This window comes from Dama dama, chromosome 15 (genome assembly GCF_033118175.1).
Source record: "Dama dama isolate Ldn47 chromosome 15, ASM3311817v1, whole genome shotgun sequence".
NCBI lineage: Eukaryota > Metazoa > Chordata > Mammalia > Artiodactyla > Cervidae > Dama > Dama dama.
This window is the reverse complement of record NC_083695.1, coordinates 90,701,750-90,845,141: the sequence shown is the minus strand read 5'-3', so window position 1 is coordinate 90,845,141 and position 143,392 is coordinate 90,701,750. Positions and strand designations below refer to the sequence as shown.

The window sequence follows — 143,392 nt, the reverse complement described above, 5'->3', positions numbered from 1 at the left end:
ATTCTTTCCAAAGTTGAGCATGTAACAACAACAAAAAAATTGTTAGAAATGACCAAAAATATCTGAGAAGAAAAGCAACTGGAAATTCTAGAAGTCAAAATATAATTGCTGAAACATAAAACTAAGTAGGTCGGTTGAATGGTAAAGTAAGCAAAAAATGAAAAGATAATTATATATCTGCAGAATTTACCCAGCTTTCCCAGAATAAAGCAACGAATGGACGTATAACACAGAGACTAAGAAAACAGAATGAGAAGATCTAACATATTTATTCAAAGGAAGAGTGAAGAAAATAGAGGAGAGGCAACATTTAAAGGATAATCACTGAAAATGTGACATAACTAATTAAAAATACGAAATCACAACTTTAGGAAGGAAAATACTTTCCTAATAGGATCAGGAGGGAAAACATACCTAGACACAAAAATGGAACAAGAGGACAAAGACAATGATGAGACCCCAAAAGCAACCAGAGAAAAAATACACATCCCCTTACAAAGGAACATTAGGGTCACAGCAGAATTCTCGATGACAAGATGACAACAAGGGAAGCCATAAAACAATACAGAAGTATCTTCAGAGGGGAAAGGAAAGGTTGCCATCAGTCTAGAACTGCATACTCAGTAAAAAAATTCCCTTCAGGAGCAAGAATGAAACAAACATATTTACCAACAAAAAATGAAACCATTTTGCAAATATTTGTAAAAACATAAGCTGGATAAAGAACTTGTATCCAAAATATAAAAAGAATTCTTAAAACTCAACAATAAGAAAACAACACAATTAAGAAATTGGCAAAAGAGCTGAACAGATACCTCACCAAAGAAGACACACAGATGGTAAATAACATGTGAAAAGATGCTCAAGATCATACATCATTAGGAAACTGAGAATTAAAACAACGTGACACCACTTACACGGTATGTTGGAATGGCTGAAATCCAAAAGCCTGACAATACCAAACGCTAGCAAAGATGCAGCGCGGTAGGAACTCATTCACTGCTGGTAAAAATGCAAAATGGTATGGCCAGTTTGGAAGACAGTTTGGCAGGGTTTTTTTGTTTTTTTGTTTTTTTTCCCACAAATTTAAACAGTCTTATGTTCCACCAAAGCTAAACATATGACTCGGCAATCATGCACCCAGTTACCCAGTTGACTTGAAAACTTAAGTTTACCCAAAAAGCTTGCTTGATAATGTTTACAACAGCTTTATTCATAACCACCAAAAAAAGCAGAAACAATAGGTCCTTTGATGGATAAAGAAACTGCGGTACCTCCCTACCACAGAATGATATTCAGCAATGAAAAGAAATGAGCTATCAAGCTATGAAAAAAAATGTTAGACTCTTAAATGCATATTGCTAAATGAAAGAAACCAGTATGAAAGAGATACATCTGTATGATTCTACTTGTCATGTTCTCAAAAAGGCAAAACTGTGGAGACAGGAGAAAGAGAGCTGCCTGAGGTCTCAAGAGAGGGAAGGCGGGATGAAGAGGTGAGATGTAAAGGCATTTTTCAGGGCAGTGAAACGATCCTGATACTGTGAACGTGGACACATGACACCGCATTGGTCAAAAACCACAGAGGCTTTCGAAGACCGACTCAACGGGAAAGGCCCTGGTGCTGGGAAAGATTGAGGGCAGGGGGAGAAGGGGGCGACAGAGGATGCGATGGCTGGATGGCATCACTGACTCGATGGACATGACTTTGAGCAAACTCCGGGAGAGTTTGCCTTATTGAGGCAAGGGAAAGGGCTCTTTCTGCCCTAAGTCACTTTGGAAATAAGCAGAATCTCTAAAACTAAGGGCTAAAGAAACTGTACCCAAGCACTATACACTAGTTGATAGCATCATTTCCCACAGGGTACAGGTTAAGCATTCTGATATCAACGTGCATGCATACAAAGGTTAGACAGTTAGCTAAATGGATGGCAGATAGTGGGAGTCAGATTTCTCTGCTGGAGTGGGTGTTTACAGATGAGCAAGGAGAGGAGGTGAGAATGATCCACATGCTAGCGAACTACAGTTTGAGACAGTGTGACTGCATATCTCACTTCACTTACACACACAAATATTTATTAGGTGTATGTATGCTTCCCAGGTGGTGCTAGTGGTAAAGAACTCACCTGCCAATGCAGGAGGTGCAAGAGACATGGATTCAACCCGAGTCAGGAAGAGCCCCAGGATGAGGGCACTCCAGTAACCTTGCCTGGAGAATCCCATGGACTGAGGAGCCTGGCAGGCTGCGGTCCATAGGGTCGCAGAAAGTCGGACACTACTGAGGCAACTAAGCATGCGTGCACGCATATATGCTCATATTTCCTTGTTCTGTCAGAGGAGAAGGTCTAAAAGCAGATATGCCAATAGCAATAAGCTCACCTAGCACAGAGATCTTGGTTCCTAATGCTTCAATTAAAGAAAGAAGAACTCCTTGGAGAAAGGGCTGATTCTAGAAATGGGGCAGGAAACATGGAAGATGAATGAGCCTGAAGTATCTTAGTGTGCCAGAAAGTAAGTTAATGCTAAAAAAAAAAAAAGAAAGTCCACCACAGTGGGTACACCAAAAGAAAGTAAAAGCCAACCAGAAAAAAAAAAAAAAACTCCCAATGGCCAAAGCTGCCACATTTGAGTAGCAAAATAAATTGAGCACTGGACTATAACTCTAAGTATAAAATATATATCCTTGACTTCACACTAATATAAATAAAGGAGTGAACAAAACAAATGTGGGAGAAGAGGCAAATCTCCTGTGCGGAAGAATCCAAGTAATTGATAGAGACACTCTGCACTCGAGGAAATAGAACATAACTCGTTTCTCTGTCAATGTGGGCTACACAGAGAGTTCAGTAGGCAAAGGAGGGGGAAAAAGGAGGGTAACTTTACCAAGAAGCCTGACAAGCAGGACGTCAGCCAGGAGATTAAAATGTATGCATGAATGGTGTTAAGTCATGCTGACAGTGTGTATCCTTAGTTCAGTGTAATGAAAATGGCATTTTCACCTCTGGTTTTCTGCCCCCAAAAGCCATAAACTCAATCTAATCAGGAGAAAAACTGCAGGTAAATCCCAACTGAAAGACATTCTACAAAACACCTGACCAGCACTCCTCAAGACTGCCAAGGTCACCAAAAACAAAGGCAGTCTGAGAGACTGTCACAGCCAAGAGGAACTTAAGGAGACAAGAAGACGAAATGCAATGTGGTATTCTGGATGGGATCATGGAACAGAAGAAGAGTATTTGGTAAAAACTAAAGAAATCTGAATTAGTCAATAATGATTTATCAACATTGGTTCATTACTTGTAACAAAAGTGCCATATTCATGTAAGATGCCCATAGAGGAAACTGACTATGGATTATGTGAGAACTACGTACTATTTCATTTTTATAATTGTTTTATAACTCTAAACTATGATAAAAAAAAAATAAACTTTATTTTAGGAACAACATCACCAATATGCAAAAGGCAGAAACTATGACCCGTAATGAAAACAATCAATAGGAATGAGCCCAGAAATAACAGGTGACAGAACTTATAACCAAGTACATTACCTAATGGAACTATGCTCTGTGTGTTTAAGAAGATAAACAAAAAGGCCAGAAGACATAAAAATACCAAACTGAAACTTCTTGAAATGAAAGAAACAGTCTGAAGTGAAAAACTGAATGGAATCAAAAGCAGATTATACATGGCAGAAAACACACCGATAAACTAGAAGACACAATACAGAACTGGTAAACTGAGCCACAGTGAGAGAAGAGATGAGAACACAGTCACTGACTCAAAAGAACATCAAGCAGTTCGACATACATGTGACTGTACTTCAAAGGAGGAGAAAAAGGAGACAGAAACTTAGAGGAATAATAGCAATACATCTGAAAACTACTCAGAGATCTGAGGGTCATTATTGGTTCAAATGTTTAATCTTGCTTGTGTATCTTCATGGCCATATCATGCTTTTCAGTAGCCACACATTGATTTAAACTGACGTATTAAACATAATGTTCTGAAACAAAACATATTCCTCTAATCTTTTATTTCTCCTTTTCCCAAGTGAAATAACCATAAAAATTTTGTGTAGGAAACCCCTTATCACTCTTATCTCTTTATTGGTAATGCTTATTATTATTAAATCCAGAGAAATGCAATAGAAATATGTATACAGAGGAAGAATATCATTACCATAGCAGCTGGTGAAAAGAAAGAATATATGGAAACATTTCCTAGATTTCAGAAAGTAAGCTGGAAATACAATGTAAAGGGCTAAAAACTGACCATCATATGCCACTTAATTTTGCTTATGGGTTTTACATTTTCCATTTTTCTTACAGAAAACTAAACTCAGGACTCTTTCACTTACATCTTCAATTCTCTCCCTGTTATGAGCTGAATTCACACTCGAAAAATGTATGTAGAAGTCCTCAGTCCCCAGCACCTGGAAATGCGATCTTCTTTGCACATAGGATAGCTGCATATGTAATTAGTTAGGATGAGGTCTTAATGAAGTAGAGGGGGACGAAAGTCTATCATGACTCATGTCCTAATGAGAAGAAAAGAGACCTAGACAGACACAAGGACAATGCTATGTCTGTCCTCTGTCCAACAGAGGCAGAGATCAAAGTGATGTATCTCCAAATCAAGGAATATCAAAGACTGCCAGGAAAACACCAGAAACTGGAAGAGACAAGGAAGACTCCTCCCCTACAGGCTTCAGGGGGAGCCCAGCCTCAATAAGTGTAAGACAATAAACTCATGTTGTTTTAAGCAAAAACAAACAAACAAAAAAGCCAAAATTTCCCAAATTTGATGAGAAGTATAAACCCACAGACCTAGAACTTCAAGAACCTCAAGCAGAATAAACTTAAGAAAACCATGCCAAATATTGATAGCATTGGTTTTAATCTAATTGTTGAAATTCAGCAAATAATCTTAAAAGCAGCCATAGGCTGAAAAAAATTAATCACAGAAGAACAAAGATAAGACTGACAGCAGACCTCTCCTCAGAGACATGCAAGCCTATCACAGTGCATTGAAGTCGCTCAGTCGTGTCCAACTCTTTGCGACCCCATGGACTGTAGCCCGCCAGGCTCCTCCATCCATGGGATTTTCCAGGCAAGAATACTGGAGTGGGTTGCCATTTCCTTCTCCAGGGGATCTTCCCAACTCAGGGATCGAACTGCAGTCTCCTGCATTGCAGGCAGACACTTTTATCACCTGAGCCACCAGGCAATCTATCACAGTGCAGAGATGTCTTTCAAGTTCTGAGTGCTGGCTTTCTTTACCCAGGGACGATCTCTTTAAGCAATAAAATCAAAATAAAGGCTTTTTTTTAGATTTAAGGAAAAAAAGCCAAGAGAGTTCATCACCAGCAATGCTGAATTATAAAAAATGTTAAAGAAAATTTCTCAGGCAGAAGAGAAATCATACAAGATGAAAATCTGCATTTACACAAAGGCATAATGGACACGAAAAACAGCAAATGTATGGGGAAGTATAAAATACATCACCTTCCACAAGTAAAAATTATAGAAATGCACTGGGAGGTTAATGGGATATATAGAAGAAAACTATAGTAACACAAAGGATGTGGAAGACAGAAACAGGCTATTGTAAGATTCTTATGCATAATGTAAAATTGTATAGCACTATTTAGAGAAAGATCGTGACAGGTTCTACACCACCCAGGACCCACCCTTACAAGTTCATAATGAGTTCACATTTCTCCTTCTGATTTGTTTACTAAAATTATCTTCCCTTTGGTTTGTCAGAGGCTTTCTTAAAGGGCCTGAGCGAGTCCCTTCTTGGTCACGGAAATCCCTAAATGAATATACCCACAGATTACCACACAGCTACTTAACTCTTAGAAGTTAATTACTAGACTCTGACTTTAAATTTATTTAAAATTCATAACCAAAACTTTTGCATTACTACTTCAATTATGTTAAATCCCATCACAGACATACACAATAAATATATTACATTTCATGTACCTCTGCTATATTCTCTGCAAACCCAAGAAGAGCCTTTGGTCAAAAGTGAAAAATTCCAACTTGATCTGAAGTGGGAAAGCAATAAAAACAAAAATTATTCATGCTCATACATAACAATAAACCTGACTGCTCCGTTCCATTTTTTATGCTAGTATAACTTGCATTATATATGGAGGCTTGATATTAGAGCATGGAAGCAAGGGATATCTGCAATAAATCATATTTTCTCTACGATCTTCAAGAAAGCCTATGATTTTTTTTTTTTTTTTTTTGCTTTTCTTACAGTGGAATCCTCAATAAATATCACTTTGAATCCCCCTTCAGATGTATTCAATCCCCATCTTGGCTGTTGTTCCTTTCCACGGTATGAGTACTGGTTTAACTACAGAATGGACTTGTGGTTGCCAAGGCAGAGTGTGGGTGGGGCGGGATGGATTGGGAGTTTGGGATTAGCAGATGCAAACCATGATAAACAGACCGGATAAACAAGGCCCTACTGTATAGCACAGGGAACTATATTAAATGTCTTGTGATAAACCATAATGAAAATTATTTTAAAAAAGCATATATATTGTATAACTGAATCACTCTGCTGGACAGCAGAAACTAACATAACACTGTAAATCAACTATATTTCAATTTTAAACAAAGTACTGGCTTAAGCTTTAAGAGCCATTATGCATTCTCTGTGAAATGTTTGGGTTCTTGGTAAGAATAAATACTTTGTAGCCAAACTGCTACACAGCCAAGTGATTCAATATTTATATCAATCTCCATTTTCCTCCTGATTCTAAGTTTAAGATGAATACATGGGACTTCCCTGATGGTGTAGTGGTAAAGACTTCGCCTTCCAATGCAGGGGGGTGTGGGTTTAATCCCTGGTCAGAAGCTAAGATCCCATATGCCTCATGGCCAAAAAAAAAAAAAAAAAAAAAAACAGAAGCAGTGTTGTAACAAATTCAATAATGACTTGAAAACTATAAAATAATCCTTTGTCTTAAAATGTGAATAAATAAGAATGTGGCTTTAGATGGCATCCTGCCATATCTGGGATGAGCAATCATAGTTCATTCAAATAGAAAACTTCCAAAACCTAAAATTCTTTGAATTTTCCTTGAGTATGATATATTTCCCCTGCTCCGCCTTTGCCTCCTTGACATTCCACTTCTCTAGAAAGCATATTTTTTCTTACTTAGAACAAACTTGATTTTGTTTGGGAGCTAAATAATCACTTGATATGAAGCATGTAACTGGGTTTTTATTAAAATGTCATTAAAAATAAGATATGTGTATCAAATACAAGTATTACAAGTGTTTCACAGAAATTCTTCAGCAAGCAAAGGAACTGACAAAAAAATTCCAGTCACTTCGGCAAAGCTATCATTTTAGGCAATTGTTCTTTTTAAACTATAGTTCATTCTGAGTTATATAATGACACTATTAATTATTGTTCCTCTCCATGTCTTTTTAAAGTAAAAATCCATTTTGCCCAGAACAGGGGGTAAAAAAAGAATCCATTAATTATTAAAATTCTTCTGGAATATCAAATTTATATCCATTTCATTAAAATTTTTTTTATTCTATTAGGATAATTTTATGCTTTTCACCATAGAAACAAAACTGCTGTGGTAATACCAGCATTTATATGAGCATTCACACTGGGCCAGATGCTACGCTGAGTGCTTTGAAGCCACTGTCTTATCTCAGGCACCTGGAGCAAGGCTGACCCCTTACCCACATTTCAGGCTGGGACGCAGAGCCTTCCCTGGTCTATCCAGCTCCAGACACCGCCAGGCTCTGCTGGGTCTGGGGCCATGGCTCCCCATGAAACAGAAAAAAGGCAAGTTAGCAGCCAAGAGGCACGCTGGCCCTGCTGGCTCCCTGGGACCTGGATCTCAGAGAACTTTCACAGGCTTCCCATTCTCTAGAGCCCAGAACCCAGGCTGTTGCAGTCATTTCCCACCTCCCTACAATGGAAGTCATCCTGCAGATAAATTCACCTTTAAAGATTCCAAGACACAAGACATAGAACCAGAACTGAAGGAATGGAGGAGAAGGCAGTTGGAGAGGGGGCAGGAGGTGTCTGAAGACACCCCTCATCCCACTCAGAGGTCGCCCTGGGGCAGCTCCTCTCTACCTCAGGGGTGTAGAAAGGAGCTTCAAGATCACCAGGCAGCCCCCAGAGACTCCACCTCAGCCAGAGAGGCCCGGCCCAGCAGCCTTCCCGGAGCAGGGAGCCCTGGCCGCCACGGCCGAGGGGTTCTCCAAGCGCGGTTCCTGGTTCCGCACCAGACCGAGTTCTGAGAGGGGCTCCTCCTGTTACAGACAGAGGAGCTGCTCTGATCCCAGGTCCCACGACGGGGCTACCGCCCTCTGTCCACAGACATTTAAGTGGATGGGGGCCAAATCCTGCCGGAAGCAGAGGCCACGTGACAGAAAGCGCTTCCGGCACAGAGGGGAGCACGCAGGCGTCTGGACGCGGTGTGGGTCCGGTGGATGAATCCTGCCCAGCTGAACCCATACTTACTAAGGATTTTGGTGGGCCAAGGGGGTCACTAAGCCATGAAATAATCAGACCCACAGAGGGATTCAGTATAAAGCTAATGAAGCCTGAATCTTTGGGAGGGGGATTTCTCATCTGCACAAGGCCCTTGCAAGACTCAGTGAGGGATCCTAGCAGTGTGTTCACGCGGTAAAACATTTTCTTGTAAATCGTGCTATGTTTGAACTCCAGGTTGTTAGCAGAGTGCCCCCTCCCCACCCCAGCATCCCCTCCGGCCGCCTCCCCAAGTCTGGTGTATAGCAGGAACGGGACTCTTGAGATAGCACTAAGGCAGGGGTCCCCAACCTCCGGTACCTCCTGCCAGATGATCTGAGGTAGAGCTAATATAATAATAATAGGAGAAAACTACACAATAAATGTAACGCGCTTGAATCATCCCGAAACCACCTCCCGCTCCCCGGTCTGTGGAAAAATTTTCTTCCACGAAACCTATCCCTGGTGCCTAAAAGGCTGGGGGCTGCTGGACTAATGGGACGTGGAGCTGGAGATGCATTTGGTTTGATTTGACAAAGTACGGCTGTGCAGTTTGCAGTCACTCCCGTTATAACTGAGGTCCTATCCGCCCCCCACCCTCTGTGGCAGTCACTTCCAGGGATATTCCCACCATGCCCTGGGCTCACACCCCATCAAACAGGTTTGAGGTGAAAGGTCCTACTGCCATTTGAACAGTAGAGGAGACCGAAGTCTACTAGCGCCAGTCTCTAGAAAATTCTTTCAAACAAATATTTAAAGTCTCAAGCAGAGGATTTGGATCTCATTAATATACAGTTAAAACACAATTTTTCACCTGTCAGAAACACACACAATGAGCAGCATATGCCATCATAAACACACCACACTTTCCTTTTTGCAGCAAATCACAGGAAATAAAGTTTGTCATAAGTCTTGGTTTGTAGGACACAAAGCATTATGGCAAAGAGCAAGTGTAACTAAAGACGGGGCAGCATGATTTATGCATTCTTTATGCACACCTTAACTTATCTGATGCATCTCGCCCTTACAAAGTCTGACAGTTCCAGATAAAACAGCATGCGAAATCGCCACCAATACAGCAGAGTAGCCTGAAGAAACAAATGTTCCAGTGAAAAATTCCGACACACACCCCATCAATAATTCAATATTTGTAGCATAAGAATAATTTGATTATACAATTATGAGGTTCAGTTGAACACAGTGGCAAATTTTAAGTGCATTTGAATTACTCTCTTGTCTGCCTTAATTTCAGATAAATTTTCCACTGTTTTCTACAATTACAGATCATTCCCAAATTCAAATGCAATGGAAAGTAAGGATTCTAGCAGAATTTAAAGGAGGAAATTGGCGGGGGTGGAGAATGAAGATTGGCAGAACCTTTGAAAAGTTAAAAACTCACCAATACAATAGTAAAATTTTAAAACCTAAAGGCTAAAATGGTATGCAGAATTATTTTGAAAAGAATCATCATAGCCAAGAAAGTACTGGTCACGAAAATGACAACAGAAGTGATAAGATTATGAGAAACGGAGGATTCCTAAATATGAAACAGAATTTCCAAACAGAAAACTATTTTTGCTGTCTGCACAGCCTCATTTTAATTAATTTATTGACTTCCATGAGTACCCTGAACTTTCATCCTGGACTGTCACACACTGTGAATGCAAATTTTTTCCTCCAAAGTCGCGATCCCAATTTACAGAGAATCAAATGCAACATATAAAGAATTTATTAAAACGCTTGTTCAACAGATACTGTAAAACAAACACACAGATGAACAGCTTGTTACCAGATTTTCTTTGGTCTATTTCTCAACTGATGAATGTATATACTGGGTTTTCTGATGAATGTATATATCAGGGGTTTTGTTGATACTGTTGAGTATTTTTACAAGATACACACTACTTACATAGATATGCTTTCAGATGGAATTAAATGTAATGAGAACTCTCAGAAATCAGAGGTCACAGATCATGAGGTAACTGTTCTACTTGGACTACACATAAATTGAATTAAAGTGTGCTTTATCATCACTTTGAAGAACAGACAAGAAGGAACATTCAGCATTATTGTGAAGTACTACAAAGAGTAGTTGAAGGTATTAAACGGTTAAATCAAGAAGGTTTACCCATCAGATAGCACAGTGAAAAGTGATGCTTTCAAACAGCAGAAATTTCAGAGAATCAGACTAACCGCTGGGTTTGATCAAGTTTTACATGCGTGCTTGGCAAACTGTCAAAATGAAAGGACTGATGTGACTTATTTATCCAAAACAGCTCATAAAGAATTCATCAGAATAGGGGAAAACTTGAACTAAATGAAGTGAGAAATCAAATAAACAAACCAGACATCAAATTATACTCAATTGCTTCAGAATCTACAATAGTGAACTGCTTTGGGTATGTCACTACATGTGCTGCTAGAAGACAGGAGACCAATTTGCTGTGCAAAAAGCCCGTTCTTAAGTGTTTGGTGAAACTCATCTGAAATGAAGGCACATACAAGAGTCATTCAAACGCAGCTTTAGCTTTTCGACAGGATGAATGCAGTCCTGGACTACTGGAACCCACGTTCCACACCTGCGACTCATCAACGACAATATGACCACTAGCAGAGGGGCTAGCGTCAAGCACTCTGAAAATCTAGATCTTTAAAATATATTTCAGGTGCTGCTCATCCTCAAATCACATCAGGAAATCTGCCTCCCAATATCGGAAGCAATGACTACTTCAGGGTCTTTTAACAGTTATGCTCTTTTCTTGGGTTTTTCTCATATATTAGATGGAGTATTTTAACATCCATGCCAAACTGGATTTTTCCTTTAAAGAGTCTAAAGGGTAGTTTGAAAAAGTTGACTTAAAGCTCAACATTCAGAAAACTAAGATCATGGCATTCGGTCCCATCACTTCATGGCAAATAGATGGGAAACAGTGGAAACAGTGACTGACTTTATTTTGGGGACTCCAAAATCACTGTAGATGGTGACTGCAGCCATGAAATTAAAAGACGCTTGCTCCTTGAAAGAAAAGTTATGACCAACCTAAACAGCATATTAGAAAGCAGAGATATTACTTTGCCAACAAAGGTCCGTCTAGTCAAGGCTATGGTTTTTCCAGTGGTCATGTATGGATGTGAGAGTTGGACTGTGAAGAAAGCTGAGCACCGAAGAATTGATGCTTTTGAACTGTGGTGTTGGAGAAGACTCTTGAGAGTCCCTTGGACAGCAAGGAGATCCAACCAGTCCATCCTAAAGGAGATCAGTCCTGGGTGTTCACTAGAAGGACTGATGCTGAAGCTGAAGCTCCAGTACTTTGGCCACCTCATGCGAAGAGCTGAGTCATTTGAAAAGACCCTGATGCTGGGAAAGATTGAAGGTGGGGGGAGAAGGGGACGACAGAGATGGTTGGTTGGCACCACCAACTCAATGGACATGAGTTTGAGTAAACTCTGGGAGTTGGTGATGGACAGGGAGGCCTGGCGTGCTGCAGTCCATGGGGTCACAAAGAGTTGGACACGACTGAGCAACTGAACTGAACCGAACTGAAAAGGGTAGTTAGATCGCTTGCCCATTCTAAATTAATGAAATCTTGTAGCACAACAATACTGTAAAGTACAGTGACATTTTAACTACTCTAAAACATTTTTCTATGAGTGAGAAGGAAAATTTGAATGTAAACTAGGCACAACAATGTTTATTCAAAAGTCAGTGATAAAAAAGGAAAAAAATAGTTAATGATAGTGGCACAAAGGGCCACATATCATGGAATTCTGTTTATATGAAGAGTTCAGACTAGGTAAATCCACAGACAGAAAGTGAATGAATGGGTGCAGGGAGCAGGGAGCAGGGAGGACAGGGGAAAGGGGAATGAGTGCTAATGGGTTTGGGATCTCCTCTGGGGGTCATGAAATGAATTTAGATTGTAGTGATAGCTACACATCTTTGTGAATGTACTAAAAAACCCACTGGATTGTACACTTGTAAAAGGTGTGTATCTTATATACAAAATTTTTTTAATATTTTAAAAACTAACAAAGGTTGACTGTCATTTTAACTACAATTTTGAGACACTATTTTAGATGAGGGCAGTAAAAATATCTTAAATTTCATATTCAGACATATGAAGGGTTTCAATTTATCTGTTAAGCACAGAAGAAAGTGCAGAAAACTGTTTAAGTGTGAAATGAAGGTGATTAAAAATGAACAATAAGGTAAAAATCATTCTGACATCTAGAAGTAAGTTGTCAGAGAAAATTTTTCAGTTCTCAATAAAAGCAGTAATTAAAGGGAAGGGATAAAATTTCAAGCACAATGAACAGGCCCCTGGAATTTTTTGTTTTGTTTGTTTTGATAATCCAGCTAAGAGATAAGTAAATCAGACAAAATAATGGGGAAAATAGTGAAAATTTTTCCTGAATTTTCCTTAAAAAGGCAAATTAATGATAAAATATAACTCATAATTGCCACTATTATGAAGTTAGGTCATGTCTGACCTCTTTGTGACCCCATGAACTGCAGCACACCAGGCTTCCCTGACCTTCACTGTCTCCCAAAGTTTGCTCAAACTCATGTCCATTGAATCAGTGGTGCTATCTGACCATCTCATCCTCTGCTGCCCCCTTCTCCTCCTGCCCTCAATCCTTACAATTTAAAAACTGTTTAAGAACAAGTATTCTCAATTTACTGATATGTGTGATAACCCTGGCCCAAGGAAATGTGAAATGGTCACACAGGAAACAAACAAAAAAGCAAAACCTGATAGAAGTTTCAGCAAATTTGTCAGTAAAATCCTAAAAATGTACATGGAATTACCAATAAAAAGATGCAAAGCTGAAACTCTTCTAAAACATTAAAAAAAAAAAAAGACTGAATTATCCTTTTTCTTTTGATACCTAGGAAGTATGCCATTATATGAATGCACATATTTAACCTATCCCCTTTTATAGGGCTTTGAGAATGTTTCCAATCTTTTCCTACTATAAACAATATGTATACTTACCTTTTCATTCATGTAGGAAAGTGTCTAGAGGATAAAATCAGAGAAGGTACATGTTTAAACTGGATTAATGTGACTTCCCTCTCTGTGCGTGTATGCCAAGTCACTTCAGTCGTGTCCAACTCTTTGTGACCCCGGGGGCTGTAGCCCACCATGCTCCTCTGTGCTTGGGATTTCCCAGGCAAGAGTACTGGAGTGGGTCGCCACGCCGTCCTCCAGGAGACCTTCCCGACCACAGTGCTCATCTCCTGCACTGGCAGATGAGCTCTTTACCACGAGCGCCACCTGGGAAGCACCCCACCCACCCCCACACACACACCCCCCAGCACAATTCTATACCTACTTCCATACCCCCAGGAATACAGCATGCTGTCAATTTTTCAGATCACTTTTAAATGGTATCTCCTTGACATTACTTTAATATGCTTTTTAAAAGAGCTGTTTTAGGTTCACTGCAAAATTGAGCAGTACAGAGAACTGCCATATGCCCTCTACCTTGTCAGACTGGCTGCAAACACAGAATTTCTGCAGGACTGATTTGTTTCCTTGCTCTATGGTCGTTCTATGCAAACGGTTATCGCCCATCCCAAAATTAGAAATGCATTTTCCTATATATCCTTCCAAACATTTTAAATTTTACCTTTCATATTTAATTCTTGATTCATTTGGTACAGATTTTATATATAAAGGGAGATAGTGATCCAATTTCATAGGTTTCCCTCATATTGATAGCTGTCCCAGCATAATTTTGATTAGAAATAACTTTACAATTCTCAGTCTACCTACCTGTGAAATTTATTATTGAGTCTTTTTTACTATTTTTCAGTGAAGGTGTATAAATTTCTTCATTACAGGACTCACATCTAGGAAAATGGGTATTCCTACATTCTTTTAATTTGGCATAATGATATTTTTAAATGTGCTAACAATTTTTAACTAATATCATAGAAATGTACCAATTGATGTTTTTCCGTTGATCTGCTGGTCACCTTGTGAGACTCTGGGATAATCATTTGCCTTTCATTTTTATTGTATATGATATAAACTCTACCATTTTGGTAGATACTCATAACATCGGCAAAAAATAAAAGAACTATTTGGTGGTTTCATCCTTTCCAGTCTTTAGCCTTTGTTCTCTTTGTCCAGCAATGCTCAAACATTATATTTGTTTGATCCTGATTTTAAAGGGAACACAATATAAAAAAAAAAAAAATCTGTGCAAATCATTTATCGGGTTAAGAACATTCCTACTCCCAATTCCTTATTTGCTAAGCATTTTCAGCCATATTTGAGGGTTGACTTTCAAATGATTTTTCTGCTTTTATTAAAATGATCAAATGATATTTTCTCATGTGTTAATATAGCTTTCATCGGCTTGCCGACATTGCCACCTACTGCCTAAGCTAGATTCCCTCGGGACCAGGTTCCTCCCACGCCTCACCCGGCACTGTCAGAGGCTGCCTGCCCGCCTGGCTGACCTGCACGCCTGACCCGGCCCGCTGTTCACCTGTTTAGCACGTAACCTGCCCCAGTTCTAGGAGAGCTCCGCATCCTTAGGAGTGTCCAGTCATCAAGCACAATCTGATCCTGCTTCCTGTCTCCTCCCTCCAGACCAGGTTGCCAACTGTCACCTCGGGCCTGAGTTCCAACTTACTGTGGAAAAGGATCAAAGAGAGTCATGTTGATTTAAAAGCACATGTCAAATAAGAGCCATACTGGGTTCTGAGTGGGAGGCTGAGAAGCCAAGCTCTAGGCTCTATTTCAGGTAAGCTCACTGCTACAAGAACTCGCAGGTCATTTCTTTCTTTTTTTTCTTTTATTTCACCACTACGTATAAGACCCCATTCCAAGGTTAAGCTTGCCACAAACTCTACCTCCAAAAGTTGAATTCTTACTACATCTCTTAAATTTCTGACCTCCAGTACCTACATAGGTATTTAACAAACATTTCAAATAGCCTGGCGGGCTACAGCCCATGGGGTCGCAGAGAATCGGACACAACATAGTGAGTAAGAACAGTGTAAGGAGGCTCTGTGCTGGACACCACCACTGGCTGTGGCCTTGTGCTCTCTCCCCTGGGCTCTGCGCAGTCAGTCTGTCTGTCTCCTTCTCATGCCACTCCCATAGCTCTAACTTACTGTCTCCAGCCGGCTAAGATCCCACCCCTGGCACTTTTGCTTAGCTTTGTGGTGACCACTTTAGCCTCCTGCACTGGCCCCAGTAACCTCAGATTTCCTAGGCCAATTGAACCTACCTTTCTGCCCCCCTCAACTCACCTCCAACTGGCTCTTTGCTGTCATGAATAGGTCATCATGCTTCCACTGTCCAACACTGAACTCTGACAATCCCTCCCAAACTAACTGAACCTCTCTCCCACGTCCACAGTCACAGGTCTCGCTGCTTCTCACTTCCTTTCTGCAGGCAGATCGCCAAGCACCTTGAGCACATTATAAAATCCGCTCTAGGTTAGCAGTGAAAGGCACTGTGGCCTCATGCATTCACTTTGGATGGAGGTTTTCCCCACACACCCTCTCCCCTTCTATCCCCATCCTCCTGCTCCGGCTCTGTGTCTTGCCTTTAGCTTCTGCCATCCTCTGACATCCACCCTCCAAGCATCACTCTTTCTGAAACTGAGGCTCCGCCCGCTCAAGACAGAGCTTGGTTTTTGCACACCCATTCCTCAATTCAGATTGCAAGTACACTTATATCACCCTTTGCCTCCCCGAGTGCCAGGGAAGACCAGACAACAAGGGGGTATTAAATCTTATAACCAAAGAAACTATAGATTTGTTGACATTCAATCATGTGCATCCTTAACAGGCAGCCATGGAAGAAGAATGGCAGACCTAAGCTCCCTTCCACCTTTTTCACAATCCTGCCTCATGCACTGTTGCTGTCTCAGCCTATGGTAACTTTCCTAAGGAGCAACTTCACCTTGCCAGGTAGTGCCTTCAGTCAAAAGGAAGCGATGACAGAAGCCCCCGCCTCCCCGCCCATTCCCTGGGCCAGAAAAAGCCACTACTTGGCTAAACGAGGCAGTGTTATCCAAGTATGTCTTGGATAACAAGACATGCTACCTCAAATTTCGGCCCTGTTCCATAGATGCACCAAGCGTCTACCATCAGCAAAACTGTCGACTTTAGTGTTCTTAAGTTAACTTGAAATTTTATGCCGTAAGCAAATGAAAAACCTGGCATCTTTTTAAATCAACTTCAGAAAGCAGCTATAAAAATAAATATAAAATGAACAACATGCCAAAATGTTAATGCCTAAAGTCACACTTCGTACCATATTTTAGGAACTACTGATTTAATGGAGGCAGTTGGCACAAAGGTTTCCCCACTGCCTGAATTTCCATCACTAAAATGTAATTAGTCTTAAAAAGCTTACTGAACCTAAAGCACAACAGTACAGAATACACGTGGTTTGATGCCATTTGATATTAAAGCCAAACAGGCAAAACTAAACAATGTATGTTTACGGATATATTTGTACATGGTGAACTATAAAGAAAATCCAGGAAATGAAATGCAAAATTTCTTTCAGTTATGAGAATCTTCTTACTACTGCATTATAGTTTCTGTACTAAAGTGAATCTTAACAGTTTAATCCTAAACTTAGATGTAAGCACAATTTTAATACTTTTTCCTTCTACAACCCATCACACTGAAATTAGCAGTTTACTTAACTAATTCCTACATTCAGTTGTAAGCACTTTAAGAGAGAGACTGTTTTATTAGGCTTCTCATTCCCAGAACAAAACAAACTTAACCAATGAATGAGGTTAGAGACCTGAAAAGAGTCCATATATATATACACACACATATACATATATATATATATATATATACAGTGCTTAATTTATAATAAAATGTATACTGAAGAATGGTGAAGAAAAAAATGGTCATTTTAATAAATGATGCTATATCAACAGCACAGCCATATTTTTAAAAAATATACACCATAAATAAAAATCTGTTCCAGACAGATGACAAATAAAAATGTGAAAAGGCTTCTAAAAGATAACAGAATACTGTCAAGAACTGTGATTAAACAAAAAATAATTCTACGAAAAACATCAAAAGCATTATCCATAAAGGAAAATATTGATTGATTATATTAAAATTATTTCTACTCATCAAAAGAAATCATGAAGAGAATGGAAAAGCAAGCTACTAAGTGGGAGAAAATATAACCAGGGTACTTTGATCTAGAATACAGTTAAGAATTCCTACAAATCAATAATAAAAGTGACAAGCAACTCAATAGAAAGTTAGGCAAGAGACTCAAGCAGCCTCTCCCCCAAAGAGAATATTCAAGTGGCCAAAACTAACACACATGAAAAGATGCTCAGTCTATTTAGGCATCAAGGAAAATCAAATTACAAACACAGTGAGATACTACACACCCCTCAGAATGACTAAATCAAAATCTAAAAAATTTTAAAGCTGACACAATAGTGAGTATTGTGAAGAATGGGGGGAAAAGAAAAGCAGGGACATTCAAACACAGGCAGTGAGAGCATAAAGCGCCACGGCCAGTGTGCGCGTTCAGCAGTTATCTCCTAAAGCTGAGCACAAATATACTTTATAAAACACCACTGCCTCTCTTGATTCATATCCAGCAGACATACATACATGTGCACCAGAAGAGGCACCTTTCCTGTAACAGCCCCAACTGAAAACCACCACCAGCAGGAGAGATGGAGACCTTGGGGAATGTTGTTGCTCTTCAGTTGCTAAGTTGCGTCCGACTCTTTGCGACCCCACGAACCACAGCACGCCCAGCTTCCCTGTCCTTCACTATCTCTCAGAGTTTGTTCAAACTCATGTCCCTTGAGTCAGTGATGCCATCCAACCATCTCATCCTCTGTTTCCCCCTTCTCCCCTTGCCCTCAGTCTTTCCCAGCATCAGGGTCTTTTCCAGTGAGTCAGCTCTTCCCATCAGGTGGCCAAAGGATTGGGGCTTCAGCTTCAATTCTTCCAATGAATGAATATTCAGGGTTGATTTCCATTAGATTTGACTGGTTTGATATCCCTGCTGTCTACCTGACTCTCAAGAGTCTTCTCCAGCACCACTGTTCAAAAGCATCAATTCTTTGGTGCTCAACCTTTTTTACAGTTCAACTCTCTCATCCGTCCATGACTATGAAACACATACAACAATTAACATGAACTTATTACTCAGGGGCATCACCACAGATGTATCTCAGAAGACCAACATTGAGGAAAAGAAGCCAGACACAGGAAAAATAAGTTTCTATTTACAAAATGAAGAGTTGACAAAACTAGTGTAAAAAGTCAGAGACGGAGATCTCTTTGGGGAGAAGGTAAGAGTAGCCACTGGAAGGAAATCCAAGAGAGAAGCTTCCGGGCGTGTTGGTAATATTTCAAGTCTTATATGCTAACTATGTAAAAATCCATTGGGTTGTACATGTATAATCTTACCTGTATATTTCTTATACCTGTGTGTACTTATCCATAGATGCCTTATACATCTATAAAATTGTTTCCTTGACAAAATTACATAGATGAAGAGAACAGAGGTTTCCAGGGGTGAAGGGGGGAGAGCAGTATCTGTGGCTAAAAAAAAAAAAACAGTCCAAGGGACCCTTCTGCTGGACTGTTCTGTGTGTGGACAACAGTAGTGGTCACTGACGTCATAAACATACATAGAACTAAATACCCACAGATGAGTACATGTGAAGCTGCTTAAATCTGTGTAAGATCAGAAGACTGCATTAACATCAACTTCCTGGTTGTGATACCTCACGTTGCTGACAAAGGTCCATATAGTCAAAAGTATGGTTTTTTTCCTAGTAGTCATGTATGGGTGTGAAAGTAAGACTATAAAGAAGGCTGGGTGCTGAAGAACTGATGCTTTTGAACTGTGGTGCTGCAGAAGGCTCTTAAGAGTCCCCTGGGCAGCAAGAAGATCAAACCAGTCAAACTTAAAGGATATCAATCCAGAATAGTCATTGGAAGGACTGATACTGAAGCTCCAATACTTTGACCACCTGATGTGAAGAGCCCACTTATTGGGAAAGACCCTGATGCTTGGAAAGACTGAAGGCAGGAGAAGAAGGGGAAGGCAGAGCGTGAGATGGTTGGAATGGCATCACTGACTCAATGGACATAAGTTTGAACAAGATCTGGGAGACAGTGAAGGACAGGGAAGCCTAGCATACTGCAGTCCATGGGGTCTCAAAGAGTCGGACACAACTCAGCAACTGAACAACCAGCCATCATTGAGAGAAACTGAGTGAGGGTTATCCGGGACCTCCACTTCTTACAATCACAAGTAATTCTACAATTATTTCAATGCTAAGTTGAAAATAAATGTAAATATAACTGTGTAACTCAAGAAGAGTTAAGGCAATTAAAGTACTCTAAAGCTCTTGTATCATTCAGAAGGATAAATCAATCTTAGACACTTTCAACTTACATATACATGTTTAGATGAATATGACAACCACTGAAAAAAATACAAAAACTCCCAAATGACTAAAAGTTTCACAATAATCCAACAAAAGGCAAAAAAGTGAGGGTGAGAGAACAGAAAAGTAGGACCAACAGATGGTATAAAATAAGATGATACAAACATATAAATATACATATATATATATATATATATCAAATACTCAACCATAAGTATAGAATCCATATCAGGGTACATAATATATGCAAATTGACTAAATGACCTAGTTAAAAATTGTTAAATGGCTAAATCCAATGTCATGCTATTTACAAAACTATATCTAAAATACAGAGATACAAAATGGTTGAAAGTAAAGAAAAATAAATAAATACACATGCAATACCCATACACACAGCACAGTTTAACCAAAGTTACTGTAGCTATATCAGTCATAAGGCTTAGCACATATGTATATAAATGATATAAATGATAAACAAATTACCAAGATATATATATTTTGGGAATTCTCTAGCAGTCGTTTTTGCTCTGTGCTTCCACTGTCAGAGGTGCAGCTTTGATCGATCCAGTTCAGGGAACTAAGATCTCACAAGCGACATGGTGGAAAAAACAACAGGAAAACACCACAGACACACACACATACACTTAAACCCCATGTGTCCAAATAGAGCCTCACGTATTAGCTGACAGAACATAAAGAGAGGCAGAGCCATAATCATGAGAGATATTTAATGTATCTCTCAGCAAACAGAAAAGAAACATAAAAATTAGGGTGTCAAAGATTTTCACAGATTATGAAAAAAAATACACTCAGTGAACATACGTATTAGAACACAGCTCTAACAATTCTGGAAATATACTTCCTTTTCAGCAAATGTGAAACAATTTCAAAACATTAACCATATACTTGTGTGGTAGAGCAAATAAACTTCAAATTAGTGGAACAATACAGATCAAAATCTCTTGACAATAATATAAGTTAACAATGGGAAACAAAAGGCTTACTAGAAAATCCAACTTTTAGACACCGAGGCACACACTTCTAAATAACCCATAGATCAAAGATAAAATTATAAGAAAAATGATCTTTTATGAATTTCAAAAACTATAAGATGCAGCTGAATCCATTCTTAAACAGAAACCTATACATTTAAACATGAGCATTAGAAAATGAACTTTGCAAAAAAATCTACAAACTACACATTGGTCAATAAATTAGACACAGAACAAGAAACTCAAACAGGGAAGACATAATAGAAATAAGTAAAATGCAAACACAACTTCCCACCCACACACACACCCACGCAGTAGAATCAACCAAGCTAAAACTCGACTCTTTAAAACACATAATAAAATGGACAAATCTTTAGTAAGAGTTATTAAGGAAATAAGCAGTAGAAAAATAAACAATATACAGCTTTTAAAAAGGCCTGAACTATAGATCTGAAGACTTTGAAAGGTAAGTTGCAATTATGAATAACTTCTTAAAAAATTTATTTATTTTTAATCGAAGGATAATTGCTTTACAATATTGGTTTGATTTCTGTCGTATATCAACATGAATTAGCCACAGGTGTATATAATGACCCCTCCCTCTTGAACCTCCTTCCCTATGAATAACTTTAAGCCAGATTTTAAAGTACATATGAAAAATAAATATCCAGTAAAAAGCAACATCAAATGGACTCAAAGTAGAATGAGCAGTCTTATCATATTAAATATGTTAATTCAGTTGTCAAAAAAATCTTCCTTTAAAGAAATTTTCAGGCTCAGGTGGCTTCACCAAAATTTCCTACAAAACACAGAAGCTAAAAAAAAAAAATCTAACACAAACTCTTTCCAAGAAGAGAAAAAGAAACACTCTGCAATTTGTTTTATGAGATTAAAATAAAAATAACCTTTAAATCAAAACCCAAGGCAAGTGCAAGAAAAGAGATTTATAGGCCAATGTTGTTCAGTGTGAATAAAAAAAAAAGTTAATGTACTGACAATTTGTGGTCTACCCTCCATGCAGGATGGGTGCGATAGCCTGCCATTCCCACTGATTCAAAGAAAAATGCTGGACAAAATATAACCAATGACCTGAGGATTCTGAAAGGTAAATAATAGGCAGATCAAGAAAAGAAGTTCAGAACTTAAAGAACGGTCAGTATGGCAGGATACAATAGGCTATATTCTAGGTCATAAAACAAATTCTTACAAAGTTAGAGAATAGAAATCAAATAAAGTATGTTCTCATTACTAGAACACCTCCAAATATGTGGAAATTAAATAGCATACTTTAAATGATCCATGGGTCAAAGAGGAAGTCTCAAGGAAAATTAAGAAATATTTAAATGAATAAACAACTTGTCTAAATTCCTCCTTAGAGGAAAATTTATAGCACTAAATTATTACATCAGAAAAGAAAAATATTACATCAATTATCTGAGCATCTACATTAAGAAAATAGACGAAGAAAGGCAGAATAAATCTAAACCAAGCAGTAGGAAGGTTAAAGAGACTAAACCAAGAAAATTTAAAACAGAAAAATCAATGAAAGCCAAAGCTTGCGCTTCGGGGAGGGGGTGGATTTTTTTAAAAAATGATAAACTTCTAGTCAGACAGCAAGAAAAAAGGGACAAATAATCAACACCAGGAATGAAAAAGAGACCATCATTACAGACCCTACAGACATTAGAAAGTTAATAAGGGATACTAAAAAAATCTAACACAAGAAAGCACATACAACATTATGCATATACACTTTACAGATCAGATTACATAGGCAAAATACCGAAGGAAATCAGAATGTCTGATTTAAAAATTATTAAATTTTTGATGTCACCTTCTGACATAAAAACTATTTTTGAGCTGAAGGGAATTGAGCAGCAGCAGCATACGCAGCATCCTCTTCCATTTCTGCCTAAAGACAGAATAACTTATTTGGGGTTTTTTGTTGTTGCTTTTCTTACTAGAGACTCATCAGCCCACTGACAACACGAGGACAAACCTGACTCCATTAAGTTTTCCTTTCATGCATTTACCTTATCATAGTTTGCTGCCCTTAAAAGATGAAAGCTGCATTCCTTTTCCCTGTTATTTCTCTACAAAGGTGCTGCTGTTTGTTGAAGATGCTATAGAAGCCAGAACTCAAAGCCACCACTTAGGAGTTACTTCTCACTGAAGCTTCTCCTGTGCGATGTACTCTGTGCAAGTGAATACACTGTTTTTCTTTTGCTAACCTATCTGCTAAAGAGCTGAAAACTGAAGAGGGGTCAGATGAAGTGTTACCTCCCCTACACTACCAAACTCAAGAATAAGTCGCGTGAAACCGCCTGTATCATTAAAGAAACTGAAATGGTACAGCCACTTCCAGAAATGATTTGGCAGTACCTTACAGAGTCAAACATGTACCAACAATGTGATCCAGAAATCCTTCCGTGAAATGAAAACTCATGTTCACACATAAGCAACTTCATAGAACTACACATCAGAAAAGATAACACGTAGTGTATGTAAATTTGAAAACAAAGTTTAAAGATGTCTTTGTAAACTAAAGCCAACAATATACAAAGAGGATAATGTAAGAAGTGTAATCCAAATTTGTTTATACTAGAATGCTTGATTGATTTTAACATGGAAAAACAATTAAGATAATCAACACATCCGGTGATTAAAGAAAAAGGAATACGATCATCTCAGATGCATAAAAAGAACTTGTTAACATTCAAAACCCATTCCGTGATTTTAAAAAATAGTAAGCAAGTTAGGAATAGAAAGGAACTCCCTTATTCTGATAAAGGGGATGTATCACAACAATAGATATCATTCTTGATATGAAGCACAAAGTATTCTCTGAAATTGGGAAGACAAAGATGACCACTGTCAGCACTGCTGGCCAACACTTTACTGTGGGTCCTAGCCAATGTGATAATGAAAATAAAAAGCAAAAGAACAGCCAATGAAGGAAAAAAGTCCACTTATACATAATGTAATTATGTATATTGATAATCCAAAAAAAATCTATAGGTAAATACAGCAAGTTAGCTAGACAGGCACCTAACAATTTGGAATTAAATTTTAATTATTTACAAAGCACCAAAAATGCAAGGAACTTAACAATAAATCTACAAGATGTATTGCCTTTCAAAGAAAAGAATCACATTATTTTAGAATGGAAAGACACAATAAATGGTGCGATAAATTCATGGATTGGAAGATTCAGTACTGTAAAGTTCTCACCAGAATGACCTACTGATTTAGTCCCATTGGAAATCCTAAGTCTCATTAAAATTTCTATGTAAGTGCAAAAGGCAAGAGCAGCCAAGTTCAAGGGAGAGGAAGTAAGGGTAGACACAAATGTTTTCAGATTAATGAAGGAAGTAATTAGGTGGCCAGCAAAGTCAGCATGTGTCTCCACAAAAGAATAGTAGGTGTAGGTATTCCCCCAAATTTGTTTTATAAGCATATATAAACCCATACGAAGCCTCTTTTTCAAAACAGAGACCCTAACCAAAAAGCCTCACCTAACATAAAGTATTGGACTACTGATAGATTTGAGTTCTGGCAAGCAAGCTGCAAAACCATTGCTGTAAATTCTGTGCCCCGCCACTGGCGTGCAAGTTTCCCAGTGCTTGCTCTGGGTCAACAGCAACCATCAGCGGCTGAGCCCAAACTCCGACACAGTCTCTATTTATGATCATTGCTCTAATGATGTTTGTCAGCCCCTCCCATAAACCACATAGAGCAACAGCAACGTTTCCATGGCCTTCTGCCAAAACAACGATCATTCCAGTGTTTGCACTTATTACTAGGACTACTCTGAGAGACAGAAAATCTTTTTATTAGAAAAAGTTTTTAAAGAAAGTTTTCAGAAAAAAAGAAAAGAGTTCCTTAAGTTTTCTGCTTAATAAATCAATGAATTGTGATCAATTAGGGTCGATTCATTTGGACACCTTATAAAGATGGCTGTAAGGAAATACTGTGACATCTAAAACCGAGCTAAATGAACCATCACAGTACTTAAAGACTCAAACCAGAGATTAAGGTTTGGTCTTCATCTTAAATCCAGAAAAATAAAAAGCAAACGTATAGGCCAAATGATTGCTGATTTATTCTGTATTCTGTATCATGTTTCTTCACCTTAGTCTGAAATTCCACTTTATGCTTGGCAATGCACTTAAGCAATGAGAAAAACAAATGAGGTCAAATATGATAAAGTGTTTAAAAGCCCAGTCACAGACAGGGCAAGGGGCAGTAGTTAGCTCCTAAGCCCATGCTCCTGCCCTCCGTTATTTGGCATGATCTCAGTGTCATCTGAACTGAAAGGAATGAATACTGATTGCCTGTGCTTAGTCGCTCAGGCGTGTCTGACTCTTTGCAGCCCTTTGGATCGCAGCCCACCAGGCTATTCTGTCCATTGGGTTTTTCTAGCAGGAGTGTTGGAGTGGGTTGCCATTTTCCTCCTCCAGGGGATCTTCCCTACCCAGGGATCCAACTCGCATCTCCTGTGTCTCCTGTATTGCAGGGAGATTCTTTACCCACGGAGCCATCAGGAAAGCTCGAATCGGCAAAGTCTATATTCTTCTCATTGTGAAAAGTCACAATACTTACAAAAATCCCCGGAGCAGTATAGGCAGAAAAAAACAGTCACACACTTACTGAGTGGTGAAGTGAGGAATCAAGAATGACAGGCCTGAAGAGAAATCATAAAATCACTAAAGCAAAATCACACAGCTTTGGTGTTGGTTACAAAGTCAGGTCAGAAAGAAAAGATTGGAATATAGTCAAATTCAGTGAGAGAGCTCACTTGGAGGTTTATGGCCAACCTCCGAGCATTTCATCACCCACGCAGGCTAAGGAGCCTTCAGAGGCAATGGGCAGAAGGTGGACCCAGGGTCACAGGAGGAGGAAGAAAGGGCCTAGCAGAACCCCTGCCAGAAAAACAGAACCTCCAACAGCTAAGGTCAGAGAGAGTCAGCTGAGTCTGCGCACCTTTGACCAGCTTCAAATCCCTTGTATCTCACAGGGAATTGACCTCTCTAGATGTCATGGTTCACAGGTCCACAGCTTGAGGGGCTGGCTCATTTTAACTCTTTCATGTGAATTGCAAGACAAGGCCTGATTCCTCCCCTCATTCCTCAAGGTCTCCCAGGTCACTGGAAAAACAAAGGAGCAGTCTTACCTCCAGGGTTTTTGAGCATTTGTTTCTACTTGATACTAAGCAATTCCCTCCGTCAAAGAAGTTAGCTTTCGAACTGTGGTGCTTGGACTGCATGGAGATCCAACCAGTCAACCCTACAGGAAATCAGTCCTGAATATTCATTGGAAGGACTGATGCTGAAGCTGAAGCTCCAATACTTTGGCCACCTGATGGGAAGAGCTGACTCACTTGAAAAGACCCTCATGCTGGGAAAGATAGAAGGTGGGAGAAGGGGAGGACAGAGGATGAGATGGTTAGATGGCATCACTGACTCAACGGATATGTGTCTGAGCAAGCTCCGGAAGTTGGTGAAGGACAGGGAGGCCTGGCGTGCTGCAGTCCACGGGGTCACAGAGATTCAGACACAACTGAGCGACTGAACAACAAAGACGTTAGCTCCTTACTAAATATTCTGTTACAAACTGTAGCTAACTCCGTGTTCTCATCAGTGAACTAAGGATTTAAATTTTTGTGCCTCTCATGACTTCTATTTCTTCTTGAAACCTGAAAATTCCTTCCCTTGCCTACTGATTTACTTTTCAATGCTATGTAGACTTAAAGCAGCCCCAGCCGTCTTTGGCTGGTCTCTATTCAAACAATATGGGCTTCCCTGGTGGTGCAGTGGCAAAGAATCCAACTGCTAGTGAAGGAGACGTGAGTTTGGCCCCTGGGTCAGGAGGATCCCCTGGAGAAGGAAATGGTAGCCTACTCCGGTATTGTCACCTAGGAAATCCCATGGACACAGAAGCCTAGCAGGCTACATAGTCCATGGGGTCACAAACAGTCAGAGACGACTTAGCGACTGAACTGCAACAATTCAAACAACATACTTTTGTTTCTTTACTGATACGTTTTTCAATGCTATTAGTTATTTTGGGGATTACCCACTGAAATTTCTCTGGCTATACGGAGATGAGCATGGTACAGCAGAAGAGTGCATGATTTAACATCATCGAGGCCTAAGTCATGCTAATTAGGAGACCTGGAATGTGTAGGTAGTCTCTCTGAGGTTCAGTTTAATCATCTTCGACCTGGAAATGATACTTACTATGCAAGGTAGTTTCCAGAAGCAGTGGAAATGTGTATGAAGCGCTTAGCATTTAGTAGGTGTTTATTTTTAATTGATTTTTACTGGAGTATAGTTACAGTATTGCTAGTTTCCGCTGTACAGTAGAGTGAATCAGCTCTAAGTGTGTATACACCCCCTCTTTTTTGGATCTCCTTCCCGTTTAGGTCACCACAGAGCGCCGAGTAGGGTTCCCTGAACCATACAGTAGGTTCATATTCATTATCTGTTTTATACAAAGTGTCAACAGTGTGTACACGTCAGTCCCCGTCTCCCAATTCATCCCAACTCCCCCAGTTCCCGCCTGGGTACCCACGTTTGTTCTCTACATCTGTGTCTATTTGTTCTGCAAATAGGTTCGTCGGTACCATTTTTCTGTTCATCTGTACTTTGCCAACAAAGGTCCGTCTAGTCAAAGCTACGGTTTTTCCAGTAGTCATGTGAGAGTTGGACCATAAAGAAATCTGAGTGCTGAAGAATTGATGCTTTTGAACTGTGCTGCTGGAGAAGACTCTTGAGAGTCCCTTGGACTGCAAGGAGATCAAATCAGTCAATCCTAAAGGAAATCAGTCCTGAATATTCATTGGAAGGACTGATGCTGAAGCTGAAGCTCTAATACTTTGGCCACCTGATGTGAAGAACTGACTCACTGGAAAAGACCCTGATGCTGGGAAAGATTGAAGGAGGGAGAAGAAGGGGACGACAGAGGAAGGATGAGATGGTTGGATGGCATCACTGACTCGATAGACATAAATTTGAGCAAGCTCCGGGAGTTGGTGAAGGACAGGGAAGCCCAGCATGCTGCAGTCCATGGGGTTGCAAAGAGTCCGACATGACTGAGCGACTGAACTGAACTGTACCATTTTTCTAGATTCCACGTCTATGTGTCACTATATGACATTTGCTTTTCTCTTTCTGACTTACTCTGACTTACTTCACTCTGTATGACAGTCTCTAAGTCCATCCAGGTCTACAGATGATGCGATTTCATTCCTCTCCATGATTAATATTCCATTGGCTACATGTACCACATCCTTATCCGCTCCTCTGCTGCTGGATAATTATGTCGTGTTCATGCCCTGGCTATAATAAATGCAATGAACATCAGGCTGCAGGTGTCACTTTGAATTATGGTTTTCTCTGGGTATATGCCCAGGAGTGCGACTGTTAGGTCACATAGTAGGTGTTTAAATGGGAAGTGTTTCAAAACCTTTTTATTCTGGTAGAAAAACAAAAACACCACATGTGACAAAGTTTACCACTTAAACCATTTTTCTGTGGACAGCTTAGTAGCACTGAGGACATTCACACTGTGGTACACCATGGGCACTGCCCATCTCCAGAACTTGGTCATTGCAAACTAAAACCTGCACCCGTCTGTCACCCCTGCCTGAGCCGTGCGCACGGCTTCTCTGACTTGTCTCCATGAACTTGACCGCTCCAGGTGAGAGGTGCAGACTCGAATCTCTAGGCCCCACACGCAGCCACTCATGCCAGGGTTCCACACCAGCAAAACAAACTTCCCTGTTCCTATAAATGCTCCGCTTCCCCAGAAACAGTGTATCCAGCCAGCCAATCCAGCTCTGGACTCTGCACCTGATTTCTTCACTCCTTGATGTTTCTAAATAAGGTCTGATATGTACCCCTAGCCAACCACGGCGTGTCTCCCTCCCTATTACTGCTTCCAACCCTGCAAACCTCGCTCTTGCCCAGATACCCTGGGGACGGGGGCTCCCCATCCAGTGCATGGGTTGCTTTCTCTTAAATACAGGATGGACCCACTGCCAAGCGGTCTCATCTTTTGTCATTAGACACTGGGATCCTACAGTACTTGTCCTTTTGGGACTAATGGCAACCCACTCCAGTATTCTTGCCTGGAGAACCCCAGAGATGGAGGAGCCTGGTAGGCTACAGTCCACGGGGTTGCAAAGATTCGGACACGACTGAGCGACTTCACTACTTCACTTATATTGTTGCCGAGTTGTAATGTGCGTCTGGATGAACAGCAAGGTCCCGCTGCATAGTACAGGGCATATCAACATCCTGTGATAAACCATAATGGGAAACAATATAAAAAGAAAGCATGTATACGTATAACTGCGTCACTTCACTGTACGGCAGAGATTAACACAACATTGTAGATCAACTATTCTATAAAAATATTTTTAAAAATACAAAAAGTTGTAGCATATGTCAGAATTCCTTGCCTTTAAAAAATTAAATGGCATTTTATCTGCTCGTCTATCAATAGATACTTAGGTTGCTTCCATCTTTTAGCTCTTATGAATAATGCAAATGGCAAGTGTTTTAACCACAGATTTTCTTTTTATATACCAAAAATCCAGATTGAGCAATCAGAACAGTTCGTCCCTGTCTCACAAAGGTCCTCTTTAAACAGTATCTCCTTCATAAACCTACCTTCGGGGAAAGCTGATAGCTCCTACTGCCTCTTGATGGAAATCCTATTTAAAGGCTCTCTCTATTTTTTCACATTACCCAGAGGAGCAAAATAATTAAATTATGAGGAAAAAAAAGAAATTGCTATCACAAACAGTTGAATACAAGTTGTCAAGTTAGTACATAGAGCATCCAAATTTTGAAAATGCCACTCAAATACAAATTATGGGGGTGGAGGGGGCGGGAAATCTGTGTTTCAATGGGAAAACTACACACTCTTCAGATCAAACCTTTTCAGGTGTGATCAGGTGTGATTTCCAATTTAGTGTTGCGTTGCCCTTCACCTATTTTACACACTAAATTGAAAAGAACTGATGGCTATGCAAATGATTCTGGTCCCTGGATATGCAGATGACTTCTCCCATGGAAGAACAGTCCTCCTTCCACAGGGCAAAGCCGCTTTGGCCTCATTTAAGTTTATTTCAGTATTCGTGATCTACACATGTGTCTATCCTTTGGATCCGCCTTGGAACTGGTGGTAACGTCTTACTGGTTATTTCATTAGTAAATGTTTAACATGTATTTGCTATATATGAGAGTCATAATTTTACATTTGTTTACAAAATTACTTTTAAATATGAGTAGCATCCACAGGTGTGCTAATTTCATACTAGTCAAATATGGCTTGTAGAAGGCATCACCTGGGATGGTTTTGTTAGAAAAACAGAAAGTTGGGCCCCTTATCGGAAGCATTGAATTTTAACCGGACCCCTTTCAAGGACACATTGAAGTTTAAGTCGCAGTGGGTTAACACTCATCACTCACTGATCTCCCAGCCTGGGGCGACTGGCTCTGCCATCCTCAGTCATTCCATTCCAGGGGTTTTCCACCTGCTCCCTGCCTTCCCGGCTCCCTCTCATCAAACTTCCTTCTGCGTGGGGGCAAGTTCATTGCCAGAAACTCTCCTGCTACCTACACCTCCACACCCAGCCTGACCCAGGAGCTCACAGACCACACTTCTCATCACATAGCCACCTCCCTGCCCTTCTGCAGCGAATCAGCTGCTCAGGAGGTGGGCATGAGCTTGGAGACCCAGGCCTCTGGTCATGCACTTTCCACTTGTCCTCCCAAATGTGCTCTTGGCCAGGAGGAGGGAGAAGGAAAGTGAAAGTCGCTCAGTCGTGTCTGACTCTTTGCAACCCCATGGACTATACAGTCCATGGAATTCTCTAGGCCAGAATACTGGAGTGGGTAGCCTCTCCCTTCTCCAGGGGATCTTCCCAACCCAGGGATCAAACCCAGGTCTCCCACATTGCAGGCAGATTCTTTACCAGCTGAGCCACCAGGGAAGCCCAAGAAGACTGGAGTGGGTAGCCTATCCCTTCTCCAGCGGATCTTCCCGACCCAGGAATCGAACTGGGGTCTCCTGCATTGCAGGCAGATTCTTTATCAACTGAGCTACGAGGGAAGCCCTTTAACATACAATAATACGTTCTCAGGGAGAAGGACAGTCTTGGATATTACCATGCTTGTGGTCTGTCAAAACTCAGCCATACATGACACATATCCTGTCCCTTAGGATTTAATTTCTCTTGTTAGGGAGAACTTAGTTTTTCTCCTTAGGGGAGGAAATATGGTTGAAAATGGTTAGGATACATGCCTTCCGGCAGCCTTTCTTCCCCCATCTCTCTATAAGGTTTCTCTGCCTTTGGGTTTCAGTGCTGCCTACGTTTTCTTCCACGTTCTTACTCGATCAATACTGAGTGCCCACCCGCTGTCTTCCCTGTGAACCTGCAGATGACACGTGCGCAGGCAGGGCTGGGTCCTGTCCTCACGGGGCTTGCAGTCTAGCTGCAAGTCTAGAGGGACTTACCCAATAAAGAGACTACTCAGATTTTTTCTAAAATGTCAAATGTGATGCAAAAGGGGGTTTAGAAAATGAGGAGAAAGTAATGCCAAATTTAGAATGTGACATCTCAAAAAATGAAGACTGTTACAGAGCCTTTTGGGGGTGGGGAACTGTCCATAGGAAGTTGCTTTCCTCAGAGAAAAACAGAAGTGTCCCACACTGTCATGGGACACTAGTGAGTTCATAAGTGACCACTCTAATGGTTACTTAAGTGATAGAAAACGCACTCCCTCTCTCAGTGGTTCTTCTTGGACAGCCTTTCATTTGGCCGATCAGTCCGGGTTGATGTCACTCATCTTCTTCCAGGTCTTGTTTCACAGTTTATGTCAAGTGTTACCGTGTGACCTACATGGTCATTAACAAGCCAGGCCCCACGGTGGTGGACACGGTTCACACACTGTCTCACTTAACCTCCACGGGAACCTTGCAAGGTCAGGCTCACTATCTCCCTGAGAGCCACGGGAAGTGGGAAACATCCCGGAGCTAGCCAACAGGAACGCAGGCCGGACGGACCCCCGTGCCCATCCACGCTACCTTGTCTCACTGAGCTGCTGGCAGGACCACAATTTGTTTTTATCTAAGATTAACTCATGGACAAAGAGCCTGGCAGGCTACAGTCCATGGGGTCAGAAAAGAGTCGGACATGACTGAGCGACTAAACAACAAAATAAACTCAGATGTAGAAGCACTTGGAAGCAGGGATGGCGATGACTAATACGGAAAGCCTCAGTAGACACAGGTGTGGCAAACTGGCCAGACTCACGCCAAGTTATCTGTAATCAAGTTACAACTGGAAGCACCTGGAAAGCCAGGCCTCTGGACCGAGTCTGTTTACTAGCATGCCTTCCTTCTGGTAGACACTAAAGGACTCAAGTTTAGATGCCATGCAGAGTGAGCGCCAACAAAGATGTGCACACATAAGCAGAAAGAAAACGGAGAATCACCGTTCTACCTTTAAAATCATTTGTTGGGTATTTTTGTCATTAACGATTCAGAATACAAAGAGGAAGAAGGTACATGTTTCTCTTAAAAGGCTTCACTGTTTTGTATCCTTTTTCCTTTTCAAGGAACAGCAGGAAAAAAAAAATGGTAATTGGGCTCCTCTGTACATCCATGATTTATTACGTTTGTTTTATTATGTTTTGTTGTTCCTTGGAAGTTTTGAAAATCCTACATTGAAGCTAAACATTACACCTTAAACAGATTTTTTTTTTTTTAAAAATCAGCTGAGTTCAAGTTATTAACCAGGAGATTTCTCAAAACTTTTAAATGTTTTAAAATGTCAAACCAACAGGTCTACAGTATAAACAAAAGCAACAAACTTCACTCTCCAGTGTTTTTAAGAGGGTGATAGCGTTTCCTTTCCCTGAAGTTTCAAGAGCTCAAAAAAAGTAAATAAGGATGCTGGAAACTTGGAAAAGAAATATTTTTAAAAAGATGTCAGCCGTACAAATGAAGAAGAAAACGTGAGGAACGAGGGTGTAGCTCGACCCCAAGGTAAGGAGAGAGGAGGAAGGTGGCTCAAGTTTCCATTTGTCTCCTTCGCAGGAAAACTGCAACTTGAGTTACAGCTCCTGATGCAGCTGCTGGTCCTTGAACTGGGCACCGCAAGCAGGTTTTATTTCGTGAGCAAACAATATCCGAGGACTGGCGAGGAGCCTGGACTGTGTTGACCTCCGAGGGAAAGTCTGGGGTGGGAGGTGGGGCTGTACGCTAGCTGTGTTTGCTGATCCTGCCCACATCCACCCAACAGTGAGAATGACCCCGCGTTGCCAGGCAACTGTTTCTTAACTCTTCACTCGTCAGCGACTGCGATTAGGATATTTAAGTCCAAAATAGACATTATCCCTCAACGGAACTTGAGGGATACAGAGATGGATAAAATGGACATTTCTTCTCGCTGCCTCTGGATGTTTCCTTGCCTATTTCTCCGGGCAGAACCTATTTTACGTCAGGTACTGGGAGGAGCACAAAGGCAAACGGTGGAGGATAAGGCAGAAAAAAACACCGAATCCTGACCCTGAAGGTCACACCCCAACCGTGCGGTGCAGATGAGGACAGGTCAATGATCAGGTCGTTCTAGGGAAACGAAGCGGGACCCTGTGGTCCTTCCCCCGTGTCCTCCGCCTGACTTTGCTCTGTGGCAAAACTTTATCCAAAGAATAAGTTTAATCAGAGAAGTGAGAACATGCAGAAACAACGGAGAACAGTCAAAGGAGACCAAATAATGGAGTCATGAAGCAAAGTCAAGGACCTTTAGTTCTTCCTCAAAGACTGTAGATGATATTCTGAGCCCTATCCCGGGAGCTGTCTTATAGATACTGAAACCCCACCACGTGGAGTGGTTAACTATGACCTGACTCTAGCCATGCCATAGGCAGCCACGATTCCAAGAACTGGCCTCAAGAAATGGAAACAGACTCTGGAACTGAAGAGTAACTGTACCTAAAACAAGACGGAGCTGCTCAGACCACTGATGACCAATTTCAAGATGACAGAGCTGACTGTGCTGTGTCTGCATGGAGCCCCTCCCTCTGTCTTTAAAAGTTCTTGCCCCTGACTGTCGGGGGTGGGGCGGGCAGTCAGCCCTCAGACAGGTGTCTGCCCCCCGCCCCACCCCCATTCCCGGCATCCAAAATAAAGCAAACTTTCCACCGATAAACTTGGCCTCTTTATTGGCTTTTGAGAGGTAAGCAGCCAGACCCCACTTTCAGTCACACTAGGAAATTAGGATTTATCAGTCACAGAATGGTAAAAATCCAGAAGTCTGAAAATGCAGATGCTGGGGAGGTTGTGGAAAGAGAGAGATATACATTGCTGTTGGAAAGGAAATTAGTGTAAGCCCTGTGGAGGATGTTAGCAGTTACCAAACTCTCATTGCCTTTGACTCTAGGCAATCCCACACCTAGACATTTATTCTACAAATATACCAGCACAAACGCAGAATGTCAGGCACAGGACGTGTTATTTAGTGCAACTTTGTCCACGGTGGTTGTAAGAATAGCTGGACCAGTTTCCTATGCTGCTGTAACCAATTTGAGCCTTGAGCTTTAAGCCACAAAGTAGCTTAAAACAAGACACATGTATTCTTTTACAGCTCTGGACATGGAAGTCCAGGATGAGTCTTATCCAGCGAAAACAGAAACTGAAGGCCTCTTCTTTTGGAGGCTCTGGGGGAGAGTCCATTCCCAAGGCTTCTCCAGCTTCTAGAGGTTTCCCACATTCCACAGTGCCTGACCTCGCATCGCTCCAGCCTCCCCTTCCACCCTCACACCCGCTTCCAGCGCTTGACTCGCCTCCTTCCCTTTTGAAGACGCTTGTGGTTGATTCCTTTGGGCCCACCTGAGTAATACAACCACTCTCCCCATTTCTCCATCCTTACCTCAGTACAGCAGCAAACCCCCTTTTGCCACAGGAGGTAACACAGTCACAGGTTTGGGGGATTAGGAAATAGACATCTTTTGTTCACCCTATCCTGGTAGCAAAGACTGGAACCAAACTGAATGATCAGCGGCAGTGGACTGGTTAAATAAATTAGATAAATTCATTCTGTAGAATACTGCACAGTTGTTTAAAAAAATGAAAAACCTCATGATGGAATAAACAGAAAGCTCTCCAAAACAGGTGACAAAAAAAAAAAAGGTATAGAATAGAGAAAAAGAATGTAGCTTATATAATTTACCTGTATTGACATATATACACAATGTTTAAACTATCTCTGGAATGATACATCAAAAACTTAACACGGTGGTTGCCTGCAGGGTGGGACCTGGGGGACAGTGTCACAGTGTCAGAGGCCTTTCACTGTGTACTCTTCGGTAACTTTGGATTTTTGAAACTTGTCACTGTATTATTTGGGCTTTCCTGGTGGCTCAGTGGTAAAGAAGCCGCCTGCCAGTGCAGGAGACACGGGTTCGATCCCTGGGTCAGGAAGACCTCCTGGAGAAGGAAATGGCAACCCACTCCAGTAATTTTGTCTGGGAATCCCATGGACAGAGAAGCCTAGAGGGCTATAGTCCCTGGGGTTGCAAAGAGCTGGACACAACTTAGCGACTAAACAATAGCAACAGACTATAGTACTTATCTCAAAAGTAAAATGAGAAATTCTAGAAAGAGTGAAAAGGAGGCAAAGTGTAAAAGGAGTTCTGGCTGGACGAGGTCAGTGCTGCCTGGAATCAGGAAGGCCAGGGTGTCTGGCACAAGATGGTGTCTGATATCCAAAGGTTGCATAACAAATTACCCCCAAACTTCGTGGCTTAAAACAACAAGAACCTATTATCTTGCGGTTTTGGAGGGTCAGGAGTCTGGGGATGGCTTGGCTGGGCAAACAGGGCTCAGAGCCTCCCTTTGAGGTGGCCGTCAAGTTGCCAGCCAAGGTCGCCTGCATCTCGAGGCTCAGCTGTGCCTGGAGAATCTGGCTACGAGCGAGCTCCCTGAGTTGTTGACCAGTCCTCGCTGGTTCTCGGTCAGAGGGACACTTGAGTGCGTTGATGTCTTGGCAACTGCCAGGTGGTTGGGAAAAGAGAGAAAGAAAGAGGCTGAAAGAAAGAAAAAGGCTGAACATCGGCCCGAGGCAGACTTTCCGGTCATCTACAAACTAATCGAGGGAGGGACCTCAACACTCTGCCCCACGCCACCGGCCATACAGGCCAACTGGCTCAACGGGGCAGGGGACCAGGCGGAGGACGCTAGGGGCAGGAGGGGGCCTGGGGGCATCTCAGGGGCCGGCCACCAGCGCAGACAGTAGATGGCAGAGGAGGGCAGGGCACAGGGTGAAGGAGTAAAAGCACTGCGGTGCGTGTTTGTGAAAGTCACTGAGTCGTGTCCAACCTTCTGCGACCCCCAAGGACTATACAGTCCAAGGAATTCTCCAGGCAACAATCAGAGTGGGTAGCCTTTCCCTTCTCCAGGGGTATTGCGTGTGGAAGGCTGCAAAGACACAGGTCTAATTAGAGTCGTAAGTGGATACTGGGAAGCAGTAAAAATAAAGATACGGAGAGCAGGCTTTGGCCCAATTACAAGCCACTGATTCACTCATTCTTGGCCATGCCCAAAGCTGCGCCCTGGCCCTAAGCTGAGACACACTGTCTTATTCCACTGGAAAATTACTTCACGCATGTCAGGTTCTCTCCTCTGCTCAGAGCAGATTTCTTAGAAAAGAAGGGCACGCCTTTCCTTTCCAGGCTGCCTGCCGCCCCGCTGCCCCACACCTACAGAGGGCAAGAACCAAGGAGTGGCTTTAGCACTATGAATTGACAGGCTCTTGTAGCACAGACTTGACAGCCCGGAGAAACTAGTTTTTCTCTTCTCAACAGAGATTCCTCAACTGGGATTTCCCTTGCCTTCCAGAAAATTAATCTCTTCCTTTTCCACTGCGGCCGCAACTTTGTATCAAAATAGCATACAGAGCTGGAATCCACAGCCTCAGTGTAAGGTTACATCCCTTGTGAAAATACCTCACGGAACACATCTTCAGGCAACAATCAGACAAATCTAGCCTGGGACATTCCGTAAAGACAGCTGGCCACTTCAAAACTGTCAGTGTCATGAAAGAAAAAAAAAAAAAAATATGGGAGACTGTTCTAGATTAAAGAAGACTAAAAGACTCTGACAACTAAACACAGTGTACAATCCTGGATCAGATCCTGGTCACTTGGAAAGAAATAAAGACAGCCATAAAGGATATTATGAAGGCAATTGAGAAACTATGAATAGGGAGTCCACATGAGGTATTATTACCACATTATGGCTGAGTTTGGAGACTGTTATTCATTGTACTGTGACTATGTAGGAGAATGTCCTACACATATTGCTGTGTTCAGGACTGGAGTGCCATGTCATGTGTAAACACTTTCAGATGGTTCAGCAGAAGGGTGTGTGTGTGTGTGTGTGTGTGTGTGTCCAAGAAGTGACAGAGGGGAGGGGAAGAGAGAGAGATGGCAAGAGAGGTCCAGTGTGGCAAACTGTAAACAATCATATCTCCATGAAAGGAATAAAAGTGTTCATTCTAAGACTTTGAACTACACTATGACTGAAAATTTCCAAAGTAAGAAGTACATATGTATGTGTGTGATATGAAATACACATTTGTAATAATAGGAAGCATGAATTAAGACAAGCTGCATGTTGACCAACTGTATATAGCACGGGGAGCTCTGCTCAATGTTATGCGGCAGCCTGGATGGGAGGGGAGTCTGGGGGAGATGGACACATGTGTCTGTATGGCTGAGTCCCTCTGGTGTCCACCTGAAACTATCACAGCATTGTTAATTGGCTATACTCCAGGACAAAATAAAGTTTAAAAAAAAAGGACAGGCTCCATATTCATGTAGATATAGCACAAAGGGGATAATGCCAGGCTTGAACAACAATTGTTATTCCTTTACAGATCTGAAAAGTCTACCATGTAATTCATGGTGTTACCAGACCCAAGACACACGGCCACTGCAAGTACCTGAACCACGGAAGGCAGGACACTGACCTAATGACATACCCCATCAGGACAGGCGATACACAACCTTCTGTGTGGTTGGCATGTTTCAAGCACTCAAGGTCCGGAGCTCATTCGAATCAGGGAGTTTGGTCCTGAACTGTGTCATTATTTAGGGCTCTTCCCTCACAGCTCAGTTAGGAAAGAATCCGCCTGCGGTGCAGCAGACCCGGATTTGATCCCTGGGTCAGGAAGATCCCCCGCAGAAGGAAATGGCAACCCACTCCGGCATCTTTGCCTGGAAAATCCCACGGACAGAGGAGCCTGGTGGGCTGCAGTCCATGGGGGCCTCAGAGAGTCGGGCACGATGAGTGACTAACGCTTCTGTCATCCTTGGTTTTCAACGGTGAAACAGACAAAGCCGGCTTTCAGGACGCTGCGTCAGGGGTGCCTGCTCAGAGCCACAGCCTGTGACGGCACAGCTCTGACTCCCAGACCAGCTTCAGTCTTAGGATTAAATGGCAAACTGGAATACGAGTTATTTTCACTTTATACACCAAGAAGTGAGAATACTGTGGCTACTCCGTGTCTTAGATTTCACCGGGCCTAAGTTCATCATGTTAGTCTGCATAAAAGATTCCTTAAAGTTAAGTTTGACTCTCTCACTTTGGAAGACAAGAAAGCTGGTATGAGTGCAGAGAACTTTCTAAACAGCAACGTCATGAGGACTTTCACTCTGAGAAATGGGAAGAAAGGAGACTTGTTGAGAAGTTTGGTTTGGCTACTGAATACATTAATGTTTGAAATGCTGTGAATAAGAGGTAACTTTATACTGGTCAGAGAGACTTGGCTGCAATGCTGCTTTGGTTTACAGCACCACTCATGTTTGTCACCTTAAGCAAGGTGAAACAGTTGAGTCATTTAAAAAAAAAAAATGGTCCCCGCTTCTTTGAATGGATCTTAGAAGTAACTCAGTCAAGAGTCAGTCCCTGCTTCCACGGTAACAGTTTTGGAGGAGATGCGCAGTGAGGATCAGGCCTCCCTCCTAGTGAAGAGCAGCAACAAGTCAAAGACCCACTGAACACAGTATAGAACCACGATGGTTTTGCACAGTCACCTTGGCTGACGATGCCGTGACATGCACCCAGATCCTTACAGCTTCCCTGGCTTATGAGCTGTCACCGACATCCCTCCCCTCCAGCCTTCACGATGGAGTAGGCATTCGATACAGCTGGTCTAACAAGGATCCTGCCCTTATAATTCAAATTAAGAAAGAAATTTCTGTCTCTCCTTGGGCACTTGAAACTAATAATATATAGTGGGGTGCCACAGGTGTCCTTATCCCAAAATATGCACAGAATAGAGAGGAAGCCAGCCAACCCAAGATCACCACCATCTAAGTAGATCCAAGAAGGCCTAAGTAACACCTTTAACCAACTCCAGGAATTACCTGAGCACATTTTCAACCAAATTAACAGATAAGATGTTAATAGACAGCAGACACTGCTTTCCCCTGGAGAAACTATTCCATTAGTTATCTTTGGCCTCACCTTATTTTTGGTGTATATATATATTTTTTTTTGGTATATATAATTTTTAACCATCAAAAGTGCTTCCTCTGCAATGGACATAAAATAGTCATAAAAGTTTCTTTTAATCTTCAAGGACTTAGCCCAAAAATATAATCTACTGATGTTTAAAGTTATCTTTATTAACTAGGATTTACACAATTTGATCACAAACTAGAAGACACGGATATTATGTATAAATCGCGAACTACGTATTGAATGATTAAAAGGCAGGAAATACTGCTGGATATAATAAATTAAATTTTACATATGCTTTCAGATCTTAAAAGAAATAGAAGGCTATGAAAAATTTATTGAAAGCCCTGGTTAAGTCTTTTGAATTAAATGTCTTTGAGGATCTTCTGTTAAGTTTTAATTATCAATTTAATCTTCTAGCAGGTATTGCAGTAATACTTCCACAAAGAACAAAAACTGGATAGTATATTTAAAAACAGCTATATGAAGGCAATAAGGTCCAAGAACGTAGATAAGATTAGGGACCAAGTTCCCCAAGAGAAGAAAAGAACATTGAAACTGGCCCTACATTTGCCCTACAGTCCCCGTGGTTGATTCATAGCTGGGGCAAGACAAATAGAAAGTAAAACTTGCAACAGTCACACAAAAACACTGGAGTTGAAGACTGCCAAAATGACCAAGGCTTAATGGGCCAAGATTCCAGTGAAAAGGGGACACGAGAAATTAGCCCAGAAACCCCTCCTTGAGGAAGTTGCTGACCATGAATAAGCAAAGATTTTGGCAATATCATGGTGCTAGGGATCAAGAAATGAAGTATAAGACCTGCTGAAAAGGAAGGACACTAGTAAAAACTCTAGATTTTCAGCTAATGTCCCTGGAACGGCTGGCTACATCCTAGAAACAAGGGCAAATTGAAAACAGAGTATCTTCAACTGAGGCAAGGTAATTTATTTGTAAGCTAAAAGCTAACCAAAAGTAAATAAAATTCTCTATAGATAATACCTACCCAAACCTCTATGATTTTTCACAAAGAATGTCAAGGATTCAATCAAAACTTATCAGGAATTCCAGGATACATGACCAAATTACTGAATACTAAGAGCGACAAGAGAAAAGAGAGACAAACCTACAAGTGATTCAGGTGTTGAAATGATCAGATATGACCTTTAAAATAGATGGCAATACTATGAGATTCAGACTTAAATAACCACTGGTAGTCCATTTCCACATCTGGGTACTAGTAACAGACTGTGTTTACTTTGTGATAATCCATCAACCTGGAGATTTAACATTGTCTACTTTCTCATATGTATGTAAACTACAAAACAATTTTACTAAAAAAAACAAAAACAAAAAACAAAAAATATTTGGGCTCAGAGGGAAATTCAAAGCCTTAGATGCATTTATTTAAAAAAGAAGGCTGAAAGCAATGATGTAAGAACTTATCTCAAAAAAATTTTTAAAAGAGAACAGCAAACTGAAATGATGGAAGTAAAGATATAAGCAGAAATAGATGAAATCGACAACAAATGCATAATGGAGAAAATGTGGAAGTCACTCAGTGACGTGTCCAACTCTTGCAACCCCATGGAATTCTCCAGGCCAGAATACTGGAGTGGGTAGCTTTTCTCTTCTCCAGGGGATCTTTCCAACCCAGGGATTGAACCCAGGTCTCCCGCATTGCAGGCAGATTCTTTACCAACTGAGCTATCAGGGAAGCCAGAGAAAATACAAATATAAAAATATGAAAATAAATATAAAATATAAAAAGCCTTTAAAATGAGTAATATAACCGATAGAATGTCTGTGATATCCAGCCTCCAAGATGGCCCCAGTGATTCTCACCCTCTGCTCTTCAGGCCCTTGTGTAGCCGCCTCTCATAATGAATAGGGCTGACCTGTGTTATCAAGAGGATCATCACAGTGGACCGGAGTTCCCTTTTCTCCACATCCTTGCCAACACTTCCATCTTTTTGATAACAGCCATTCTGACAGGTGTAAGGTGGAAGCTCATTGTGGTTTCAATTCACATTTCCTGATGATCAGTGATGCTGAACACTTTTTCACGTATCTGTTGACCACTTGCATATATCTTCTTTGGAAAAATGTCTATTCGGGTCTCCTGTCCAGTTTTAAAATGGATTGTTTTCCTGCTATTGAGCTGTATGAGTTCCTAATATGTTTGAGACAATCAGTCCCTTACCGAGAGATGGTTTGCAAATATTCTCTCCCATTCTATAGGCTGCCTTTCCGTTTTGATGATTGTTTCTTCTGCTGTATAGAAGATTATTCATTTGATGTTCTCCCACGTGTTGATTTTTTTGCTTTTGTTGCTTGTGCTTTTAGTGTCAGATCCAAAAAACCATTGCCAAGATCTATACTGAGGAGCTCTTTCCCTGTGTTTTCTGGTAAGAGCTTTAGAATTTCAGGTCTGACATTTAAGCCCTTAATCCATTTCAAGTTAACTTTCTTTTTTTTTGTCTGTGCCAGGTCTGCATTGAGGGCACTTCTCTAGCTGCAGTGTGAGGGTTTAGTTGCTTCAAGGCATCTGGGATCTTAGTTTCTTGACCAAGGATTAAACCCACATCTCCTGCATTGGAAGGCAGATTCTCAAACCCTGGGCCACCAGGGAAGTCCCCATTTCAAGGGAACTTCTAGTGGGAGAGCTGAACAAATAAATATATATCAATCACAACACGTTAGAATAATAAAAGTAGCAATAAAATGCAGACAGTATCTACGAGGGAGAAATCAACTCTGATTTTGGATGGAGGAGGGTAAACAGAGAGGCAACTTTTTTTAAGAGATGGTAACGTTGGCGAGATGTTTCTAAGGACAGATACACGGATGGGCAGTGAGTGGGTTCCGGGCAGAAACAAGGAGGCAGGAGAGTGAGAATGAGACAACTGTCCCAGGAAGGTGAGGCCAGGAAGGGGTCCCTGACAGCCTGGAAGGGGGCGGGTTACAGTAGCTCAGCTCAGTTCAGTTCAGTCGCTCAGTCGTGTTTGACTCTTTGCGACCCCATGGACCACAGCCTGCCAGGGCTCCCTGTCCATCACCAACTCCCAGAGTCTACCTAAACTCATGTCCATTGCGTTGGTGATGCCATCCAACCATCTCATCCTCTGTCATCCCCTTTTCCTCCTGCCCTCAATCTTTCCCAGCATCAGGGTCTTTTCAAATGAGTCAGTTCTTCGCATCAGGAGGCCAACGCATTGGTGTTTCAGCTAAAGGAATTTAAAAACAAGGGATGCCTCCTCCTTTCTTTCTGCTGCTCAGGACACAAATGTCCCCAGACTCGGGCAGGGTCCCAGGATAAGCATCTCCAGTTTTGCCCCAGCCCGGTGAGCAGGGGAATGCACAGAACACTGGTGTGAATTGTTTATTGTGAATGAGTTGGCACCACCTTCTGTACTTGATGACTCATCCAGGCCACTCTTGGGTGATGCTCAGGCACAAGCCCCTCCAGTAGACTGGTCGGTTTAGTTCAGTTCCTGGGCCTGTTTGGGCAGATTCCCCAGACCAAGCAGGTGGTAACAGGCTTTCTCTCCCCAGCAAGAGGAGGTGGAATCCAAGTTATCGGGTAAGACTTGGCTGGAGGATAGCGCTGAGCTTCTGCTGAGACACAGCTGCACCCACCCAGTCGGTCTGCTCCTCCCTGCGGCGGGCTGAGCATCCTGAGGTCAGGGTGGCAATGAGCGTCAGTATTTTGACGGGGATTTTATAGCTATTTAAAGCCTGTTGCTTTGAATTTTTTTAAGTTTTAAACTTGATTCAAATAAGCCTTTATTTCTTAATGGTAACTTTTGAATTGCAATCTAATTGATAGAATTAATATTCTTTTTTTAAAAAAATTAATCTTTTATTTTAATTGGAGGCTAATTACTTTACAATACTGTAGTGGTTTTTGCCATACATTGAATCAGCCATGGGCGTACATGTGTCCCCCATCCTGAGCCCCCCTCCCACCTTCCTCCCCATCCCATCCCTCAGGGTCATCCCAGTGCACTAGCCCTGAGCGCCCTGTCTCATGTATCGAACTTGGACTGGTGATCTATTTCACACATAGTAATATACATGTTTCAATGCTATTCTCTCATTTCATCCACCCTCAACTTTTCCCAGAGTCGAAAAGACTGTTCTTTACATCTGTGTCTCTTTGGCTGTCTCGCATATAGGGTCATCGTTACCATCTTTCTAAATTCCATATATATGCATTAATATACTGTATTGGTGTTTTTCTTTCTGACTTGCTTCACTCTGTAAGAGACTAAGACTACTTGACAAAAAATTGTTACACAGACTTTTAAAAATCACTCCTGGGTTTCACTAATTTATTGCTCTTAAATACTCAGCAGTCTCTCAGATAATTAATGAATAAGTACTCCATGGCGGTGCAAAGATTTTGTTGAGTCTATGAGCTGGCAGTCTTTCAGTACCCCCAGATAAGATTCCATTCTTATTTCCTTAATTTTACTGGATAGAATGAGATACTTAAAAGACCCCCTTTTAAAATAGTGAAGAAAAAGAAATGCCATACTTGTAATTCACCTGACATTTACAAGCTCCTGATTTAAATGAACTTTACCCAAAGCATACAACCGTAAGGGGTAAGTCAAATCTCACTGGTGCACAGCCCTTTCTGTTACAGACTAAAATGTCTTTCTTTTGAAGCACATCGCAACACTCTTAAGGAAATAAAATTAAATAAGGCACCCAGGTGTTCACAGCAGTGCCATCCATTCAATAAATGCTTGTTTGGGGCCTATTCCATGTTAAGTGTTGGAAGCAGAACGGTAGACTGGGCCCTCTTTAGCCACCCTACAGCCCGGTGGAGAACACAGATTGTGAAAATTAACAAGAGAACCACAGATTGTGATCACTGCAGAGACAGGAGTAACACAGGGAGGGGGCCTGACCCTCTTTGGAGAATCAGAGAAATGCACTCAACAAGGAGTGACATGGGGCATCCCTGACCAATCCGCGGTGAAGAATTTGCCTACAATGCAGGAGACCCAGGAGTCAGGGGTTCGACCCCTGGGTTGGGAAAGATCCCCTGGAGAGGGGAATGGCCACGCACTCCAGTATTCTTGCCTGGGAAATCCCATGGACAGAGGAGCCTGGCGGGCTTCCGTCCATGGAGTCGCAAAGAATTGGACACGACTGAACACGAAGCACAAAGGAGTGGCATTTCAGCTGAGACGAGAAGACACTGGGTGGGACCCGAGCAGGAGGGAGAACCTCCCCCCCACCCCCGGGAAGAGCCTGTGCCAAGACCCGCAGTCCCGAGGGAGCTTGGTACGTTGAAGGGACGAAAAGACCGTTGGCTGAAGCATCATGTACCCCAGATCCTATACGAGGTGGGTTGCAGAGGCAGCTGGATAAGAACTCTTGCGGGGGGAGGGGGGCCTTTTAGCAGGGGAGTGACATGACCTGTGCATTTTGAAAAGCTTACTCTGGTCCCCAGGTGAGCACAGGTGGGGAGAGGAAATGCAGAAATCAGCAGAGACTCCCATCACGGGCTAGGCAAGATGGTGGCTTGGAGTATGGGTGATGACCGCAGGGAGAAAGACACAGAGTTAGGGTGTGTGTGAGGTGGAATAAACAGGCATGCTGGTGGGTGGGGTGAGTGGGAGGGGTGCTGAGTAAAAGAGAGGAGCTCAGGGTGACACTCGGATTTCCAGCTGGAGGAGTTGGGAAGATGGTGAAATCCTACCCATAGATGGGGCAGACCAGTGGGAAAACAGGTTTGGAGAAACAAGTCTTCAACCCTTTAAGGCTATGTCTCAGTCTCTTAGTCACTGGAGTAACCTAGAATCCCATTTAGGAATTCTTTGAAAAGGGAGGTATCTATCAAGAAACTGCTGCCTGGCCTGAAATAGGCCCAGCGTTTTTAATTTAAGGCGAGTTTAGAGGGCAGGTGGCAATAAGGTTGTAAGTGGGAGCTAAGGGTGTATCTTGATGTTGCACTTGATAAATATACACATTTTAAAATTCAGATTATGTACTTGTTTAGGGTGATTGGTGGGCTAGGGAAGATCATGAGAGGAAAGTTTAAAGGCCTGCAAAGCTACTCCTTGGCATTGCCACTTATAAAATATTAGGGAAGAGATAGTACTGTTTAACTTAAATCTTCTCTTAAAAAAAAAATAGAAAAAAAGGAATTTAGAACTTCCCTGGTGGCGAGTTCAGTTGGTAAAGAATCTGACTGCAATGCAGGAGACTCCAGCTCGATTCCTGGGTCAGGAAAATCCACTGGAGAAGGGATAGGCTACCCACTCCAGTATTCTTAGGCTTCCCTTGTGGCTCAGCTGGTAAAGAATCCACCTGCCAGGTGGGAAACCTGGGTTCCATCCCTGGGTGGGAAAAGATCCCCTGGAGAAGGGAAAGGCTACCCACTCCAGTATTCTGGCCTGGAGACTTCCATGGACTGTATAGTCCATGGGGTTGCAAAGAGTCGGGCACGACTGAACGACTTTCACTGGTGGCACAGTGGATAAGAATCCACCTTCCAAGGCAGGGGGCACAGGTTCAGGCCCTGGCCGGGGAAGATGCCACATGCCGCGGGGTAGCTAAGCCCATGCACCACAACTACCCAGCCGGCACGCCTAGAGCCTGTGCTCCGCAACAAGAGAACCCACCACAGTGAGAAGCACTTGGACTGCAGCTGGAAAGTGGCCCACACTAGCTGCAACTGACAAAAGACTGCATAGCAGTGAAGACCCAGCACAGCCAAACACAAATAATTTTTTAAAAATAGGAATTTGATGTGCATTTTTCATGTTATTTCATACATGGGCTATCTTTCCAACCGCGTTGTTAGTTTAGGAAGAAAATAATTAAAGATGTAAATATGTAAGCCAAGAGCCAAAACCATTCCAAACAGCCCAGGGTTGTAAGCTGATTTAATTTGCCCCTTTCCCCCAGGAGTCATTTCTTGGATCATTGGCTTACTATCATTCTGCAAAACAGTGGTAGCCCAGTCACCCTCTGCTTATTGCCAGAGTGTGATCCAGCTGTGGGATTTGAAGTGCTTATGTTTATGGGATTTTAATGACTCAGTTAATAAAGGTCACTCCTAAAAGTAATAGAAACCTAAGTGTGTGGAAACAGAATGGGTAAGACTGACTTGGGGGTTTTTTCTAGTAGTTCTTTGGTGTTGTCCTTAGATACATGTTTAATCCTTAAAGGCAATGAAGAAGGTGCCTCCTTTTAAATCAATTTACTGGTGCTATATCCAACTACACCAGTAAAATGCTACTTGAAAGCCCCCAATAACAAATGGTATCATGAACACACCAGGCTTAAAATATGCCAGATAATATTGGCATAACAACATATTGTTAATATAACACTGATGACAGTATAATTGTCATATTTGTTAATATCACAGCCATAGTATTTTCCAATATCTTTGAGAGGATAAAATAGTAACTTGAGTCTCAGGTAGAATCTGGTAGGGTACATTTCTTGAAGTTAAAAAGGACCTTAAAGACCATCTAATCTTGTCCTTTAAAATATTTATTAACAGCAAATAAATTAATATTCACCCAAAATGATGTTTATTAGGCTGCTAAAGAATTCTCTAAGGTAAATGGTCATTGTTTGAATTATCTAAAATTAAACTAGTGACAGCATTTGAGAGTATGTAAAAAAGAATAAGTTTACAGTTGTGTCCCAGGCATAAAAGATTATTTAGCAAATATTTTCCACATTAAGACCCAATGTGATCAGATATATCTGTGATCAGATATAAACGAGATGTGTCATTCAAAGAGGTAATAAATTTCTCACAGTTTTACAAAGTCTCCAGGATCTGCTTCCTACTCACTCTTCCAGCCTTGTCTCTTTTCTTCCTCCTCCGCTCCACCCCTCAGTCTTCTCAGTTACAGCTCTGCTGATCTTCGAACTCTGAACCTTAAACGCACACTGCTCTCTCTGGTCTCAGGGACCTGGCTGGAACCCCTTTCCCTCATTCTTTGTTGGGTTATTCTGCCGGAAGCCTTCTGTCCATTTGCTTTCCCCTAATCTCAGACCCCAGGGAGGTTTTCAGAAGTTCTTGGGCAAGTGTCTGCTCAGTTTCCCAGGGATAACCAAAGCTAACAGGGTTTTATTCACTGTTCAATCCTCCACCCGAGGAGAGTACTTAGAACATAGAGAATACCGTGGAAATACCATAGAAATTGGTATTGGAATTTGAAATTGGTATTGATATTGAAATTGGAAATACCAAATTCAATACCACACTTGAAATTTTTAGTTTACACAGTTAAACAGTAACATAAATTTGAAGAAATAAAGTTGGTATTTTTAAGAGAGATATTTCACTTCACTTTACTTCTTCTCTAAAGAGAGAACATGCACACCCTGGCATTAGTTTGAAATGATACAAAAATTCTAACATTGTTGTAAGTTGAATTTCTTTCAACAGGTTAGATAACACACAGAATCCAGAGAGTTACAAGTGTGAGTGATAGAATAGTGTATAAAATCCACTCAAACTATAATTCTCAACTTACAAGCTTTCAGCTCAGCAAGAGAGTTAAAAGAAGGGAGAAACTCTTTAGAAACCTCCTTGGAAACTAACGACCTTTAACAACATCAGCATATACCCCAGAGAATCGACATGGTCTGAGCACTTTCATTTCTGAAATTGTGCAAGAAAAGACAACTTGGTCTTCAGAGTCACACTGCATCCTCCTATAACAGTTCCAGGTCTTTCTAGTCTCCCTATGAAACACTGTTCTTATTTTAAGAACAAAAGGAGCAATAAAACAGCTTGGGAAAGAAGGATGGAGCTCTGTGTCCCTAGAGAGGTTTGAAGAGTAGTAGCAGCAGTGCTAATAATATAAAAACAACAATCAATGGGCTTCCCTGGGGGCTCAGATGGTAAAGAGTCCGCCTGCGAGGTGGGAGGCCTGGTTTAATCCCTGGGTTGGGAAGATCCCCTGGAGGAGGGCATGGCAACCCACTCCAGTATTCTTGCCTGGAGAATCCCATGGACGGAGGGGCCTGGCGGGCTACAGTCCATGGGGTAGAAAGAGTCGGACACCACTGAACGACTAAGCACAGCACACTGAACAACAATCAGAAACACAGTAAGTTAAAGCTGGTGTTAGATCTGATCATTCCAGACGGCTCACCTTTTGTCAAAGTGGGAAACAGTAAAAGAAATCGTAACTTTTTCCCTTTTTGCGTGTCCAAGCCTACCTCGGAGAACTTCTAGCAACGAATTAAACACTCTTGCACAAACCTCACAATTTTTCTCTCTTTCAAATCTCCGACTACTGGGAAGAGGATGCCATATCTTCTAGTAAGTACAAGAGCTGGCCTCCTTGCAGGTTCAATTGCTGACATTTTAGAAGCAGAACGGCTACTTATGGTCAATGAATCAAAGTACCAAACAAAGCAGTGACGACTGTGTTATGCCAAGTCTCTTCAGTCGTGTCTGACTCTGCGACCCTGTGGACTGTATTCCCGCCAGGCCCCTCTGTCATGGGATTCTCCAGGCAAGAATACTGGAGTGGGTTGCCATGCCCTCCTTCAAGAGATCTTCCCGACCCAGGGATCGAACCTGTGTCTCCCGCATTGCAGGAGGATTCTTTACCATCGGAGCCAACAGGGAAGCTCCAATAATAATGACAGCAATACTAACAAGAAACGGATTTGCTTGGGAGGTCATTTCAGGAAGCAACACCCTGGGGGCGCTGCCTCCTCCAGCCCACATTCCCGAGCTCACGCAGCCCTCGGGCTCCCGACAATCACACTCCGCGGGATTTAGCCCCTTTCTCTCTCCCGGAGAAGAAAGCGCGAGAGGGAGGCCGTATATCCAGGTCAAAAGCGTTTAAAAAAAAAAAAAAAAAAAAGCCTGTGGAGCTGCGCGCAGGGCGCCCACACCCGTTCCAGGGAAGGCCCGCCCCGGCCCCGACCCCGGCCCCGACCCCGGCCCCCTTACTCTGGAGCTCCATAGAGGAAGCTGCTCCCGGGCCCCTACGGGCCGAGCCCCCGGTGCTGCAAGCCCCTTCTAACGCCTCTCCTCCCGGGGGCCGGCGTCGCTTCGGTTGCCCTGACAACCCGGAGGGCGGGGTGGGGAGGAGGAGGAGGAGCAGGAAGGACGGCGAGAAGGAGGGACCAAAAGACGCCAGGAAACGCGAGCGAGCGCGAGGGCCCCCGCGTCTCCAGCGGGGCAGCTAGCGCGGCGGGCGGAGGGGGCCCGCGGACGGAAGACGCGCTGCCCCAGAGTGGCCTGATTAGGCGGTCGCGCCCTCCCCTCGGCGGCCCTCGCGTCCCCGGCGGGGCCTTCGGGTGGGGCCCCGTGAACCCTCCGTCGCCGACCCGAGGCGTCCGTTCGTCGGTCCGTGCGCCCGGCGAGCTCGGGGGGGAAGGGCGGCCGCGCCCGGGCCTCCGTCCGCGGACCGCAGGTAAAGGCCGGGCCGCGGCGGCGGGAGGCTGGGGTGGGGGCGGCCCGGCGCACCTGTGGCGGGCCCGCCGGGTGGCCCCGGAGCACCCCGCCCCGACTGGTGAACCGCCCGGGAGGAGACGCCCCCCACCTCTGGCCGCCCTCCAGCCTCGCGGAGCCGCGTCCGGGCGCGCGGAGCGGACCCGCCCTCCCTGCGGGCCCCGAGGCCTCGAGGCTGGGGGGCGGCCACGGGTGGTGTGGGGTGCGCCCGGTCGGCCCGGGGCCAGACCTCGGCCACTCGTGTCACTTTGGCGGGCAGCGCTTCTTAGCAGATGGGAGCAAGTGGTCGGCAGTGGGCCGAGCGCGTCGCCCGGGTCCCGAAAAGCGGGGAGAAGGCGCCTCCGCTGCGCACATTGCACTGTCATCCAAGTGTCACCTTTCAGGCCCTGGGCCCCAGTCGGATCTTTCCGGTTTTTAGTGGTGTGTGTGTGTGTGTGTGTGTGTGTATTTGTTTCAGGGCTCCTCCTGGTTTTCGCTCCAAGTTGTAGCTGTGTGTGTGTGTGTATTTGTTTCAGGACTCCTCCTGGTTTTCGCTCCAAGTTGTAGCAGTGTGTGTGTGTGTGTGTGTGTGTGTGTGTATTTGTTTCAGGACTCCTCCTGGTTTTCGCTCCAAGTTGTAGCAGTGTGTGTGTGTGTGTGTATGTGTGTGTGTGTGTGTGTGTGTGTGTATTTGTTTCAGGGCTCCTCCTGGTTTCACTCCAAGTTGTAGCAGTGTGTGTGTGTGTGTGTGTGTATTTGTTTCAGGGCTCCTCCTGGTTTTCGCTCCAAGTTGTAGCAGTGTGTGTGTGTGTGTGTGTGTATTTGTTTCAGGGCTCCTCCTGGTTTTCCCTCCAAGTTGCAGGCACCAGGCCCACACGTTCTGTACCAAAACTTGGTAGGTCAGTGAAACACACCGTAATCTTTTTTTGTAGCAAGATCCCACACCATAGTCTTTTTTTCTCCTAAGAATGGTTTTGAAAACATCGATGCAGGTAGTGCTTTCAGGAAGTGTTAGGGATCACCGGGCATTTTATCTGGTAGGCTGTAAAAATTCAGACCACGGGGAGAGTGCTGTATAGGTCAAGAAGAACAACCCTGAGGAGAGGGGAGAAGGAAAACAAGGGGAATGCACGTGCCAGTAGGAGGAAATGGCGTGATGGATGCAGTGCTCCGGTCTGAAGATTTTGGCCCCTCTATCAATTCCTCCTGCTGCCCTAGACAGAACTTGAGGGGAATGAAAAGAGGAGAGTGTTTTGGGGTCACGGTAGTGACTGCTCATTCTTTGCCACTAGTAGATGGCAAAGAATTCTTTTCCACCCTGTAGATGACAAGGACATCAGGAGAATTACTTTCCTCGCATAAAGAGAATCATTCAGAGGTTAATTGAACCTAAGAAGCAGATACTCAGTGATGGAAAGGGACATTCATTATATTCCACCAAATTGGGCTATCTCCTCTCAGACTGTATGGGGACTTTTTCAGATTCGTTGTCAAAGCCACAAGTTTTATGTTTATGTAGATATTGACAAGCAGTGTGATAGATACAGAACCTGTAATTCAACAGCTACAATATTAAAGTAATAAATTCAAGTTGGAAAGTAAACACTTCATGGTGGATTTTTAGATAGAAAGGTTCTAAGATCAACAGTTCTTCTGTAGTACAGTCTTTTCAAATTATAGTTTTCACATCATTAGCAAAGTTATGAATTGGTCTTTTCACTGGAGAAACATACATAATGATGTTCATTAATAATGTCATAGTCAAAGTGACAAGATAACGATTAAAGCTTGGCTTTTACTAACAGAAAGAAAAGAGGAGGTAGGGTTAAATTTTCTTATATAGCAAAGGATTAGGCACTTGTACTTAAAAAGAAGAAAGAACCAAAATTGTAGATCTTCATGTAACAATTATTCGAGAATTTAACAATTATATGCAGATTTGTTTCTTTTTTCACCAGAGGATAATTGCTTTATAAAATGGAGATATGTATTGGTAAATACTTTGTAGTATAGATGAATAATTTTATCGATAGCTATGAGCTTGACATTGAGGCAATCTTGCATTGACATATTTTAGGTAAGAGGTGACTTGAGCAACTGAAAAACAGCATTTGTTTTAGGGGATCATGTACCTATGGAACAAATGACTGAAGAGGGGGGTGAAAATGAGGAAGGGGTAGGTACAAAAATGTCTAAGGCAAGGGTTGGTATTCAGTTTCTTTTTCTCCAGTAACAATGTACTTGTTAAATGCCTGTTGAATGATTGAGAAGAGCTTTAAAGAAATTGCTCCAGATGAAGGGATGTGCTTTATTACTGGAGGGAATGGCCTGAGGTCAGTCGCTAGTGGCTGGGGGTTGAAATGAATGGTAAAGGCACTGGTTGTCCCTTTGGGGATTTTGTACTACTTTTTCTATTTGTTTTCACTGTCATGTTCAGAAAAGTTTCCCAGGTCTTCACTGAAGGGAATAATTACATTATTGTTTACTTTGCTGATGCTCAACTACATGTAGCAAGCCAAAGCATTGTCCCAGGAAATAACAAGGTAGCAATTAAGAGACAGAGGTGGCCTTTCTTTTTCTTATTTAAATCTCTTGTCCACATCAGAATTTAAAGTAAAAGTAATTCCTTTAGGAAGTTAACATGGTTTAATTCAAGTAGGATGATTTCAAAAGGAAAGAAAGAAAGTAAAGCAGATTAATGTACTTCTGTTTCATAAGCTTACTCTCCTAAGTCAGAGGAAGTTTTCATTTTTGTTTCTGGATTTCTGTTTTTCCATAGTGAGAGAACTCTTACTCTTGTTACTTTCTGAAACTCAGAAGGAATTTGGTCAAAGGCAGAAAACAATTATATTTCCATTTTTGCTGTTTCCTTTCTGTCCTCCAGACCTGTCATGGTCCGCATGACCATGTTGGACTTAAGAAATGCCCCTGTCTTAGCCCGTTTAATCATTCCTAGTGTAATTGGGCTGCAGAGCCATGCTGCGCACCCCCATCTCCTGTTTGGAAAGCCTCTCCAGCACAGGGGTGCATGTGTCCATGCTCAGTGACTCGGTCGTGTCCGACTCCGAGAACCCCTGGACTGGAGCCCGCCAGGCTCCTCTGTCTGTGGGATTTTCCAGGCGAGAGTACTGGAGTGGCTTGCCATTCCTTTCTCCAGGGGATCTTCCCAACCCAGGGGTCAAACGCGCTGCTTCTGCATCTCCTGCATCGGCAGAGGGATGTTTTCCCCTCTGAGCCCCAGGAAGCCCCCAGGATAGGTGGGTGCCCACTGAGTGCATTCTGTTCCTCCTGGGGTCACTACGCACTTTGGCACTTAGCCCTATACTACACTATACTTTCTTTTTTCATCTTAGAATTTTTTTTTTATTGAGGTATAGTTAATTTACAGTATCGTGTTAGTTTTATGTTAGTTTCAGGTGTATAGTACAGTAATTTAGCCATATACATTATATATACATATATATATGTTCCTTCTCAGATTCTTTTACCTTCAAGATTCTTTCCAATATTATAAGATATTGAATATAGTTCTCTGTGTATATGGTAGGTCCCTGTTGGTAATCTATTTTATATATATACTATACTATCTTGTAGAATTTTCTCTCAATTTTTTTGTGTATGGGTGTTGTGCCTCTGATGAGATGAAACATTTTAGAGCTGAGTCCATGACCTAGGCTGCTTCTGTATTCCTTTTAGCTCATAGTGGGTTTTCAGGGTGTACCTGATAATTAAGTAGGATAATAATAGAGGACAAGCCTTTAGTTAGGGATGAGTGCATTAATTCCTGCTCTTCCATCTTGGGAAAGTCAGGGGCCATTATTTCCTCATTGATAACTCGGGATGATAAAACCTGCAGTGGTTGTCAAATATGATTATAGATATGAATGAAAATTCCTTGTATATTCCAAATAATTTATTAAATGTAAAGAGTTGTCATTAACTCCGGCATACATGCAGCAAATATTCGGTGAGCACCTGTAATGTGTGAGGTACTTCCTGGGACCTGGCTTTCTTCTCCAGGAGGGACTAGGAAATGACCCGATGGGTTGTCTGTGAGGGCAGGGGGACCTCCCAGGCAGAGGTACAGGGGATAGGGGACCAGCTCTGGGCACAAGTCCACTGTGGCAGGAGCAGAGAGAACATACTAGAAGGCTGGAGAGGCAAATACAGACTAAGTCAGAAAGAATCCAGGAGTGAGGCTTTTATCCTGAAGATTATAAAAAGCACTTGAGTCAGTGATGTGACCAGTTTTGCATTTGACAGAGATGGCTGGCAGCCTGCGAATGATGTGTTGACGGAGAGCCACAGATGGAGGCAGAAAAGCAAAACTGGAGACTTTGCAGTAATTCTGTGGAGAAATGATAAGATAACTAAGGCTCTGGTGGTGATGGTGTCGGGAATCAGGAGGAGGGGCCGCTGAGGGAGGTGAAATCAGCAGCCTTGGAGATGCCGGAGGTGGAGGTGGGGGAGAAGCCAGGGATGACTTCCTGCTGACGGGCACTGTTCTGTCAGTTGCCTGATCTGGAACGTGAAAGGAGGAAAGAAGCCCTTTTCTTTCTCAGAAGTGTGAGAAGTGGGGTAGATGACAAATTCAGTTTTGAACATTAACCCTGAAATTGCCTGTTATCTAAGTTGGGATGTCCCATAAGTAGTACTTGGACGTGTGGGTCTGGAACTGTAGAAAGAAGTCTGAGATGAAGATAGAAACTCGTGTGAAGCACTCAGTGATTGAAGTTAAAATGTGAGTGAGGTTCTCCGGGGAGGTTATGTGCAGTGAGAAGAGGGTTGGGGATAAAACTCTGGGGTACAGAGACTAGAGAGGAGGAACCAGAAAATCTGGAGAGATTAACAGAATAGAACCCCTGCTCTTCCAGGCTCATGTGTTGGCACTCCCTGAAATGATTCTATTTTCCTCCACCTGCCTTAGAGTGCACAACATAGTTTATCGACTGATTCTTATTTTAATAAAGTTGGTGCAGAATGGCTACCCATTACTTTGTTAGCGTGAAGGAGGAAATGGCAACCCACTCCAGTATTCTTGCCTGGAGAATTCCACGGACAGAGGAGCCTGGCAGGCTGCAGTCCATGGGGTCACAAAGAGTCGGACACGACTGACTGAACACACACACACACACACACACACACTTTGTGCAAAACGCTCCTCATATTTTTTGTGTTTCACAGTCTCCATTTAGAGCAACAATTCAAGTAAAATGTAACTTCAGGAGGTATGATAATGCCCCAGGAAATACTATCTTTGATAAGGAAGTTGTATAAAAGTTCATTTTGTGTATGTTGTAGGTAAAATAAATATGGTGAATTCCTTAGGGAGACTGGCAATAGCCTATTTTTAGTTTTCAGCTTTGATTGGCTCACGCATTTGTTCAGATATCTAACTAGACTGCATAAATAAGTCAAATTAATGTTTTAGCGTACATTATTAACTTTGCTTTTACTCAAGTGTTAGTTTTTAGAATATTATCTGGTAAAAATAGTCATCAAAATAGTGTTGAAAAGCATTGAGTGGCCCAGCTATTTGAAATTCTAACAAAACCCTTGATTTATATACTTACATGTAGGGAGTAATATGTTATTATGATGCACAAACATTGATTGAGCTTGGAAAGTCTTTCTGTATGTGCAAATTACCAGTAGAATGTAGGATTCTTGAAAGAAATTGTGCAGGATTGATTATTCAAGCTGTGTTTGGTATATTATTGTTATTATTGTGATAATGCTTAGTCTGACTCTTTTCAACCCGCCAAGCTCTTCTGCTAGAAACCAAGGTTATTCAGTCGCTCAGTCATGTCCAACTTTTTGCAGCCCCATGGACTGCAGCACACCAGGCTTCCCTGTCCATCACCAACTCCCAGAGCTTGCTCAGATTCATATTCATTGAGTTGAGGATGCCGTCCAACCATCTCATCCTCTCTCGTCCCCTCCTCCTGCCTTCAGTCTTTCCCAGCATCAGGGTCTTTCCTGATGAGTCAGTGCTTCGCATCAGGTGGCCGAAGTATTGGAGCTTCAGCATCAGTCCTTCCAGTGTATATTCAGGGTTGAGTTCCTTTAGGGTTTATGGGTTTGCTCTCCCTGCAGTCCAAGGGACTCTCAAGAATCTTCTCCAACACCACAGTTCAAAAGCATCAGTTCTTTGGTGCTCAGCCTTTTTTATTGTTCAGCTCTCACATCTCTACATGACTATTGGAAAAACCAAAGCTTTGACTAGACAGACCTTTGTCAGCAAAGTAATCTCTCTGTTTTTTAATATGCTGTATAGGTTTGTCATAGCTTTTCTTCCAAGGAGTCTTTTGATTTCATGGCTGCAGTCACCGTCCACATTGGAGCCCAAGAAAATAAAAGTCTGTCACTGTTTCCATTGTTTCCCCGTCTGTTTGCCATGAAGTGATTGGACCTGATGCCATGTTCTTTGTTTTTTCAGTGTTGAGTTTTAAGACAGCTTTTTCACTCTCCTCTTTCACTTTCATCAAGAGGCTCTTGAATTCTTCTTCACTTTCTTCCGTAATGCTGATGTCATCTACATATCTGAGGTTATTGATGTTTCTCCCAGCAATCTTGATTCCAACTTGTGCTTCCTCCAGCCCAGCATTTCACATGATGTACTCTGCATAGAAGTTAAATAAGCAGGGTGACAGTATACAATAGGATGTGCTTTTTGGGAGCGCTGAGCCAATTAAAACAAAGGAAAGCAAAGGAGTAATCTTCTTAAAAGCCCAGTTATGTTAAGGCCATTGTTTTTGATTAAAATGGAATGGAAAAGTAAATGGAAAGTAAAGTTTCCATATTGGATGTTTGACTGTAACTCTCAATATGGGTGATTACAACTATGTTTTCCTTTCCATGAAAGAACGGTCGTCATATGGTATGTTTTCCCAGCCACCCTGCCTGATACCTTCTGTAATATCGAGTGGTCCTCTACCCCAGAGTGTTGCAGCGGGAGCCTGCTCTCGTTCTTCCCGCAGTCAGGGAGCAGTGTGGTGCAACGTGGTTGAGCACACACTGGATCCGTACCTGGGACAGATACGTGGGGCGAAGCTGAGGGCAGACTGCTGGACTTCAGCAGCTGCTCTACCCCAGCGGAGCGGCTCGAAGCTGAGTGAATTAACTAAGCTTCTAAAGGCTTAAATTTCCTCATTAAAAAAATGGAAATAATAAAGTAAACCCTCATGGGGTCCTTAAGAGTTTAAATGAAATAATCCATATAAAGTGCTTAAGTACTTATAGCATCTGGCGCCCAGTAAGCACTCCATAAAGGCTAATTGGTAGAATCATCCTCATTATCGTTATTGTTATCCTTAGTACTAGTCCAGCTTCAGTGGTTGGATGGAACCATTGTTTTCAAAGTGCGGTGTGCAGACCAGTGTCAGTCCACAGACTCTTACTGGTTTGCAGTGAGATTAGGAGCTGGTGCCAGAATGTGAATAGATTGTGGCCCTAATCATACTGTTTAGTTCAGGGTAATAGCAAGACTTCTTCAGGGAAGGAAGCAGCCGGTTAATTTACACTGCGGTGCAGGGTCCTTATCTTGTCACAAACAAGCACTTTGAATAGAGTTGGTGTGGAATATGGAACTAATGATCCTGTTCTCCAAAGAAATAACAGCCCTCTAAACTGAGGACAGTCATTATTCACTTGTAATGCCTCATTAACCTTCCTTTGTTCTAAACCTTATCATCATGGTTCACAAGTATATTGTTTATTATTTCAGCTAATATGTATTGGTCACATAATTTTTGCAAAGGCCTATGTTACTGTGTAGACTCTGCAGAGATGACTCAGAAGTGGATCTTGACCTTAGGAAATCTATCGTAAACCTAGAGCTAGAGGACGCCACGTGAAAACCTGAGTGAATGTGTTGAGTACATGTGCTGAGTTTGCGTTAGTGTTCCAGCATTGTTCAGAGTTTCCACATGGACACGTGTTTCCTTTTACTAAGCTGCTCCCCTTGTTTGGTGTTCAGCCGCTAAGTCGTGTCCGACTCTTTGCGACCCCATGGACTGCAGCACGCCAGGCCTCCCTGTGCTTCACTGTCCCCTGGAGTTTGCTCAGATTCACATCTATGAGAAAGATTTGTTTGTTTATGTTGGGCCGTGCTGGGTCTTTGTAGCCGTGCGGGGGGCCTTTGCTCGGGATGCTCGAGCAGGGTCTGCTCTTTGCTGTGGGCACAGGCTTCTCACTGTGGCGGCTCCTCTTGCTGCAGAACTCGGGGTCTGGGCGCTTGGGGTTCACTAGTGGCTCAAGGGCCCCAGAGCACAGGCCCAGTGATTGTGGTACTTGGACTCAGTTGCTCTGCGACATGCGGGATCTTCCTGGACCAGGAATCGAACCCATGTCCTGTGCATTGCAAGGTGTACTCTTAACCACTGAACCACCACGGACGTCCTCTGGGATCTTTAAGAAATTACTGAGTCTGCATTTAATCCTGTTTGCAAACATGTGAATAATAAGTAAATTTCCTTTTCTGCAGACTATGAAGAGACTTTAAATAGTGATTAAATTATTTTAAAACTTTCAATAAAAATTAGCACAAATTCATCAAGAAAAACGCATTGGTCACATAAATAGTGTCAAAACAAATTTGGAAGTCACATTAAAAGAATAATTTTTTAAAAGGCAAGGTGTTTGTATATGTGTGTTTTCCCCAGAACACTTTTCCTAAGCAGTGGAGATGAAAAAGGATAGGCTGTGAAATAGATCATAGAAAAGACCTATTTTCACAGACCTTTGTGAAAATAATTTTAAATAGTCAAGCAGTGGTGCTTAGTTTTTAATATTTCTGATAATGTTTCATTGAATGTGGTTCGCTGGTTTCTCTTCCTGCCCCGTTTGGTAAGCTAGCTCATAACTGCACTATCCATTCCTTTCTGCCGTTACATTCAGTGGGCACCAGCTCTCCTAGAACCTGTCATGCAGTAGTAATTAAGAAAATTGAAGGTAGATATTAAAAAAACATAGATAATATTTAGAAAATTGAGTAACAGATTTAGCACAATTGTAAAGAAAAGCAAGATGTTTAAAAAATAGAGATTTTAATCAAGAAATGACTGAGTTAGACCCATGGCATTTAAAATAAAACAGCCTCCCTCCCATAGCTCATCCAGTCTTTCCTTATTTGGCCCTTGTATCATCTGTGAACTTACCTGTCCCCGGATCTTTTCCTTTTTCTACTACATACCTGTTATTCTTCCTTCTTTTACTTACTTGAACGAAAGTGAAAGTGTTAGTCACTTAGACGTGTCTGACTTTTTCCAAACCAGTGGACTGTGGCCCACCAGGCTCCTCTGTCCATGGGATTCTCCAGGCAAGAATACTGGAGGGGGTACCCATTCCCTTCTCCAGGGGATCTTCCCAACCCAGAGATTGAACCCGGCTCTCCCACATTGCAAGCAGATTCTTTATCGTCTGAGCCACCAGGAAGTCTTACTTATTTGACTACAAGATTAAGAGGCCCTGTCTGTTCACGTGTCCCTCGTGTGTTCACAGGCCAGATACTTAGTAGACACCCAAATACTGGTTGAATAAGAAAATGGAAGGCATGAAAATACAGGCATTGAAGATGAGAAGACTTGAGATTAGAGAAAACCTGTTAGATTGAGAATAACACCTGTAATAAAACACAATCAGATGTTACTCTTAAAAATCGTGAAATCCCCAAAGGACAGAAGGTGATTCAACCTCTAATTGCTAATCGAGTACCCCCTGTATCCGGGTTCAGACTGTGGAAATTGCCAGAGAGGATATAGCTCAGTAATGGTTCGAGTCTTGAGACTGAAAGGAAAGATAGTGTGTAGTACAGATGGTTCAGTAGCTCCCTGATCCTTAGGGATGTTGTCGTTTCACACTGGTTATTTACAAGTGACCCGAAAGATCGGGGGCCCGCTGGAGCAAGATTGAGGCACGCTGTTGTGTGAATCTCAGTATAACTGTGATTTTCTACAAAATTACTCTTCTCAAGTCATCAAGAAAAAAGCAGCTTTAAGAAATGTTGAAAAAGGAGCTGGTTTGTTATTTAGGTGTATGGTTCATGGAAAAACTTAAGAGCTCACAGATATTTCAGTTGATGGATATGCTAATTCACCAGACTCTCAGGCCATACCCTTTAAAAATACCAGGTGACCCTGGGTCATATTCGGGGGCAAAAAAGTCACTGAAATCCAGAAACATAGTGAGTTCCCGATGGAAGTGTTTCGGCTCTATTGATGCAGCAGTAGCAAGCTAACTGGAACTTTAAGTAGAGTAATATAATGAAAGTGCAGATCTGTACACGAGAAATTGCAGTGGAGAGCCTGGGGAGGAAGGCAGGTGTTGACCGGCGTCAGATGAAAGACACGATGGACGGAACAGAACACGGCAAAGTTTTGAAGGACTTGGTCACTGACCGAATAGAGGGCAACCTGGAGAGTTGAACAGCAGTACCCTGAGGGGCTAGCAGCATCATTTGCTCATTCATTCAGCAAATATTTGTTGAATGCTTTCCATGTGCCAACTCTGCCGTGAAGGCGGGGAGAAAAATAGACACCTCCCCGCCTCAAGGTGCTTGCATTCTGGTGGAGGGCTCCAACAGTAAACAAATGTAAAGAGGAAAACAGTGCAGGTTAAGGAGCTAGGGGAGTGGGTTTGGGGCACAGGGGTGTGGGTGAAAGTTCAGACACGGCAGACCCATGGCAGCGAAGCCCCCACTGGCAGAGTTGACATTTGATGTAGGTCTTTAGGAAAAGAAGGAAGCTGGCCATTTCGGTATGTGAGGAAAGGAGCGTTTCGGGCGGAGAGCAGAGCGGATATGAAGTCCGCGAGGCAGGCGTGTGCCGTGTGTTTGGGGAACAGTGAGGGGGCCGCGTGCATAGAGAAGTGTGAGAGAGAGAGGGAGCCGGGGAAACTGGGGCAGGGAGGTGATGCCTCTAGATCCCACAGGCCTTGCAGGTCCTGTTAAGGATTGCGGTTTTTCCCTGGAGCAAGGTGAAATTTCTAAATCATGAGAAATTCTTTGAGCTGAGGAGCCCTAAGTAGACTTTGCCAGGATCTCTTTGACTGCAAGAGACTAAAGGTGGAACCAAGACAAGTCACGAGGCTGTTGCAGTAGTCCAGGTGAGAGGACAGTGGCTCAGACCAGCTGTTCATGGTGGAAGTTATGGGGGTTTTGATACATTTTGAAGGTAGAACGGGCATGACCAGATGTATAAGTGAACTATTGCTCCTGTAACACATCACCGCAAATTTAGTGCTAATTTATTTATTATCCTAATTTGCTTCGGTTAGAAGTTAGTTCGTCGTGGTTTGGGACTTCCCTGGCTGTCCAGTGGCTCAGACTCTGCACTCTCGATGCAGGGGGCTCAGGCTGGACCCCTGGCCAGGGAACTAGATCCCACAGGCCCCAACTAAGAGTTTATGCTGCAAGTCTCAACTAGAGATCCCACGTGCTGCGACTAAGACCCAGTGCAGCCAAATAAAGAAATAAAAATTAAAATACTTGTTTTTAAATGTTCATCACTGCTTTAAAACCAGGCAGGGCTGTGCTGCTTTCTAGACACTCTAGGAGAGAATTCCTTTCCTTGGTTTCCCAGCTTTTAGAGGTCACCACATCGTGGCTCACGAGCTCACCCTCCCTCAGAGCCAACAGCATTGCATCTCCCCAGCCCTTCTTCCATGGTCGTATCCCCTCTGACTAAACCTGAGAAGGGGTCTCTGATTTTCAGACCCTGCGATTAGCTCAGACCCACCAGTACCATCTCCCTCAGCCAAGATCTTCAACTCAATCACATCTGCAGTCCTCTTGTCAAGCAAAGCACATAATGAAGATCCCAGGCATTTGGACACGCACATCTTTGGATGCTGCTGTTCTCTCTAGCACACCCACTGATGGATCAGAGATAAAGAAAAATGAAGAATAAGTTCAGATTTGGGGGTCTGAGCAGTTAAAAGGAAGAAGATGAGAGGACCGGGTGTATGACTTTGGGGCAGATGTCAGCTCTCAGCTTCAGGTTCGTAAAGTTTGAAATGCCTGCTAAGTATCCACGTTGGAGATGACTCGTAGGTAGTTGAATACACGATACTGGAGTTCAGGGAGAGAGGCTTGACGGGACGTATAAACAGGGAGACCTCCACATACGGTGGCATTAAAGCCGTGAAACAGGATGAGACCTCCCCGGCCCTTTTACAGAGAGAAGAGGTCCAGAGACTGAGTGTTGGGGGTCGCCAGGCCTGTGCAGTTGTACAGGTGAGGGTTTGGTAGGTGTGAGGAGCCCGCTGATATTCTGTTGAACATGGGGGAAATGCAGAAGGGGAGCATCAGACAGTGAAATAGTCATTCAGGACAAATCTCACCAGCTTATTTGACTTCGTCCCTTGAAAGCTTTATCCTTCCTTGTCTATGGACTCCATTTATGTTTCTAGCATTACTGGTCCAGAGCCAAAATATAAATGGCCAACGTGTAGCTCGTTAGCCACGTGTTAACTTCTGATTCTTTTCTTGGTGAGGTACTTTCGTTTTATGCTGGATAGTGTATTATTTTCATAAATGCTCATTTAAGAGTTGTGATAGTTTCACTTCAGAGGGCAGGCAAATTATGTGATCTACAGCCTCATGTAGGATAGCTTTGAAAAATGAGCAAATGCCAGTTTGCTTTCAGATTTAAAATTCTCGTCACAGAATGTAGTTTATATTGACAACAGGATAGATTTTATTAAATTTTATTTTGAGTGACGTGTAGCCTGTATTACTTGTTTTCCCTTATTTAGGTTTTGGTACTATTAAATTTGCCAAAGGCCAGGACATGAATTTCTTGTGTGTATTTAATTATATCTGGGAGAAACTGGGGCTCAATAGTAAAGACTCCACCTGCCAATGCTGGAGACTCAGGTTCAATCCCTGGGTCAGGAAGATCCCGCGGAGAAGGAAATGGCAACCCACTCCAGTATTCTTGCTCGGGAAATCCCATGAGCAGAGGAGCGGGCTGCAGCCCATGGGGCCGCGAAGAGTTGGACAGAACTGAGTGATTAAACAACGACCAGGAGGAAGTGATTGACACGGCTCCCGCCAGTTGCTGAATCAGAGAGGAGAGGTGTGTGTGTCTGTCGTGCGAGATGGTGGGCTCAGAACTCAGCCACTCGCCCCTCCAAATCGGGAACTCCGTCCATAGGACAGTAAAAGGGTCTGTGGACACACACGGAGTGGGACATGTAGAAGAGTGGCTTTGACACTTACACTCGACCTGTGTAAAATAGCCAGTGGGAAGCCGCTGTCTAGCGCAGGGAGCCCAGCGTGGCGCTCTGTGATGACCTAGGGGATGGGCTGAGGGGGTGGGGGGGCTCGAGAGGGAAGGGACATACACATGCTTACAGCTGACTCGTGGCGTTGTGCGGCAGAAGCACAACGTTGTAAAGCCCATTATCCTCCAGTTAAATAAAGTGAAAGTTGCTCAGTCGTGTTTGACACTTTGTGGCCTCATGGACTGTACAGTCCATGGAATTCTCCAGGCCAGAATACTGGAGTGGTTATAACGCCTTTCCCTTCTCCAGGGGATCTTCCTGACCCAGGGATCCAACCGGGGTCTCCTGCATTGCAGGCGGATTCTTTACCAACTAACTGAGCCACCAGGGAAGCCCAAATAAATAAAGATAGACCAAAAGAAAGAAAAACAGGCCGCGAGAGAACTGCAAATAGGTGTCACAGGCTTCACAGCTTTACCCTTCAGACCCGCCGGGTTCAGCGTAGAGCCCTGTGTGGACTCAGCCTTCACAGGCGTTTCTGTCCAACAAGGCTGACTGGTTCCAAGTGCCGCGTAGGAGAGCAGGTTAGAGAAGCAGGCGGGGGCCTCACCGGGGAGAGTGACGGTGTGACGTGGGGGCCACATCCCCGGGGAAGGAGGGCTCTGTGGCCGCAGTCTGGCCTCTGACCCGCGTCACTGCAGGGAAACCTGGAAACCTCATTCTATTATAGGAACCAGTGTATTGGTGCCCTTGTTTAGTTCAGTTCAGTTGCTCAGTCGTGTCCGACTCTGCAACCCCTTGGACCACAGCACGCCAGGCCTCGCTGTCCATCACCAACTCCCGGAGGTGGCTCAAACTTATGTCCATCGAGTTGGTGATGCCATCCAACCCTCTCATCCTCTGTCATCCCCTTCTCCTCCCGCCTTCAATCTTTCCCAGCCTCAGGGTCTTTTCCAGTGAGTTGGCTCTTCTCATCACGTGGCCAAAGTATTGGAGTTTCAGCTTCAACATCAGTCCTTCCAGTGAACACCCAGGACTGATTTCCTTTAGGATGGACTGGTTGCATCTCCTTGCAGTCCAAGGGACTCTTGAGTCTTCTCCAACGGACCTTGAGTCATGAAGACAAAGTTAAATCCCGAGTATGCTCTGTTTAGCCGGCAGAAGCCTGGTTTTCTGCTGCTGGAACTTGGTGGCCTGTCCCGTGGTTCTCCGGGTAACTGGGTTCCCGCAGCCGCTCCTTGCCCGGGCGCCCTGTCGGCCGGGCCTGTGGTCATCCGGAGGCCGTGCCGGGGTGGGGCGCCTTCCACCGCTTGCCCACGTGGGTGGCGGGCTATGCCGTCTGTCAGCAGACGCCAAGCTTCAGTCTCTTCCTAGTGGCTTCTCCACCTCACAGGATGACAGCTGGCTCCAAGGGAGAGTGTTTTCAAGCAGTTGAATGCCTCGGAAGTAGTCCAGCATCACTTCACTGCATTCTTGGTGGTCACAGTGAGTCACGGGGCCAGCTCAGATTCACAGGGAGAGGAAGTAGAGTCCACTGCTCCATGGGTCATCTTTGAATCAGCAGAACAGATAAGTGGGTGATGTATATCTCTACTCATGGTTTGTGTAAAAAGAGGCTAGGTCAGCCTTAGACAGATGCCCATTCGGAAAACGTGACTGCTCCCCGAGGATTCAACGTGGTCAGTACTGTCTAAGTAAGATTTTACTTTAATTACAAGATGATTACACTTTTAGGGAGTACTGCAAGAGAAACATTTCAAGGACACATATTTGGTAGTAGTAATAGCGCTGCTGCTCTTTTTTTTTTTTAAAGATAAAACAATTCAGAAATAGTACCTAAGGCAATCATTAGTCATAGTAACAGTAATTTAATTTACATGTATGATGAGATCCCTTGGAAGGGATTCTAATCAGAACAAAACGAAAATTGAACCTAAACCTAAGCGTTACCTTCTCTTAAGCAGTAGAGTTTGTGGTCCTCGGGCGCCTTCGCAGTCAGCCTGTCCTGTGATCTCAGGCTGCCGTGCTTTTGGAGCTCTTCTGTGGGTCTGGTCTCCACGCAGAATTGTGGAGTTAATGCGTGTTACACCTGTATTATCACACCTTGACAGTTCCATTATAATTTTGAAACAGTGGCTTTCAGAATGAATTTTGAAGAACTCTACCCTCATACTGGGCTTCCCTGGCGGCTCAGATGGTAAAGTGTCTCCCTGCAATGTGAGAGACCAGGGCTTTCGATCCCTGGGTCAGGAAGATCTCCTGGAGAAGGAAATGGCAACCCACTCCAGTATTCTTGCCTGGAAAATTCCATGGACAGAGGAGCCTCTTAGGCTACAGGCCACGGGGTCACAAAGAGTCGGACACGACTGAGGGACTTCACTTTCTTACCCTCATAGAGCTAGAACATTCTTTCCCCGCCCTGGCGATCAGTTTCTCCCTCTTGTGACCTGTGACTTCTAAAAAGTTCTATCCCAGCCCTCGTCCTACCCCCAGAGTATCCTTATGTGTGTGACCAGTGCCTCGTTTATTAGTTTAAGCCCTGGAAAGGCACTCAGGAGTGTTTCCTAAGTGATGGACTGTTTCCTTGGAGCCTGACTTGACCAGTTGAGAAGTGTTTTGTTTTGTTTTCTTTTTATTACTTATGGTTAGAAGCTAGCCGTTTGAGACTACTAACTCTGACAATCTCGAGCAATAGTTCTGATAAATGAGCTGCCATAAAGAGTGATCTGAGTGACAAGATATCATGAAATGTATTTTATTCTGTGGTTTTTTTACTTGAGTTTTTCTTTGCTTTTAGTTTTCCCTTGGTTAATGTGAAAAGGTGCTTATTTCCAGCAATACTGATTGAATTTTTTAAAAACCACTAGTGATTGGAAAAGAAAGGATCCCTTCCCTGACACATCCAGACTATTCCTAGTGTAAATTTTACACTTTTTTAGGCAGTTTTTCTCTTCTTCATTTAAATTAAGTGTTTTAATTTGTTGCCTCTTAAATCTAACATGTTGGGCTTAAGACCCAGGAATCTCAAAAAATATGCTTGAAATTTCTGGTGTAGTTAAACAAATAAAAGACCTCATTAAGCAAAGCTAGCGTAGCCTCAGATGGGAAAAAATAATAAATTCACTCACTTGGCTTTGTAAATTAGCACAGGCAAATGTAAAATGAAAAAGAAAATTTAATACTCTTTTAAACTAAATAAATAAATAGTAGGCCTTCTGAAGCCAATGTGGGGGAACACGCGCCAGGCCCTCAACAGTTTTCCCTTTTAGAGGGTCTGGCGTCTCCTTTGTGGTGGGATTAGTGACCACGTGATGGAGCCTTGCGCTCACAGTGTCCGCCTGTTGCTCCCGATTCTGCTGTCAATCAACGTGCGGGGACCTGGGACAGGGGTCAGCAGAGAGAACCAGGTCCCGGGTGGGCTCGTGCTCCAAACCAGAGAGGGAGAAATGCAACCAGCCAGACCTGAAGAGCGAGCCTGCGTTATTCCTGGCCTTTTAAACAGACAGCAGAAATGCCAGACAGTAACCCGTTAACAGGAAAAAATCAGGCTTTTGTTTTGGGATGCCTGTTGCTTTTTCTTTTGAGCATCTCGTGTGTCTGCGTACCTGACTTTGCTTCTGGTTTAGTTTGCATCTAGGTTTATTGACCATCAGTGAACTCACAGAAGAGGGCTGGAGCGAGCCAGCGCAGCAGAGAGCGGATGCAGCCCGGAGGAGTTCAGCGGGCGGGAGCCTTGACCTGCAGTCCCGCAGGCTGGGACGTCTGAGTTGGTGTACGGAGGCGGCTCTGTTTGCAGTGGGTTGTTGCAGGAGGATGCCGGCGGCTTAAGCTCCCTTGGACAAGATGGAAGCAGCAGCCCTGGAATGTCCCAACTCTTCCTCCGAAAAACGCTATTTCCCCGAGTCCCTGGATTCCAGTGATGGGGATGAGGAGGGAATTCTGGCCTGTGAGGACTTGGAACTTAACCCTTTCGATGGCTTGCCGTATTCATCACGTTACTATAAACTTCTGAAAGAAAGAGAAGACCTTCCAATATGGAAGGAAAAATACTCCTTTATGGAGAAGCTGCTTCAGAGTCAAATTGTGATCGTTTCGGGAGACGCGAAGTGCGGCAAGAGCTCTCAGGTGAGTAGCCCCTGCAGAAAAACAGTTGGCTCTGGATGTTGTACAGATGATTACAGCATCACAGCAGTGTTCTGTTGTAAGGGTGATACTGTCTAAACTGAAAAACAAAGCAGAAAGGAACCTTAGCAATTCAGGTTCATCAGATAAGTTACTTAAGCTGATTTCCTTTATGAAAGCCAGCTGAATAAAAGTTAATACTTAGTGGATATTAATCGTGTTTATTGTACCACTGAACTTTTGTTAGTAGAAAAATCTATTCAGCTTATTTTGTTGTTAAAAAAAAAGGCATTCTGTTGTGCATATTGTATTTTAAAAGATGTTACTGGCCCACGGTGAGTTTTGGAATAAGCTGCCATGTTTACATGTCTAGCAGTCTGATACTCAGAATGCATGGATGTGCTTGTTGGTGACGTTGGTCAAGCTACGGAAAGTTAAAAACACAAGGAAATCTTTATTTTCCAAGCTCTGAGAAATAACGGAGGGCTTCCCTGGTGGCTCAGTGTGGTAAAGAATCCGCCTGCCAATGCAGGAGACAGAGGTTCGATCCCTGGGTCGGGAAGATCTCCTGGAGGAGGGAATGGCAACCCGCTCCAGTATTCTTGCCTGGAGGAAGGAAAAAGGATGAAACAATTAGCGTAGAAAGTTAGTGACGACTTATTGACCAGTTTTTTGTTGTTATATTTGAACTCGAGGTTTGAGTGAGATCTATATTTTCTAAGGCAACTGATAAGTATTTTTATTATGAAATGAACTTACAGATTTTCATGATGTACAGAGTAGACTGAAGAAATAATCTGATAGAACCCCTGCATTTTTCAGATGATGAAACCCTGGCCCAGAGGGATGTGATCATTTGTCTAATGAATGTCACGTGACTGTCTTGGCATTCTGAGAACTCTCTACACTTTGCTGTTTCCAGGTTTTACTGCCTCTGAGCCTGCCTTGTTCTAAATGGAACTTGAAGCGAGGTGAAATGAATCACAGGTGTTTTTTTTCCCCCTTTGATTTAGTTTGTAACCGCCAATATCAAGGGTGTATTATGATTTTCCCTTTGTTATGATGAGTTGTTGCTACGATGAATGATTTCAGTCTGTCCTAAGAAGCTAATGATTAACTCTGAAGGAGTGTAATTTTCCTGGTTTCTGTGGACAAGTGGCAAGTTAAAAAATGATTTGGAGTTTTAATTTTGCAAAAATTTTAGACATGCAAAGTTGCACAGTAGTACAAAGATTTTTCCACATACAGTTGACTGAGATTCCACCGAAGTTAACATTTTACCAGATTTTCTTTATCGTTCTCGCTCTCCACACACACACACACATTTTTATTCTGAGCCTTTTAAGAGTAAGTTGACAATATGATCCCCTTTACTTGCAAATACTTCAGCAGTACCTACTGAAAACAGGGCTAGCCACAATAAAATTACTGAAATCTAACTTGTAATATTCAAATTTCATCAGTTTTTCCACTAGGGACCTTTGTAATTTAAAAAAAAAAAAATTCTAGTTCACCAGAATTCGTGTTGCTCTCCAGCCCACAGTTACACTGCCTTTCCTTGTCCTTTCTCCTTAATCACCTTTGATCTGAAGCAGCTTCTCAGCCCTTCCTTGTCCTTCGCAACCACGGCATTTTTGCGAAGGACAGGGTGGTAGGTGTTTTGCACAACCTCCCTCAGTTTGGATCCATCTCGTGTTTCCTTTGCGTTAGACTCCAGGTCTGCACTGGAGGCGGGAAGGGCACAGAAGTGCTGTGTGTCTCCCCAGGACCTCGCCTCAGGGGACAGCAGGGTTTTCCCATGACTAGTGGTGTTAAATCTGGGAACTTGACGAGGTGGTGACTGTCCTGATGTCTTTTGTAAACGTACGCTTTTCCCCCAGTCATTTAAAATATCTGGGGAGATGCTTGGGGACCGTGTACGGGCTGCCCCTCTTCACGCGTCCGCCTGCCGATCTCAGGGTCCTGGCAAGATTCTCACCTTTGACATTGTTACATGGTAGTAACCAAATGGTGATTTTCCTAATTCTGAGACTCCTTCTACATTCAGTGTTTGGAATTCTTCTGTAAAACTGAGCTTTTTCGCCTTCATTATTTATTTATTCATTTATTTATGTCAGTGTGGGCTCATGAGTTCTTACCCTGTGGGTGATAGTTCATTAAGGAGCCCATTTATTTTGTTGCTCAAACTGTTCCTAATGTGGCCTGTGTCCCTTCGGGATGACTTCTGTGTCCTTCTGACATCATTCTCTGAGCACGCCTCTGCTTTCCGGCCCAGGAAGGTGTTACAGGCTCATCTAGTATGCTCCTTGTTCCAGTCTTAGAAAAAGCCATTTTCCCCAAAGAGCTCTGGTGGTTCCTTTTAGTGGAGAATCATGTTTAAAAACTGAGTGAAGTGAAGTGAAAGTTGCTCAGTCGTGTCCAACTCTTTGTGACCCCATGCACTACAGTCCAGGGAATTCTCCAGGCCAGAATACTGCAGTGGGTAGCCTTTCCCTTCTCCGGGGATCTTCCCAACCCAGGGATCGAACCTAGGTCTCTCGCATTGCAGACAAATTCTTTACCAGCTGAGCCAGAAGGGAAGCCCAAGATGTGTCAGAAGTGGGTTGCTGCTGGCTTATCATTGCTCTCGGGCCCTCTCAGTGAGCAGAGAGGAAATTAACATATGTTTTGTGTGCGCACACCCCTCTGTCTAGCTCCAAAGCTGTTTCTCCTTCTCTGTCTCTCTAGCTCTTTCAGTTTCTCTCTTTCTCTTCACTTCTCTGTGTTTCTTTCCCTATCCATACTTCTGTTTTAAATGTATTTCTGTCTCTCTCTTCTTAAAAACCATGGGTTCCTACTGATGCTTCTGATTCCAGTTCAGCCGTCAGCACTCATCCGAGCCTTCCCCATTTCCATGTCTGTAACTTCCTTCTCTGTGGGAAACTGAGCTCTCATTACTCACAGTTGCTTGGTCAGTCTTAGAATTCTCAAAATTTAGTTTCAGAACTGCTACCTACACAGTCCTTCAAAAGAAAATTTTATCTATACTTGAGTTTTCTTTTAGAATGTATGCTTTTAAAGGGCAAGAATTGTTACCTTGTAATACGTTAATACGTAGCAGTGGTTTCTCTTGTCATCTTTAACTTCTTGATCATTTTAATAAATCATGCTTGTTTCTGTTAAGTGTGAAGGCAGTATGTGTCTTCAGAGTGGGAGAAATCAAGGTAGTATTCAGATGAGACTGGGGGCCTCTTCTAAACCAATTTAAATAATGAAAGCATTAGGTTGCTTTCATAAGGTTGTCTCCTTAATTATGGAAACAACTTGGTTATTTTTTTTTAAAGAGCTTCCAAGACTATTTTCTTTATCCTCAGCATTTTAAACCTTTCAAAGAGAAGTCTGACTTTAGCCTCAAGCCTTTCAAAGAGGACCACGGGTGTTCTGCTGGATCTTAAAAATTCCATCTCTCTTTGGTGCAGGTGGGATGGAAGGCTATTTAGTGACTGACCTCTGGAAAAGAGGACAGCTTTTCATGTGTTTAGAGAGCTTTTCTTATTACCTTTTTTTGGAGCAAGTTTATGAAAAAGCCTGAAAGAGAATGAAATATTTTTGGAGCTGTCTTATTTTACTTGTCCTGAAATTTCCCATGACATGGATGGGTTAGTGAGCTGAATAAGCAAGACATACCTGAGATTTAGCCTAAATTAAGAAGCTGGATGCTATAGAACATGTTCACTTTTAACACCTTCACCTTTTAACACCTGTAACTTACCCCTGTTTTCTGCTGGCAGAGTCTACTTGTGTTCACTCAAGGTGTATACAGATTATGGTATCCAGGGATGTGTGACATTTATTCTAGAAGGGGACCCTCTCTCAGGAGTGTGTTCTGACCTGGTTCCTGTGGGCAGCTTAGGCAGCTTGCAGGAATGTTGTTGTAGCGATTCATGCCTTAGGGTGAATTGCTGGTCCTTAAAATTCCTTTCAGGCTTCCCAGGTGGCTCAGTGGTACCTGCAATGCAGGAGACACGGGTTTGATCCCTGGGCTGGGAATATCCCCCTGGAGGAGGAAATGGCAACCCACTGCAGTATTCTTGCCTGGAGAATTCCATGGACAGAGGCATCTGGCGGGCTACAGTCCACAGGGTCACAGAGAGTCGGGAGACGACTTAGCGGCTGAGCAACGATAGCGCAGTTCCTTTCGACGTTGGGCTCCGTGACTCTGGTGCTTAAATGAGAGTGAGTGACTGGGACCTCAGCACAGCTGTACCCTGGGTGGCCCAGAAGAGGAACTGGCTTCCCGGGGCAGACCAGAGGTTCTAAAGGAGGTCTTGGGGCCTTGGGACTAGAATGCGTTTAACGGTAGCAGTGCTGGGTCTCCTAGATCCCTCTTGTCTCATGTCCTTTACTCACGTGTCCACCAGAGGAGGGGCCCAGTCTCTCCTCGTGGGTGGAGGGGCAGGAGGCTCCACACCAGCGTGACAGGCGGCTGTCCTCCTGGTTCGGATCCAGATCGGCCCAGCTAGAACCCCGGCCCCAGCTTCCCGGAGCCCAGCAGCCCAGCCCCGTGCCTGTCGCCTGGGGTGGGGGATGGAGAGTCTTGGCTTCTTCATTTTCCGAATTGGTGCAATTTGTAGAACTCCAGTTAGATTAGACTCTGGGTCCTTGGAGGACTTCTCTTACCTGCTCTTGTAGCAGCAGGCTGGCCAGGGTCCCGGCGACTTGCTTGCAGGGAGGAGATACAAGCCAAGAGCCGGTTCCACTCCAACCCTGATTGTGCACCCAGAGCCCGGTCGAGGCGGACTTTAACACGTAGGCCCATCACATAGTCTAGAAAATGGCCTTATAAGCGAGGTTGAGGGGGCTTCCCTGGCCATCCAGTGAAGACTCCACGCCTCCACTGCAGGGGGCGTGGGTTTAATCCCTGGTTGGGAGACAAAGATCCCGCATGCCACCACCCTAAGATTAAAATGAAATAACTGGATCGAGAGAATGTGCAGAAATCGTTAGGTGAGTTCAGAATGGAAATATTTGAAGTCCTGGTTTCTAGGAGGGAAAAATTCTAGACCACATACCTGAACGTGAGTGTTGTCTATTGCCAAAACTTCCAGGTAAATTTGTAAGTAGGTTGGGCTTTTTTTTTTTTTTTTTTCAGTTATAAAACAGTTTCCTACCTTGTTTACCAAGATGGTTGTAAAGTTGCGCAACTTTCGATAAGAACCAAAGTATGTTCTAGATGCCAGAGGGGAGGGGAGGGATGTCTTCCAAAGAGAAACTGGAGAGCAACACGAAGTCTCCAACAGGCGCACACGTTACCCGTGAGGAGGGGAAGGGACTGTTGGGGTAAAGAAGCCGTCACTCCCGGGGCAGAGTCAGAATCAGGGCACGTCGTGGTGTGCTGTTTGTTATGAGTGCCAAGAATGCAAGAGTGCCCAGTGAAGCTGAAATCCTAGTGCCTGAAACCCTTGAGGTTATGAAATGTTCACATATCCGGCACTTGGCGAGCCGTCATTTCTTTCAGCCAAGACTCGGAGCCTGCCACGTCCCCAAACTTCACAGGGCACCTTTGCTTGCCTAGAGTGATTCGGAAGGCCTGCCGAAGCTCGGAAGTTGTAGTAATTAGGAGAGACGATTTCAGGTGTCTCTGCTCTTTGTTGAGAGACAAGCCTTTCAGTTTGTGTTCGCGTCCCTGCTGTCATCCGTGTGTGACCGTGGCCGAAACGGGCGGTACGTGGTCTGCAGTCAGAGCTGCCCGGAGAGGCGCTCTGCAGTCAGCTGTAAGTTGTGCTCCAACTCTCAGCTTGGCTGTGTCAGCAGAGTAATCCCTACAATAAGCCCAACACGCGTGTGTCCAGTCTTCCCGCTGGTTATTTTCACTGATGCTTAGAAGAGCTGTCCCATTTCTGAGTGGTCCTCTTTGCCTCATAGGTGAAAAACTCTGCACTACTCTGGGGGAGGCCTAAAGGACAGTGAGGACCATTGGATGGTTTATGTTCGTTGCACCGCCAGGCCTGTGTGATGTTTGTGACATTGGAAGCATCCTGTCATAGTCTGACCTTGCAGAATGTGTGTCTAGGAGTAAATGGAAATCAGCACCAGCCCTGTGGAGAAAACGGCACAGGAGCTCAGACTTTGAGGGGTGGCTCTCATCCATTCACCCTGTTCTACAGGAGAGGGAGTGGAAGCTTGGCGAAATCATGATTTACAAATCAGAAGCTAGTGGCCGGTCAGGTCTAGAACTCCTGACTTCGGTCCACTTGAGCGCCTTGTCCTTCTCTGTGCTGTGCCTCAGTTCCAGCTCTGCTGAGGGTCGTGTGTTAAATGTCTCGTCTTTCGTGGAACAAGGGCTTCCCTCGTAGCTCAGTTGATAAAGAATCTGCCTGCAATGCAGGAGACCCCAGTTCGATTCCTGGGTCGGGAAGATCCCCTGGAGAAGGGATAGGCTACCCACTGCGGTATTCTGGCCTGGAGAATTCCACGGACTATACAGTCACAAAGAGTCAGACAAAGCCGGCGTTGAGTAAATGATTGCTGATTAATTTTCAGCCTGTTGACAAGGCTGACACCTGTCTTAAAATAGAGGAACTGCATTTATACTTCCAGTCATCAGGAATCTGCAAGTTACAGCAGGTGTTCATTTTGCAGTTACTTGATTTCTGGTAAGTCATGTTTATTTTTCAAGTTATAATGAGTAGTAAAATCTAGGAATCTCACAGTGGGTCTAGTAAATAGCAAATCTGAGGATAATTAAAAATGTCAAAACTCTTAAATACCTTGAATCTATTAAAAAGCACTCAGAATGATTTATTTTAAAAATATATGTAACAAAGTAAAACTTACTGACAGTGCCCTAAGATTGCTGCATACACATATATGTGTGTGAGATGTAGATTCATATATGTGTATACTGTTCTAAATTTGTAATACATAGAAGAAAAGTTTTAAAAAGATTGCAGAATACAAATGAATTAGTACTTTCTACTATAATAATTCTTACCCAGATAAACTTGATAGAATTAATTAAACTATTATACATTTTCAGTGCAAGGATTTGAAAAGAAGCAACTTGGCCATCTTGTAATTGACTCTTTCTAAATCTGAAAAGATTGGTTGGTTATCTCACTGAGCTCATTTTTCATTATACTTAGTTGATAAATGCCAGTGTATTTTAGCTTTTATTGCCAGGGAAAGTTAAAGTAGGCTTATCTGGTTATTTTGTTATGATCATTTAGATTTAAATGTAAATGTTGTAATTTTGCACCACTATTTTTAATCTAAATGATATTTAATATTTACATTGCTCAAAGCATAAGAGTTGGTACCAAAAGCCGTATCTTTGGTGGTGCTTTCTTTTAACCAGAAGGAAAATAATAACCTTAAATATATTAGTCTTTTCATAACAGCTGAGGTTAAAAAACATTTTTTTTACTTTGCCTTTTATTTTTTAATCTTCCTTTTATCATCTGAGGGTCTAACTTTCACAGTCCGTGCCAACTGCTGTTTATTCCTAACTTTATTTTCTAGTAATAACTCGATGCATAAACACAGGTTGCTCAGTTTCACGTCGTGCGGCCCGCTGGTGATGCACGGGTGGGAGGAAGAGTCACGTGTGAGACGAACGCTCGGGTTTTGTCGCTGGCTCGTGGGGCTGACCCTGTCCCGCCCGTCCCGCGCAGGTTCCGCAGTGGTGCGCCGAGTACTGCCTTTCCGTCCACTACCAGCACGGGGGCGTGGTGTGCACGCAGGTCCACAAGCCCACGGCGGTCCAGCTCGCCCTCCGCGTGGCAGACGAGATGGATGTTAACATCGGTCATGAAGTCGGCTACGTGATTCCTTTTGAGAACTGCTGCACCAGTGAAACCATCCTGAGGTTGGTCTAGGGGGCTTTCTCGTGCTGTGCCCAATATGGCTCCTGGCTCGTCTTCTGCAGTCCCAGAAGAGCGTGTTCTTTGCGTTCTCTGCTTTAAGCACCTGTAACTTGTGTAACAGTAACTCATCTCTCTGTCACCAACCTGACACCATCAGAGATCCCCTGTCTGTACACTTTTTCCGTATCTCCCCACAGTCCTCAGGAAAAAGTTCTGACTTGTTAGGCCGGCCCCAGCTGGAGCTCCAGCTCTGGTGGGTCTATGAGAGCTGTCTGTGTGCCAGCCACGGTGGCACGCGGTTCTCTGAGTCCATGGGCCTTGATATGTTCTTCTGTCCGCTCAGGATGTCTGTGCCTCCTCCAGGCCGGCTAATTTCCTCGTCATGACGGCCCTGTGCAGAGGTCACCCGCTCCACATAGACTTCCTCGACCCTCCCTTAGTGTAAATTAGAAAACTCTCTGCTGGACTCTGTAAAATGTCATATCAGCCTTCATGGTGGCAGAGTTTTTGAAACTCTACTTTTCGGTGCTTCAGGATTCCAGGGACTCTTGTCAGTAGCTCCCACAAGTTGTGAGGGGGAGAAAAATTCCTTTTATCTGATTTTAGCTTCACTGTGAGGTTTCCTTTACACAGCGAGTTCCAAGAGTTTAGCAGAAGGAAAAAGAAAAGTGGAAAAAACCCCTGCTCTGGGCCAGTTTCTCAGGCAGGTTCCCATCGCAGCCCTCATGGAAGGATGAGGCGTCCCCGGGGCCTCAGCTGCCCGGGCGGTGCCCGCCCCGACCCCCTGGGCTGAGACGAGGGTCTCGGCAGCAGTGTGTCTGCCCGTCTCTCACCCTGTTGGGGGCACAGCAGCGCGCCAGGGCACACCCCCCTGGGAACACCCTCTCCTGGCCTCGCAAGGCTGCTGCGGCATCCCTGGCATTGCACAGCCCGGCAGAGGAGCGTGGGCAGGGCTGGTCTCTGCTCACTGGCACCCCCAGCGTCTGATGCGCTGGTCCCGTGGAGGGCGTGCAGCACCCTCGATGATGGAAGGGAAGACCAGCGCTGGTCCCCGCCGGCTGCTGCAGACCCCGGCAGAGTGCTTCTCACACCCGGAATGCCTGCAGATCTCACTCAGTTTGCACGAAGCTGCTTTCCCACAAACATTTACCTTCAAGAGTAGAAGACATCAGTCTTCAGGCCGGTGTTAAACCATAGGGAATCTTGCCATCAAGAGCACTGGGCTTGCACTTCTTGAAGATATGTAACCTGCTTTTATTAGCGCCATGATGTCCCCAAGTCATTGTGTTAGTGTGTGTTTATAAACTGTTTATTATGCAAATGGTAAATGGACAAACCTCCCTGCTTTGGGGACCTCACAGACGAGTTGAGGAGTTGGGCAGGACATGCACCCCTGAAAGGGTGAAGGATCCCACACTCAGCAGATTCATTTTTCATCCTTTATATTTTAAAGTGGCCTTTCAAGTGGTTATGCTTTTAATTAAAGGACAGCTCTGACTAGCTAGTTTACATTTAATAGATGTATTTTTATCTTTATTGCCATCTCAACTTTGCAAACCTTATGAAAAGGACTCTTGGATGTAGTCACTTTTAATATGAAATCTTTTGGTGTTTTTATCTTATTAATATAGATCAAGTGTACGTATATATATGTGTGTGTGTGTGTATATATATATATATATTTTTTTTTAGAAAGTCATAGAGATAAGCACTTATGGAGTAAGCCAGTAGTGTCGTCAGCGCAGGTCAGAGACACGCCTCACCTTTCACACATCTGCTCTGGATAGGGACTTGGCTTTCGTGCATCACGGGGAAACACTGTAGTTCTACAGGCATCAGTCCTTACAGCCAGAGGCAGGAGTACAGTTTCTGTTGACTATTTTTTTTAGCTCTTTCTGCATGTGGCTTTCCTTTTTTAACGTAGAAAATAGCCTTCAGAAGGTGTGGAGGAGCTGAACCGCCGGCACACCTTAGAAGGCAGAGGGGATCTAGTGGCCGCTGCAGGTCCTGGTGGCTTCCGCATCTGCCCGGCTGCCTGGTCCTCCTCTCGTCTTTTCTGTTTACTTCACCGGGCACGCTTGTTGCTGGGACGGTGCACTTTCCACCCGACATTCCTCAGCCAGTGCAGAGTCAGCAGATACTCTGATTTGTTGCTCACAGAGTTTGAGTTGCAGGTAAAGGGGCCAGAGCTAGTGAAAAGCCCTGTGTTGATAGAAGGAAGTCGTTCTTTCTTTTCTTCCTGGCGCTTTGTGCTCCGAAGGGCAGGTGGCGTGGCTGTGAAATGAGTCTCTGCCGCCCACCCACCTGTGGCCTCGCGCTAGCCCCCCACCTGCCTGCTCACGCGCCCTCATCTCTGAGCCACGGTGGCTGACACAGGTGCTCGGGGTGGTTGTGAGAACTCGGGGAGCTGCCGTGCGTGCCTGTGCGTGGGAGCGCGGCGCACGTGTTAGCGATCTGGGTGGGTGAAGAGGTCAACTCCAGCCACGCTCACTGCCTTGAAGATGCGTACTCGCCATAGTTATTGGTAAGTTCAGATTGAAAAACTATTTAAATAAGAGGCTCTAAGGGTGACTGTTGACTGTGGAGGGCAGTATTCTGTATTTGATATTGTCGTTTCCATTTTCTTTGTACCTCCTTAGCATCCAATCTGTTGGGCACTTAGTAAATATAATCTTTATGCCACTGCTATTTTTCTGGATTCTATATAGAACAATGTAGTTCTTCTTTAAGCTTTTTTCTGGCTTTTTTCTAACCAGTGGATACTTGAATGTCATATGCCTAAAATAGTCTTTGAACTATTAATAGATATCACAATATCTTGTGGAAGTGATACATAAATTTCAAATAAGAACCCTCTAGAACACAGATTTTTTTTTTAAAAATTTCTCAAATTTTTAAGGTCAAATTCAATAAATATAATTTAAAAAATATATTAATTATACTCTCCTATATTATGTTCTTAGCTTTCAGAAATTTAGTCTTAAGAATTTAAGGTATAAATCATATTTCCAAGATGTATCCATCTTTTTACATGGTCATCAGGGACAGCGTTTTCTTAGGCATTGTACACATGATCTTATTAATATAAGGTAAGAAGTAGGCCTCTGACTTATGTAGAAAGCTGGAGGTTTGTGTGGTAAGTTTTAGGATTGATCCTTAGTATTCCCTTCAGTTCAGCTCAGCTCAGTTGCTCAGTCGTGTCCGACTCTTTGCGGCCCCATGGACCGCAGCACACCAGGCCTCCCTGTCCATCACCACCTCCCGGAGTTTACTCAGATTCATGTCCATTGAGTCAGTGATGCCATCCAACCACCTCATCCTCTGTCATCCCCTTCTCCTTCTGCCTTCAATCTTTCCCAGCATCAGGGTCTTTTCAAATGAGTCAGCTCTTCTCATCAGGTGGCCAAAATATTGGCGTTTCAGCTTCAGCATCAGTCCTTCCAGTGAACACCCAGGACTGATCTCCTTTAGGATGGGCTGGTTGGATCTCCTTGCAGCCATCCGAAAGGCCAGGTCTAGCTTGCTGAGTCTCGTAGTTTTAGGTGAGTCACAACTTCTCCCTTTTTGATTAAGCCTGGACATTTTTCCAGGGTCAGCAGAGGGAGATGGTGTCAGGGCGCAGCCCACAGGAACCAGGCAGGCGTACCGGAGCCCCTCCCTGTGGACTCACCCGGCACACGCTTTGTCCCTCCAGCTGTGAGTTGTGACGACGGGTGTGAAACGCGGTCCTGTCTGTCAGGGTAACTCATCAGAGACTCTGTGCCAGGGGTCTGTGCTGGGGGCTGGTCACATAGGCACCCTCTGCCTCCTGCTGTTTCTAAAATTCCGGACTCCCAGAAGGAAAGCAGGTTGGACCATATTACAGACAGTAAGCCTCAGTTCTGGGAACGTGAGAACGCGTCCAATTCTAAGTTCCCAAATGCCTGCCCAGTGGCACCCTTGCAGGCAGGCCCTTCTCAGAATAGCCGTTCAGACCTGCCATCCACAGGGCCAAATAAAATCATACCTTAAATTGGTATAAAGCTTATGGATTGGTTTCCTCAAGGAATAATATAGGTAGATATGTGAACACTGTCAGAAAGATGATGTTTGTATGGTTCTGGATGATTAACAGGTATTTGTGATTATTTTTAAAAAAAAGAACTACTGGAAAATTCCATTAAAATCACTACTGACCCCTTCCTCCTCCAGGAATACTCCACAGTTTGCATGCTGCCCTCAAATAGGTGATTCCTTTTTAGGTGCTTTTGTGTGGGTACTATTTGGGTGACATTTCAAACATGTCGATGCTCACACCTTGGTGACGTCATTTCCCAAAAAATGCCACCAACAGCGTCCTTCTGCTGGACCCACCGGGCCAAGAACCTAAGCCAGGAAGGTCATCCTTGTACGTGTGTGTGCTCCGCTGAAGAGTCTGTGCTCCCGCTCGACCTTCTTCCACTGGTGAAAGAGGGGAAGACTCGTACCCAACAGGAGTATTTTGCTAGATTACTTTTTTGTTTAAAAAACTCAGGGCAAACGTTCAGTGTAGCTCTTGTTAATATCTGTAATAAACATTTAAGGCAGAGGTCTCTAACCTAAGGTTCAGTGATGGCTTTAGAGGGTCAGTGAACATATGCAAACTGCACTTAAAATTTTTGTTTATATGTATTTTTCTGTTTTGAAGGTCTGTAGATTTTATCAGCTTAAAGGAATCTTGGCCCCGATAAAGATTTTAAGCTCCTGATTTAGACAAAAGGATACAGGAAAGGCACTTTTGTGGCTTATGTCAGGAGTTTCTTGTTTGATCTTTTTCATGAGAGCATTCTAACTTTAATGTTTCCTCTTTGTAGGTATTGTACTGATGATATGTTGCAAAGAGAAATGATGTCCAATCCTTTTTTGGGTAGCTATGGGGTCATCATCTTAGATGATATTCACGAAAGAAGCATCGCAACTGACGTGTTACTTGGACTTCTTAAAGATGTGTTACTAGCAAGACCAGAACTGAAGCTCATAATTAACTCCTCACCTCACCTGATCAACAAACTCAGTTCTTACTATGGAAACGTGCCTCTCATCCAAGTGAAAAACAAGCATCCCGTGGAGGTTGTGTACCTTAGTGGGGCTCAGAAGGAGTCTTTTGAGTCTATTTTACGCCTTATCTTTGAAATTCACCACTCGGGTGAGAAGGGTGACATCGTAGTCTTTCTGGCCTGTGAACAAGTAAGTAAGTAATACTCTAACCTACCAGAGCAATAAGGTTACTTATTGGGAGCCTTTGAACCTTGCTGGGAAGCTTTGAATAACATACAGTTTTCAGTTTGCTAATTAGCTGTTTAAATGTTTGGTTCCATCACACCTCATTTCTCTATACTTCAGAAGAAGCTTCAATAAAGAGTAAATAAAGCCTGTGCTTGAAAGGTGAATGGGGAATGATTCTAAAAGCAGGAGTTGTTCTGAAATACGGAATGGAGAGGGGGAGGGGGGAGTCCGAGGAGCTTGGGGGTGATCTCCAGAGCTGACTTCCTTCCCCCGGGGCAGGCGGGATCCTGGGCTCCCCCAGAGGCTCGCAGTGAACGCTCTCAGCAGAGGGAACACACTGGTGCGGCCACCCCCCTCACGGCAGGAACAGGGCTGGAGATGCAGAGCATATCCTAAGTGCTTAGCAGAGAATCAGGGAGTGCTCCTACGCAGTCAGTGGAGAATTAGGTAGAACACTAGAGTTTATGGCACACCCAGAGGGCTGTCTCCCTACACTTTTCTAAAAAGATGAATGAGAAAACTCTTCACTTGAAGCTGTCTTTCCAAAAGAACAACTGGCAATGTACACCTGAGCGTCTGTTACTGCTTTCAGACAGTCAGGGTCCATTTGGGGTGGCATTGGTCTCACGCAGTTACTCTGACCCTGCTTCTGTCTCTCCCACTGCTCTGAGGGCCAAATCCAAAAACCTCCAGAATCTTAAGAGTTAGACTTTCTTCTTCGAGACTGACTGCCTGGCCTTTTCCTCCTTACCCGTCATTTCACTCCAAAAGTGAAAGCCGTACTTTTTAGACCATGACCCAAATACGTAGCGTTTCCAGTGATTAAACAGAAACCGAAAGGAAGCTGCTTGCTGCTGGCTGAGCCACCAGCTGGGCAAAGACCAGCACCTCATCTCTCCGTCAGAGCCTTAAGTATGCACACGCTTTCTGAAACACCTTCAAGAGTGCTTATTCTGCTTATAGTCACAGCATGAAGGATGACTAAGCCTTTAGCTTTGAGACCTTTAGACAGTTTTCTCACAATATAAATTTTATCTGTTTCTGTAAAGAAAGTAATTCAGAATCTCAAGTATATGATAAACCACAGCATATTTATGTTTTTCATGTATAGATTATACAGTTTCTTGAGTAGTAAATCTGCCTGCTACAGTGATGTATTCTATTATCATTCCCTAATCCTGCGTGATTCAAGATATTCAAGAAAGTCCTGAGGGAAGAAATAAAATGATTAAGGAGACAGGGAAAGGATTTCTGAAAACAGGTTTTCGGTGTAGCTGGGTGAAGCTTCAGGAAGGAGGAAGGGCAGAATTAAAGAGTCTAAAGGCATTTGGAAGTTAGAGTTGCCAGGTGAAGAGAAGGCATACATCTCAATGCTGGGGGTGGGGGCAGTATAATTAAGACTGATAGAGTGAGTAGACATCTTCAGAGTCACCAAAAATTCTCAAATGGATTTTTGAAAAATAAAGCTCATAACAGAGTTGGGGGTAGTATTTGATTCTTTAATAGAAGCTGTAAGAGATGGCATAGTGACTTTTGAATTATCAGACTTGAGAAGATGCATTTTTACCTAGGATAGTAGTAGAAGCTGTAAAATCCACAGGGCTTAGAAGGGTATAGAATCTTCCTGGAAGTCAGAACAGAAAGACATCTCCTGTTAGGAAACCATCAGTCCTGCAGAGTCTTAAAGTCATGCGCGTGATAGTGCAGGGAAAGCTCAGGGTGGAGTTTGCAGTTCTGAGCCCCTGAGCATGAAGACTCATTCGTCCTGGCGGCGGCTGCTGATGTGGCCCAGTCTAGCACTGGGGTCTCTGGGGGGGTCTCCTTCTCGTCCAGAGGCTCCCAGCTCCTGGTGGGTGGGCAGGGCAGCCATCCTGCAGCTAGAGCGTGCCTTCTCTGGGACCAGCGTTCTTCCTCACAGCCCAGCTCCAGATTCCACAGTTTTTACCTGGTTTTCTTTTCTCCATCTATCCCCTAACAAGCTGAACACAGCTCAGTATCCTGATGGACTTTTCTTTTTTACTCCTTATGTCAGGATTAACTGGCATAAGATACGCTGCTACGGTCTCAGAATTTGTCTTTTGGAAAGTTTTGTCTTGCCCTGAAATCCATGTTAACAGCTATTGACCATCTTGCCCCTTGCTGTTTGAATCTTCCTTGATTTCAATATACAAGTTTAGAATCTGCCCCAGCAAACCAAATGTCATATGAAAGCAAACCCAAGCCGTCTAACAGAAGTGTGCTACTTGTTGTTTTTTCTCTTAAGAAATCCGTGTTAAGGTGCAGAAGCGCCCTCAGACCTTTTGGCTCGGTGAACGTCAGGGGCCTGCCGTCTCCCCTGACCACTGGCTCAGCCCCGTGTGTTGTGAGTCAACACCACGAGCCGCGCTCCCTGCGTCTCGGGCTCAGTTGAGACATGGAGGCCTTCGTGTTTACAGGGTGTTGTTCCTAACCACTTCACTATCTTTTAACCTGAAGAAAAAGGGAAGTAGATTAACTGGCAAACAAAGACAAATGAGACCGTCTAGCCAGATGGTCGTGCAACTTGAAGCAGTCACAGGAAGGTGCGCTTAGGTGGAAGGTTTTCCTGGGAAATATTCCATCTGGTCACGGCCCTGTCACCTGGGGCCGGATGTCTTCCTTCAGCGCAGGGGGCTGCATCTTCCATAGTTGTGGCACGTATCATGGGAAAGCCCTGAGGATGTAAATGCTCTGAACACCTTGAACCAGAAAGAAATGAGTAAACAGTTTGACATACCAGATGAATATCTTAGGCACTTTGTAAAAATTCTGAAGATATGACCTCCAAACTTTCTGTCATCTGAGCTTGAGGAATCCAAGGTAGATACAATAATGTTTCTATTTTGCTCTGCTTTTTTTCTTTTTGAAGATTTTAAAAAATTCTTTTTCCTCTCCATTTGGAACAAAATTCAACATTAGATTCCTGTTATAACTAAAGTTTTAGCAGCTGGAAGCAAATGAAAAATGACAGGCCTCAATTCTCAGAGAGTGAGAGGACTACTGCAGTGCAGTTTGAAGGTTTATTTTGATTGGACACTTGTGAGCGGGCTGCTAGAATCAAGCCTCCGCTTCCAGCTCGGGTAGCTATGTGTGCCAGGGTTGCCACCTCCCCACCAGGAGGAACGTACCCAGGTCCCTGTGAGGCCTGGGCAGCAGCCACGTGCAGGGAAACACAGATCAAGGACTTACTCTCCTCTCTGCAAATCTCTAAGCTTGCCTTGCTGAAAATGTGACATGATTAGAATGATAAAAAAAATTGGAATAAAGAGCTTTATTCTGATTATTCCAGCTGGCGGACTTTCATTCTTTACAGTCAGGAGTCCTCCTCTTTGCTTGGTTAAAAAAAAACCTGCCCCAAGTAGCCCAGCCACACAGGAAAGGGAAGTGTGAGCAGGAGGAGGTGCCCAGGTGACGGCGGTGTGGGCCACAGCCTCTGCCCGCCTCCCTGGGGTCTCTGGGGCAATAGGCCACCCCAGGTCTTGCTTCTTCCCAGGCAGATCTGTCCGCCTGCGAAGCCCTTGAGTTAGTTCAGTCCCATCCGACAGGTGGTGTGGAGGGAAGGAAAGATGAGCTGGAGCGCTGGGCAGGGGCCTCACATCTTTATAACAGTCACAGAGGCATCATTTTACTTAGACTCTTAATGGAATCTAATCTAATAAAATAAAATGGGGCTTCCTGTTAAAACTGAAACTCCAGTTCTTTGGCCACCTGATGCGTAGAACTGACTCATTTGAAAAGACCCTGATGCTGGGAAAGATTGAAGGCAGGAGGAGAAGGGGACGACAGAGGATGAGATGGTTGGATGGCATCACCGACTCAATGGACATGAGTTTGAGTAAACTCCGGGAGTTGGTGATGGACAGGGAGGCCTGGCGTGCTGCAGTCCATGGGGTCAAAAGAGTCAGATACGACTGAGCGACTGAACTAACTGACTTCCTCCATCTGGTAGTTAGACCCTGAAAAAAAAAAAGCAACAAATTTTGGAAGCAAATTTAAAAGGTGTAAGAATTACATTGTGACATCTTTCTTATATGAGGTTGTAGAAATCTGGTTGTGATTTGAGAAAAATTTAATAGAAAAGTACTATGTAAAATGTCTTGCTTTTTGAGCATTTTGCACGAATATACTTGTTTATAGTTTTAGGGCACATAATTTACTCTTTTTCAATGTATTTGATAATGAAACATTTTTAAAGAGTATTTCTAAATTCCTGAATCTTGCACATATATAAATAACAGTGCTTATTTCCTGCCTGCTTCATTGCATTTCTGCTGTGTTTAAAATGCTAAGTGCTAGTGGGTAATAATTTTCAGAATGACCCAGATTAAAGTTCTGACTATGGAACGAGCGTGTGTGTATGTGTGCTTCTATTGGAAACCTAGAGATTGCTTTACGTTCTTAGCTCTGCCACCATCCGAGCACAGTGGTGCATTCTCACTGATCTGAAAACAACTTTTGTTTCCCTGTCATTGCTAACAGACATGAGAAGTTGCCTCAAGCTAGAGAAATGCATGAAGGCAAAGACAGTACATTTCACAAGAGGAAAGCCATTCTGGACTAAAAGCAATGAAGTCATTTATAAATTATATTTAACTTCCCCAAAGAAATGTCCTTACACAGTTATATCTTCTTTTCGTGTTTAACAGTATCTGTAGACAACAAGTATTTCTTTCCGTGAATACCTTATGCAGCTTTTGCCAAATTTTTAAAAATGTTTTTTGACTTTTTAAACTTTTATTTTGTATTGGAGTATAGCTGATTAACAAAATTGCGACAGTTTCAGGTGGACAGAAAAGGGCCTCAGCCGTACAAACCCACGTGTCCATCTCCCTGAACTCCCCTCCACCCAGGCTGCCACATAACACTGAGCAGAGTTCCCTGTGCTGTGCAGTAGGTCCTTGTTTCGCCTAGAGTTTTATGTAATGTGGACAAAGTTGTTTGTAATGTCCTTTATTCTCATGGATGATGTTCTTCTTTTACTTTAGGATATTGAAAAAGCCTACGAAATTGTCTGTCAAGAAGGATCTAACTTAAACCCAGATCTTGGAGAGCTGGTAGTTGTTCCTTTGTATCCAAAAGAGAAGTGTGCACTGTTCAAGCCAAACGACGAAACAGAAAAAAGATGCCCAGTTTACCAGAGACGAGTGGTGTTAACGGCTAGCTCCGGAGAATCTTTGATCTGTAGCAACACAGTCAAGTTTGTTATTGATGTGGGTGTGGAGAGAAGAAAGGTAATTATTGCTGAGTAGGTAAATTGCCTAAACTAAATTGAGCAGACAGTTATCAGACTGCTCGTTGTCTTGGGTTCCTGTCATTTTGCGATCTGGGGCCTTCTCTGTATTCGGCCGTGTGTGCAGAGAAGCACTGTTGCGTGCAGTAACCAACGTCTTGAGCATAGGTAACTGCCTTTCATCAGCAGGTTGGCAGTCTGGAAAATTAAACTGATTGAGGTGCTAATGGAGAAAGTTTTAAGGAAACACAACTAGTAAAGCAAATTACTTGACTCCTAAACTAATCTTTTCTTCCAAACATGTCTTAGGTGTTTTTGGTGGTCTCACTATCAAAGTAATTAGCATCTTCTCCCAGGTAATTTACTAGAGATCAGTTTCAAGTACACTGACTCTTACTTTAGCGAATTTTGGCTTTATCGTTGACATGGTAAAATTCCATCCTAAATTTAAAAAAATATATATGTGTGCTTTTAATCACTGTCCTTAAAAATTAGGAAAAAACGTAAATAGGATGGCTCAAGCTGTCAAAGACAGTGGGGTTTTGGAAGTCCTAGCATGTAAACTGAGAAGAACCTACCCTGAGTACTGATCCATTCGCTGTTACTAGATTCTGTGTTGCTTCCATCCCCCCAGGAGACTGTGGGTCTCCTAAGTACCCTTGATCACTGTGACAGAGCCATTCCAGCCATTAGGAAGGTTCCCTCGGAAGCAGTTTGGCTTGACCTCACTGAATTAATCCACCGTTCAGAGAACCCAGGTTTATCACTCACCTTTAAACTTACACCTACACCTGAGAAGGATCACTGTCAGTGACATCTGTAGCTCTGTGTTAGCCGATTGGACTGGGAAGGTCCAGCATGCTTTATAGAGGTGAGACCCCGGGGGTCACAGTCCGTTTGAATAGCAGCTTGAGGAGATGGCGGCACTGTCAGAGGATCTTGATTTGTCCACGGGCACGTGAGTATCTGTCCCCATCGGGCAGTGTGGCGCTTTGAGAAGCGGCATCCGTGTTCCAGACAGTGCAGAGCACTCATGTTTATAGAAGCCACAGCAAAAGCAGACAGCCCTTAAATCCTTTTATCAAAGCTCTTGAAGTTTTCATCTCAGGGCAAGTGAAACAATAACAAATATCGTACAAAAGGAATGAGTCGGTAGCAGAACATTTTATGAAGTCAGGTGCTGCAAACAGCAGTCACTGCAGGGCGAGCGAGCCCGTGGGGTCTTGAGTGAGCCGATGCTCAAGCCGCTGTCCTTCCGTTCAAAGGTGTACAACCCCAGGATCAGAGCAGACTCGCTGGTCACGCAGCCCATCAGCCAGAGCCAGGCCGAGACCCGCAAGCAGATCCTCGGCGCTTCTCCCTCAGGTAGCCCAGCGGGCCCCGGAGCCACGCACGGCGGTTCCCGTCTGCTGGCCCCCCAGATGCGTCAACCCCGCTTTGCCCCGGTCTCTTCCAGGAAAACTCTTCTGTCTGTACTCCGAAGAATATGCCTCCAGAGACATGCGGCCGCTGAAGCCAGCGGAGATGCAGGAAGCCAACCTCACGAGCACGGTGCTCTTCATGAAGAGAGTAGACATCGCGGGCCTGGGCCACTGCGACTTCATGAACAGACCCGGTAGGTGCGGGCACGGGCCGGCAGGGCACCCGGCTGCAGCCCTGCCCGCTTAGCTTCTGCCCACCCCCAGTCATAAGAGCAGGTGGCCCCTAGCAGAGCAAGCATCCCGGGGCTTTGTTTTGTCCTGAAGCATTGTCTCCACTAGAGGCTTCTCTGAATGGGACTTCTCTGAAGTCATTAAAAGATTTTGTTTAAAAAAAAAAAAAGCACCCTCTAGGAAAAACCCATCCTGACACTGGAATGTCATCTGCCATCGGACACAGGGACACAGGGAAACGGGTGGCCAGGCCAGTGGAAGCTGGGGTGGCTCTGAGACCTTCCCTAGAACCATAGGGGGTTTAATATTGAAACTCTGCCAGTAAAGACTTGGAAGACCAGTTATTTTGGGCACCCTTGGAACCTAAGGTTTTCAACAGACTCCTCCCTAGAGGAGCAGTGGGATCTCCAGGAGGAGAGGGACCGGGTGAACTCCTCGTCTCATCCAGGACAGACCCCCGTCCTCCTCTGTAGCCATCTCCTCTCTGGGAGCCATCTCTTCTTGCAGGAAAAGGGTCGCTGTTCTCCAGCAGAAGCTCAGGCATGCAGGAGAGGGAGGCCTGCATTGAACGCATGTAAAGAAGGCCCTGGAATTCAGGTTCTTGGAAAAATCAGCCCATCACCGGGATAGCAGCCATGCCGTCCCAAGCCCAAGGCTTGACTCTGAAGGTATCAGCCAGCTTGGCTTGGCACAGAGCTTCTCCATCTGAGAGGAGGTTGTTAGGCCCGGGCCCTTCCTTATTAGCCGAAGTGACAGATACATTAGTGATAAACATACCTTGAGATGGCAGCTCGGAGGAAAGAAGCAGTCACAGGAAGTGACGAAGGTTGTAAAATGTATGTTAGCAAACTGTGAATGCGTTTTTCTTCTACAGCAGTGGTTGGACAGGATGGGCTGGGGCCCTGGGGGGGTGGGTGATCAGGTCCAGAAAGGCTGGGAAACCAGGATTCCTTTAGCTGTGAGCCCTTACCTCGCAAATGGTGAAGCCCCTCTGCCCTTGGCTCTTGCTCTGGTCCCTGAAGGAAAGGGAGTCTGGAAGGCAGGGGTGGGTCACTCACATCCATCTCTCCGGTCTTCCCCCGGAGACCCCAGAGCATGTCGCCAGCCAGCCAGTCATCACTCCAGACACCACCCCCTGAAGAAGCAGGTTTTATTTTTGAAAACTCGTGTTAGGCTTCCCTGGTGGCTCAGACGGTAAAGCGTCTGCCTGCAATGCAGGGCAGACCCGGGTTCGATCCCTGGATCGGGAAGGTCCCCTGGAGGAGGAAATGGCAACCTACTCCAGTATTCCTGCCTGGAAAATTCCATGGACTGAGGAGACTGGTGGGCTACAGTCCATGGGGTCGCAAAGAACTGGACACAACTGAGCGACTTCACTTGCTTTTCTTTCGTGTTGATTGCCCGGGCATCTTGTTTTCATGCTGGTAGTTATCGGCGGGCCAGCATGACGAGAGAAGGAGAGCAGGCCTTGTGACGTCCGAGGTTTTACAAAGCAGATGGCATGGCACAGCCAGAGCACAGAGGAACTGCTGGGTTTCTCGGTGGTTACCCTCTGCTGCTCACTCCGCGCGTGGGGCTTAGAGCCGAGAGAGTAGGGAACAAAAGGGCGAGGGAAACAATTCATTCCTGTCTCCTGGCAGTATGCACATAACTGTTTTCTGCTGTGCTTTGGGAAAATACAACTGTGGATTAACTCTGACTCATCGTTTTGAAAGAGAAAAGAAAAAAAGATGATGGTTGCAGCTGCTGCATTGAACGCCGCTCGTAAGTGAAATACGCAGATGAGGCAGAGCGGCCGCCCTCTGCAGGACTCGCGGGCCGTGTGGAGCGGATTTGGCGTCACTCGGCTATTCATCCAGCTCCCTTGGCCTGTGTGTGCGTGCGTGCTTAGTCGTTCAGTTGTGTCCAACTCTTCGCGACCCCCATGGACTGCAGCCCGCCAGGCTCCTCGGTCTGTGGGGATTCTCCGGGCAAGAACACTGGAGTGGGTTGTCATGCCCTCTTCCAGGGTCCCTTGGCAAGGCTCGCTTAAAAAAAAATCCCTCATTTTCTTCCCTAGTGCTGAGGGCTGACCTCCATGGTGAGTGGAGGACGCAGTCCCTGTTGATCCGGGTCAGGGAGTCCAGGGCCAGCGACCACGTGAGGTGGTTCTAGGCATCTTCCCACTGGGAGGGCAGGGAAGCGCCGTCAGCATGGGCGGGTCAACCTCGCCGAGCCCAGGGCCGTGCCTGACATCACCTTGGTATCTGGCCTCAGAGCTCGTTTTGTGGGCGGCCAGACAACTGGCGTTGGAATGATCTGTGAAGAGTGGACCCAAATGCAGACTTGCCAGACGTGGCATTTGGGACAAGACAGGGCCGTCTCAGAGACGGGGGAAGGAGGAAAGGGCAGGATTGGGTCAGGGCCCCAAAGAAGCGTCCAAACCTGTTACTTGTGGGGATGAGGCAGGGACTTCTCAGCCCGTGAATCAGGGAGTTAGACGCTCTGCAGTTTTATCTTCCACATGAGGAGCCCGGTTGGTGAGTGTGCCCTGGAAGTGCTGGTTCCTTCATCGCGGGAAATGAGAGATTCTGCTCTGGAGTTTACAAAGGGGCTGAAGATGTCACAGTCCAGGTGAAGAGGCGATCGGAGGGGAAATGGGCTCCGGGAGGGAGCCTGGCGTGGATCCTTCCATCCCTGGTGGGGAGCGTCTGCCGCTCGGTCGCCCCCAGACAGCCAGTACTCGACTCCTGCACTGGCAGGAGGCCCCACCTTGGTTTTTGAATTCACAGAGGTCACACGTCATCTGCCCAAGGTCACACAGAGCCGACCGCTGTTCCTAGACGGCGGAGGAGGAGGTTGGAGAAGAGACACACATGTGCCGAAACCACTTGGGAGCCAGAGAGGAGGTCATTTTTCGGAATGAAAAGAAAATCTGAGGGAGAGCTTAGAAGGCACAGAAGGGAAGCACTTCAGCCCTTGAAACCTGTTCCAGATCTTTGTGGGTCCAGAGACCTTGGGATCTGTTATTTGGGCCCAGCTGGGGGAGGCTGAACAGGAACGCCAGCCTTCATCGAGCTGGGGGAGAGATGGAAACAGGGCCGTCCTCAGCACACCGGGCCAGAGGCGGCCTGGATTTCAGGCACCCAGCGCCCTGGCCCTCGTTACCAGCTGCGTGACATTCGGCGAGCGTATTGCCCACTGGGCGCCTCGGTGTCTTCATCCGAACACCAGCATTGTCAGAGCAGTCCCTTTGCAGAGGCAAGTCCCTTCGTTCCTCTGTGGCCCCCAAGAACGATGATGTGCATGGAGTAAATGCTCGGCTGTCACCACCCACGTGGTGTCCACCCGAACTCTGACACAGGAGGCTCATCGGCCCCAAGCTGCAGGAGAGCCTCCTGAGGCAGTTCTAATGGTGTGAGAAACAAGTACTGATCCACAGGCCTTGGGAGGCCGCACCGGGTTCCCTGGGAGGAGCTGAGCTGGGCTTTGGAGCCAAAAGGCAAGACTGGAGGCAGCTATGCTGACGGCTGACGGGTTCGAACAGCTGCCAGCAGAAAGGCTGGTCCAGAGGCTGCTTCCACAGCCGGGGAAAGAGGCTGGTTAGCCCTGTGGCTTTGGCAAGTGGCTTACCGTTTCCCCATCTGTAACATGAGGACAGAGGGTCTGCCTTCTTGTGTCATGGAGTTATTAAGAGGTGCAAATGAGATAGTTTATGCAGAGGTGCTCTATGTACTGCGTAGCAGTAGGGGGTCGGCACATGCCAGGATTTATGAGCCTGTCCTTGTGAAATTAAGTGAAACGGGCCCTCCCTTCCTCTCCAGAGTCAAACTCTTACTCCTGTTGCCTGAAATTCGCAGGACTTCCAAGAGTCTACACCACCCAGCCAGCCACCGTCATGATTCTTCGTTTCTCCGCTCCGTGGGCGCCCTACTTGGGTGCACACGATGCCCATGCCCCAGTCCTAAATCCCACCAGGCCCTACCCCCCCTGTCCAGCTGTTTCTCTCTCTCTCCACGTCCCTCTGCATACGTGTGCGTGTAATTCACAGGCCTACAAGGCACAGGGCCTGGACGGGGTGAGCCGGCTGTCCCCCCGGGGCAGTGGCGCTCCGATACGCTCTTGCTTTGTGACAGGGTTTCTGATGCTGTGGTGTCCACACTTTACAGTTCTTATGGCTGCAGGGGGCGCCAGTGATTCCACGCAGACTAGCATCAGCCCAAGTGTGTCGGGATAAGGACGTGGGGTGTTCTATGACCCCAAGCCATGCCTCAGGGACCCCCGAGGGCAGAGGCTGAACAGCACAGACATGCAGCGTCCCACCTCCATCTCTGCGCTCTTCTCTCCCCCGCTGAGCACCTGAATGGAGGTCCCCATGACGGAGGGGAACGCCCCGCTATTTGACATCGAAAATCTTGGCAGACTTTTCAAGGCCATCGGAAAGATGCCACGTGAGGCAGTTGGTTCTGGAAATGACACCACAGAGCCCTGGACCCATCAGACCTGCACTCCTGCTTCAGCTCGGCACTGAGCCCTCCATCCGGCTCTGGGCTCCACCCTTACTCCAGACGAACGGCCTGTGAGCAGCCTTTCTGCAGGTGCTGTGCCAGGAAAACGCAGACTCCATGTTGCAGCCTGGCATCTGGGCTTCCGTGGGAAAGGGTGCAGGAAAGAGTGTGTGAGTGGCCCTCCGGGTGACCCTGAGTGATGGCGGTGGGGCGGCGTGTGACCTTGCAGTGAGCTATCCCGCAGGGGGTACAGCGGCCGTGGGCAGTAGAGCTTAATGAAAATGATGTTTTGTTCATATTGAAATTGCCTGTGGAATAAAGCAGTGTGATTTTGCAGTATTGTAAAGAAGAGGCCTGGCACTAAAACATTTATATTCCATTTGTTAGCATTATTTACCATGGATTACACTTAAACAGCACTGCCATAAAGAACCCTCATCTAAACTCTTTTGCTTTTACCTACAATTTTATGGGCCGTACTGGGGAGCTGGCTTAAAACATAGAATGTAATATTAGCAAACCTTATGCAGTTATTTTTATGAGTGCTCCTTCACCTGTATCATCTGCATGTATTAACTTGTTCTTTCTAGCATAATAAAACCCCCAAGAACTTCCTCTCTCCTTCTGGTGTTAGGACCGGGAGCAGTCACGACGTTATTTCCACCCGTCACCGTGTGTGCAGCCGACTCAAATCCAGGGTGTAAAAATGAGGAGCAGTGCCCCCTGGGGACAGAGGCTGGCTGTGCAGCCAGACCCTCACAGGGACGGTTGCCAGAGATCCTGTAACTTAGCACGAAGCAGCTTTGCTGACTTATGGAAATTGGTTTCTAAACAGCTCTCAGTCAATCAGTCTGCACTCCCAGCCCCTCTTGCCCTGTTTAATCCAAGATGCTATTTCTGCTGCTGCCTCTTGCACCTTCTTGGGCAGGTCAGGTGTACATTTGATTCCAAAAATGCTGATGGCACTTTGGACTAAATACTTTTTCTAAGGAGCCCACCTGTTTACTTCCTGGGGACTGTGACTTCTCAAGGCCTCACCCTTGCCTCGGGGTCCCTAAAGGCACAAATGGCAAATAGCTCTTTCAGCTTCCTTGTCTCCTGTTGCTGTCATCAATGTGAGTTCTGGGTCAGCTTCGATTGGTGCATTTTTCTCTTTATTGTGGGATTATATTTTCCTACCACATGGTTTTTATTGGATGGCAGACATTGTCCATCTCACTGCGTTGGATATTGGACATTTCGTATATCCTATAAGTATTCTCGAGCCTGCCCTGGGCTGCAGGATGATCCTTTCAGGGGTTGATTTCAGGATTACGTGGGTGGCACTGGAACTGCGCTTATGGGGTTGGGTGGGGCGGGGGGAGCATAGTTATAATCTCCTCCCCAGAGCCCCATGAACCGTGAGGCTTGGCAGCCTGGCTGGTGGGAACGGGCCTGTCCTGGACTGCCTGCGTGCACCCGGCATGAATCCTGTGTCCCTCCTGGCCTGGAGTGGTTTCTCCCAGGGGCCGTCGTCCATCTGAGTCCTCCTGCAGAGCTCTGTCCTCTCAGGAAGTCTGACCTGCAAGCTCTGACCACCCGAGTCTCCAGGGACCCTCAGCACCATCTCCATGATTCAGGAAGCCTGGCAGCTCCCCCGGGTACCCTCCTAGCACCATAGCCTGGAAACTCAGGGCAGTAAAGCTTCTTGAGAGATGACCCGTCTCAGGAGTCCCTGTCATTCGTTGCTCGGTGTTCTGTCTTGCAGACTGTTGTTTCACATATTTTTCTTATCATTTGGTGGTTCTGTGTGGGAGGGAAAATCCAGTACCTGTTACCCCATCTTGGTGGTATGAGACTTTCTAATTGTTAATTTTATCTTCCCCAGCACCAGAGAGTCTGATGCAGGCTTTGGAAGACTTAGATTACCTGGCAGCATTGGACAATGATGGAAATCTTTCTGAATTCGGAATCATCATGTCAGAGTTCCCTCTTGATCCACAACTGTCCAAGTCCATCTTAGCATCCTGTGAATTTGACTGTGTCGATGAAATGCTAACCATCGCTGCCATGGTGACAGGTATTCCTTCAGGACAGTTCTTTTGTCCTGCAGCAGGTATAGATTTAAATGAGATCCATTGACATGGGAATGAAATATCTTCAATTCAAGTAGATTGAAAAGGTAGAAGAATATAAGAATTATCTTAATGTGAAAAACACCTGAATCAAAACCCAGTGAATTTCTTAAATCAGGTGGGAGCATAGCAAGTTTGCTTTGCTGAAGTAATGGGCACCGATCAAGAAACACACCTCACTGGGAGTATTCTTACCCCCGCCAACCTCATGTGCGTGTTTTCTGTCTCCTCCCACCTCATTCACCTTGGTTTATAGGTTTGGATAGATTCCTTTACTGGCAGAACAAACCAGAGGCTCTGCTGCATCAGAACCCGGGTTCTGGTCCAGTCCCTGGGCCTCTGAGTCCCCAGGTCCCCCGGCTCCCGCTGTAACACAGGCAGGGTGTCCGCTGTGCTGAGCAGCCCTGAGTAAAGCTAACAGAGACATGCATGGCGACAGCTCACCCTGAGCTGCTCTGATTTCTAAGTAAACAAGGATGACACGTTCCCAGAAGACAGGGACAGGGCTGCACACAGCCGTGGGCCCCCCTCCGCCTGTTGTGCTGAAGGGAATGGCTCATTATCGCCAATCTTCTGACTTTTCGTGTCTTAAAGCTCCTAATTGCTTTTCGCACCTGCCCCGCGGAGCGGAGGAGGCCGCCCTATCTTGCTGGAAGATGTTCTTACATCCTGACGGAGATCACTTCACCCTCATCAACATCTACAAGGCCTACCAGGACACGACTCTGAACGCCGCCAGCGAGCGTAAGTGAAGGCTCAGCGTTCTCAGAAATCACCTCCTAGTCCTCCTTTCCTTCCCAGAACAAAGCTGAGTTGTGATTCAGCAAACACTCTCTCTCCCCCGAGCCCCTGGGTCACTTGAGCGGCACGGCGCTCCAGGCCCCGCCTTATGCACCCACAGGTTTAACTGTAGAGACACCCTCCTCCCACAGACGGGGCCCTGCGTCCACGCACCCTGGCACTCAGCCCGCAGCCTCCAGGGCGAGCCTGCTGGGACGGGAGACCTAGACTTGCCCAGCACGGCCCTGCCCTCTCGGGTCCGGGGAGGAAGGAGAGAACTGCCGTCTCCAGGTGCCCAGCAGTCAGAGCAGCGCCTTGTGCTTATGACACGGCAGGTTCACTGCTGATGGAGAGTGTGGTTCATTCAAAACACACACACACACACACCGCCCACACACACTGCCCCCCCAGCTCACACACACACACACACTGCCCCCCCAGCTCACACACACACCCCGCACACACACACACACTGCCCCCCCCCAGCTCACACACACACACTGCCCCCCCAGCTCACACACACACACACACACCCCGCCCCCCCCACACACACCGCCCCCCCCACACACACACTGCCCCCCCAGCTCACACACACACACACACCCCACCCCCACACACACACCCCGCCCCCCCCACACACACACCGCCCCCCCAGCTCACACACACACACTGCCCCCCCAGCTCACACACACACACACCCCGCACACACACACACACTGCCCCCCCCAGCTCACACACACACACACTGCCCCCCAGCTCACACACACACACACACCCCGCACACACACACACACTGCCCCCCCCAGCTCACACACACACACACTGCCCCCCAGCTCACACACACACACACACCCCGCACACACACACACACTGCCCCCCCCAGCTCACACACACACACACTGCCCCCCCCAGCTCACACACACACACCGCCCCCCCAGCTCACACACACACACACACACCCCGCACACACACACACCGCCCCCCCAGCTCACACACACACACACCCCGCACACACACACACACTGCCCCCCCCAGCTCACACACACACACTGCCCCCCCAGCTCACACACACACACACACACACCCCGCCCCACACACACACACACCGCCCCCCCAGCTCACACACACACACACCCCGCACACACACACACACACACACACTGCCCCCCAGCTCACACACACACACACACACCCCGCCCCACACACACACACACCGCCCCCCCAGCTCACACACACACACACCCCGCACACACACACACACACACACACACACTGCCCCCCAGCTCACACACACACACACACACCCCGCCCCCCACACACACACACCGCCCCCCCAGCTCACACACACACACCGCCCCCCCAGCTCACACACACACACACCCCGCACACACACACACACACACACTGCCCCCCCCAGCTCACACACACACACCGCCCCCCCAGCTCACACACACACACTGCCCCCCCCAGCTCACACACACACACCGCCCCCCCAGCTCACACACACACACACTGCCCCCCCAGCTCACACACACACACACACACCCCGCACACACACACACCGCCTCCCCAGCTCACACACACACACCGCCCCCCCAGCTCACACACACACACACCCCGCACACACACACTCACCGCCCCCCCAGCTCACACACACACACACCCCGCACACACACACACACCGCCCCCCCAGCTCACACACACACACACCGCCCCCCCAGCTCACACACACACACTGCCCCCCCAGCTCACACACACACACTGCCCCCCAGCTCACACACACACACTGCCCCCCCAGCTCACACACACACACTGCCCCCCCAGCTCACACACACACTGCCCCCCAGCTCACACACACACACTGCCCCCCCAGCTCACACACACACTGCCCCCCCAGCTCACACACACACACTGCCCCCCCAGCTCACACACACACACTGCCCCCCAGCTCACACACACACACTGCCCCCCCAGCTCACACACACACACTGCCCCCCCAGCTCACACACACACACACCCCGCACACACACACACACCGCCCCCCCAGCTCACACACACACACTGCCCCCCAGCTCACACACACACACACACACACCCCGCCCCACACACACACACACCGCCCCCCCAGCTCACACACACACACACCGCCCCCCCAGCTCACACACACACACTGCCCCCCCAGCTCACACACACACACTGCCCCCCAGCTCACACACACACACACACACCCCGCACACACACACACACACACACTGCCCCCCCAGCTCACACACACACCCCGCACACACACACACACCGCCCCCCCCAGCTCACACACACACACTGCCCCCCCAGCTCACACACACACACACACACACCCCGCCCCCCACACACACACACCGCCCCCCCACACACACACACCGCCCCCCCCCACACACACACCGCCCCCCTAGCTCACACACACACCGCCCCCCCAGCTCACACACACACACACACACACTGCCCCCCCAGCTCCAGGTAGTAGTAACGAAGAGGCAGGTGAGCCGAGGGAGACTGGAGCTTGGCCGAGGAGGGGAGGAGGGAGAAGGGGTGTTCAGGGGAGTACAGTGGCCCGTGGAAAAGCTGCGGCAGAGGTCGGGGTGTGTCTGAACCACAGTGGTTATGTTCCCACTTACAGGGGTAAGAGAACGGCAAACTCCTCCACGGGAAGCTCCTGTTCCAGACTTAAAGACAGGAAGGGGTCTCAGAGGCCAAGAGGGCAGAGCAGTGATGCGGAGGCGGCCAGAGAGGACTGGCTACAAGGGGAATTATCAGGCTCACCTTTGTTCTCCACGATGCTTCTCTTGCCGCCTCTGCTCCAGTAGAGGGTGTGAAAAAGTATTTAAAGTGAAGCGAAAAATATGGCAGCAGTCAGAATGGCAGAACGCTAAGAAGAAGAAGTTGTCAGCGAGGTACACAAGGAATTTGGCAGCATCTTTGGAGAGCAAGCCAGATGCCTTGGTCATCACGTGACCAAGTGCTTGCTTTCGCTGCTCCAGACAGGCCTGAGTGCAATGGACAGAACAGCATCAACGAAGGTCTGCAGTCCCCGTGCCAGGGGCCACGTGCGCTCCCAGGTCAAGGCAAGACTCTGGGTCTAGCTTCCATCGTCACAGATGGAGAGAAAGAGGAACTTCACACTGCTGCAGGGGACTGACTTTCAATATATTAATAAAACTTGCAGATCGGGTAGGCAAGCTTAACTGGAACATTAATTCCCAAGTCAGCCTAGTAGTGATCTTTTTCTTACAATTAAGACGTGTGAGATATTTTCATGGAGCAGAGAGATGTGTACTGTAAGCTCTTCCCTCCTAGCCTGATTAAATGTTGTGGCCACGCACATCCTGGCTGTACACGCGCTGGACAAAATGTCGATCTTGAGACAGTCTTCCCTGCCCCTCGTGATCCAGATGAAGGGTCAGTGCTGGGAGCCTGCACTTTGCACAGCTGGTGGGATCTTGGAATCCCTGCAGCTGCTGCAGGTCCTACTGGCTCACAGGGCGACCTTTTTAGGAGAGGAGACAGCGGACGCAGAGATAAGAGCATGTGCAGCCTGGGCTCTCAGCTGTGACAGGTCACGTCTAAGCAGCCTTTTGTTGGTTCCTTCCTAGACTGTGTTGAAAAGTGGTGTCACGATTACTTCCTCAACTGCTCAGCACTCAGGACAGCAGAGGTTATCCGAGCTGAACTTTTAGAAATCATCAAGCGGATTGAGCTTCCCTACACAGAACCTGCCTTTGGCTCAGAGGAGAACACTCTGAACATAAAGAAAGCTCTTCTGTCTGGTTATTTTATGCAGGTAAGAATGGATAAGGCCACCTGCAGTGTGGTCTTTATATAAATCTCACATATTCAGGACATCCTGTCAGAAGTCTCTCCCTTAGGGTGATTATTTTATTGATGTGAAAACCCTTATATGTTATGGAATGCTTAGTATTTAAATACACCTTCCCTCAAGGGAGTGAAGAGCTAAGGTAGAACGTTCACTTTGTCCTAAAGGACAGCTCTCCCTCATCACAGAGGGAGCTGTTACAGCACCCTGGGTGAGCATCGGCTGCAGTTCCTCACGGCACCTGGCTGTTCCCACTGAACTGGTGATGTGACACCCAGCAAGTAGAGACAGCATCCCGTTGGTTGCCTAAGGCATCTGCTCTAACTGTTAGTAAAGCCTGTTACAGAAACACGTCCATTCTTCACGTAGTGAGAGAAGCACTATGGCATGTGAGCATGGGTCTCCTCGTCTGTATGGAAACAGGCATCACGGGGTTGTGGTGAGGAATTAAATCAGCCAAAACGTCGAGTGTGAAGCACTGGACGTCTGTGTGTAGTCCACGACGTGAAGGGAACAGCTTTATTTCTTGACCAGAACATTCACTTTTGTGGCCATGCTGTTTTGGCGTGCTGCCCTGAAACTGATGAGATTAGTCAACAACATCTTATCGCTGGCTCTTAGGTTTTGGGCAAAACATGTATACATCTTTCTATATCTGAAAATGGAAAACATGTAGTGAATCTGTAGTTTAAACTATTCTCTATAAAGTAGTTTGGAATTTTTAAAACAGCGTGTTTTTGTGCCTCCATCTCCACATTACACACCTTTCTTCCTCTGCAACACCGCCGCTCAGATCGCTCGGGACGTGGACGGGTCGGGCAACTACCTGATGCTGACGCACAAGCAAGTCGCGCAGCTGCACCCGCTGTCCTGTTACTCTGTCTCCAGGAAGATGCCCGAGTGGGTCCTCTTCCACAAATTCAGCATCGCTCACAGCAACTACATCAGGATCGCCTCCGAGATCGCTCCTGAACTGTGAGTGTGGTGGAGCAGAAGGGCTTTCTTTTAAATTCCGACTTGGACACGTGACAGACTTGGGTTTCCTTACGTTTTCAGTATAAGCAGCTCATACCACTGCTAATCTAAGTTTGTGTGGGGCAGAGCTCCTAAAGGCAGGTCTCTGTAGATGACTGAGAAAGGTCCGTGCCTCGGGTGACAGCAGAGAACACAGCCTAGAAACACAGGGCAGAGCGTGGCACGGTGGAGAGGCAGAGAGCCGCAGGCTCGGACCGTGCGGAGCAGTGACCTGGCCACCTCTCACGACAGGTGAGCCACTGAGACTGCAGCAACTGGGCAAGGGGAGGACGGAGGCGAGGCTGAAAGCAGGCAGGCAGGAGCGGTGGAGGGCTTACGGACCAGAGAGTTGGGAGTTGACCCTAAGTGCAGTACAAAGCAGTGGGAGGGTTTTAAGCCAGAGTAACGTCTTCCGTCGGGAAGGTCGCTGGCTGCGAAGTGAACGGGCCATAGGGAGAGCGGTGAGGATGGACTGTCTCAGCCGCTGCAGGTGCAGACCCACTGGGAAGACGCCACTCCTGCTTGGGCAGCTGGTCTTTCCAGGCAGGAGCAAGGAGCAACTACAGGTGTGTCCAGCTTCAGCAGCTGGATACCGTGTGGTGTTAGTAAGAGATGCAAAAACACTCCCTCTTTGACACACCCAGAGTTCTCCCAAGCACCTGGTCTGACCTGTTGTAGAACTATGAAGGCCTTGGGGGAAATACCAGTCTCCCCCGGTGGTTACAGTGACAGAGAGAACCCAGCTGCTTCTAGAAATGCAGCTGGACTAGTCCTATGAGAACCACAGAGTACTCATTCTACAGAGGCAGACTGAGCCACTGAGAAGTTCAGACTAATCAAAATTCTGGAGGCAGATTCTCCAGGCCTGGGAAGGGCCCAGGCATGTTTGCTAATCTCTCACCACTAATAATTTTTTGTTTTAAACAGATTTATGCAACTGGCACCACAATACTATTTCAGTAATCTGCCTCCTAGTGAAAGCAAGGATATTCTACAGCAAGTCATGGATCACCTATCCCCTATTTCAACAACGAAAAAGGAGCAGAAAATGTGTGACAAGTGCCCTGAAGCTACTGAACAGAGATGCACTGTGCAGTGATGCTGCAGAGCGTCCACCCAAAGCCTGATGTGCAATAACTGTCCCCAGGGCGGCGTGGCGGCCGGCTCCCCGGGCAGCACGGACGCGGTGCCACAGCCCATGGAGTCCTGAGGGGAAGAGCACGCTGTATGACAGTTAAAAACTAAAAACAGAAGTTTTTATTGAGTTCTTCAAATTACTACCCCATGTTTTTCTTCTTACTGGAAAAGTTTTTAATCAACTGTTCTTAATTTGACCAATATTTTAAAAAAGCAAAGATATTTTGTAAATGTGTCACAGACACGGGTGACAGAACCCTACATTTGTAGAGGACCTTCATCTGAATAAAGTCATGAGTTTTTCAGTAAGCCTCCACCAAGTCTTCTGGTAATTCTGCAGAAGCAAGCCCTCCACGGTCCGTGGGAGATGGGTTAGACAGACAGATGTTCTTTCAGTTTTTCCATGATTTCATTCATCTTGTCGCCTGGAATTAACATCACAGTTCGCAGGGGCTTCATTGGCACATCATCAAAGGACCATCGGCCTCCCAAACACGTGTCGCTCTCCTCCTGCACTGAGTAGCTGAACTTCAGGATTGCCTTCTAAACCAAAGAACCATAAATTTAAAATTCACGCAAGCTGAAGGCAACACTCATGTATTCAATAACAAGAAATACAATAGTGTGTTTGGCAAATATAATAAGGCTGACAGCTAAAGGAAGCTCAAATGGGACAGTCAGGCAGACATTACAAAGCACTCCCCAAGGAGATTTCTAACCTGCATGAAGAGTGTGGGTGGAAGCGTCCTACTTCTAAGAGGTGAACAAACAGCTGAGTTACATTAATACCCTGGCTTCCCTGGTGGCTCAGAAGGTAAAGAATCTGCCTGCAATGTAGGAGACTCAGGTTCGAGTCCTGGGCTGGGAAGATCCTCGGGAGAAGGGAATGGCAACCCACTCCAGTATTCTTGCCTGGGAAACCTCATGGGCAGAGGAGCCTCGAGGGCTACACCATGGGGTCATATAGAGTCGGACACAACTCAGCGACTCACACTTTCACCTTCTTTCACCTTTATAATTCTGAAGTCACTCATACTGACAAGCCCATTTGATTCTCAAAATAATCTTGGATACACAAGTGAAATTAAGACTCATAACATTTGACAGTTAGTGAGAAGAACCGTGAGGCTAGTCTTAGCACTGTCCCAGCTGCTTCTCTGGCATAAAGCTTTGTGTGAGGACAGTAAGTCTGCGTGACCAACCCATCATAAAACACCCGCACATTCATCCCTGACACGGTTTACCTCAAGTGCTGAGGCTCACATTTTAAACAGTTTTCACTTATTTACTTCCTGAAAAACAAGGACAGAGCTGAATCTATAGTGCTTTTGTCTTCAATGGAGCCTTTTAAAATAAGTGCTTATCATCCAATCCAGGAAAATGTGTCCTCCTCAGAGACTGAACATTTTTGAGAGGCAGGCAGCGTGACAAAGTATACACTCTGGCATCTGGCTGTCCATCACGGGCACAAGCTTACAGGGAGAGTCCCTCCAGGGGGATGGGGCGGCGTGCAAGCCAGCAGCAGGGGCGCGGGGCCCATCCCACCTTCCAGACCCAGCAGACAGTGGCTCCACGTCCCCTCAGACTCAACAGCCCCACCTGTGCACCCAGGCTAACGCCCACCTCCCAGAGCGGTGAGAGAATGAAGACCTCATAGTAATAAGCACACTGTAAATGCCCAGCCAACCATCAGCGTGATCGGCTTGATAATCACCTCCTCCCCACTGTTATTAGCTCCAAGGTGCTGTAGATAGGGAGGTTTAAACACAGAATGGCCACACCTAAACTTTAGCATAAAGTGAAAGAGCAGTCCTTATTTACATGTAAACAAAGAGCTGGAACAGGACAGTCTTACCTCGTAGAAGAATTCTTCTTCCGCATTTGCAAACATTAACTCCTCTTTGTTTTGGCTGCTCCGTCTCTTTTTGGAACCGCTTTTTCCTGCTTCCACAAACGTCTTGCTAATCAGAAGGTAAAAGTGACACTTCCCACATGGCTTGTTAGTTTTGTGTGCCTCTGCTAATTCTTTCCTTCAAGGTACAAACACACAGACACAAGGTTGGCCTGGGTCAGACAAGGTCCATGGACGAACCAGCGCACAGAGAAGGCCACCGAGACCTCCACGGAGCACTGCGGTGACACAGGCTTAAGGGGCCGACGTCAGACCTGCACGCTTCTAGAGCAGCCAGGTGCGTGTTCAGGCGACTGGCAGCGCCTTTTATGATAATGGTATGGTGACCCACAGATTAACACTCTGAGTTGTAGATACACAGCAACTTAACAGGTGAGTCTCAAGTTCACACAACATCACTGCTCTGTTAAAAATACCTGAGAATCTGGATTTTCTAAAACATTTAACTGAAACACACAAGGGCACACAGCCATGACAGATGCCATCAGAGCAGGTGACCTCTACGATCTCCATTCACTGGCATCTGAGACATTTCTGGCCTGCAGAAATGGCCAGACAGATGCCCTGAACTACCATGTCAATGAGACAGCAAAGAAATCTTAACTCTTTCCTTCCTTCCTTTAAATCATACATAACCCTGTATATCTGGCTAAACAAAAATGTAAAGAAACTTAAACAACCCACATCAGCTTTCTTTCACAGGATCAGGAGAAAGCTGATCCTCCTCCTATGAAATCAGACAAATGTAAAAGCTCTAGCTGATCAGAGAAAAAGACAAACAGGCAGGCACCGCAAGTACAGTATGAGTAGCAGCTAAGGAGTGGCAGCGAGGGAGAAAGAGCAAAACTAAAAAGCAACTGTATAAAGGAAAAATGGGAAACCAAAAGGTTTCAAACTATAGTTACATTCGCATCAACTATTTCCAGGAACATCACAAAGATGTACCCTGACCTCTGAGAAATAATATTCTGTAAAGCCTAGGTGTCTGCCTGTAATTTCATCCTCCTCTATGTCAAAGCACAGACAATATCAATTCCTATCTCTCTGTACATTTAAACTATTCTTGTAAACTTAAAGCTCCTGAATTAAAACAAAACAGTAGCAAACCCTGAGGAGCCCAAGAGGCAATATCAGGGCCATGGTTGCATTCATCACAGAATGTCCCAATGGATTTTACCAATTTTACTGTTTTGTTATTGTAATTCTTTACATTTCATTCGTGTAACAGAAATCTTACCTCTGAAGCGGGTGAAAAACTTCCATCAAATGGGCGTTAAAGTGTATATGAAACTCTTATTTTTATACCATTTAAATCTTTGAGATTATCAAGACTATTGTCACAACAGTCCTAAGGAATTAAAACTATTACAAAGCCTGTTATTAGTAACACATACATCTCTCAGGCACTCTCCCCACACGTGCTTAAACCAGCATATCCCACTGGAGTCACACGTCTGAATCTACGTGGGGAAAAGCCTCCTGCTGAAAGGCGTGTCCCCGTCTCTTACTGGAGCTGCTGGTGCATGGGCAGCGCGATCTGTGGGGGGACGTTAATGAACCTCTCGCTCAGCAGAAAGCCCACAGGCCTGGCAGCGTCATTGAAGAGCCTGTCCAGCTGCTCAGCCGTGCTCTTCTCACAATTCTTCTCACAGAGGCGCAGAATCAACTCCTTAATTTGCTCAGTGCATGGGGTACCCTAGAAAGCAAAGAGAAGGCTCACTCTACCCACAGGAGAAAACATGAAGGTGAGAGCTATCACTTTTTAGTATCTTATAGTGTGGTTTCCTGCCAAGACCTTTAAAAAAAACCTTACAAGTCTTTGGGTTTCTCTGATAGCTCAGCTGGTAAAGAATCCGCCTACAATGCAAGAGACACCCCAGTTCAATTCCTGGGTCGGGAAGATCCGCTGGAGAAGGGATAGGCTACCCACTCCAGTATTCATGGGCTTCCCATGTGGCTCAGCTGGTAAAGAGCCTACCCACAATGCAGGAGACCTGGGTTCGATCCCTGGGTTGGGAAGATTCCCTGGAGAAGGGAAAGGCTACCCACTCCAGTATTCTGGCCTGGAGAATTCCATGGACTATATAAGTCCATGGGGTCCCAAACAGTTGGACACGACTGAGCGACTTTCACTTTACAAGTCTTCAGTGTTGACTACTTACTATTTTTCAAAAGTAACTATATACACCTGGTTATTTACAAGCCCATACTCAGTGGTCAGAGGTTATACTATCTCCAGATATACTGGGATAGAAACTCTAGTCCATCTCATAAGATGAAAGTATCTGAAAAGTTCACTTAAAAATTGAAGTGTAGCCTGCATCTTATTCTAAGGAGGGTAAACTTCCTGGGTTTTATTTTTTCAACTAGAACCCATCAATGAATCAATAAAAATGAATGAAAATACAAATAAATGTTGAGTGTCCTCAATTTCAGGAAGCAATGAAGACTCAGAATCAAAGAACACAGCTGCAGAGACAGCAAAAACAGCTCCTGTGTCCACACCAACATCAGAAAACTCATTTTTCAAAACCCAGATGACAATTCTCTACACCACAGGCAGTAAATGACTTTAACTGGGTACAGATTATTCAAAGAGAAACAAAAATACCTTCATATTGAAAAAAGGATTACAGCAAGACTTCACAAGAGATTTCACATATCCTTATATTTAATATCTTGGTCTGATATAAAACACACTTTCATCAAATATTAAACAGAATTAACTTTTTAGGTCCTGGCCTAAGGAATAACCACTCTAATGGCCACCCAATGAAACCAACCTTTCTTTCAGTTAAATTTAAGAGACTTATGAAACCAAAAATCTCGTCTTCATCCACATCGTCATCGCTGTCTTCTGAAACATCCGTTTGCTATTTCAAAAAGAAAAAAATACTCATTTTATGTTTGGTTGAGAAGAAGTGCAATACAAAGTCTTGGAATCTAGGCTGCATTTATCTTTTCACATTTCAAAGGAAAACTCTGTTTTACTGTCATAGCCTTAGCAAAGCCTCATGGACTAAAACTGTGTGGCCTTGTTCCCATCACTTTACTTCCCTGATTCTGTCCTCTTTTTACATGGTGGGTGATCTCTTTCTGCTCTCAATGTCTTTCTTGACTCTTAAGACATTTTGCTCAAAGTGTTATAAGTCCAGAACAGATAAGCCCTCATTAAGGAAACATTTTAGTCTGTTTCCTAAGTGATGCTGGAGGCATCACTTGTTTGTGGGTCCACAACACTGTCTCACCTAAACCCCATGCTTTCAGAGCCCCGGCCAGTCATGACCACAGGTGAAGAGGAACAACGCCTCAGCGCACGGGCAGGAGAGGAGAAGAGGAGGGCGAGAGGGGAAACGAGGAACTGGGAAAGCAGCACCACAAGTGAAGCACGTGACTCCTGAGCCTCCCTCCCCTTTCATATTTGACCTTCCGGTTTGGCTCTACTCAGCGCATCGACCACACATTCCTTCACCTACTGCCTATCCACTCATCCAAGCTGTAAACTTCTCCCGCGGCTTCTCCAGTCCCTGGCAGAGTCTGGCACAGACTAAGTCCTTGGGGAAGATGTGCTGAATGGATGAAGTGAAATGAGACTGCCGCTCTTCCCGCGAAGGACAGCAGGGACCCAGGCTTGCCCCGAGTGTCCCCGAACTTGTTCTGCGGGAAGGGGTCCCAGCACCGCCGCTCAGCCAGGCACAGGAGCAGTCGGCAGTGCCAGGGCGCCTCCAGCAGCCGGGGCCTCAGCAGGAACAGAGCGCAGAGTGGAACTGCCTGTGGGGGCCAAGTCAAAGCAGACAGACCTGCAGGGGGGCCTGGCACCTGGGGAGGGTGAGAGGGCATGGCTCCTGGATCTGAGCTCACCATGCCACTGAGGGGCCCTCAGGCAAGGGGGCAACCAGGCTCCACAACAAAACACTCCTACTGAACATGGGCAAGGTAGGGTGGCTCAGGCAAGGCCGCTACGGCCGAGGTCACCAAAATGAATGATGTGCCAAGATGAGGGAAGCCTTGGGCTCAACAAAACAAGAGGGTGCAAAGGAGAAAATCAGAAGGCGGCTCAGGAGAGACCCACAGTCCCGGACAGAGGACCAAGGGCACGCCTGCTCTTGGAGGAGAGGGGAAGGAAGCAGAGGGAAACACGCTGTGCCGACATGCCCAGGCCCCCCGAGAGCAACAGCAGACGGTGGACCCCCAGCCACTGCGACAAAGCCTGTGTGGTACCGACAGGCCGACAGCAGGGAGTGTGAAAAAGGCTCCCTCAGGGCAAAGCCCCCAAATGCTTACTCGAAAAGCAACAAGCACTCTGGAACATGCTCAGCCCTCCTCGACAGGCCACCAGGCATCCAGGCAGCAGCTCGGGGTCTGCTGGTCACATCACAGCCTCGTCCACCACCACCTGCCTCCCCCACAAGAGCCGCCCTGCCTGACCCGAGTCCAGCCTCCTCCCAGCCCACCCCTTACCTCTCCTGAGCCTCTTGGGCCCTGAGTCTCCAGCTGAGCAAACGTGTGGTCTGCACAGCCCGCCCCTTCCCTCCACAACCCTTGAAAATGCCTTCTCTAGAACAGTCCAAATCCCCCCACTTCCACAGGGTGCAGAAAGTTCTGGCAGTCCCTGTCCTCGGAAGGAGAAATCTGGTCCCTGGCACACCTCAGGTGTCTCCGTGGAAGCCAAGGAAGCCATGATTATACTGTAGATTTACTTGTGTAATTATCCAATTAAAGGATGAATCCCCCCACCAGAGAATAAGCTTTTTCAAAAATAAAAGTGACCACTTCTCACTGGTGTCCCTCAGGTCTCAGACACTCATCAGTGAGAGCTCACGTCTACCTACTGACAGAGTAGGCGGCCTGCTTCTCCCCACTGAGCCCGTGAGAGGAAGTGTCCGGGGTGTCACTCCTTTCGTTCCCCTGACACTGCATGCCAGAGGTTCTGAATGCTGGCCGCAGGTCTGAAAAGTGTCTGCTGCGCAAAGATACTAGTGACCCCATCGGTTTCAGGACATCAAGAGAGTCGGGCGTAAAAGCCAGATTGAGGTGTTTGGTGTTCAGGAGGAGAGGAGGTGGAAATCGAATGTAGGATATTTTTCAAGAATTTTGGCTTTTGAATGGATCGGGGAATTAAAAAAAAAAGGGGAAAAAAAAGACTTGTGGCTTTGAAAACAAAGTGAGATGGCCGACAGACACTGATGTTGCTAGAGTGGAACCTTAGACTGCAGTGAAACTCTTTTGCTTTTTCATAATAAGCCAGATGATAGGTGTGGGAGATATAAAAAAGGCTTCACGCAAACGGCTGCACATACAGAGCCCGTGCCAGTACCAGACCCGGTTGTACACACCTCACCCTGTGCACCCACCACTCTGAAGGAACACCAGCACCATCCGCGTCGACAGAGAGCCACGTGGGTGCATGTGAAGGCCACCGGGCAGACTGCCTTCCACAGGCGGTCCCAATCACTTCTCAGATCCCACGTTCTCTTCTGACGCCGACCTACACACTCCTCCCATTGAGGGGGTCTGTGCGCGCTCCCCTTGAACCTGCACAGACCTTCACATCTGCTCCTCAAGCAGATGCTGGAGATGACTCAGTTCCATGATGCTCTGCACTTCTGCCTGGCTCTCTTGGGTAAAGAGGCCCACAGTGCCCGCTGGGCTCCCAGTGGAGTCAAGGGAGGGGCCACCTTGCAAGAAAACGCTCCAGCCCCACTGAAGCCTTTCTAGCTACTGTGACTGAAGCAAACAGGAGCCTCCCTCACAGAGCTCGGGTCCAAGTGCAGCTCCATGAACCCAGCAGAGGACGGTTCTGTCCTCAGACATGGAGCCGCGGGGCAGTCTGTCAGGCCGCAGAGGTGACAGAGCCCGCGGAGGATGCACGCAGAGGCAGGACTCGTCCCGGCCAGCCTTCCTCCTCCAAATGCCACCCCCTGCTTTGCAGGACGCCACTCAAAGCCTCTCCCCCTTTCCCGGTCACTGCCGAGCCTCCGTGCAGGCTCTGCTGCTCAGCTCGCTCACCCAACCACCGCTGGTACGGCAGAGTCCGTCCCCGCCCTCCCTGGGCAACCTCAGCCCCTCTCGTGGCTTCAGTGACCGTTTACCACCCCCGTCTCCAGCTGCTACGCCACTGCTCACCTGCATGTATCACACGCAAACCAAACGCAAGATGCACAAACCCAGGCATGCTCCTCTCCTGACCTGATCCCCCTCCACGCTTGGACTGTGGTTCTCCAGACAGACCCTGCGGAACCCTCTCCGACTCCTTTCCCCTCTCTCAGACTCGGTCACTCACTAAGCCCGGTCGCATTTCACCTCCCCAATCTCTTCTGACCCAGCCTACTTCTCTCCCTACCACCCACTGCCACTGCCTGGATCACCGCAGTAAAAACCCTGGATGGCCGAGCCGGCCTGCTGGCCAGTAACGAGTTTCCAATCTGAGTTCCCTGGCCTGTGTGCTGTAGATCAGAAGGAACTTAGGATGCAGAGCTAACTTAATCAGCATAAACACCACTGTGCTGCTCACCTTAATCACACTCCCGATATGGTTCTGCTGAATTAAGAGATCTGTGAGTTCTGCAGTGTTCACAGGGGCTTTTAGGAAAAGCTGAGAGAGAAAAAAAAATAAATTATTTTAAATTAAAATTGAAGAATGGTTTCTAATAAAACTTCTCATTTCCATATGCAAATAAAAGTAGTGAAATTTCAAATGATTCGACCAGGAAGATGACCCAGAAAAGCAACCCAAAAGGAAAGAAAAAGCCAAAGAGAATCAAAGAAGTCAAGGCACAGAGATTTGAGAAGAGGCAGTCGGTGGTAACACAGAAGGTGCTGGGGAGGGTCAGCAATAGGGAGAAGAGAAGGGAGGGAGAATATCAGGCCACAGACCCTAGAAGATTTAACGGGTAGAGAACCGAGCCCTCTGCTGCTCGTGACACCAGACAGCGGAGCAGTGAAACAGGGGCTTATGTGAGAATCCCTCCAACCCCATAAAGTTGAGAAATCAATTAGAGAAAAACTGAATAACAGCACAAGTAATTAAAAGATGACAGGGAGGGCATTTTAGAACACAGAATACTTAAATATGTTCATCAAAGGAAGGGGTCTGGGAGCAGAGGCTCAAGTAGGGGAGTAAGCCCTGGAAAAGGAAAAAAGCATTCTTCCCTCCAGGCAAGGAAGGAAGGCAGGGATGGGAATTTTTTCTAAAAGAGTAAAACTGAATTCTGACAGAACTTATATTGAATGGCCTAGAACTTCTTAGAAGAGCAGACTCATGTGCAAGGAATGAAAGACCATACCTGCTGTAGTAACTTCTTAATTCCATCATAATCGTTATCTGAAATAGAATAAGCTTCAAATTCAATATTCACTTCCTGTAAATGACACACAAAATAAGTCGTCATACATAACTCACTAAGACAATTCAGGCATTATTTTCCATTTGCCCATTTTTCTTTTCCCTCCACCCACCTTCCCCCCTCCCTCATTCTTTCTGGCTCTGTCGCCATCTACAGAACACACGAGCAAAAGGAGGAAAAGAAGAAAATGTTACGAAAAGAACTATAACTGCCTAGGCTCCAAAATAAAAAGCAAACATTGCCAAGACTGCCATCTGCACAGACGACAAAGCACCTTCACACATCTCATCTGAAACCAAAGCCTGAAAATAACAGAGCGTTCAGTGACCTGGTTTTAATGCAGAGGAAGTCTGTTTTGAGTAAAGCAAAGGAGAAACTCTTACCTGACTGCAGTGAGCAAAGAAAAAACACTCCAGAAGTCCCTGGCATTGCCTGGAGCTTGATTCAGCCCAGGGATACAAGGCCAGGCTTCATTCTCTGGGCAAATATTTACTGAGTTCCACTCTGCACCAAGCACTGTGACAAGTACTCAAGATGAAAAGCGGACATGAAGGGTCACACCCTCGTGGAGTTTACAGTTTAGGTGGGAACGCAGACATTAAGTCTGTGTTAGATGGGCTTCCTTGCTGGCTCAGACAGTAAAGCGTCTGTCTGCAGGGCGGGAGACCTGGGTTTGATCCCTGGGTCAGGAAGATCCCCTGGAAAAGGAAATGGCAGCCCACTCCAGTACCCTTGCCTGGAAAATCCCATGGACAGAGGAACCTGGTAGGCTACAGTCCATGGGGCTGCAGAGTCAGACACGACTGAACAACTTCACCAAGGAAATAGTCATGGAAATAAATAGAAGATCACATCTTTGTAGGCTAAAAAACAGGTGAGTGGGGCTATAAGAGCTTAAGTAATTGGAGTCAGAAATTCAGGAAAGGCTTCCCTTAGAGAAGTGACACTGGAGCTGGGAACTAAGGACTAGTAAAAAGAGTTCCAGGCACAGGGAGCAGCACATACTAAGGCCCTGAAGCAGGAGGAAATGTGCTGAATACAAGTAGCCAAAAGGTCTGCGCGGCTAGGCAAGCAGATCCCTTGCTGTGAAACAACAGACTCTAAGAAGCAACGCCACTGAAATACTCCATAAATAAATGAAAAGATTACTTCACTCCAAAAACAAAACGTTAAAGACTTTTAAGTGCTAAATAAGATCAGTCTTTGAGGATCCTAAATCATGCATTACTAGTATTACTATTATTGCTGGAGGGTAAATTCTTACAAGCAGTATCACTGAATCAGAGGATTTACATATTTTAAGCTTTGATTTTGTCAAACTGCCCACCCCACCCCCCCAAAAGGTTGCATCAATTTATCATCCCACCAACACTACATGTAAGTGCCTAGTTTCTTACACTATCATCAGTGATGGTTACTATACAAATTTTCAATCACTGGTAATCCGATTATCCATGTTAATGTAAGAAGTATTGATTTCTACAACCCAAAGTTAGCTAAACAGCCAGTTAAAAGTTCTAAATAAAAAATGGTGAGACCTCGTTCAAGGAAGGGGCCGAAGTAAAGAGCTGTTTTGTAGGAGAAAGCTCTGTTCCATGGAGCTTTATCATATTATTGGCCAGAGACATATTAATATATCTTTTGTTACCTGAACATTAATTATTGATTGAAGACGTTTCAATATTCACTCACGTAAACTGCCAGCCACAGGTGTTAAGTTTCTGCAAAACTTCTCCAGTCTGTAACAAGTTACTATATGCCCCCCATAACCACAGTCCTCATCCTGAACCCACACATCCCCCACTCATGTTCATCTCCCCATCACTCTCTTCCTTATTCTGACCCTGCCATACCAGCTGTGTCTCAGGCCAAGAACCATCAGAACTTCGGATTTTCTTACAAATGAAACAGGAACCCACCGGAGCAGTGAGAGCAAGGAAGGGAGAACAGAGCTACATTTTTTTTTTCTCCCTGGCCATACCACGCAGCATGGAGATCTTAGTTCTGCAAGCAGGGATCAAACCCAGGTCCAATGCAGTGGAAGAGTGGAGTCTTAACCGAGACAGCCAGGAAAGTCCCCAGACCTATATTTTTAAAAGATCTCTCTGGTGTGGGTGGAGGAGAGATTGAAAGTTAACAAGAATGGGGAAAGGCAAGCCAGTTAAGACGTACTACGGAAGTCCAGGGAAGAGACAGTGGAAGAGTGGCCTGTGACCGGCACAGAATCACTGATGAGAAATGTCTGGATACTGATGGTAAAGCCAACAAGATTTTGAGGAAAAGGGAGGAACTGAATTTAACTTTCAGGTTTTGAACTTGAGCAGCTTGTGAATTTGGGGACCATTTATGAAAGCAGGTAAGTTAGGGGGTGCCAGGTGAGAAAGAACCAGGAATGGCTTTCTTGATATAAGAGAAGCCATTCTGGCCTCAGCCATTTTGGATTCTAAGCCTGGCTACAGTGCTTGCACTCAAACAAGTCTTAGTAATTAATTATTTGAAGGATACAGAGGAACAGAGAAAAGGTAATTAAACAACAATGCAGTGATAAGAGTCCCAGTTCCTCCCCAAAGGATATACATAATAATATGAGATCTGTTGGAACTAAGGTCCCCACAAGTTGCAAGATGGAATAAAGATGGTGACCCTTCCAACTTTAATTAACTAAACCTGGGACTCGATCAACCTTTGCCTCAATTTTATGGTTAATTCTCCTCTGCTTAAGACCATTCGTGAATATACATGTGCCCTTAACTTAAAAAAAAAAACAATGTTCTTTAGGGGACTAGAATGCGAAAGTAGGAAATCAAGAGATAATAACTAGCAGGTTTGGCCTTGGAGTACAAAATGACGTAAAGCAAAGGCTAACAGAGTTTTGTCAAGAGAATACATTGGTCATAGCAAATACCCTCTTCCAACAACCCAAAAGACGACTCTATACATGGACATCACCAGATGGTGAATATCGAAATCAGACTGATTATATTATTTGCAGCTGAAGATAAAGACGCTCTATACAGTCAGCAAAAACAAGACTTGGAACTGACTGTGGTTCAGATGACGGGTTCTTTATTGCAAAATTCAGGCTTAAACTGAAGAAAGTATGGAAAAGCACTAGGCCATTCAGGTATGACTTAAATCAAATCCCTTATGATTATACAGTAGAGGTGACAAATAGATTCAAGGGATTAGATCTGGTAGACAGAATGCCTGAAGAACTATGGATGGAGGTTCAGAACACTGTACAGGAAGCAGTGACCAAAACCAACCCAAAGAAAAAGAAATTCAAGTAGGCAAAGTGCTTGTCTGAGGAGGCTTTACAGATAGCTGAGAAAAGTGAAAGGAAATGGAGAAAAGGAAATATACTCAACTGAATGCAGAGTTCCAGAGAACAGTAAGGACAAATAAGAAAGCCTTCTTAAGTTAAAAATACAAAGAAACCGATGAAAACAATAGAATGGGAAAGACTAGAGATCTTGTCAAGAAAACTGGAGATATCAAGGGAACGTTTCATGCAAGGACAGGCACAAAAAAAGGATAGAAAAGGTAAGGCCCTAACAGAAGCAGAAGAGACTAAGAAGAGGTAGCAAGAATACACAGAACTATACAAAAAAGGCCTTCATGGCCCAGATAACCACAATGGTGTGCTCACTCACCTAGAGCCAGACAGACATCCTAAAGTGTAAAGTCAAGTGGGCCTTAGGAAGCATCACTATGAACAAAGCTAGTGGAGGTGATGGAATTCCAGCTGAGCTATTTCAAATCCTAAAAGATTATGCTGTTGAGTGCTGCACTCAGTATGCCAGCAAATTTGGAAAACTCAGCAGTGGCCACAGGACTGGAAAAGGTCAGTGTTCATTCCAATCCCAAAGAAGGGCAATGTCAAAGAATGCCCAAACTATCATACAATTGCACTCATTTTACATGGTAGCAAGACTATGCTCAAAATCCTTTAAGTGAGGCTTCAGCAGTATGTGAACTGAGAAATTCCAGATGTACAGGCTGGGTTTAGAAAAAGAAGAGGAACCAGAGATCAAATTGCCAACATTCAATGACATAGAAAAAGCAAGGGAATTCTCAAAAAATATCTACTTCTGCTTCACTGACTGTGCTAAAGCCTTTGTACGGATCACAACAAATTGTAGAAAATTTTTAAAGAGATGGAAATACTAGACCACCTTACCTTTCTTCTGAGAAACCTGTATGCTGGTCAAGAAGCAACAGTTAGAACCAGACATGGAACAACAGGCTGGTTCAAAATTTGCAAAAGCGTTTGTCAAGGCTGTATACTGTCACCTTACTTATTAAACTTCTATGAAGAGTACAGCATGAGAAATGCCAGGTTGAATGACACACAAGCTAGAATCAAGACCGTCAGAAGAAACATCAATAACCTCAGATATGCAGATGATATCACTCTAATGGCAGAAAGGGAAAAGAAACTAAGACCCTCTTGAGGATGAAAAGAGGAGAGTGAAAAAGCTGACTTAAACATTAAAAAAAAAAAACAAACAACTAAGATCATGACATCCAGTCCAATCACTTCATGGCAAATAGAGGGGGGAAAAAATGCAAACAGTGACAGATTTTTATTTTCTTGTGCCCCCAAATCACTGCAGTGACTGCAGCCAAGAAACTGAAAGATGCTTGCTCCTTAGAAGGAAACCTATGACAAACCTAGATAGCATATTAAAAAGCAGAGAGAGACATCACATGCTGACAAAGGTCTGTACAGTCAAAGCTATCTATAGTTTTTCCAACAGTTATGTATGGACGTGAGAGTTGAACCATAAAGAAGGCTGAGCACCAAAGAATTGATGCTTTTGAATTGTTGTATTGGAGAAGACTCTTGAGAGTCCCCTGGACTGCAGGCAGATCAAACCAGTCAATCCTAAAGGAAATCAACTCTGAATATTCACTGAATAACTGATGATAAAATTAAAGCTCCAATACTTTGGCCACCTGATGTGAAAAACCAACTCACAGGAAAAGACCCTGATGCTGGGAAAGGCAGAGGGCAAGAGGAGAAGCGGGAGACTGAAATTGTTAAATAGGAAGGATGACGATGAAATTGTTAGGTAGGAAGTTAGGCATGAGCAGTGAAGGGTGGCCAAGCCAAAAAGGATGCACGCTGATCTCTAAACCCCATCCCAGATGTGCCTAGAGGAGCTCACAGATATGCTACAAAATAACCACAGAGACTTTTCCAACACCAGCACATGTACCCTAGGCAGGAACCAACCACAGGGGCTTCCTGAACTAACTTAAGGCAGCTAGGAGCCTATTAAGGGTTCATATATAGTCTACACACATATATATCTGATTACAACAGACTGAATTATGGGAAGAGATGCACAATAGAGCCTGTTGTGAAGCAGCTGTCAATTGGTCTTGAGAGTATGCTCATTTGCATCCCATTTCTTGATTGGTGGTGGGTACAAGCCCTATTTTGCACACTGCACAACCAAAAGGAGGTGATGGGAAGTAAAAAAAGAGGGAAACTAAAAGGGATCATTACCGTAACTCCATTGGGGTAGGCCTGTCTTGGGAGTATCTATTTAACAAAAGATCTGTCTGCTTGAGCTGTAACTAAGCTGTAACTTGTCTGTTGTTTTAAACCCTTTAGTCCATCATTCCAAATTTTTGTTGGCAATGAGACAAGAATTGAGGGAGAATAATAAATCAACCTGACAAGATGGTTGGGTATCATCACCAAATCATGCTGCAGTCCATGGGGTCGCAGAGAGTTGGACATGACTTAGTGACGGAACAACGACAACTTAAAACCACCCCAGTTTTGCTGTTTGGAGAGACACGGCTTTGGGCAAGATCCTCAGTGTTCTCCTTATTTGCTGCAAGAATAAATTCTTCCTTCTTCGGATCTTGGGCTTGGTTGTGTCTACAGGCTCCACACCCACCAAGAAGGGACCCCAGTTTTTGGAAAACATTTACAGACATGGCAAAGACTAGTAGCATAAATTACCACTTTGGCTTTGTGTTACGTTTGGGGTACCTATTAGGCATTCTAGGGTCTTAAGGATCATTCAGTCTTAATTACTCATTCAACAAACATTCAGTTCAGTTGTTCAGTTGTGTCTGACTCTTTGTGATCCCATGACTGCAGCATGCCAGACTTCCCTGTCCATCACCAACTCCCAGAGCTCACTCAAATTCATGTCCATTGAGTCGGTGATGCCATCCAACCATCTCATCCTCTGTCATCCCCTTCTCCTCCTGCCTTCAATCTTTTCCAGCATCAGGGTCTTTTCCAATGAGTCAGTTCTTCATATGAGGTGGCCAACTTATAGGAGCTTCAGCTTCAGCATCAGTCCTTCCAATGAATATTCAGGGCTGATTTCGTTTAGGATGGACTGGTTGGATCTCCTTGCAGTCCAAGGGACCCTGAAGTCTTCTCCACCACCACAGTTCAAAAGCATCAATTCTTCCGCGCTCAGCTTTCTTTATGGTCCAACTCTCACATTCATACATGACTACTGGAAAAACCATAGCTTTGACCAGAAGGACCTTTGTTGGCAAAGTAACGTCTCTGAAACAAAGTGTTAGTAGTTCAGTCGTGCCTGACTCTTTGTCATCCCATGGACTGCAGCCCACCAGGCTCCTCTGTCCACGGAATTCCCCAGACAAGAATACTGGAGTGGGTTGCCATTTCCTTCTCCAGGGGATCTTTCCCGACCCAGGGATTGAACTCAGGTCGCCTGAACTGCAGGCAGATTCTTTACCAACTGAGCTTTGCTGGCAAAGTAACGTCTCTGCTTTTAAACAAATAACAAACATTGAGTATCCCTAGAGCCAGGCTCTATGGCAGGACCCAGTTCTATGAGAACGTGTCACCAGGACTTGGTTTGAAGGGAAGATACGTCGACTTCGCTGAGACCTGAACAACGGAGGGAAATCACTTCAGGAATAATACAGGCGGCGCGAAGAGCTGAGGAGGAGGCGGGCCTCGGAGAAACGCCGCGGGGCCGCCGTGAGGGAGGCGGGCACCGCGACCCCCGGCGCGGAAGTCGCGGGGAGGGCAGTGGCTGGACTTGGGGCCTTGACGACCCAGGAGGATCTGTGGCTTCAGCCTGAGAACTAAACAGTCACCGAGGAGGGTGGTGTGGCGATAGGAGGGCCCAGGGCCCCCCGCCGCCCCGGCCTGGGTAGGCCTTTTAAAAACACCTTTGTGGCTACGGGGTGTCAAAGACGACATGGTGCCTGTGTGAGGGCCTTTCCTCACCTCCAGGTTCTGTTTCAAGACCCTCAGGTAGCGGGAAGCCGCCACTTCAGGCAGTTCACCCATTCACACGGCTTTGGTTGTCAAAAAGTTTGGTTTTTTCCCAGACAGAAGGTAAACCGGGGTCGCACGGGCGTCTCACCTCATTGATGACCTCGTCCTCTTCATCGTCTTCTTCGTCACTGTCGTCTTCGTCCACCTCCTCCACTTCATCCTCCTTTTCCTCATCGCCCAGAGCCGGGGGCACGGGGCCCAAAGCACGCCGCTTCGGCCGGCACGCCATGTTGCCGGCGCCCCTGCGCCTGCGCAATCCCCGCGCGCCCGCCCTTCCGGATCCACCCAATCCAGCCGAGGCCGGGGTGGGGGATAGGAGGGCACGCAAACCCTCGGTGCGGAGTCGGCGTCAGCCCCACCACCATGAAGTTCGACAGTCAAGTCCAATTGGGGGGGTCCTCTCTTGGCCTTTTCTTCCTCCTTCCATGGAGCGACTCGTCTTTCCGAGGTTCTCCTCCGCCCCCCCCCCCCGCTTTGCGCAGTGGTTTGACCCATCTCACTAGGTCGCTGCGCCTGGGTGTCAGTGCGCATGCGCGAGCTTCGGGGGGCTCCTGGCTCCCCCACCCCCGGCACTGGTGCCCAGTAACTGGGGGGGCGGGACTTGGGCTGTGGTCGGGGCAACGCCGGCCACGTGATGAGGGGGCCGCCCTCCCGGCTCTGCGCTGCGCGCCGCCGCCCGGCTGCCTGCTGGCGGAAACCCTGAGAGTCCGCCCCGGAGTGGCGCCCCGCCAGCCCGGCCAGGTAGGTGTCGCCTGTGCACGGTACCGGCGAAGACACAAGAGTTCCGCGGACGCACGGGCACCCGCCTGCGGCACTGCCCGTGCGTGTCGAGTTGGCAGCGGAACCCCTGAGGCCGCTGCTGGCCCAGGTGGGCTGGGTGCGCGGTCCCCGAAGGGAAGGAAGGTCGGCGGGACCAGAGCAGATGCCCCAACCCGGCGTGCGTCGCCCAGCACAGCCTTGTCGGTAATCAGTGAATGCGATCCTGATACCTACCCTTAGCCCACTGTTCTTAAGCGTATTTCTCGATCTGAAAGTTTCTTTAAAATCATGCGTCAACCTCGTCTGCTTTAGGGCAAGTTGTTGTTGGTTCAGTCGTTAAATTGTGTCCAACTCGGGGACCCCCATGGACTACAGCAAGCTAGGCTTTCAATGCAGGAGACTCAGGTTGGATCCCTGGATAGGGAAGGTCCCTCTGGAGAAGGAAAGGAATTAGGGTATTCTTGCCTGGAGAATTCTGTGGACAGAAGATCCTGGCACATGGGGTCTCAAAGAGTCAGACAGGATTGAGGGACTGACACTTTCACTTAGGGCTTTCCTGGGGGCTCAGACAGTAAAGAATCTCCCTGCAGTGCAGGAGACCTGGATTTGATCTCTGGGGTCAGCAAGATCCCCTGAGGTAGGAAATAGCAATCCACTCCAGTATTCCTGCCTGAAAAATCCCATGGACAGAGGAGCCTAGCAAGCCATAATCCGTTGGGTCTAAAAAAGCCGTACATGACTGAGCAATTAACACTTTCGGGGCCTGTGGGGATATCTAAAGGACAGACCTGAGCCTATTTTGAGAAAACACGGTGGAGAGGACTGTGGTAAACTAGGGAGCATGTACCCAGCAGCTCTGCAAGTTGTGGCCAAGTGAAAAAGTCACCCAGGGTTCTTAGTCTCACTTTGCAAGAAAACTTAGAGTGCTGGACTTTTACCAAAAAACATGATTTGTAAAACTTGTGCCAAATAAAAGTCATCTACCAGTCAGATTTATCCCACAGACTGCCAGTTTGCAGCCTGTTAATATTATTTGGGGGGGGGGGAAGTCACTAGAGAAGATATCAGCTTTTTGAGAGCGAGGCCTATAGCTTTTCTTTTTCGCTCTGTAAAATGAGCAGAGTAGGTGGGAAGTGTGGTTGCAAAAAAGGAATGAGCTGTCTCTGAGTCTCTTGCCCCCTTCTCCCCTTGCCCTCCTCAATCTTTCCGGGCAACAGGGTCTTTTTCAATGAGTTGGCTCTTCGCATCAGGTGGCCAAAGTAATAGAGCTTCAGCTTCAGCATCAGTCCTTCCAGTGAATATTCAGGGTTGATTTCGTTTAGGATTTACTGGTTTGATCTTGTAATCCAAGAACTCTGGAGTCTTCTCCACCGCAGTTTGATCATAGGAATTCTATTTTTAATGTTTTGAGGAACATACTGTTTTGTAGTTTGCAAATTTTCCTCAATAAGCCTGTGGTGCTTCAGTAAGAGAAGAGGGGAAAAGCCTTTCTTTGTGCCTTGGTGTTGAGTCCCCAGTGTTGAACTCATGGTCAGATTGTGAGTTAGAGCAGTGAATGTAAATAAATGGACTACCCGTGGTTTTTGTCCTTCAAGAAAGTCCAGTACTGACCCCGGGGAACTTCACACAGGGACTAGGTTGCCAACCCACTGGCTCACCTTTAGCTCAACTCAGAATTTATCTTTTTTTTTTTTTACTGGAATATAATTGCTTTACAATATTGTGTTAGTTTCTGCTCTACAACAGCATGAGTCAGCTGTGTGCATACATGTGTCCCCTCCCTCCAAGCCTGCCTCGCACCCCCTGCCCCCCGCAGCACCCCACCCCTCTGGGTCATCACAGAGCCCCGAGCTGAGCTCCCCGGGGTGTGCAGAAGCTTCCCACTAGCTCCGTGTTTTACACGTGGTAATGTGTGTGTGTGAATCCCGATCTCCCAATTCATCCCACCCTCCCTTCCCCCTTGTGTCCACATGTCTGTTTTCTACATCTGTGTCTCTTTTCCTGCCTTGGAAATAGGTTCATCTGTACCATTTTTCTAGATTCCACATACATGCGTTAATATTTGATGTTTTTCTCTTTCTGACTTATTAATGTTCCACTCTGTATAACGGAGTCTGGAGTTTATCGTAAAGGAGCAGAGAGGTGGCAGCATATGCTTGGGAGACCGGGCCTGGGCTCCAGACCTGGGTTACATTTTCTTATTACCTCTGCCAACTACTGTGTTGTGCAGCCTGAGCACATTACTCAAACCTTCAGAGCTTTAGTTTCCTCTTCTGTAAAAAAAGAATAATACTCCCTACCTTGCTGGTGTAAATGAGGATTTAGGTCTTGCTTGTAAAATGCTTAGCCCCATAAATTACACATGTAAGTGCCAGATGAAAGGGCAGCCGCTTTTATCGCTGCTACTCAAAGCAGCAGGACAAGGTTTAAAAGTATGGATTTAAGACGTGGCTATCTTACCAGCGAAGAGGCCTTAATCAAGTCAGTTCCCTGTCTCTTTAAGGAAAAGTGGCCATTCCCCATGCTCCAAAAATTGCTGAGTAAATCTAAAGCATTTGTTTTCCCATAAGGCGAACAGATATTTGCTGAGCATCTACTATGGCGAAGAAAGTGCCCCAGGAAAACCACTGGTTCAGAGGACCAAACCTATTTCACAGATTCAAGAACAGAGACCCAGAGAACAGTGTAGACCAGAACCCAAGCTTCAGCCCCTCCGGCACAAGATTCTTCCACAACACCAGGCCTCTTGCCAAAGTCCGAAGTGACACGCGTACAAACCTCCTTGCATAAAAGCCTGAGAACACCCCTTTCTCCCCTTCCTGTTCCAGGCTTCCTCCTGTTGCTGCAATGCAGGTAACAGGTGTCAACTGAAAAAAAAAAATTTGTTTTAAACTTTATTTATTGATGACTGCTCCGGATCTTCATTGCTGCACACAGGCTTCCTCTAGTTGCGGTGCATGGGCTTCGCATTGATTCTTTACCACTGGCCCAGCAGGGACGTCCCACCCCCTCCCTTGTTGAGAAGGGGTCTGTGGACCTTTCTCTGAGCCCTGTGATTCTGCCCTGGGCTGGATTTGCCCAGTAGTTCAGTGACTGGTACCTGTCAGTTGTGAGGGGGTAGATGTGAAGGAGAATCAATTGTCTGCACAGTCTCAGCTTTAAACCTTCAGTTACTAAGAAAAGTATCAGTGTGTTGGCATGACTGTCTGAGTGCACGTGTCCATTGATCCATTTCTCAGTGAACTTGGTGATACAGGTTCTGGTATGGCCAGGAAGCTTCAGCGGTGGCTGCTCTTAGTTCTACCTTAGAGATGCTTAGAGCGGTGGCAGAGAAGGGCCAAGGGCAGTATTTGATTTTTATTTTTCAAGTCCTGCAGCCCATCTCATGGAATTTCTAAGCAGTCATTATCCAGAAGGCATCAGTTTTATTACCCAAGAGAACCACAGAGTAGAACCCAGAAGAAATATTTTCCTTATTTGCAGTCAGTATATTTGGTTTGCTCTCACATGTTTTTATTATACAACTAAGGCTTCCCAGGTGGCCCAGTGATACAGAATCCATGTGCTAATGCAGAAGACTCAGGTTCAATTCCTGGATTGGGAAGATCTCCTGAAGAAGGAAATGACAGCCCCCTCCAGTATTCTTGCTTGGGGAATGCCATGGTCAGAGGAGCCTGGCGGGCTACAGTCCGTGGGGTCAGAGAAGAGTCAAGCATGATTTAATGACTGCATAACAAGGGGGTAGCTGTCACTCATTATCTCCTGTGAGCCTTGGGAGGGCAGAGGGTATTCCCATTAAACAGGGGAGAAAACAAGATCACATCGTGGCCAGTCAAGCTGGGACCAGGACCCGACTCCCTTGCCCTTAGTCCTCTGCTTGTTCGGTGACCCTGCACTTCCCTCTTAATGTTGCCCCGGAGAGAAAGGGAGGAGAAAGCACAAGCAGAACAGTACATCCATCAACAAGACATCTCCATTGCTACTAAGTCTAGACTCCCTAACAGGGCCAGACAAGGCCACCTCCCCACTCTCCCCTGCACATTCCAGCCGCCCCAGGCCTCTCCTCACCCCTCAGGCTTGAACCTATGCAGCCTCCAGTCTGAACATGATCCCCTAGGAACACTGGGTCCTCTAGGAAGCATTCTGGGCTCTGCATGGGTGAGGCTGTGGGTCCCACTGCTTTAACACAGAACGGATAACATTGGCTGAAACAGGATAGAACGTTTCTTTCCTTTGATGTAAACAACTCTGGCTGACTGGTGGCTCTGCCATGCAAAGAGGTCCTGTTCCTTGCATCACCCCCAGGATAGGACCCTTCTGCTCTTACTGGCCAACCCCATCCATCCTCCACCCGGCGGGGAGGGCGTGAACGGCACTTCCTGCCCAGGCGGGACCGGAAGTGTGTGCGTCACTTCCACTTACGTCCTCTGGACCAGAACCACCTCACCTGACCACATCCATCTGCACATATTTATCCCAGGCATCCATGTGCCCGACGTTATGAAGGGCTCCTTTCTGAGAGGGAGGAAGGCGGAATGGATACTTGGGAATCCAGTGGATCCCCACTTCTCAATGAACCAGAGTCTCCCTGGCCCTTGCACTTGAGTCGCGCCTGTCCTACCCTGGGGAAGCCCCAGGCCGCTTTCTGTTGTTCAGTCACTGAGTCATGTGCGACTCTGCGAACTGCCCCACAGCAGGTTCCCTGTGCTTCACTGTCCCCTGGAGTTTGCTCAAACTCGTATCCATCGCGTTAGCGATGCCATCCAACCATCTCATCCTCTGTCACTCACTTCTCCTGCCACTTAGTGACATGCATCTCGGAACCCCCAGATTGGGAGGTATGTCAGCCGGGGTTCAACAGAGAGAACAGTAGGGGATGTAATCAGGAGACTTGGTGCAAGGAATCGCCTTGCGCAGCTGTGGGGGCTGGTGAGGAAAGGCTGGAATCCACGGTGAGAGCCGACGGGAAGGGCAGGCCGGCTCGGGCGCTACCTGCAGCTGAGGCCACAGTGGAATTCCTTCTTCCTCGGGGAAACCTCAGTTCTGCTCTTGAGGCCTTCCATTGCCTGAAACAGGCCTTCCCTGATGACCTAGGATCATCTCTTTTACTAAAAGCCAACGAATGGTGAGTGGATCAGCTCTCCAGAGTGCCTGCCCAGCAACACGGAGGTTAGCATTTCTGAATAAATGGGGAAAGCGAGCCCGGCCAAGTTGACACCTAAGAGTGAGCATCCCCGGAACGGGGATTTCTGATTTCTGTGGGGGACGCAAGGTGAGTAACTTCAGAAAATGATAGGCACGACGCTGCTGTTTCCCCAAGTCCCCTGGTTCTCCAGCTAACTGCTGGAAAGCAGCAGTAATTGAACTTGGCTTCATAATTATTGTTAGTTCACCCAGTATTGGTTGCTTAGATACAAAGCAATTCATTTGGAGCCAAAGTTTCCTAAGATGTCCCATAGATGTTATAAGTTTCCAGAAATACATTCAGTGATTATTTATTAGTAATGGCTCCCAGAGTTAACACATTTCTGCTCCAAACAATATACTCTTTGACTATTATCAACCACTGTATATTAATTAAGTAACTGGTAGTTTAATGCTACTTATGGGATGTAATCTGCGTCTCCAGCAGAGTTTGTTCTGCAGGTCTTTGGCGGCATTTGTTTTGAGACCTTTGGGATGGTTATAATGTGCTTTTTCCTCCTTTGATACAAGCGGAATTTAATGTTTATTGTAAAAATAAAATTGGATGATACAGAAAGAGAGAAGAAAATAATCACCCTAACCTAGCAGCAAAAATATTCTTTCATATATATGTATATATAAAATGTGTAAGATCACACATGTTATGCAATTCTGTATCCTGCCTTTTTAAACTTAACATTATTTTGTGATTAAGTAAGCCATGTAATTAAGTTGTTATGGATATTTTAGTGATTTTTTTTGTAGACTTGTACTATGATTTACTTAGCCATTCTCTCCTTGTTGGACATTTACATTGTTTCTAATTATTTGCAATTATAAAGCATACCAAGATACAAACTTGCAGCTAAGTCTTGAGGATCTAATGAATAATGTGGTGATTATAATCAACAATATTGTATTATCAACTTCAAAGCTGCCAAGAGACTAGATCTTAATTGTTTTTACCACAGAAGAGACATGATAATTTTATAAAGTGATAGAGGTGTTAGCTAATGTTACAGCAGTAATTGTATTGCAACATATAAATGTATTAAATCACACTGTACACCTTAAACTTGCCCGATGTTACATGTCTGTTAAAAAAAAGAATACCAGGATGTTAATCTTTGCACACGTTTATGAGTATCACCTTAGAATTTACTCTAAAAGTGAAATTATAGGAAGAAAGGGTATGAAATATGTATGTCTTTTGATATATATCAACAAGCTTTTCCAGATTTCTTAAAAATTTTTGAAAGATTATCTCTCGATACTTGACCGCATTGTAAAACATATGAGAAGAGTCAATATAATCATTCCCTAAAGAGCTTATAACCAACTGAGTAGATTTATCTAGAAATGAAAGTAATTATTCGTTTCCCTAAAAGATACTCATTTCTCTTATTTGTTACTGATTCAACCCAGAATTTGCATCACTTCTCTTCTGTGAGTTTCCAGTATTCAGCTAGGATACTACCTTTCCCTAGTGGCTTTAATCCGCCTTTTCAAGTGATATCAAGTGCCAGCCTGCTGTCCATGGGCCTTATCGGTGACAGGGTCTTCAGAAGAACAAGCCCATAAACGCCAAGTCATTGTAGGGGAGGGAGAGGCCAGCCAAGCTGCCGCTGATTACCTGCGCCCCACGCCCGCCCGCCCGCCCGGCCGCTGGCCCTGCTCAGGAAGAGCCTTGGAGATCGAGTTAACACCCCCTCTCCCAACCTCTCACAGCGCCCTGTAAGGACTGCCAGGCCATAATGAAGGTTCTTCTGCTGAAAGACCCCAAGGAGGACGACTGTGGCCAGGACCCCTACGTCAGGGTGAGTGCTTGGCACACCCAGTCCCAGAAAACCTGGCCCTGCCTCGTGTTGAAGTCAATCAAAGGTGGGGCAACCTGCTAACAATTGAGGAGTGGGCACAGTATAAGTTGTGAAATAGGCCCCCTTTTCCTTATTTCCCCCCCCAAAACCCTGCCAGCTCAAAGCTGTATCCTTTCATTTGCAGGAGCTGGGATTATATGGGCTCGAAGCCACTTTGATCCCTGTTTTATCGTTTGAGTTTCTGTCTCTCCCCAATCTGTCAGAGAAGGTAAGGTTCGTCAGCCTCTGAGCACCGTCGTTTTCCAATGAGACACCTTTGGTTTCCGCCGCATCCTTGCCAACCCCAGTGGGAAGGACCCGGTGATGAGCACTCGTCTCACTGGTGGCGTAAACTCACCTGCATCCTCAGCCCGAGCTTCTAGCAGCCCCTCCAGAAAGCCACCTGACACAGAGGCGGGCCCACGGCGAGGCCCCGCCTGCCTGCTCTCAGCCCGCAGACCCTTCCCCTTCCTCCTCTCCTGCAGGCCGCGCTCCCCCCTCACCCCCCTGACCTCAGCAAAGAGCCCAACAGCTGTTGTTTCTCCCCAGGCCGGGCACCTTGGCGGGGTCCCCCAGCAGATAAGAGGGAGGGTTGGGGTGATAGATTACTGGCAGGGACAGCCCCAGGGAAGCCCCATCGGAACAGTTCCAGCTAAAGATGGAGGTGCCCAGCTGCCTCCATCACTGCACATGCCACCAGAAGACCTCCCCAGGGGCTGGATTCTGGACTCGTGGGCCGAGAGCTGGGGGCTTCACAGGATGGGTGTGCCCACCCCTGCCCACTGGGCTCCTGGGCCATTGTGAACTCCAGGCCCCCCACCCCCACCCCCATACTCTGCATATTGGAGTCTGCCCGTCACTCACGGAGCACCTCTCTGCTTTCTCCCTTCCGTTTGAGCTGAATGTTGAATTATTCGTTCAACAGTTGTCATCTGCCCTGACTGTGTGTTGTAAGGACTATGTAAGGGACCCCCATTGGCACCTCTACCATAAGCAACTTTAACAGAAGCAGAGCTCATCATCTGAGCTCATTGCTAGAACCCCGATGGTCAGGAAAATGCTCGAAGCAGGGGCTTCTCCGTCACCCCCAGCTAGTCTGTTTCCTGAGGGGGTGTCTGAGCTCCGTCTGAAGGTCTGGTGGTGCGGTGAGTGAGTGCTCAGGTTTGGGCACTGTGAAGACACGTGCTCAGATCACAGTTCCGCCCCTCACCTGGGCTGCTTCCTCATCCTCGCCAAGCCTGTTTGTCTTAATCCGAGCAATTCGAGTCTTTCCACCCATCACAGGGTACCATCACATGTTTGGTGCAGGAATGTGTGTAAGAGCCACTGTGTGGCTCAGAATCCATGGTCAATAGATTTTGTCCCCATTTTTATCCTCAGAAACCAGGGCTTCAGCATGGATATTGCTCCTTGAATATTCCAGTTTATTACGGATGCAGGTCAAGTCTGCGGTCCTGCCTACACCCCAGCCATGCCCAGGCTGAGCCACATCCCCTCTCCCTTGTGCCTGCCACCCCACGTCACACTGACCCGTCCCTCCCCAAGACTGTGAGGTGCTTGAGGGAAATGCTATGAATTTACCTGTGTGTCCTTAAAGACCTGGAGTAGATCCAGGCATGTAGGGAGCTCTCATGCCTTGAGTGGGTGGATGGGTGGATGGATGGATGGATTTAGTTTGCCCACCACTTTTGTGAAGATGTGGAATCCTGGGCAGCGTTGAACTTGGCCATCGTATAAAATGCCTCTGCCCTTGTTTGGTGTGCAGCTGTCTCATCCCGAAGGTTACGGGGGACTCATTTTCACCAGCCCCAGAGCGGTGGAAGCCGTGGAGCGGTGTTTGCAGAAAGACACTAAAGCCGAAGGTGAGGGCGGGGTCTGCTGTGAATCCCTCTGGATGTCACTGGTTTCTCCTGTCAGTGATGCTCAGTCTGAAAGAGCTAGACCTGGGTTTGAAACAGCGCGGTGACTTTTAGTTCAGAAAGTATTTAGGTACCGACTTCCTTTGTGCCTGTGTTACCTTTGGAGGGAGCAAAAGATGAGATTCCCTCTTCTAGGCTATTTCTTAGTGTCCCACCCAGAATAGTGTCACCTGGGAGCCTTCTGATGGGAGTGAGCACTTCGAGGTGCCGAGTGCCCAGGAAACGGGACCGTGCTGCCTCCCAAACGCCCAGACAGGTGTCAGATCTTAGGAAGGAAAAGCTAGTGTTTCCTTATCTCCTAAAAGGGTGTTGAATGCCAAGTGGCCTTATGATACTTTTCTTTTTTTCAGTATTTCTTTAACCCATATTTTAAAATGTTTACTTTTGTCACAAAATGATAATGTCCTCTATAAAATTGTGTTTGTTTCTAAACCTGAAATGTATTATCTCTACTTTGACCTAATGGATAAATGAGCCTTTCTATCTGAGATGATAGTTTGTTGACTGCTTTGGTTTATGGCCCAGAAAAAAATCAGTTGTATCGGATGGCAGAGGATGGAGTGGTTAGATAGCATCCCCAACTCAGTGGACATGAATTTGAGCAAATTCCAAGAGATAGTGAAGGACAGAAGAGCCTGGCGTGCTGCAGTCCATGGGGTCGCAAAGAGTCGGACAGAGCTTAGCGAGTAAACAGCAGTTGCTTTATTAGAGATTTAAATTGCCCCTTTCTCGTAAGCAGTCACTTTTTTCTCTAAAAGTCTAATCTTGGGGGGAATTCCCTAGTGGTCCAGTGGTTAGGACTCAGTGCTCTTACTCCCGTGGCCGTGGGTTCAATCCCTAGTCTGGGAGCCAAGATCCCACAAGTCTCATGGCGTGGCCAAAGGAAAAAGGGTAGATTTTTACATTTTAATATCACCAAGCAAATTAATTCTTCATTATGTTTGTTTACTAGTATTCATTAAAAATGCTTCCAGTGCCAGCTGAGGAAATGACTTAATATTTCAAGCAAGGCATACTGAAACGTCTGGCTAAAGTGATTTGTAAAAACTTGCCTGTAGACTTATGAATAGAATATAAAAATGGATTTTAGTTTGAGATGCTGTTCTTTATATCTGGTCATTAATAGTTTGCCTTGCTCACAAGTTTTTTAGGATGAACAAACAGCTGCAGGCAGCAGTCCAAATGGCCACCGTGGTGTTTACAACTCACATCGAATTTCATGTCTTACAGTCTGGAAAAAGTCTCTGAAAGAAAAATGGAACGCTAAGTCGGTCTATGTGGTGGGAAATGCTACTGCTTCTCTAGGTAAGGCCCAAATAAAACACCAAAGAATGACTGTGATATTGTGATTATAATAAAAAATGTATATTTGGTCTTTATCCCTATTCCTGGCCCAGGCCTCCTAAAACCCTTGGAATTTCCTAAGTGATAAGAAAAAAAAAAAAAGGTGTCTTTTGTTAGTCCTAACAGACCTCTTTCAACTCCATCTGAGTTGACTTCACTGCGGTGACTTTTGGGAGGCCCTTAAACTGGGGGCTAGTTGCCATGGGAACCAATCCCATGATTCCAGGGGGAACTTTCAGATCCTGACCTCCCTGCCCCCCACCTCCAGGGAGAAGAATGGTGGGGTGCCCAGAGGTTGAATTAATCACCAGTGACCATTGGTTAGTCAATTGTGCCCGTGTAATGAAGCCGCCATAAAAATCCAAAGGGCAGTTTCACAGAGGAGCTGGGAGGCCCAGGCCCCCTGAACCATCCCTGCCTGATGCAACTCCTCCATCTGGCTGTTCATTGACGCCCTTTGAAATATCCTCTGTAAGAAGCCAGCAACAGTAAATTACACCTTTGTCCTGAGTTCTGTGAGCTGTTCTAGCAAATGATCCAACTCAAGGAGTGGGCCGGGAGACCCTCTGACTCAGAGCTGGTCTTGTCAGAAGCATAAGCGACAACCTAGGTCTGAAGTGGGGGTGGTGTGATCTAGGGGACTGAGCCCCAGATCCTTTGGATGTGAGTTAACATTGTCAGACACTCAACTGAGAGCTGGAGAACTTCTGGGTGTGGAAAACCCACAGCCGGGGCAACCAGCATGCAGAGGTGTGAGTGGTGGAGAGCAGAGGAGAGAGGGAAACGGGAGATGTCCTTCCCCACTGACCTGACTTAGTTCATAGAACCATATGGTTCAGCTTAAAACAGATTCTTTTCCTTACTCAGTTTATAACAGGTAGTTAGTCAACCACATAATGATGCCAATAAGGGTGTGGTGAAATAAATATATTCAGATATGGCTAAATGGCATTGAAAATTGTTTCCCATCTTTTGAGAAATACTTGGTCAGCCTGTATTCAAAGACTTTGCTAAATTATTTGTACCCTTTGGCCCACTAATCCCTTCTCTGATAATCTATCCAAAGGTAGTAATCCCAAATAGGAGAAATGCTTTTATCAGTTCAGTTCAGTTGCTTAGTCATGTCTAACTCTTTGCGACCCCATGGACTGCAGAACACCAGGCGTCCCTGTCCATCACCAACTCCCAGAGCTTGCTCAAACTCTTGTTCGTCAAGTCAGTGATGCCATCCAACCATCTCATCTTCTGTCGTCCCCTTCTCCTCCCGCCTTCAATCTTTCCCAGCATCAGGGTCTTTTCAATGAGTCAGTTCTTTGCATCAGGTGGCCAAAGTATTGGAATTTCAGCTTCAGTATCAGTCCTTCCAATGAATATTCAGGACTGATTTTCTTTAGTATGGACGGTTGGATCTTGCTGTCCAAGGGACTCGCAAAGAGTCTTTGGGGTGACGGTGGCGGTTGGGATACACAACTATGTCATAGTGTTACTTATAATGTAAAAAAAATGAAAAACCCCAAGCGTCCACTAACAGGGGAAGAGTTCAATTTAAGTTGTAATAGATCTGTGTGATGATTATGTAGTTTCTTCTTTTACATACACATCTTTATTTTGAAGGAGACTTACAGGAAAGGTATAAATACAAGGCAAAGAACTTAATTTTTCCTGAGCCTTTTGAGAGTAAGTTGCTAACTTGGCCCCACGTCACCCAGAGCCACAGGTCTGGGGGCCACGGGGGTGGGGGAGGCCGTGGGCTGGGACGCAGCTCTCTCTCGGGCACACAGTGCCTCCTCCCACCTCCCACACTAGCTTCAAAGGAGAGACACTCGTGTCATTGTAAAGTACCTGCCTTCGTCTCTGCACCTTTAAGATACCACCCTGGAACAGAAGGACTTTAATAACCATGTAAAGTAATAAATGATGTTGTTGTTTTCCAGTGAATAGAATTGGCCTGCATACAGAAGGAGAGGCCTGTGGAAACGCAGAAAAGCTTGCAGAATACATTTGTTCCAGTAAGTAGAATAGGGCCCCGGTGAAGCCCGGTATTGCTGTTGGGGGGTCTCCCAGCCAGCACCTCGGGGAAGGGCCGTCTCCTCGGTGCCTTCTTGGTAGTGACACGGCTGATTTGAGTGCGTGCACCCCTCTGGGTTCACGGCGCCTTGTATCTGCTTCTGTCTCGTATCAGGTGCCTTGTATCTGCTTCCATCTGTGCTTGTCTGAGGTTCAGCCCACTCCCCTCCACATCCTCCACCCAAGGACTGGAGACAACTCGAACCTGACACCGAATGAAAGGGCTGGAGACAAAACCAGGAACAGGACTTTCTGGGGATTGTAAGGGGCGGGTGGAGGCAGCAGGAGCTACTGGGCACCATCTGTCTGTCTGTCCGCCAGCTCCCCCGCCTGCCCTTCCTTGTAGGAGCCGCTTCCTGCTCTGAATTCCCTCCAACCCCAAGGCCCGCTCCTCCGTGAAGAGCACCCCCACCCCCTCATAAGCTCATCATTGGGCAGCACATGGGCTGAGACATAAAACAGCACAGGTTCCAGGGAGGTTTGTATTTCAGTAGGGATTAGGCTTTGCACTAATTATGACATTCTCGGCTTCTGACACGAGCCAAGGTTTTTGGAGCAGAACTCTGGAAGAGAGAGAACAGAGAGGCTCAGTGGGTCTATAGGGGAGCCCCGCTCAAGTTGTGTATCCTGATCCCTGCCCCGTGCCTGCTCCCGCTGCACACAGACGTGTCCTTGTCACGTTGACCCCTCCCTGACGGATGCGTGGCATCAGACACCCATGTGGAAGAGGACAGAGAACCAGCTTGCCTTCTGTCCCTGAGGGGATCGGGGCCGCGCCCCTCGAGATCAGGGGCTGTGGGACTGTCTCTTGAGGACCGGATGCAGGCAGCTCTGCGGGCCTGTCCTCTGTCCATCGAAACGTGAGAGCGGCCGTAGACCACGTGCCAGGCTCTGACCCGGGGCCGCGGTGCACAGACCCTTTCTAGAACTTCCCTTCGGAGACAGGGCCAGTTGGGTGCTGACGCCCAAGGTGTTGCTGTGAGTTTGTCCAGGAGAAAGTGTTGTCTTCTCTGTCCCTGGTGTTGGCACCAGGGTGGGCAGGGAGGGCAACACCTTGACTGGGAGCTTTTACGGCTTCTGGGCCATTTTGTGTGGGGCGTGGTGTGTTGGAACGTTTGTCCTCAAGGCGGCGCTGGCCTGTCTCAATCTTTCTGAAGTCTTAGGGGGCCCTCCTATCAGGAGCCACTGCCGTTGGTAAAGGGGCGCAGGCTCGTGTGTTTCTGTTGACCCCTGGGAGCCGCTCCTGTGAGAGTCCTGGGTCCTCCCCTTCCCCGTGGGCCAGGCCTCCTGGCGCTCAGGCAGCGGACAGTGGACTTTGCAGGTTCCCATTCACTCTCCTTTTCCTACTTTTCTTTTACGAATAATCTTATTTCCTCTTTCCTGGGTCACTGTCACTGTTGGTATCGAGGGCTGAGCATTACTGGGTGGTCAGCGCGGCCCTGGCGCCTCTCCTGCGTCATCTCATTTGGTCTCCACCATCATCCACTGTGGTCCACTGTGGGAACCACATGGGCCTATTTAATTTTAAATTAATTGAAATGAAAAACCAAAAATCAAAACGTGTTTCCCCCACCACACGGAGCACAGGCCACAGCTCAGCCACCCCTCTCAGCTCAGGGTCCCGCAGGGACAGCCTGGCTGCCCCAGGATCGCCCGGCGCGCTGTTTGGCAGCCTTGTCGAAGCTCTGGGAGCTCATGACCATCCAGGGTCCCAGAGCTCCAAGGGGACAAGCGGGAGGACGGACTCCGCACAGCTCGACCAGGGTTCGCCTGTGGGTCCTGATGAAGCTTCAGTTCCCAACTAGAATAACATCCAAGTAAGAATCCATCCTGACCGATAAGGACTTGCCCCTGGTTTCACCTGGATGTTAATGAGTTTCTTGCAAGCCAACTCTGAAGCTTGATCTTAAAAAGCAAGAATGCATTCCCAGTGCTTGGAGTAGTAAGGCCAGTTCATAGTTACTTCTTATTTGTTTGACTTAAACACTTCTTTACTCTGTGACGGGCACGGTTACAAGCACTTAAAGCCATCACCTCAGTGAATCTGGTAGTTTCTTGTTCTGATGGACAGGTCTTCCCTCCCAGGGTGTCTCTGCTGGCGGAAAAGAAAGGACGAGTGAAGTGGTCAGAGGTAGAAGATAACTCTTAACAGCGTCTTCTGAGAGAGAGAGGAGAGGAGGGTGTCAGAGGCAGGCATTATGCGGGTTATTTATTGATTTTTAATCTCCCTGGATTATAGTTGATGGATTACTCAGGTTATTTGAGCTGTCCCCCTGGACTTGCAGCTGAGCTGACCAACAACTTGTTCCTGCGGACCTGCCCACTTCCTGGGCTCTCCTTCGTGCCCCGCCCCCAACCAGCCTCATCGTCCTGATTATCCACCGCTAAGTGCCCGCCGCTAGCAGGCCTGAGCGGGCGCAGTGACTGCAGACCTGGAGGCCCTTAGAGTTTTACAGACACACGTGTCTCCTCCAGCGAAATGACATTGACCCGCTCCCTCTCGCCACCCGCATCGCCTGCAGAGACTGAGGCCCCCGCCCCGGCCACGTAGCGCGCGCTCAGGACTTTCCGCGCAGCTGCCGTCTCCAGCCCAGCAGGCCGGGCCCCCTTCCTGTTAAAGGAGCGCAGAGCACCTGAGCCCCAAGGTTCAGCGTCCTGTGTGGGGTCAGACTCCTGCCCGGCCCTGGTCTCTCCCTGTCATCCCAGGGGGACCTCACCGCTCACCTCTGCGGAACACTCAACCAGCTTTCACACTGGCCTGTTTAGCTGAGCTCATCCCAGAAAGGAATTTTTTTTCATTCATTCATTCATTCATTTTCCATAAACAATCTTACGACAAAGAGGAAGAGTAGTGTGGTCGAGCAGTGCCCTGGTGGGAGATGCTGTCAGTTTCCATGGTGATGAGATGGGCTGTGGGCATCCTTCCCCCCAGAGGCTGTTTCCCGTCAAGCTTCCACTCTTGGGAAGGATTCTGACACCTAGTGGCCCATCAGTTTTGTTGGGAGCTGGTGTCTCCCATGGTGTCTCCATGATTCTGCAAAGAGAGGCCTCCAGCTGATTCACCCAGAGAGGAGAGGTACACGGGGGCAGGAGGCAGGGCCGTTCTCAGCAGTCTGGGCCCCCTGCAACATCTCTCAGGCCCTCGGGCACCTGGCCTGGCGGCCGCCATCCCCACCATAACAGAAGTGCCCCGCAGCTGGTCTCTGTTGGGGCGGCTGCACCTCCACCGTCCACGCTCGGCTCCCATTTCTTGCCTGTCCCTGGAGCACAGGTTCCAGCCACCTCTCTCCCAGCCAGTCCCCTCTGGAGGCAGACTGTTACTCTGGGGCCAAAACCAGGCCTGACCTCTGACCCAGCTCTGCACGCCCACTGCTGCCTGGGGCCACCAGGGTGGGAGGGGCTTCGGAAGCTGGGGGGACCGCAGCCCCAGGCACGCGTGGGTGTTAGTGTTCCACATGCTGTACCCCCCCAACCATGACCCCGAGAGCTTCCTCCACTCAGGCCTGGAACCAACCTAACCCAGGGCGGGGCCTGGGTTCGGCCTCCCGCACCACTGACTCGTTACCTCCGGCACGTCCTCAATGCCCGCCTGTTTATTCACAGGGGAGTCCTCCACAGTGCCTCTTCTGTTTCCCTGCGGAACCCTCAAAAGAGAGATCCTGCCGAAAATGCTCGCGGACAAAGGTGACCGAATGCACTGGCCCTCGGGGCCACGCCTGCCCCGGCCTTTCCAGGGTCCCAGGGGCCGCCCACGTGGTGACAGTTTGTCACCCCACAGCGCTCAAGGGAGAGCAAGGCTGGGCCAGGAGGCGCGTGCCCCTCAGGTTAGGCTCGGGGTGCAGGCGCCTTCCTGCTTCAGACCCACCCACTCAGCTCCGCGGGAGCCCGGAGCCCTCACCCGGACCACAGTGGTGGTGGAGTGGCCAGGACTCCCGGTGGGCACACAGGGAAGCCAGTCTTCAGGGGGCTTTGGCCGCCCCTCAGCCAGATCAGTGCAGTCTAGCCCCCCGATCTCATCAAGCACGTGGCAGCCTCCAGCTCAGCTGACCTTGACCTGCTCCCTCTCCAACCCTGGGCCCCAGGCCAGGGTGCCAGGGACCAAGCTGTCCAGGCCCCCGAAGGCTCGTGGCTGCTGACGCCCCAGGCTTACAGCCCCCCTCACAGTCTGCCTCCAGCCCCGGCCTGCAGGATGGGAGTCCACGCAGACAGCAGCCACGGCGGAGTGGCCAGGGCCAGGCCTGTGGATGGTCCACACAGACGTGGGGACAAAGGGAATCGTGGTCCCGGGTGGGGCTGAGGCTTCGGGACCCCGTCCTCCCCCTGTCACCTCCGCCTTCTGCACCGCTTGACCGCTCCGCAGCAGCCCACGCCCATCGGCTTGTTCCGGGAGGGCCATGCGGCCCTGGGGTCCTCAGCTAACAGTGCCCTGTGGTCCGTTCCTGGCGCGGTAAAGTCTGTCTCCTGGTCTCCATTGTGTCCAGGGATCCCCTTGGAGAGTGTAACCGTCTACCAGACTATCCCACACCCAGGGATCCAGGGGAACCTCAGCAGCTACTATACCCAGCAGGTGCGTGCCGCTTCCTGGGAGCTGAGGCCGGGAGACCCCCGGGTGGCACAGGCAGGGTTGAGGGGCGCCGGCCTCCCGATGCTGGTTCTACTGTCCATCGCAGCTTGTGCCTTGCAGTGGGGGTGGTGTCCCATCTTTTGGTTCCATCTCTGTGTCTGGGAAGTAGGAACAGATCCATCTGGTAAGGTTTCTCAAGCATTAAAGGAGATAATTTACACAAAGCCCTCTGTGTAACATTCGAGACTGAGAAAGCCAGGGCTCAGCAGTGGCCTTGACGCTGTTCCTCGCTGTGGGGTGGGGCGGTGGTGGAGCTGCAGGGCTGGGCTGGAGAGCCTGAGGGCCACACCAGGCGGCCCACAGGGTGGGCCGTGGTCTGGGTCGACCTGGGGAGGCCACGGGAACCTTTGGAGGCTTCAGGCAGAAGAGTGCTCGGCTCTTGTGGGGTTGATGGGAGCGTTCCACATCCGCACCCAATAAGATGCCTCCGCTTCCTCTCCCAGGACAGGCTTCTGAATCCCTTGCCAGCCTGGGAGGCCCTGTTAGCACCAACAGAGCAGAGAGGCCCAGGGGCCTGTCCGCTGCCTGCTCCATTTCCAGAAGGCACAGAGAAGCCCAGGGAGCAGGCTCGCTGCTCTGATCTGACTTGATCGGTGCGCTTCGGCCACACGAGCTGGAGCCGCTGTCCACTCACCTGTGTGCTGGCTCCCTGGTGCTTGTTGTCTCTGGCCGGGCAGGTGCAGACCCGGGGGCGGCAGAGCATCCAGGGAGCAGCGCCCAGGCCCTCCCCACCCCCTCTCTAAACTGTTCTCGACACAGAGATGGAGCCCAGGACCCAAACCAGTGGGGACCCTCCCGCTGTGAATGCCCCGGCATGCACCTGGGCTCCGGCGGTGATGGTGACCGGCTGGGCAGCATCTCTCAATGGGGGCCCTCCTGCTCTGAATGCCCCTGGGCTGCCCCGACATGAACCTGGGCCCCGGGGGTGATGGTGACCGGCTGCGGAGCATCTCTCAGTGGGGACCCTCCTGCTGTGAATGCCCGTGTGCGCCCTGGGCTCCGGGGGTGATGGTCACCGTCTGGGGACCATCTTTCTCCTTGGCCCCCGGCAAGGGACTCACCCTGTTCTCCCCTTTCCAGGGTGTTCCCGCCAGCATCACGTTTTTCAGTCCCTCTGGCCTGACACACAGTCTCAAGCATATTCAAGAGTTGTCTGGTGACAGCATTGGCCAAATTAAGGTGAGCTATTCAGTGGGCTTTTGATCTTTTTCTTTCAGGTTCTTTTGTTTGTTTGTTTTAACTTTGACTAATTATCCTAGAATTTCCATGCGAAGTCAAAGCACCCCTGACCTCGCAGAGTCCCTGAAGGCAGCTCTGGAGAAAAGGCAGGGCTGGACTTCCCTGCAGCCAGCCCTCAGGACTGCGCTTCCTCCGCAGGGGGCTGGAGTTCCATCCCTGATCCAGGAAGGCCTCGTGCTGTGCGTGCGTGCGGCCAGCCCTCAGGACTGCGCTTCCTCCGCAGGGGGCTGGAGTTCCATCCCTGATCCAGGAAGGCCTCGTGCTGTGCGTGCAGGCCCCTGCTCACAGCTCACAGGCCACCTCCTGGCTGGTGCTCTTGGACAAGTTACTTAACCTCTCTGAGCCTGTGCAACATGAGGATGATTATCGCTTTGTGGTCTTCACAGACACGTGTATGGTCTTCGCTGATAGGTTCATTGAAAGAACTCAAGTCAAGCCCTTAGCTCAAGTCCTGGCTCGGTTATTAGCATGCTTCCCCTTGTTTCCCGTCTGTCTTGAAATTATCTGTTCTAAAATCCTTTCTCCTTTTCATGGTTTTTAACTCAAAAGGATTTCCATTCGTACTCTAGGAGTTGGCAAGTAATCCCAGCACTGTAATGGGGATGCTCTTAAAGGGCCCGAAGAGGACTGGGGAAGGGGTACCGGTGTGACTGGGAGTCCCCAGCACAGGCCCCAGCACTCCTGGGGGTCGGGACTGTCTCTGCCTTATAGACTGGTTCCCCACTCCCACCCCACCCCCAGGGAGGTGCCCAGAGCCGGAACACTGGCCTTAGCGCTGGGCTGTTGGGGGCCTGGTGGAGAGTGGGCTGCCGTGCTCCAAGGGCGCCGTCCACAGCCTGGGTCCATCCCCGCGGGCTCTATGGGTCCATCCCCGCGGGCCGTGCGGGTCCATCCCCGCGGGCCGTGCGGGTCCATCCCCACGGGCCATGCGGGTCCAGCTCCCTGGACTCTGTGGGTCCAGCCAGGCCCCTGGTGATGAGTCTCACAGCAGGGCTCTCTAGACGCCCCCCTGCTCATGTGACCAGCCATTTCAGGGGGAAAAAAAGGCTCATGTGGAAACGTCATCTTGTGACCAGATTGCTTCTGCTGAAATTATGCTTGCTATTGGCTGGTTCCCAACTTCAGGGTGTTTCTTTCTTTCTTTTTTTAATGTTCGTTTAGAGGAAAAAACAGCTTTATTGAGATATAATTCGCACACCATGAAATTCACTTTTTATGACTTAAATATGTACCTTTTAAAGTGTGCAATTCAATGGGTTTTGGTAAATTCACAGGGCTATGCCACCATCACCCTCTCATTCGGAAACACTTTAATACCATGAAAGGAACCACATGCCCATGAGAGTCACTCCGCAGCCCCCCAGCCACCACTGGTCTTCTCCCTGTCTCTGCGGATCTCCCCGTGTTCTGGCCTTCTTGTGCAAACGGAGTCACACTGTGTACAGTCTGTGGTGACTGGCTCGTTTCACTTGGCCTGATCGTTTCAGGGCTCACCCGTGTCGCCATATATCAGTTCTTCATTCCTCTGTGTTACCAGACGACAGTCCATTCTGCGAATATACCACCTTTCATTTATCCATTCATCAGCTGATGGACATTTGGATTGTGTCCTCTTTTGAGCCATCATGAGTAATAGCTGAACACTTAAGTACACGTGTGTGAACACGTGTCTTTATTTCTCTTAAGTGTATACCTATGAGGAGAGTTGCTAGCTCATATGGTGATGTTATGTTTAACATTCTGAACAGTTGCCGAACTGTGTTCCAAAGTGGCTGTACCATTTTGCAGTCCCACCAGCAATATATAAGGATTCTAATTTCTCCATATCCTTGCCAACCCTTGTTATTTTTTTTGTCTTTATGATTACAGCCATTCTAGTGGGTATGAAGTACTTTCTTAGTGGTTTTGGTTTGGATCTCCCTAATGACTAAAGACACTGAGCATCTTTTCATGGGCATGATGGCCGTTTTGATACCTTCTTTAAAAACTTTTTTTCTGTATTTATCTTTGCTTTACAATATTGGTTTGATTTCTGTCATACATCAACATGAATTAACCTTAGTGAAGGTCATTCAGTCGTGTCTGACTCTTTACAACCCCATGGATCATACAGTCCATGGAATTCTCCAGGCCAGAATACTGGAGTGGGCAGCCTTTCCCCTCTCCAGGGGACCTTCCCAACCCAGGAATTGAACCCAGGTCTCCCGCACTGCAGGCGGATTCTCTCCCAGCTGAGCCACAGGGAAGCAGTCTCCACAACACATCTGTCCCTTCCCTCTTGAAGCTCCCTCCCCGCTCCCGCCCCGTCCCACCCCTCTAGGTTATCTCGAGCGCCAGTTTGAGTTTCCTGAGTCATCCCGTTTTGGTATCTTCTTAAGGGAAGCATCTGTTCACATCCTCGCCACTTTTTAACTAGGTTATTTGTCCTTTTGGTGTTGAATTGTAAGAGTTCTTTTTTTTTTTTTTTGGAGGCAAGTCCCTTATTAGATACATGATTTGCACAAACTTCTTCCCATTCCATGAGTTGTCTTTCTGCTGTGTTGATGGGGTTCTTTGAGGCACAGAAGTGTTTTTTAACCAGTGTTTTATTTTGCTGCTTGTGGTTTTCATCATATGTCTGCATTGCCTCGTCCACGGTCATGAAGATTCACTGCTGTGTTTTCTGTTGTATTTTTAGCTCTGACATTGAGGTCTCTGATCCGTTTTGATTTGAGTTAATGTTTGTGCATGGTGTGAGGTAGGGGTCCAACTTCATTCTTTTGCCTTAGGGAGGTCTCTTAAGGGGAAGCTGCTTTGTGGGAGGGGTGGGAGGGTGGGGGCTCCAGGAGCCCCAGCTTCTGTGCGAGCAGCCTCCTTCCTCGCCCCCCACACGCCCCTGGAGAGGAGTGTCAGGCCACCGCGTCCTCAGACTGTGTGAAGGAGGTATCTCGTCCTCTCTCCTGCCAGCCTGCCTGGGGAGGGGCGGATGGGGGTGCCGGGCAGGGGCTGCCATCATCGGGGGGCTCACTGTCACAGAGGACTCCCGGGCAGGTCCCTGTCCGTGGTGTGAGCGCAGAGGGGGGTGGGAGGAGCACCTTCTCTCTGCCTGAAGTTGTCAGTCTTCCCATTTCACCCCGCCCCCCTCCCCGAGCTAGCACTGAGAGGCAGGGTGATTGAGCCCCTTTCACAGATGAGAAAACTGAGGATCAAAAAGGCTAAGTGACTTGTAATGCCAGCTGGCAGGGGCCAGAGTCACAGCAAAACGTGGCCCAGGCCACTGAAGCTTCTCACCTAGGATAACGATGGTCCTGTGACCACCGACGGTCACGAGGCGTGGCTCTGTGCCAGGCATGGGCCAGGTGGTTACACGTGTTGCTCATCTAATCATTGGAGCAGCCGGACGAGCAAAGCTGTTAACCTTTCTGCTTCATGGAGGGGGGCGGAGACCCAGAGAGCGTGGGTCACGCTGAGACCCCTGTCCTGTAGAGCTGCCGTTTACACCTGACCCCCTGGCTCCAGGCCCCGGTCTGGACTGCTCTGCCTCCATGGGGGCCCGGCTGCCGCCCCTGCCATACCGAGAGCCCCTTCCCAGGCTTCGTTCTGTGCTCCCACCACGGTGGTCCCGACCGATTCCAAACTTCGTCCTAACAGGGTGTCCGACGGGCCCTGCACCCGCCGCCTCCCACGTCCTCCCGCGAGGCCTGTGGCTCTGCTGAGACCCCTCTGTCTTCTCCCTGCAGTTCGTGGCCATCGGCCCCACCACGGCCCACGCCCTGGCTGCGCAGGGCCTGCCCGTGAGCTGCACCGCCGAGAGCCCCACGCCACAAGCCCTGGCCGCCGGCATCAGGACAGCGCTCCAGCCCCACCCATGCTGAGTGCAAGGCCCTGGCGCCCTGCCCGGGCTGGGCTGCTGCCTCCAGGCAGAGCCAGGCATTGGCAGGGCCTCCCGGGAGGCCGCCGCCCTCCTGCTCCTGCCTCCTGCCTGAGGAGAACACCCGCGGCCCCGCCCAGCACCCGGGACCAGACAGGCCATGGGGTCAGCATCAGGCCTGCAGGCACCTGGCGACCCCCCAGGGAGGCCAGCGCGGACCCTCGCCCGGCGCACACGGCTCCTCCAGCAGTGGGAAGGAAGCCAAATAAAGCTCGCTGGCCACTCGGGCGGACCGTGTGTTCTTGTCACTTGGCTGTGTTTGGGGAAGAAACAGATAAGCCTTCGTGCTGAGAACTGACAAACCTGGCATGAAGAATAAAGTTTGCTGTGTGTGAAGGAGTTTTATTCATCTTGTACCCAGGTGGCGCTAGTGGTAAAGAATCCCCCTACCCATGCAGGAGATGCGGGAGACGTGGGTTCCATCACTGCGTTGGGAAGATCCCCTGGAGTAGGAATGGCAACCCACTCCAGTATCCTTGCCTGGAGAGCCCCATGGACAGAGGAGCCTGGCAGGCTACAGTCCATGGGGTCGCAAGGGTCAGACACGACTTAGCAACTCAACCACCACCACCAAGGGCTAGTCGAGACGTTCAGGCAAGGCTTTATTGGGGCTCCGGGGGCTACAGGAGGGAGCAAAAAAAACAACAGTTTCACTTGCTTGCTCCCCGAGGTGGGGACGAGCTGTTGCTTATATGAGGTAGGGGTGGCTTAGGTGACCTGCCCACCCCTTTGGGGGTGTCCAGGGCAGGGGGCACACTCAGTACCCTGTTCTTGCACCTGACACTTTGTTTTCTGTTCCTGGCTCTTCAGAAGTGGCAGTTGGGTTTTTTTTGCATCTCGTCCATAATTTGCCCCAGCTGCGCATGCATGCAGTTTTTAGTGCCTTAGAGTTTGTTTGTATTTTGTTGCCCAAGGACACGTTTGTCCAGGTGCAGGCACTGCAGGAAAGAGTCCTGCATCCCAGGCCCCAGCCTCCGTGCCACAAAAGATGGTCGTGAGGGCTCAACAGAACCTGGACTGGGTCAGCCGGTCCTCTGATCACGTGCTTGAGGGACAGAGCAAGGCCCAGTTGCTATAGAAGTCTCTTAACGATTCTGTACTTTTAGCTAAGGCAGGGTTGCAAGCATAAGCCCTTAGGGTTATAAGCAGAATTTTGAAAATTATACCTAAAACTTCTTTTAATATTGCTGAACCACAGGCGTCTGCCTTAGTACCTGAATAATTGCAGTGAACAGAGTTTCCTTCCCGTCTTAATTTTCTCTTCTCTTTGTATGTTCTCGAGGGTGGAAGCCACTGCCGTGGCCCTCGGAGTCTCTCTGAGACCAGAGGTGCGAACAGTGGAGGAGGCAGAAGGGAGTCTGTTGTGACCTGGGCGGAACCCCGTAAACACCTCACTTCTAAGTGAATTTGTGCAGGACAGTGAGGTGGGGCGGGAGTGGAGGGGTGGTGGTCGCTGCCTTTCCATAGAAACCAGGGAAGAATTAGACAAAACTGTTATCAACAGTCACTTCAGGGTTCTAGAAACTGACCTGAGTCAGGCAACAAATTCAGAAGCCTTTATTCTTTCTTTAAATTTTTTAAAAAATATTTATTTTTTCGTTATTTTGGCCGCGCTAGGTCTTCATTGCTCTGCAGCATGTGGGGTTTTACTTTGCCACCAGGGGTCAAGCCCGCATCCCTTGCATTGGAAAATGGGTTCTTAACCACGGGACCACCAGGGAAGTCCCAAGAAGCAATTTATGCTTGAAAACCTGCTTTTTGAGTCAGAGCAGCAGGAATGGTCTTAGGCAGCGGCCTAGAGATGCTCCCTGCCCCTGTGCACCCCTGTGGGGACCAGCAGCCTTGCCGCCCTAGGTTGGGGTGGCAGGCAGAAATCCAGGGCTTTTTCAGCAGAAGGTAGTGAACCCTGCAGGCAGTGAATGGGGAAAGGCTTCCCCACTGCTGCTTTGCTGGTCTGAGCTCTAGGTCCCAGCTGGGAATCGAGCCTGGGTCTCCTGCATTGCAGGCAGATGATTTACCAACTGAGCTATGAGGGAAGCCCAGGATGAGCAGCAGACCCGTCAGAATGTAATGGGGGCCTCGTGGGGACCAGAGCGCCCCAGGAGGGCTGGCTTAACCACTGGGGTCGGGGGCATGCCCATGTGCCCCTGACACAGACCAGGGGGACTCGCAGGGTGAAGGGCTTGTCCTAAGACTGATCCTGGCGTTGGTCGCACAGACTGAACACTTGTCCCTGAGGACGGAGTATAATAATTTAGAGGACACTGCCTCATACACACGTTTTTCTCTATAATGTCAAAGTGAAATAGATCAGACCCTGAATCCGGAACCATGGCTGCACGTCAGAACCACACACGGTGCTTCTGAAAAGGGAGCTGCTCGCTACCCACTGCCCGCTTCTACTTAATCGTTTCCTAGGGGAAGGGCCAAGTCACAGGCGGTTTAGAGCCCTCCAGGTGAGTCCCACCTGCAAGCACGTCTGGAAACCATCACACCTGGTCGGGGTGCGGTCCCTGGCAGACCTAGAAGCTGGGGGAGTCTGAGACAGGCTCTGAGCGATGGAGGAGGAGAGGAGACAGGCATCTGAAGGCAGACGGGGAGACAAAGGCGAGAAAGTTCCGGGTGGGGGGGCGGGGGTGCTGCCAAAGAAGGGCCGCAGAGCGGGAAGGGTCGGGGGAGGGTGAGAGTGGGGGTGGGGGCAGAAGACAAGGATTTGCTAAATGCCTTCTGTCCACATGACAGCCTGATGTGACCTTTTGGAGAGGAGGTGACCAGGGTTTAAGGTGAGGCAGGACAGGTTGGGTTAAAGATGGATATGGATTCAGGGTTAGGAAGGGTTGCAGCCGACCTGATCCATCAGACACATGGGAGCCAGGCAGCGAAGGTGTGGGTTCCCGGCCGGGGCTGTGAGCGGGGAACCCGCGTGTTGGCTGCTGGGCTGGAGTGGGTCTCCTGTTCACAGTTTAGAAGGTGAGGGCTGAGTAGGCAAACGTGAATTTGTAAATGGGGGGGAAGGACCCGGGTTCCGCAGATATTGGGGGCGGCAGAAGTAGAAACCCAATAACTTTCAACTTAGGACAGTGAAACCCAGAGAGGCCACACACGGTCCCATTGCCCCTTGCCCAGGGGGTGACCGCTCCTCTTGAGAGGAGCACCCAGGCCCAGAGTTACGCTGGGTCATCATCTGTGGTCTGGTGGCTAGGAGAGAGGGAATGGCAGCCTCAGGACGGGAGCTCGCCAGGCACAGGTCTCATCTAGGAAGGGTCAGCATTGAGGTTGGGGATGTGCGGGGCTCCTCCCAGGCCCA

The 143,392-nt window shown here is 46.6% G+C and overlaps 3 protein-coding genes across 10 annotated transcripts; 2 read left to right on the top strand and 1 right to left on the bottom strand.

The window, feature by feature from the left end:
- Positions 1-49,683: 49,683 nt before the first annotated feature.
- DHX32 (DEAH-box helicase 32 (putative)) lies at positions 49,684-100,946 on the top strand. The gene is made up of 12 exons (XM_061162893.1): positions 49,684-49,904; positions 66,772-67,270; positions 74,920-75,113; positions 79,944-80,316; positions 85,359-85,604; positions 86,869-86,968; positions 87,060-87,218; positions 93,610-93,801; positions 94,451-94,600; positions 98,266-98,453; positions 99,280-99,461; positions 100,428-100,946. The coding sequence occupies exons 2-12, from the start codon at positions 66,989-66,991 to the stop codon at positions 100,597-100,599; spliced, it is 2,238 nt and encodes a 745-aa protein (XP_061018876.1). The 5' UTR covers positions 49,684-49,904; positions 66,772-66,988; the 3' UTR covers positions 100,600-100,946.
- BCCIP (BRCA2 and CDKN1A interacting protein) lies at positions 100,729-117,455 on the bottom strand. The gene is made up of 7 exons (XM_061162894.1): positions 117,272-117,455; positions 109,836-109,910; positions 109,064-109,144; positions 105,333-105,422; positions 104,058-104,245; positions 102,493-102,667; positions 100,729-101,180 (listed from the first exon to the last, which is right to left on the bottom strand). The coding sequence occupies exons 1-7, from the start codon at positions 117,410-117,412 to the stop codon at positions 101,010-101,012; spliced, it is 921 nt and encodes a 306-aa protein (XP_061018877.1). The 5' UTR covers positions 117,413-117,455; the 3' UTR covers positions 100,729-101,009.
- A 268-nt stretch (positions 117,456-117,723) lies between these two features.
- On the top strand, positions 117,724-140,421 carry UROS (uroporphyrinogen III synthase). 8 transcript variants are annotated; one of them, XM_061162897.1, is made up of 10 exons: positions 117,734-117,924; positions 124,855-124,943; positions 125,128-125,211; positions 126,748-126,844; positions 128,132-128,206; positions 130,180-130,254; positions 133,916-133,996; positions 134,794-134,879; positions 136,017-136,115; positions 136,196-138,590. In XM_061162897.1, exons 2-10 carry the CDS (start codon positions 124,881-124,883, stop codon positions 136,223-136,225), a joined length of 690 nt encoding a protein of 229 aa, XP_061018880.1. In that variant the 5' UTR covers positions 117,734-117,924; positions 124,855-124,880; the 3' UTR covers positions 136,226-138,590. The 8 variants fall into 8 exon arrangements, with proteins under 8 accessions (XP_061018884.1, XP_061018886.1, XP_061018882.1 ...); XM_061162895.1 differs by lacking the exon at positions 136,196-138,590 and adding an exon at positions 139,895-140,421 and having other exon boundaries at positions 117,744-117,924; XM_061162896.1 differs by lacking the exons at positions 117,734-117,924; positions 136,196-138,590 and adding exons at positions 117,936-118,146; positions 139,895-140,421.
- Positions 140,422-143,392: the final 2,971 nt, after the last annotated feature.

Excerpts from the sequence above, each read along its gene's own strand:
- DHX32 (XM_061162893.1), top strand. The coding sequence starts at position 66,989 with ATGGAAGCAGCAGCCCTGGAATGTCCCAACTCTTCCTCCGAAAAACGC. Across the intron at positions 93,802-94,450 it reads CATCGCTGCCATGGTGACAG|CTCCTAATTGCTTTTCGCAC; the intron begins GTATTCCTTCAG and ends CGTGTCTTAAAG. Across the intron at positions 99,462-100,427 it reads TCCGAGATCGCTCCTGAACT|ATTTATGCAACTGGCACCAC; the intron begins GTGAGTGTGGTG and ends TGTTTTAAACAG.
- BCCIP (XM_061162894.1), bottom strand. The coding sequence starts at position 117,412 with ATGGCGTGCCGGCCGAAGCGGCGTGCTTTGGGCCCCGTGCCCCCGGCT. Across the intron at positions 109,145-109,835 it reads TTAAGAAGTTACTACAGCAG|CTTTTCCTAAAAGCCCCTGT; the intron begins GTATGGTCTTTC and ends TTTCTCTCTCAG. Across the intron at positions 104,246-105,332 it reads TAAATTTAACTGAAAGAAAG|GGTACCCCATGCACTGAGCA; the intron begins GTTGGTTTCATT and ends TTTGCTTTCTAG.
- UROS (XM_061162895.1), top strand. The coding sequence starts at position 124,881 with ATGAAGGTTCTTCTGCTGAAAGACCCCAAGGAGGACGACTGTGGCCAG. Across the intron at positions 124,944-125,127 it reads GCCAGGACCCCTACGTCAGG|GAGCTGGGATTATATGGGCT; the intron begins GTGAGTGCTTGG and ends TTTCATTTGCAG. Across the intron at positions 134,880-136,016 it reads GCAGCTACTATACCCAGCAG|GGTGTTCCCGCCAGCATCAC; the intron begins GTGCGTGCCGCT and ends TCCCCTTTCCAG.